The sequence below is a fragment of the Gopherus flavomarginatus genome, chromosome 5 (genome assembly GCF_025201925.1).
Source record: "Gopherus flavomarginatus isolate rGopFla2 chromosome 5, rGopFla2.mat.asm, whole genome shotgun sequence".
NCBI classification, from domain to species: domain Eukaryota; kingdom Metazoa; phylum Chordata; order Testudines; family Testudinidae; genus Gopherus; species Gopherus flavomarginatus.
The window spans coordinates 9,346,492-9,490,670 of record NC_066621.1 but is presented as its reverse complement, the minus strand read 5'-3'; the positions used below and the strand labels follow the sequence as shown (position 1 = coordinate 9,490,670).

At 44.8% G+C, this 144,179-nt stretch overlaps 2 protein-coding genes across 6 annotated transcripts; one reads left to right on the top strand and one right to left on the bottom strand.

Annotated features, from left to right (window-relative positions):
* Positions 1-6,842: 6,842 nt before the first annotated feature.
* SLC16A1 (solute carrier family 16 member 1) lies at positions 6,843-37,906 on the bottom strand. 4 transcript variants are annotated; one of them, XM_050954351.1, is made up of 6 exons: positions 37,821-37,877; positions 30,279-30,334; positions 17,670-17,927; positions 11,155-11,298; positions 9,772-10,644; positions 6,843-8,940 (listed from the first exon to the last, which is right to left on the bottom strand). In XM_050954351.1, the coding sequence occupies exons 3-6, from the start codon at positions 17,884-17,886 to the stop codon at positions 8,645-8,647; spliced, it is 1,530 nt and encodes a 509-aa protein (XP_050810308.1). In that variant the 5' UTR covers positions 17,887-17,927; positions 30,279-30,334; positions 37,821-37,877; the 3' UTR covers positions 6,843-8,644. The 4 variants fall into 4 exon arrangements, with proteins under 4 accessions (XP_050810308.1, XP_050810310.1, XP_050810309.1 ...); XM_050954353.1 differs by lacking the exon at positions 30,279-30,334 and adding an exon at positions 21,064-21,179 and having other exon boundaries at positions 37,821-37,854; XM_050954352.1 differs by lacking the exon at positions 30,279-30,334 and having other exon boundaries at positions 37,821-37,906.
* Positions 37,907-88,477: 50,571 nt separating this feature from the next.
* LRIG2 (leucine rich repeats and immunoglobulin like domains 2) lies at positions 88,478-132,374 on the top strand. 2 transcript variants are annotated; one of them, XM_050954298.1, is made up of 18 exons: positions 88,478-88,562; positions 102,563-102,634; positions 103,194-103,268; positions 103,918-104,052; positions 104,799-104,942; positions 105,077-105,220; positions 106,456-106,599; positions 106,824-106,967; positions 110,820-110,900; positions 111,649-111,720; positions 111,870-111,938; positions 114,181-114,344; positions 118,226-118,546; positions 119,691-119,972; positions 120,959-121,408; positions 121,999-122,148; positions 126,352-126,636; positions 127,250-132,374. In XM_050954298.1, the coding sequence occupies exons 3-18, from the start codon at positions 103,198-103,200 to the stop codon at positions 127,480-127,482; spliced, it is 2,889 nt and encodes a 962-aa protein (XP_050810255.1). In that variant the 5' UTR covers positions 88,478-88,562; positions 102,563-102,634; positions 103,194-103,197; the 3' UTR covers positions 127,483-132,374. The 2 variants fall into 2 exon arrangements, with proteins under 2 accessions (XP_050810255.1, XP_050810254.1); XM_050954297.1 differs by lacking the exon at positions 105,077-105,220.
* The last annotated feature ends 11,805 nt before the right edge of the window (positions 132,375-144,179 follow it).

Below are 144,179 nucleotides of genomic sequence, written 5' to 3'. Positions count from 1 at the left end.
TAACTGCTTGGTCTAACTAGCTGGAAGCACTCTTTGGACAGCTCCCAAACATGTAGGATAATCAAGGTTCTTCAATCCGGGGTGTTACAAAAGTTTTTTTTGTTTCAAACCAATTTTCTCCCCAATGCCAGACCCCTCAAGCAGAGGAGAATACTGATTAAATTAAAATCCAGTGCATTACATTAACATACAAATTAATGACAAGTCAGAGAACTGGCCTGAATTCAACAAGGCGACATTCAACAAAGACAACTGCAAAGTACTTCACTTAAGCAGGTAAAATCAAACGCACAGCTACACAATGGGGGATAACTGCCGGGGTGGCAATACTGTGAAAAGGATGTGGTGGTTACAGTGGATCACAAATTGAACGAGAGTCAACAATGTGATGCAGGCACAAAATGGGCTAATATTCTGGGGTGTATTAACAGGAGTGTTGTATGTAAGACATGGGGGGTTGTTGTCCAGCTCTACTCGGCCCTGGTGGGGCCCTAGCTGGGATCCTGTGTCCAGTTCTAGGTGCCAGACTTAAGGAAAAAAGAGTCCAGAGGAGAGCAACAACAATGATCAAAGGTTTAGAAAACCTGACCTGTGCAGAGAGATTAAAAAACTAGGCATGTTTAGTCTTAGGAAAAGGAGACTCCGGGGGGGGCGGGGGGGACCTGATAAGTCTTCAAATATGTTACAACCTTTTATGAAGAGGACAGGGATCAATTGTTCTCCATGCCCACTAAATATAGGACAAGTAGTAATGGGCTTAACCCACAGCAAGGGAGATGTAGGTTAGATATTAATTAGGAAAAAACTTGCTAACTCAGGGTAGTTCAGCTCTGGAACAGGCTTCCAAGGGAGGCTGTGGTATCCCCTTATTGGAAGGGTTTAAGAATAGGCTGCACAAACAGCTGTCAGGACTGGTCTAGTTACTTGGTCCTGCCTCAGTGCAGGGGGCTGGGAGCCTCTCAAAGTCCCTGCCAGCCCCATGTTTCTGATTCCATCCAGGTGTTTCTGTTAATAGTAAATTAGTCCAAGGTTCTGTTTTGCCTTTGAGCTCGGAGGAGTGATTCTCAGCCTGCGCAGGCACACCCACCCCAGCTCTGCTCCAGCTCACATGCTAAAAATAACAGTGCAGCTCGGGCTAGCCATCTGACTCGTACCCATTTGGCCCCCTGCATTCGTACTCGTGTGGCTAGCCTGAACCGCCCCGTGCTACCCCAGCACTATTCTTATTGTGCGTGGGAATGGCACCTTCCAGACCTAGCCAAAGTGTAAGCACAAGGCTCTCTGTTAAAGTAAAGCAGCCGAGTAGAAGATATACACACACACACACACCCACACCCCTCCTCCATCTGCATACCTCACTGCACGAGTCCTAAAAACAACTGGTGCCAGAAGGCCCCAGCTCCCTGCTCAGGCAGGAGAGAGCTGCCATTTCTCCAACCAACCAAGCCTGCAAGCAGAAGAGGTGGAAGCAACATGAAAATATGTGACCTTTGCTGCCTCTACCTCTTCAACCTCCCATCACTCAAGTTTAACCTCATATTTATTCAAGAAAACTATAAAAAAAAATTATAAAAAAATTAAGTCCTGGGAAATCTTAAACCAAATAACACCCCCCAAAGGACTTAGATGACACTTGCAGGGCTTTTCCTTGGCATGTTGCAGAAATGTGCCACAGCCATTTCTCAGCTTCCTACAATTCAAGTCACTGCTCACTACTGCTGACTAGGACCATATGCATAGGACTGTCACTGCAACATGGGCCTGCTGCTCAGGATGGGTGCAGCACCACTGGCAAGGCACCGATACCCAACACAAGCCATCAGAGAGTAACCCACTGGCATCCACTGTATGAGCACCGGGCTGGCAGCTAAGCTACTGGAGGTTGAGGCATTTGTGCTCACTCAGCCGAAGGTCAGGGTGATGCTGCCAGCAATGCTCCTGTGCCAAGCTCTAATGCGGCTACTAAAAACACCATAGGGATGAGCGCTGGCATTAAAGAAACTGCACAGGCAAAGACTTGCTAGAAGTCCAGTCTCTGCAACCAGGAGGGCTAGAGCATGCAGACTATTCACCATTAACTCTCTTTGATTTTAGTAATAGCAGCCAATGAGTATTCTGCCCAGCATAACCCCACTGCACGCCACCCATGCAAATGGGTGATACTTATGGGAAATGGCAGCTTTTGTCTTTACTAAACCTCCCTGGCTCAACCCATCAGAGGTGAGAGAGGCAGGTACCCAATGGGTCTCAGTCCATCTCCCTCCTCCCATGCCAGCACCATGTTACGTTCAGTGTAGTTTTCTAATGGGTCGAGCCAGTGGTGTGTGTGGATGGCCCTCAGATGCAAGGGGGCAGCCTGCCTTTATAGGCACATGGCTGCATTTGCACATTTTCCCCAGAAGGGGACAACTTCCTTGCTGAATGTTACTGCCTGATACAGGGCAGTGAACCCACAGCACTGAGCATTAGACCTCCAGAGACCCCAAGACTGGAAGCCTTGATTGTGATGTTCTAGTCTGACCTCCTGTATAGCCCAGGCCATGGAACTTCCTCACTATCATTTCAAGGGCAGAGCTTTTCAAGTAATGGCTAATCTCCCTTTTCAAATGGTCAGGGATGGAGAATCCATCACCATGCTTGGCAAGTTGTTCCAATGGTTACTCACTCACTTGGTTAAAAATTTACCCCTTATTTCTCCCTCTGAATTTGTCCAGCTTCAGCTTGCAGCCCTGGATCATATTATCCTTTTCTCTGATAGATTGAAGAGCCCATCAACTATTTGTTCCCCACGTAGATATTTGTAAACTAATCAAGTCACCTCTTAACCTTCTCTTTGTGAAGCAAAATAGACTCAGCTCCTTGAGTCTACATGCATCGACACATTCCATCTTCAGTTTCTAGGCCAAAAATGTTTTAGGCCCTGATACAGCAAAACCCTTAAGCATGAGTAGCCCTATGCACTTTAAAGGGACTGCTGGTCATGCACAGGACCAAGCATATGCACAAATGCTTTGCCTGACTAGGCCCTTATGCAGTTACTGACCTCTCGGTGGAAAAAAGCCTGGGAGAATGAGAACACAGGGAGCAGAAGCCAGTGCTGGGAAATGGGAGCAGAGGTAGCAGCGAGGCCTTATCCCACAAGGAAGTCCAACAGCCCAATCTTTAGCTAAATATTAGATTTCCTGAAGTCTGAACAGTAAGTTACTGTAAGAGGCTCTCCACCCTCATCTGCCAAGAGCTCCTTAAAAATCATGGGCTCTCTTTCCTGCTAGAAGTATGTTTTCCTTGTGCTAACTGTGCACATTAGCTATCCCACCATGCAGTCCTAGTGGATGCAAGGTGTGACATTATTGATATAAACCAGGACCATATAGAACATGGTTTGCAACCAAGGTCTTGTAGTGGCACCAAATCCTTTGTAAAGGGGGTCATATAAGGTGTCTAAGACCAAGTTATGGGCTACTGGTTATGATTATGCTGTCTGTATCATTATGCAGTTGAAGTTTAAGTATTGGCTGCATACTGCCTGTATTTCAAATTGGTGCTGCAGTTCTGGGAAACACTCCAGACAAGTTGGTGTTAGCTCTGCTAGAGGAGGCAGATACGCCTTGTGACTCAGCAAAGTATGCAGGGACTTGCCCATGTGACTCCAAACTCCATTTTGCTGTAATTTTCCACAGTAAGAACAAAGAAGTGTTATTACACCTGGAAGTGCCTATATAAGGCTGATACCTCACCTCCATCTGGTCTTCAATCCTGCTTCCTACCTCTGGAGGGACTTTGCTACAAACTAAAGCTCTACATAAGGGACTGATGACCCATCCCAGCGGGGGATGTTCTCCAGAGACTTGATTTGAACCTGCAGTTTACTCCATCACTGCCACAAGCCTGAACTAAGAACTTTGCCATTACTGTATGTAATTGATTCCATTTAACTGATTCTAGCTCTCATCTCTATCTTTTTCCCTTTATGAATAAACCTTTAGATTTTAGATTCTAAAGGATTGGCAACAGTGTGATTTGTGGGTAAGATCTGATGTGTATATTGACCTGGGTCTGGGGCTTGGTCCTTTGGGATCGAGAGAACCTCTCTTTTACTGGGGTGTTGGTTTTCATAACCATTCATCCCCAGGACGGCTGGCACTGGTGGTGATACTGGGAGACTGGAGTGTCTAAGGAAATTGCTTGTGTGACTTGTGGTTAGCCAGTGGGGTGAAACCAAAAAGTCATTTTTGTCTGGCTGGTTTGGTTTGCCTTAGAGGTGGAAAAACCCCAGCCTAGGGTTGTAACTGCCCTGTTTAAGCAATTGGTCCTGAATTGGCACTCTCAGTTGGATCCCACCAGAACCGCATCGTCACACAAGGCACTGCAGTTTTACCACTAGGTAAACCTAGGCAAGCTCCACCTGAAGCAGTGGGTGGTGCAATGCGGTGTTGACCTCACCAAGTCACCTCATGGAAAGAACTACAGTGCATCATGTCCACTAGGATTCTACAGCAGGGTCACTAACCTGCATTATCTTGTTAAAAACCCCCACAACCTCCACCCCCAAGCTTTTTGGCAGCAAAGACATTGCCTAAGAGGCTCTAATGCTCATGGCACTGTGTAAGATAGATTAAAGATGCAGAAAGCACATTGCTTTGGCCAAGACTGCAAGAGGGCACAGGGCAGCCATTTCATAGCTCCTCCAACCAGGAGAAAAGCAGTGAAACCACAGCAAGCCCAGCACCAGTTTCCAGTCCAAGGTAGCAACCAAGAGTTGTCACTATATGACTGGCTAGCAATCAAGTTCTAGGTGTTCACATCACCATGAGTGGCAACCTTGTGGAAAGGACCATGGCAGGCAATTCCCCATAGGACTAGTCCCTCTAGGTCATGGCTGAGACTCACTGGTGGGGAAGACTGTCAAGCTGGGGACAGAACCTCATCTCTAGGGGTCAATCTGGTACCTCATTGGTGTGAAATTTTTAGTGTTTCCAATTTACCTGGCAAAACTCCATTGTGCGGTAAATGGAAGAACAAACCAAGTGCAAGAATATGTAGCAGCTGGTAATTGGTCTCCTCGTATGTACAAGAACAGCAACCACACCTTCAGCTCTTTAAGGTTAGTTTATTGCAGTGTGAACTATGACAGACATATGGAATTTATAAACATACACAATATCTTGGTTTTACAAGGTCACAGCTCAATACAGTACAATAAAATCTGTTTATACAAAATACTCTATTGGCTTTAAAACGTTATTCTAGAGTATGAAAACACCCTGACCTGTTCCTTTTGTAGGTTTAGAATAGACTGCAATTAAAAAAACCAAAACACAAACAAACTCACTCACTAAATCAGCAGCCAAGGAAACAGGGCAGAGGACATCACAGTTCATTATGTAATACTGTCCGGGGCTCCAAGTGACAAAGCTAAGGCCACCTGCTGTATGTTGTACAAATGTAAAAAGTCTAAAAAAAATTAGTTTCAACTTTATACCTTCTAGCCCTAGATCTGTATGAACTACCCTCACTACTGTTTGTCTGGCATCTTATGTTGTGCAAACTCAGTTCCTCAGCAAAGTTATAGTTTAAAAAGTTTCTGGAACATGAAAATTGACCAGGTAAAATACCTAGGACAATGGAGAGAGGAAGCTTTAATAGAACTATGGAAGATTTCCCAGGATAGATTGTGGAACCAGATGAGGTTTTGTTTAATCAAAACCCCCTATCCTTCAGCTGATTTAACATTCAGGGTTTTTGTTAAGAAATTCAGATACTTAGGCTTTTTCTTAAAACAAATTATATATTTTTAAAAGCCAAGACAACATGAACAGCTTCTAAGGCCTTGTCTACACTACAGGGAAAAGTTGATCTAAGCTATGCTATTCACGTAATTCAAATTGCGTAACTCAAGTCAACATAGCTTAGATCTACTTATTGCTGGGTCCACACTAGGCTATGTCAATGGGAGACACTCTTCTTGATCCAGTGGAGTACCGGAGTTGATGGGAGAGCGATCTGCAGTTGATTTAGATGATCTTCACTACACCTGCTAAATCAACCACGCGCTCATCGATCCCCTAGTAAGTGTAGACAAGCCCTAAAAATCTCCTCTAAAACCAAGTAAGGCAGTGGCATCACTGCATGCAAAGTCGCTGACCATCTGGGGCTACAATCTACCCACATACAAAAACCTTTCTGCAGTTGAGTAAACCTCTTTAAAAAAAAAAGTATAAGATGTGTGAACACGCTCAGCCCTCACCGGAGCTACAGCAGTCAGTATCTGGAATGGAACACTCCCTTTAGCGTTTTTACTTTCCAATGAGCTTTGTGGGTCTAAGTTTTAACTAAGTTTGCATCAGGGTGTGTTGTATTCTCCAGACATACAGAGAACTACAAGTCTTTGTTTTTGTTCTGCTTTGACTTAATCTCACAAGAAATGCAGCTCAGATGATCCCCAACATGCTCCTCTGTGAAATTAAGAAGTTTTGTCTCACACCGGTAAGAGTTTAAAGTTAACTTGTCATTTTAAAGAGATTTGAGCAAGAAATGCAGTTCACTTACTGTACCAACCACACGACGAACAAAAACACTTCTTCCACCTTCAAAGGGAAGGACTGAAGTTCCATTTTTGTTGCTTATTCTCTTACCACAGCCTTCCAGTGCGCATGGATTAGGTGAACTGCATTACATCACCACCTCTTAGAGGCCAACCTGAAGATCTGTAACTTCAAATATCCCACATGCTTCTACCCCTAAAAACCTACCAAATACACACCAACTAGTACATCTCTAGAATGTGGCTATGAAATATTATACTAAAATATTTGACTAGGAAAAAAGAAAAAATATCAACATTTGGTGGGTGAATTATACAAAAGTTTATTAGAAAAAAACCAAAAACCTCAGTCTTACAGGATATCTGTTTAACATCCACTAAAACACAAGCACCAGGAGCCTACGGGTCATGGGCCATCTGCTTAACCCTCTTCACGCAAGCTGTGGTATTTACCAGTGCTAAAAAAATAAATATGTACAAACAGAAGACATCCTCCCCTTCCCCCTTAAGAATCTTTGATCTGAGTAGTTAGAAATTGCTTTAAATTCTCACTTAAACAGGAGCAAGTAGAGTTTTTTTAAGGGGCAGTTACGCAGCTTTAGCTATTTGATCTCATGGGCGTATAAGATTATGATTGTATCTGGCCCCATTTAGTGTGCAAAATATTAGGCCTCAGAGTACAGGACAATATGCCACATACTCAAGACCAGATCCATACCGGTAAGGGAGTCAGTCATGCTCTGAACACAGGAGAGGCTCTGAGAATATGTAACAGAACTGACACCTCCTTGCTAAAAGCCAACTGTACTCCCACTGAAGCATTTGGAAGTTCTGCTGTTGACTTCGGAAGGAGTGGGATCCATCCTAGAAGGCCAGCAAGCCTTTTGCAACGTCTTGTTTGGAACAGAGCTCCGTGAAGAGTAGAATGCTCGATTTTACTGAGGGGGTGCACAGTCTGAAGGAAGACTCAGGACAGAAACGCCACCTCTTAGGAAGCTCAGGGTCAGCGCTAGGGGAAAAGGAAGGGACACAGTAGTATTGGCCCACACTGGTAGAGATGCTGATTTCCTAAATGAAGCAGCAGCGGAAGACTTCCAATTCCAAAGCTACACTCAGTGATAGGATTGGAAAGACGGATGCACAGACCCGATACATACCAGCATTGATTCTTTTAGTTATAACTAAAGCAGGTTCCTAACTAAACAACTCAACCTTCTGCATTTGTACCCATTTGGTTTCATAGTGTTACTTTAAAAAGAGAGGCATCACAAAGAGAGTTTGGAAATTTCTTTGCCTAGGAAAAGTGGGATGATCTAAACCTGAAACCTTCCTGCATCAGCAAGTGTCATTTATGAAAATGGGATGATCACAATAAAATGAGGCTCCACCCCAAAAGAGGTGGAGCGAAGATAGTTATTAATTTCAGTCATCAACTCGAACCCAAGTGTTCCATCAAAATTTAACTAAAGGGGGATGTTTAAAAAACTACAGTAGATAAAAATGTTTTCAAGAGGTGCTAGAAAAGCTTACAAATAGAGCCAGGAGGTGTCTGGCATCCAAAGGAGTTTGGATTTTGTCTTGTTTTATTTTAAGACCACCCCTCCCACTAACCCACCCCCAAAATATCCCAACTTCCACTAAGAGTCTGGCAGTTAAGAAGTATGTGAAGCAGTATTCATTTTAGACTCAGCATTGAAGCCAGTTGAGCCTCAAAATATCCAGTATCCTTTTTTATGGCTTTAAAAAACAGACACCCTAAGCAGATCACAAAACTAACTGAAACATGGTTTACAGAGTCGCATTAAGGCTCTTCCAGAGTAGTCTAGAGGTGGAAACTTTAAGGCACCTATTAGTACATTCACGTTACTGTTAAAAAAAGCAAGAATATAAAAAAGTTTCCCACCCAAGTAAGAGGGTATGGTACATGTAGCTGTTACCGCTGTTGAATCCAGATGGAAAAACAACAGAGAGCTTTGTTTAAAAATGAACACCTGGTTTATACACTTCTGATGACTGCTTACTACCAGCACAGCATTTTCCCCAGACACTGTTTTAGAGGAACAGCGCTTCCTCCAACCCTCCAGGATTAAACTCAGTTCCTCACATGCGACTCTCCTCCTCTTTTATGCCATCTTCTGTGTTTTTCTGCGACATGTTGGCCACATCATTGTTTGCCTCTTTTTGTTTCTCGGCCTCTTTTTGTTTCTCGGCCTCATCGATATTTGTTTCCTCCTCTCTCCCTTCGTTTCTCAGCTTGTCCTCTGCCTTTTGTTCTTTCTCCAGCAGCCGGTAGTTGATGCCCATTCCCACAAACAGGTAGATCCCAGAGACGATCAAGATGATTCCACATGACCAGTATGTGTATTTGTAGTCACCATACATGTCATTGAGTTTACCTGATGGATCAGAGAGGACAACACATTATGTGGCTGACCATCTCCCATTATACAGCAGGAATCACTCTAAGCTAGCATGCATAAGGTATCCCCAGATGTCTAACTCGTAATGTGTGTGCATGTACATGCATCCAGCCACAAGAATAATCTCTGCTTAAAAATGTGGGTGTTTTAAAGCCTTATCTAAGTGTTAATCAAATGCAGTGCCGGCAAAATGGCAATGCACATGGAACTAAGCTCTAATCAATGTCAGCTTACATTTTAAAAGCAAACCTACAAGGTCTTAAGAGGCTGTTCACGTAAGAGCCCCTTTTTTGGTTAGTAGCAGTCTTTTTTTTTGGTATGGTTTCGGTAGACCAGAAAATCCAGCTATTTTCCAAAACTGCCTAGGAGTCCCCCCAGAATTTCCTAGAAAACCTGCTTTTCGGGTGACATTTTTCAACCAGGGTATCCAAGCTGTCACTCTAGTCCCATCTCCCCAAGGTTAAAAACCAAAGTTTGCTTTGCTCTAGGGGAAAAACTCTGAGAAACTTCCCATGGACCCTGAAATGTCATGTAGAAAGAGTGTTGACACTCTCCTTGCGGGAAGACCCTCTCTGCACTGGGATATAATCCCTATACACTCTAGTATGTCTATAACCACTAGCCATTCCTGTTGGGAAGAGCCCTCCCATGTGCATTCTGGCTTCCCTCATGCCTTTCCTCACTTCTGTGCCTTCAATTCTCAGCCTTCCAGCAAGTGTCCTTTGGGAAGGAGCAACAGTTTTTCCCTCTCCCCTTGGTATTCTCACAGTACACAGGCACCCCAGGAGGTACATAAACATACTCTACCTAGGAGAGGTGGTCCTAGGAGCACAGGACAACATTCCACAATTGTCACCAGCCCGACTGCACTGGAGAACCTCTGAGCGCCAACCAAATCCATCAATGTTTCAAACAAGACAGAGCTGAGCCAGCCAAAGGCAAATCCAAAGAACCCAGCGTAGACGCAAAACCCAGCATAGGTGGTGGAAAAGGGTGCCAGGAGGTGGCACACTCCATTATACACCACAGAGACAGCAAAGAAATATTGGACCCTCGGTCTGACCCACTTGGTGTTTGCCACCAGTCCCATGGAAGGCCTAGCCACCATGTCTACAAAGGCCAGAATGGAAAGCAGAAAGGCAGCCCGCTCATTACCAAAATGTTTACTCTTGGCATAATTGCTGAGGAAGACTAAGGGAGTGAACAGTCCAAAGAACATAATCACATTGCCGGACAGATACAGCAAGAAGCCTCTGTGTGTAAACAGGGACAAATCCAAGAACTTGTTAATCGTCTGGTAAACTGTGAGCTTCTGCTTCTTCGTCTTTCCAGCAATAAGGTCCACACTGGCATCGCCAGCTCCTTCATCCACTTTCATAGCTGACTTCCCTGCTTCCTGCAATACTTCTTTTGTGACCTCTTTCTTCAGTTGATCTGGCTTGGGGCCTATAGGTCGCATCAGAGATCCAGCTACACAGCAGTTCAGCAAAAGGCCACCAAGAATTAAAAAACTCCCCCTCCAGCCAAATATACCGTAGAAAAACTGGTTCAGGGGGGCCAGTGTAGACAAGAATACAGGGCTACCTGCCATAGCTAATCCATTGGCCAATGGACGTTTCTTATAGAAGTACTTGCCAATCATGGTCAAGGCTGGGTTCAAATTAAATGCAAGCCCAAGACCTGGAAAATAAGAGAATACATGTGAGTTTAAAAATGAGAGATCTCTACACATCTGTAGATTCTGGGATTAATGGACTGGATACTGGGCTGAGTTCTTCTCACATTATACTAAATTTAACTTGCACTGACCTCAGAAGTTATGTAGGGCATAACTAACGGCAGGATTTAGCCAGTTATTGCAGATTCTCAGTGATCTAGGAAGAAGGTGCCAATTTTGCTAGTGAGCAAACTACTGGGGCTTTTTTTGTTTTTTGTTTTTTAGAGCCAGAATTGAAGAAGTTCCAGGATACAAGAGATAATGAAGTTTACTAGTGTGAAATAAGTCTGATTTGAGATAGGATGAGGATGTGTAAGTACCAGAACATTATCTCCTTTGATACAAACATCCTTCGCGGAGGAGGATCTCCGATTCAGAGCATGAATAGATATATAGCAATTTATATACTGACTTAGGACAAGGCTAAGCTGAATTTTTATGATTCTAACCCTAAACATGAAGAGAACACTCACCTCCCACAACCCCAACACAGAAGTAAAGCTCTTCCACAGTGTTACAAAAAGAGGCTGCGATCAAGCCACACCCGGACAGACAGCCCCCAGCAATCATTACTGGCCGACTGCCATACTTGTTCACCAGGACGCTGCTGATGGGACCTAGAAGAGATCAAAGGAGAGTTACCCAAAGGGGAGACATCTTTGGCTGGTATGCATACATTACAAAGCAGATGGACACTAATAGGACCGCACAGAGGTTTAGCTTCAGAAGTCAGTGAAAGCTGTGCCTGGATGATTAAGATGAGCATTAGCCATTGCTCTTATGTCAAGAGGAGGGAGGGGCGGTATAGAAGCACAGGAGAGCGAGGTGGATGACATAAGGCCACGTTGGGTTAAGTGCTCGGACATCTCCCTCCAGAGCACGATGTTCCAGGCGGTTTTGAATCCAGACTGAAACAGTTCACAGTGGAACATTGCACTGGCTCCCCTGCAAGAGCCTGTCTACTCTGCTCTTTGCAGAGTTTGAGGAATTTTGTAAGTCCATAGGGTTGCAGAGAGCCTCACAAATATGAACTGATGCAGTTCTGCCTCCCCATGTTTATAGAGACACAAGGGGGCAGATTAAGCTCTGGTGTAACTCCAGGGAATTCAGTGGTGTTATACTGCAAATTAATTTGTTCCAATAGCTCAGAGACACAAAATCTGGCCCCACTCATCCCTTCCAAGGCAGTCTGGCCTAGTGGATAAGGCACTACACTGGGACTGTGAACTCCTGACATCTATTCCTGCCTCTGGCCAGTTGGGTGACCTTGGATGAGTCACTTCCCCTTCCTGGGCCTCTGGCTCCCCATCTATAAAACAGGGATGGTACCATGCTGACTCCTTGGGAAAGCACTGAGCAGTCATGATGCAAAGCTATACAGGAGCTAGTTATTTTTATTATTCTCTGAACCCTAATGCAAACTCTAGCTGTTCTGGGAGTGGCTCAAACAATCCACCACATGTCTCCCAACACATGAACACCCCTGAATATGCTGTGTGCAACAAGCTGGTCATTTCCCCTAGCCCTCAGGAGGGGGTCATGGTATACAGAACAGATGTTTTCAAAAGCCTGCATGTTGGACAAGATTCTCTAGTAAGAACTTTTAGATGTGGTTGGTTCCAAAATATCAAGTGCACATGGGGGAGAAGGGGAGGTTTGAAGGGATTTTGTAAAATGCTTTAGTGAGTCAGAACAGAAAGAAGAACAGTGCTCAAATGAGGCTGGAGTTTAAACTGAGTCAAAGTTGGTTCTGGTTTTTTTTGTTGTTTTAAAGTTTCGCTTTGCTTCAGCTACAGAAGCTTGATGGAAACCTGAACGTTTGAGTCAAGCTATCCCACCACTGTGAAACCATGATCTGTTTTAGTTAGATCCTGCTCCTTATTTTCCACTGGAGTTCTATACATAAAAAGCCACAGTCACATGGAAATCTTGTCTGCATGTATGTTACCAATCTAGAGAAAGGAAAAAGCAGGATGGTCCCTAAACTAAGTGGGTTTTTTCCAAGTTTTCAAGAGTCATCAGTTGCTCTTTAAAGCCTTCAACCAACTGACATCTGAATCAGTCTGTGATGCTAGGTGTGACAGCCTCCACCAGACCAGCACAGCTTCTGAAACATCAGCATGATTCATTTCCTGCCCTAGCAAGTCTCACTAGCTCAGAGTACTGTCTTCCTCTACAGCACTGTGGCATGTGCTCCTTTACATCCCAGGAGAAACCTTTTAAACTTGTACACACTCAACTTCTCAGGCTTGGAGGGTAGGAAAAGAAAAAAATCTCCCCCTTTATACCCAAAGAAAACAGTAACATGAACTTTCATTATAGCTACTAATGAAAAGAAGCAAGGGGCAGGGGGAATGGGGATGGAGAGCAGTTGTAAAGAAACTTTCCTACAGCTACTTGGAAACAAGAGAGCTTGTGTTTATTTGTGCTGCATGTGATGCTGTCCACTCTTCAGGGATATTTCTGTCCTGAAGATCAGACTGTAGTTTTCCAAACTGGGATATGTGGGTCTATCCTGTTTGCAGCCATCCAAATGTGATCGATCATTTACATTATGGTGACACCTAAAGGAGTAAGCCAGATCAGGGCCCTACTATGCCAGGAACTGTGAAATACATGGTAAGCAAGCATCCCTGCCCCCAAAGGGCTTACAGATCAAGAGTAACGTGGAGGAAACACAGGAGCAAGAGGGAGAGCACAGACAGTGTAACAAAAGTAACAGGATGTTTAGCACAGACTAGCTGTATGTTGAATGCACAGCCAGGGAGTAGCCATAGCTCCAAAGCCCCTCCAGCAGAAACATTTCCATGCAAGGGAGGAATTTTTGTTTGTTTGTTATTTTAATTACTCTGCCAATGTTTGAGAAGTCAGATTGCTGTGTGCACCCACAGTTTAAAATGCTTCATTACAAGAAATCCTAATCCAAAGTAAACAGTGATCAGATACAGTAGTGCATGCTCTACAGACACTAAAATGTATTTAAATAAGTTGAATGAGCACCCACTGAACATTAACAGAGCTGGTTTCACCATTAACAGCCAGCAAGGTCAGCATGTTATTCCCGGCTACTCAGATGTGGCTTGTCCTTCATCTCTAGTTGAGCAGAACCTAGAAAATGTTTGAAGAGGATCCAGTGGTGGTGTCAGCAACCTGGCTTCCTAAGTGGAGCCAAGGCACTCAGAAATCCCAGCAGGATTCCAACTGGCCTACATCCTCCATCACATGCAGTGCCCATGTAGATACTTCCCAGCATGCACAGAGCGCTGAACAGTCTCTGTAAGTAACCTCTGCAATTGGAGTTGAACAACTACTGAGCCAAGGCCCAGTGCGAATCCATAAAGGACTGACTCTTGCTTTTCATATCTGCAGCATGGCATCCAGAGGCTGTGACACTCCCTCCTTCCCCCACCCAATGTGCAGGACACACCAGGAGCGTAGCAAAGTTTGAAAGATTTGCACGTTGAATGTGAAACCACTCCCTGATGTCCCTGGAGCAGATCCTGAGGACAGCACTGCAAACTACCCTGCCCCCTAATTACATACCAGGGAACAGTAGGACTGAAGGCCTGCTGATATATTGTCAGGGAGCAGTACGTTAAGCTTGGCTTCATGAGGTCAGCTCTTACTGTGGCAAAAAGCAATGCTCGTGTCAAGTTAGGCCCAAAATTTAGGCTTCATAAACCCAAAACTGCTCAGAGCAAGAGCCAGATCCAAAGTGCTCTGTGCTGGATGCGACACTCGGCCATGCTTAAGTATCCTCAAGTACCCTTCCCCATTCCAATGGGAAGGGGATTTTGGGGTTTGATTAAACAAAAGCTCAAAGATTGTGGCAGCGCTGTAGCACACACCTTTAAAACTGGACAGAAACTTAATTAACAAAATATCGACTAGTCTATTTTATTGTCAGTGTTGAGAAAAGAGCAAAAAGTGAAATTAAAATGTGTTTTCCTTGTTTTACTAGTAACGGAGACAAGGACATTTCAAATGATTAACTTGTGTCCCTTTAACTCACTTGGACCAAAATCAAAGCAACGAATACAAAACCAGTATCTGACCTCAGGTGCCCTCCACAGCATAGGCCCAATTATCCTCTGACCATGGACTTCAGCTGAGTCACAACGGTGTCAAACTAGCAAGAGTTCAGAATTAGGCCTCGCTTTGCTGCTGCCCATTCATCTCTTATTCTGGGGAAAGAGACTAATTCCCTGTGTCCCTTGGTCAATCTGGCAGCTTTCACCAGAATAAAGCATCCTTTAGACATTACGAAGAAAATTGAGTTCCTTCAAGAATGTGCTTTTCAGGATCCAAAGGAGTCTAGGAGGAACAGACCACGCATTGTAGCTGCTCAAAGGCTCAGCCAAGCAGAGTTTAGTATTCTTGCTGGTTCTCTGCAGATTTGTGAAAAAGCATGCAGAGCAGTAGTACAGTCTGTTTGGGGTGGGGGAGGAGATGCCCTTGCAAATGTCACACACACACACCCCGGAACTTCCTCCAAAGAGGTATTAAGAAGTAGACTTTGTATGCAAAGCACCCCTACTTCCTGTAATGAGAGAGTTAGTCAGACTCCTAAAGTTACAAGAAAAGAGTTATTTGGGGAAAGGGGGTGGGACTGATGTCACATCTGGTGACTAACGCTTAACACTAAGGCACATACAGTTTATTATTTACTTAACTCTCTCTTTACAAGCTCTTGGTCCATACTGTAAGAGCTGTGGAAAGCCTGAAAGCAGTAATGCAGTGGCTGTGTGTACTTGTACCACCCCTAAGTCAAACACCAAAGCTATTACAGAGGAGGATTCCTGCTCTGGAAAGTTATAGACAGTTTCAAATTCGGGCCATAGTGCAAAACAGCACTTGGGTCACATACACATTAACAAACCAGTTTGCAGGACTAGGCACTGGTGAGCTCTTGGGATTTTAAGACCTTTGCAGCCATCATTGTGAAGGAGCAACACTAACGCCTGGCAACTGAGGGAGAGAGACAAATCACTTTAGAAAAAAAAATTAAGCAGAATTTCGTTCCAAGAGCAGGTGACTGGTTCCACCTTGCCATGTCTTTTAGCCATTACTGATCCTTCTGCATATCGGCTCCCAAGAGCAGTCGAGAGAACACATTCTCAGGATCACCAGAGAGACAGGGAATGGCCTAGATCAGGTCTCATTAAGTCAGTTACAATTTACAAGCTTGTTATAACATGGAGGCAGGGAAATGTGCCGGTTGCCTCACTAGCTGAGCTAGGACAAAGCAGGGACTGTTCCCCCAAGGAAAAGCCTCATGACCAGCTCCTGCGGTCAGCTGCTTTTGATGCACAAATGCAAATATGAGTCAGGCGGTTTGCCAATTTGGGATAGCGGCAGCACGACAATCACCAATATTCAGAGCTGCCTCTGGGGTGGACACTATGGCTGTCACAGTGGGAGCTTCTTTTAGCCAGAGTTTACCTTGCACATTCACAGGCTGCTACAGAATACTGAGGAAGCGAAGATGGGTGTAAGAACCCACCTCCCCCATGTGATCGGAAGTTACCTATTTAAAGAAAGCAATGTAAGATTGGAGGTGGTTTGGAGTCTTGCCCCCATCTGTCCAAACCCCCAAGATGTGGAGAGGGGGTCTTCACCAGCGTTTAAAAAAAGATAACTGTTTGCCTTGTCCAATTGTTTCCTATACTTTTGATCCCTGCTGCCATCTTTCTGCTGTTAAAAGGGGAGTTTGAGACAATCCTTTTCAGTAGGTTGCAAAATGCCCTTGCTAAAGTTAGCCCAGGTCAGATTTCTCAGCACTAGAAGTGAGAAACAGACCAAAAAGAGAAAAAAGTTACAGGAAGACCAGTTGCTGTGTTCGTGTTTGGGCCAGATCCTCAGCTGGTACAAAGTCCAAAAGGGAACAGTGATCGTGTAGTCTGACCTCCTGTGGAGCACAGGCCACAGAACCTCCCCAAATTTTTGTTTTAACTAGAGCCCCTCCCTTGGAATCTTGATTTAAAAGTTGTCAATAGACTACAACCCTTGGTAAATTGTTCCAGTGGTTACAACCCTTATTATTAAATATCTGAATTTGACGAGCTTTGGCTTCTGGCCATTGGATCTTGTTATACTATTGTCTGCTAGACTGAAGAGACCATTATCAAATCTCTGTTCCTCACGTAGGTACTTACAGACCGAGCAAGTCCATCCTTTACCCTCTTTGTAAAGTTAAATCAACTGAGCTCCTAGAGTCTATTACCGTAAGGCAGGTTTTCCAATCTTTTAATCATTCTCATGCCCCTTCTCTGAACCCTACTCAGTTAACAAATATCCTTCTTGTACAGTGAACATCAGAACTGGACAGACTATTCCTGTAGGGGTCACACCAGTGCCAAATAAAGAGGTAAAAGAACCTCCCTAGTTGTACTCAAGATTCCCATTTATACATCCCAGGATCACATTAGCTCTGTCGGCCACAGTGGCACCCTGGGAGCTGATGTTCCACTATTATCCACCACCAAAATCCTCATCTGCATTCTTTGTTCCTACATCTATCACTTTACCTTTGGCCACACCACAGTGTGTACTTCTATTAATTTGCTGTGTTTAGAATCAGCTCTGCAAGCTGCAATTTCTTCCATCTATGACAAATTTCTGTAGGGACTCCTGTATTCACTGTAGCATCATACGCTGGTCTTCCGGTAGATGTTAGATGCAGACAAAATGTCACAGCTACATTCTAATGAGGGCAAGTGCAGAATGACGCAAGGCCTAATTCCTTGGAAAGATTTTACTTACAGCTTTGCAGAGGAGCAGGACAGATTAACCTCATTTTCACATTTTGGGCATTAAATAAAGTTTATGCTAAACTTCTCCAAACAAACCCATTTAGAAAATTTCACCCAAATGGGAAACAAAGTCAGTTCCTATTAGTGTTTTGAAGAAAGGCAATACAATAAGAGTCCATTAAATCAGACACAGAACTAACAATCGCCTCCCTGTTGTCTCTAGTCTGCTTGCTTACCTCCTGCGTACATAACAGCCAGCATGATGGAGGAGATCCAGGAGACTTTGCTGCTCGATGCATTGAAGATGACTTCAATCTCTTTGAAAAACACAGTAATTGATTTGGGAAATGCATAGGAGAAGCCAATGGAGATGAAGGCTCCGATGACTACAGCCCATCCCCATCCTCCTTCTGGTGGGGTGTATCCCTGAGGGCCTCCAATTGCTGGCGGCATCTTGAGTGAAGTTGGTGGCAATTAAGCTGGGTTTCAAAGATCTGCAGAGAACACAGATGTCAGCACTTAGTAAAGAATACAACAGCATTTTACTCTAGAGTCCTCAGGAGGAAGGAGGTCCCTGGAGCTGTCCAACTGTCACTCTTCTTGGCTTCCTCCAACACACAGAAGAACTCCCCATCAATGATGGATCAGAACTGGATGCAACACTCATGTGAAACCCAGAAGTTGTTTAAGGGAGTTAGAATGGGGACAAGGAGGTTACCTGAAGGATTCAACAAGAATCAAGACCATCACCCATTTAAAATAATAAAAAGGCAAATATTTTCAAGGATGACTAAAGATTCCAGGTGCCTTGCTTTTTAGATTCTCAACCTGACACCTTGAACAGAGCAGATTTTTAGAGGGTGGGTGCCCAGCACATTCAGAAACTCAGGCTCCTGAAAGGTGTCTCAAGACAGTCACTCAAAAGACGCTTTTGAAGGGCTTTGCCATAAGATATTTATAAGCAGTGAATTAAAAGCATAAGTAACTCTTTGAAAGCTGAAAATGGAAGGCAGCTTCCTTGCCAGCTACAGATCAACCCTACAATAAACCTGTGTGACTGGGCAGCAGTGCTGAGTTATTGGGAGCATTGAAAGTCTTGCTTCTGGAAAGCGTAGGGGTTGCACATGCAGTTATTGTAGAGCCAGGGCATTTGGCAAAGAACAGTGCTGTAAAAACACAATCATGCACTGTCATTTATTTTTTAAAAGACGATATTATGTGGATTTTTGCAAATTTATTCTATTTTGGGCCTCCAGTCTGGCTAGTATCCATTTTCCTCTTCTAAGCTTTAACATTCACATAGCCATTATAAGTTCACTATCTGTCACAGTGGGGGGAAAAGACAAAAGACAAGATATATTACTGCAGAAGTAGGGCAGCACAGGAAATGCAGACTAGCCTTGGGAGACGCCAATCTTACCACAGCGGAGGACAATGTTAGAGTACTGGTCAGGGCAAATTAGAAAGTGACTGGAGTGTGAAATAATTTGGGAAGTTGGTTTTGTTTTCTATAGGAAGTTAAGTGCACACTGTTGACTAATATATGCTGGCTAGAACACATATTATGCTGATAGTACTACCTGCAATATCCATTCTAAGCATTTGAAGAATCAGTATAGCAGTTATATAGCTCACATTGCCCTGTACTTTTGTTATAATCCTGACCACTTATGTTAAGTATCCCATAACACTTTGCATTAGCTAAAGTAAGTCTTGACTTGAGTAGATCTGATACTGACAGTTTTCCTGACAGATGTCTTCATAGTAAGAGGAAAGGAGTTACCCATGCAAATCTAAGCGCACGTCCAGACTAACCCGCGGCATCGGCGGGTTAAAATCGATTGCTCGGGGATCGATATATCGTGTCTAGTCTGGACGCGATGTATCGATCCCCGAGCGCGCTTACATCGATTCCGGAACTCCATCAACCCGAATGGAGTTCCGGAATCGACACGGAGAGCCGTGGACATCGATGCCGCGCCGTCCAGACGGGTGAGTACCTCGATTTTAGAAATTCGACTTCAGCTACGTTATTCCCGTAGCTGAAGTTGCGTATCTAAAATCGATTTTAATTCCTAGTCTGGACGTGGCCTAAGAGGTGCCTTCATGCCCCTTAGCACCAGGACATGTGTTCAAAACAAAAATAAAGGAGAATCATGAGCTGAAATGCATGGGTGTAGAACAAAAGACAAAGGGGTACACCACGCTACCAGTACCAAACAAGATAGATTGTTGATTAATACAATCCAATCTCAAATGACGTATGCAGTTCCTTTTACTGGTAAACAAGGATGGCTTTAGAGAAGTAACTTTGGAGAGCACACTTTCTGTGTAAGGTGAACACCATCATGGCACAGGACATGCTCTTTGGAAACTGGTATCATATAGAACCTTCTTCCTGTACCACATTAAATAAACTTGACTGACATTGGTTATTTGTGTATATTTCATAACAATATAACACCACAAAGTACAGTTAAGCAACTGACTCTACCATTTATCAACAACCCCTAGAGCCTTTCCTAAGGAGATTGCTTTAGAAGTTAGTGCTGGACTCTCCTCTTATATCCAAAGAGAGTCGGATTTTAATACTATCAAAAGGGGAGGGATGATGGGTGGAAGTGGAAGAGATAGGGAATATCATCAGATTATTGAAATGTGCCCCTCAGAGGAAACAAACATCTCTCCTTAGTTAGGTAACATGTCAATGTTTCTATTCTGCTTGTGCGCAAAGCAACCTCTGAAGGTCACTAAATGCAGCTAAACTTAGCAATGACAGATAATGGAACATTTCAATAGGTGCCTACATGCTCTCCACAAAATTCATAGGGTTTGAATTCTTGTCTGCTTCGATGCAGCTCATGTTGCAGGTTCACTATCAGGCCATCTCATTACATATAATTCAGGGTGCTTTAAAGTCTAATTTCACAGGCTAAAACAACCAAGGATTTCCTGCAAGATTTTCCAGTTAGTCTTTGGCAGTTTCAAGTCATTTGGTTCATCCTTCCCAATCTCTATTCTCTGGCTCACTTCTTAAATACAATTCTGCTACTTCATCACCCTCTCTACTGGACAGGAGGGAGTGAACGCCCTAGGGTGGAAAGTGGTGCTTTCTGTGCTCAGGATTTTAATCACAAATCTCATGCTATTCATTGGTTTTGGTAAAGCCTCAGCTCCTAGAATCATGTAGTTACAAGAGTACATCAACTTTCATTTTTAAAGTAGTACGTTTCTAGCCATCCTGGTTGCAGAGAAAATCTCAAATGCATGAAACAAATTCATGCCAAAGGCTCAGAAACCAGCAGACAAATACAGAGGGTAGAATGGTTTGTTTTTTAAAATAGTCTCATGATATTTTGAGGCCAGTGTCATGGTTTGGCCATACTGAGTAAAATTACACCCATACCAACCTTAAATTGTTATCTCAAACTGAACTGACTTGTGACTTCATTGTGGAGCCATAACAATCCTACAATGTATAGTTGTAAGATGTTTCCATTATGAGCCCCAGAAAGTCAAAGGAAATTAGTATTTAGACACATTTTTGTGTCCCTAGACTGAAGATCCCTAAAGTTTTTCCCTTGGTCTTTTGTCATGGCAAGTATTGCTAAAGGAGGAAGAGCTGCTCACAAATAACAGATTGCAGGGAGGATGTCATGCAGAAGGTACAGCTCCACGCTGCAGGATGGATATCGCCATTTCATATGATGATGGCCTTGTTGAATGCCTCTCACCACAAGCAGCAGCTGAAACAAAGATCACGCACAATTTGAGAGAGTAGAACATTTGTGCTCACAGCAACAATGTAGGGAGAGGATGGAAGAACCTGAAAGCCGCAGATGCGCGGAGGATAAATGCTGTTTGTTTATACATTTGCCGGTGCCTTTTTTTGGGGTACACGCTATAAAGCTATTGACAGTTCAGAATAGCACCCAATACCTTCAGACCCAGGATACAGAGCAAGACAATTAGAGCACCCCAGACAGGAACTATAAACTAACCAGCCCACCCCTTCAAACAATAGCTTTGCTACATTCACATGCACATGAGACCTGCTAGGGATTTACAGCATAATCTTGTGAGCACTTATCTCCCCACTCCACAGGAAGACAGGCTCTTGAAAGTCACCATGGAGGAAATTCAGAGGCATGCACATCTTTTGAGCAGGAAATAGAAGCATCCTTTAAAAAAAAAAAATTGGATAATTGTCAGTTGGCCTATGTGTGTCAGCAGTCACTGCACCTGTGCTATTGCAAACCCAAAACACAGAACTATATCAGTGATAACAGAACGCTCTGCAAAGAAGGCATCTCTCAGGCCTGGGAAGCTCTTCCAGGACCCCATAAGCATGCCCTGGCAGGATAGCATATAGAGATTAATCCTACTCTGGCAAACTGCACCTTGTATTAACTTTGTGAGGAGAGGGTTCCAAGCATTCTGCCACTGCAGAATTTGGCACAGAATCCACCCCTTGCTGAGCAGTTGTGCTCCACAATCTATATGTTAAATGAAAAGATGGAAAGACTTTCTAGTCTGTGGTTACAGAGATATTTTTCAAGGCTGACTGGAAATAAACAGACATAGCATTGTCTTCCTGAACCTGCGGGCAGCCTGAAACAACAGCTCCACGAGGGGTAAACGGCCCTATTTGTAGCAATGCATTCATTCAATGGTAACTGAAGATTAATTCACATATGACTATGGGCTTTTCTCCACTTATGGGTGGATTGAGGCTGTGGTGATCAATCCACTGGGGGTTGATTTAGCAGGTCTAGTGAAGACTCACTAAATCGAATGCACATCGCTCTCCTGTCAACTCCAGTATTCCACAAGAATGAGAAGAATAAGGAGAGTCGATGGGAAAGCGTCTCCCATCAACATAGCATAATATGGACCCTGTAGCAAGTAGATCTAAGCGACATCAACTTGAGTTGCGCTACCAACGTAACCCAAATTGTGTAGCTTAGCCCTCGTCCAGACTAACCCGCGGCATCGGCGGGTTAAAATCGATTGCTCGGGGATCGATATATCGCGTCTAGTCTGGACGCGGTGTATCGATCCCCGAGCGCGCTTACATCGATTCCGGAACTCCATCAATCCGAACGGAGTTCCGGAATCGACGCGGAGAGCCGCGGACATCGATGGCGCCCCGTCCAGACTGGTGAGTATCTCGATTTTAGAAATTCGACTTCAGCTACGTTATTCCCGTAGCTGAAGTTGCGTATCTAAAATCGATTTTAATTCCTAGTCTGGACGTGGCCATTGACTGACTTCCCCCTGCAGTCCAAAACCTCCAGCAGCTCCTACAACATCGATATGATGCATATTAAGAACTGAAAGTGCAGGGACAATGCAGACTAAATTTCACCTAAAGATAGAAGAGACCACTATACAGAACATATTGTTCATTTTCATATCTGATCAATTAAAAAAACCTTTATTTAATCTAAATGAAGCCGATGCAGAATTTGCAGCCTGAAGCATCAAACCCAGTTGCAGAATTTAGTCCCATCCACCTGCAGATTACAAGGGACCTTGGATCGACTCACCCCAGCTGAGAGGTGCCTTGGGGACACTAGCCAGGACTCCTGAAGATCAAGAAAACTTCTGCTTATCACGCCAAGAACCATGAATGGTGATCTCATGGGAAGCGTAATCTGGATCAAAACTGGAGGTAAGGTTTTCAGAAGTCACCTAACACTAGTTCATTTTCAGGCATTTGTGCCTTGAACCAGCATACAGCAGCAGCAAGAGGAAACAAAGCATTGGAGACTGTTTTAATTAAACCTTTAAGACTTGTTTAGTCAGTTTGACACGGCCACCACTTGTTTCTTTTTTTGCTAGAAACATATTTAGACAGCTTTTTGGCCAACACCACATGACCGTCACGAGCAGAACCAAGTCACGTTGTAGTTCTGACAAAAGAATCATTTACAAGGTATTCTCCCTAAATAAACCCCATTAGTTGAACTATGCTTCCGAGCCCAAAAGGAGTGTTTCTCATTGTATGTCAGGTGACTGCAGCTTCCACTGAGCTCACTCAATAGAGAGGGAAAGTCACATAAATTGGGGCTTTAATGCAGATTAAAGCATACAGGCATTCAGGAAAGAGCTCAGGATTTATAGATTTGTGGCCTGCTTCTCCAGCAAAATGAGATGCTACACAATGGCTAGCAACAGACACAAGTGCTACTCAGACTGAACGCTCATGTGGCTGACAAGACGTGCTTACAACCAAAGCTGAGACTAAAGAGGGTTAGAGAAGGCCCTGTGCCGGGTAAACCACAAATGTCCCAATCACATAAAAATCACAACATTTTGGGCCATTTTCACTCTCAATACCAAAAGCAGATAGTCCATAAGGATTGTTAGCTTTTTCTGTACAATTTAACTTTCAATAGCATCTAAACAAACGTATGGTTTGGGTTTTTTTCCATTTTTCCAGCAGAGATTGCATGCACTAGTTTCTAACCATCTCTTATTTTTAGAGTCATACTGAGCGTTCATAAGGTTCACTGAACTCCCCTTTCAACTGCTGTTATACCAAGACTCCGACTAGCCCAGTGCAACATTTGAGGATGAGGCTACTGAGAGATTAATCTTTCACCCACTCTGGAAAATTACTAAGCTGACTGATCTTACTCAGGGTATGTCTACATCTACAATTTTGCAGCGCTGGTTGTTACAGCTGTATTAGTACAGCTGTACAGGGCCAGCGCTGCAGAGTGGCCACACTTACAGCAACCAGCGCTGCAAGTGGTGTTAGATGTGGCCACACTGCAGCACTGTTGGGCGGCTTCAAGGGGGGTTCGGGGAACGCGAGAGCAAACCGGGGAAGGAGACCAGCTTTGCCGCGGTTTGCTCTCGCGTCCCCCGAACCCCCGAGCAAGCAGGTCTCCTTCCCTGCGGTTTGCAGGGGGGTTCGGGGAACGCGAGAGCAAACCGGGGAAGGAGACCAGCTTCGCCGCGGTTTGCTCTCGCGTTCCCCGAACCCCCCTGCAAACCGCAGGGAAGGAGACCTGCTTGCACGGGGGTTCGGGGAACGCGAGAGCAAACCAGGGAAGGAGACCAGCTTCGCCGCGGTTTGCTCTCGCGTTCCCCGAACCCCCCTGCAAACCGCAGGGAAGGAGACCTGCTTGCTCGGGGGTTCGGGGAACGCGAGAGCAAACCGGGGAAGGAGACCAGCTCGATTACCAGAGGCTTCCTCAGGTATGCTGGGATACCTGCTTATTCCACGGAGGTCAAGAAAAGCGCTGGTAAGTGTCTACACTTGATTACCAGCGCTGGATCACCAGCGCTGGATCCTCTACACCCGAGACAAAACGGGAGTACGGCCAGCGCTGCAAACAGGGAGTTGCAGCGCTGGTGATGCCCTGCAGATGTGTACACATCCTAAGTTGCAGCGCTGTAACCCCCTCACCAGCGCTGCAACTTTGTGATGCAGACAAGCCCTCAGACTTGGATTCATTTCTTTGCCCTTTCCCAGAAACCCTCTCCCCTTCACAGCACAGACTAAGGTTGCAACATTTGATGAGCAACAGATCTTCTCAGTAGGCTATTTCTCCCCCACTCTCCCCAGTTTAAATCTAAGCAAAAAAGAGAATTACAAATTGCAATTCACTGCTAACACTGGGTTGAAGTAGGAGTTCCACTAGATCTGAAATCACCAAGCAAAATTCGTAGAGAATAGGGCCAGACAAGACCATTAGGGCTGATTTACATTACCAATTCTGCATGCTACAGCCTTTCCCCTCAAGCATTAACTGAGAAGACCAGTTTTAAAGGTTTCTCTCAACCATGTTTTAGGTTTTATCTTTCCTATTTTCTTTTCTACCCTCATATGGAAGAAATTTCAGCCAAAGGAAAAAACACACCTAAAAATAGGAGTCGATTCAACGTGAAACATTTCCCAAAAACCCGAGTAATAGTTATGACACTTCCAGTTCTGTTTTGGGAGAGCTGCTACGTGTCAGACGTGTTTAGAACTCAAATTCACAGCTGCAAAGCAGTCAGCTACAGTTTGCCCTGTTTAGGCATTAAAGTAGCCACATTTGAAGTAATTACAGCTGATGACACCAAGCAAGGACTGCAAGTGTCGCATTTTCTATGTTGTAAACTCTTTACAAATCCAAGGAAAGACTAGCCTCAGGCAACCTCTCCTCCCTGCACTCCACCTTCCCCTGAGGCAAATACTGGTATAAGAGCTAGACTGAATTCCTTTTTGGCACGCAGGGCTGCGGACTCTGGAAGCAAGCAGGAATCTACTCCCCTCATGTAGCTAGCACCAGGTCCTTCTGACTGCTATAGTCACCCCTTTTGTTTTATTTGGAGGTATAAAAGCAGAATATCCAGGATGGGTATTTTTACCACGTAGTAAATTACTGTATACTGAAAAGCCCATCTTGGCAGAATTCCACAGCCAAAAACAGCAGCTCTCATTTAGAAACCACTGCAAAATGCAATGAAATATTTCTGCAGCAAGCCCTTCGCAAAATCTCCTTACAGTGCCTCTTTATGAAAGGCACAGTAGTAGCCCTCTCGCAGCTAGGACCAGGAGGGAGTCCTCAGGGTGGGTGTTTGTTGTTAATTTTCTGTATAAGATTATACAGAATCTTGCAAGCAGGCATCTCTCATCTTCCCCATCTGCTGAACTGTTAGAAGCCATCACCATAGAGCAAGGGTGGGCAAACTTTGTCCTGAGGGCCACATTGGGATTGCAAAACTGGATGGAGGGTCAGGTAGGGAAGGCTGTGCCTCCCGAAACAGCCTGGCCCCCACCCCCTCCCATTTCTCACCCCCGGACTGCCCCCCCCTCAGAACTCCCATCCCATCCAACCCCCCCTTCTCCTTGTCCCCTGAATGCCGCCTCCCAGGACCCCCCACCCTTATCCAACCCCCCCGCTCCCTGTCCCCTGACCCCTATCAACACCCCTGCCACCTCCCAAGACCTCCCACCCCACATCTAACCATCCCATTCCCCACCCAGTGACTGCCCCCCCAGATCCACACCCCGATACACCCCCTCAGGACCTCATACGTATCCAATGCCCCTTGTTCCCCATCCCCTGACCCCTACCAAACCCCTGCCCCCAACAGGCCCCCCAGGACTCCCACATTTATGCCACCCCCTCCTCCCCCATCTCTTGACTACCCTCCGCCCCTTATCCAACCCCCCGGCCCCGACCCCCTTACCATGCCGCACAGAGCCGCATGTCTGGCAACCACGCCGCCCGGCCAGAGCCAGACACGCTGCCATGCTGCTCTGCAGGGGCGCACAATCCCACTGCCCAGAGCACTGCCCACACAGCGGTGTAGCTGCAGGGGAGGGGCTAGCCTTCCACCATTCTGACTTGCAAACAAAACAAAGAACCTCAAGTGGGCAGGACCCAAAACTTTGTTCCCAGAGTTCATCACAAGCTCTAGTGTAGACAAGGCAGGGATTTACTACCATGCCTCCCTATCCTGCTCTGAGTGGTCTGACTAACCCGTGACCTGTCACTGACAATAAGTGTACAGCTGAACTGGTTCTGAGCACCAATCTGCTTCAAATTCAGCCAAACCACATTCAGCCCTATTTCAGAAACAGAGGCCAAGACTGCTTGGAGCAAGGCTTAACACACAAAGTAGCACCTTGCTAGAAGCTGCCAGGCCTTTTTCTCCACTAAAGCTCCCATCAATGGGAATTTCCCTCCCCAGAATTCCCTGGTAGAGATTCACATCAATTTCACAGGCTTTACACTGTTTGGACACAAGTGTTTGCGGGTTTTTTGGTAGTACAGTAGCACAAGAAGGTCCCAGCCAACAGAAAGGCCTTAGTGTGCTGGGTGCTGTCTAAACACAGACAGAGACAGTCCCTGCCCCAAAGTGATTATAATCTAAACCCACAGGCTAGCTCAAGACAGGGAAGGGACAGAGAGGTGAAGCGACTGGCTCAGTTGTCAGAGGGTGCTGGCAGTCAGAAAGTTTCCCCTTGGCTCCTGTAGCACCAACTGTAAAGTATAACCCAATTCTCACTATCTACACTTCAGAGGAAACTAGAAAAGAGCCACAGCCACTAGAACAAGGATTACCTACTATTCCTACTAAAGCCAAACGTGGTGTTCTCTTTTCCCCCGGGGCCGTAAGATCTGGTGTGCCATTGACCTGTTACCAAAGCCATGGTCAGCATTCTAAAACACATTCCTGAGTAAGAAGCTTTTATCAGGCTTTATTTATGTTTGTCTATCTTCCCACTGATTATGTCCTCATGCATTTGGGAAATATTTTGCTTCTTCCTGCTACTGCCGAAGCTAATCCAGCTGCCTCCAGTTTAACTTAAACTGAGCAATAGCCACACGGCATCTAGTGCTTCAGAGCCAGGTGTTAGCTGTACAATACACCAGTAAATACGGGCATTAGCAGAGGCATGGCCATGTCAGCAAGCCTAGCTCTGCTTTCCATTCAGAGCCTTGCCCCGTACTAAGAAGCAATGTGTAGTGTTAATTGCTCCTTAAGAACAGCACCAGGAGCTGTACAGGAAGAGTCCCTCTTTTGGAAGAGGAGCACATGGAAAATGCAACTTGTTTAATCTTCTGCTTCTTTCCTGCTCCCCGTGCAGCATTTTAAAAGCACCCCTGTTCTTCCAAAGAAGCCAGCAGGCATCTCTAACATGTCCAAATTAGAAACCTGGGCACTTCTGAAAACCTTACACTTCCTTTTCAATCACACTTTAGTTTCTCACAGAATGTCAACTCAAGCCAAGTGCATCCAGCCTCTGCCAGATCCAGCCCCATCTCCCTCCCCACCACACACACTCAGCTGCCCTCCCCCAGTGAGAGGGCAGGAGAGGTTGAGTCTATCCCATCTGATAGTTTCCCTCCCTGTATCCATAAATAGCTGGTCTCTACCATGCCAGCTCCTCCCAAGCCTGCCCTTTCCCCCACAAGAAAAACCTGCACCCATAGCACGTCCCCCATATTGAATAAAAGGAATCAGTTACAATTACCTCATCTCGTAGCCTAGAGAGACTACAAGTGTCAGAATTCTCTCACCTTAATTTACAGACCACATGCTAGAATCCAATCAGATGTATTCCTCTGTTAGAGAGCTTGCAAAGGGGGAGGGATAGCTCAGTGGTTTGAGCACTGGCCTGCTAAACCCAGGGTTGTGAGTTCAATCCTTGAGGGGACCACTTAGGGATGTGGGGCAAAATCAGTATTTGGTCCTGCTAACAAAGGCAGGGGGCTGGACTCAATGACCTTTCAAGGTCCCTTCCAGTTCTAGGAGAAAGGATATCTCTATTTATTTATTTAAAGCAACCCAAACTCATTCCCAGGGCTAGAGAATCTCCTATGAGAATGGAAACAGAGGCCTACTAAAGAACCAAAGCCAAGTCTTACTGCTGTGAAATATAATGGAGTTACTATCCCGAGTCTGCTCAGGGAAGTCTGATTGTGTAACTGCTAATAGCAACCATTACAAAACAGTGACATCTGAGATCAGACAAGAAATAAGTGAGCTACAGGAAGTGCTACTCTGTGGTAACTTGTTAAATACCAGATTTGCTAAGCAATGAACCCATTATACAACATCACCCCAATTCTAGCAGAATGCAAAGCACTTGCCCTCACATCACTTCTGCATCACAAAGTCTACATAGCTGCCTATCCACCAGCCAGTACACGTCACAGAGCAAGGGGTAGTGTTTCACAGTGCAAATTCAGGTGGGAATTCTGCCCTCTGCCATTAGCTTAGTCTGGAAGAACCCTAAGAAAGCATATTTCCTTACTGGTTTGCAACAAGAGGGTATGCTCCTGAGTGAGTCACAGGCCTTTTCTCCAGTTGGGAGCGGTTTATCACTTCAAATGCAACAGCCTTTGCCTGGGCAGGAAGGAGCTGAATTAGGGCTCATTGCAAGCTAATAAGACACCAATTTTGCTGGTTTTAAGCTGATTTAGAGAATTAGGTCAGGGGACAAAAGTCCACTCGTACCCCTAGCTGGGGGTTTAACCCAGCTGCATGTGACTCACGAGGGCTCTGCACTATACAATGGGCAATTGAGGACCTACCTGACCGCAGTATTTGTGCAGGGGATGAGATAAGGTCAGCAACAGGCATTCAAAGAACTTAAAGGACATCAGCCCACAGAAAGAGCTGCAGACCACGCTCATTGTTTCATGCTATCAGTTTAGTTTGTCCCACAAGTAAATGGCAGTACCATGACACACACCCAGCCAGGCCGGCAGTTGTATTAAGAATGGCCAGCATCTCTTGAGACACACTCCAATCCGCAAACCACAGGGTATAGACTGATAAATGCCCAAAGGCAGCACCCAATACTCCTAAAGCAGACCAGATAGCAGCTGTTTATCTGCAGTCCAAAAAGCAGCCTCCAGAAGCTGTGATACTCTTATCAGAGCAAAACTGTATGAATCAAAGTACTGGAGCTACCCACTCACCCTCACATCCTTATGCAGTGCCAGCTGTTAGACTGGCACAGATTCCCTTACTGATCCATTGCCTACTTTATACCATTCCTTATTAAAACAGCCTATGGGTGTTGGCTAAAGCAAAATCTCTTCAATCACAGTTGAGGGCAGGATGTTGTTTAAGCTTGGAATAAAATTCTTAAGGATGTCCTAAGGAAACATGCTAGAACTCATGAGTGAAATGTGGGAGCAGACTCTACCCCAGGCCCTAGTGAAAGGAGAGTGAATCTCTGGGTCAGAGATGAATGCCATAGATTCCCATCTGTGATGAGACTGTAAGAGGCCCAGGGAGTGACTCAAAAACAGATCACAAAAAACATGAGCCTTTTTTATATTTGAACATCTGCTGCCTGTGGAAACACTCCTTGGCTCACACACCTTGTGATGCGGATTCAGACGATTCTCATAGAGCAGGGAGACGGACTCAGCTCCTCCTGGTAGGGAGAAGGAGGGAAAAAAAGGGGGAGTGGGTTAGATTGGATTACCCTTGTGGTCCCTTCTAAACCTAGGATTCTATGACATGGCTAATGAGTACCCTGTGTGTGTCAAGTGTTTGGTGACCCAGCAAATACAACCAACACTATCAACATGAACCATAGCTGCCAATCCCTCATTCCAGACAAGTGAAGAATCGATCCCTTTCACTCTAGCTACCTAGTTCTTGAATATTTCACCTTCTGACGAGGAGTGAGAGAAAGAGCAGGTTTGCAACAGAATTTTAACAGAACCAGAACATTTGGAGAGGAAACACTTCTTGGCCAAAATGCTTCCTGTTAAGCATTTTCCTGAAGTCACCTACAGCCCATTTGCCTTCTAACTAAGTGGGAACTGGAGTGAATTAGACCATACTCTGAAGTTACCCAGGCTCACCAAACAGAAAGTTCAGTGGTTGTAGATGATATTGCAGGTGAAGTAGCAGAGAAAAAAAAGTGAGGGGCTAATAGCAGAGACATCACATGAGACCCTAGAAGGTTAAATTGCAGAGATAAAAGTTTCCTATTAAATGATCTTTAAAGTCTGTCCAAGTCAGTAACAGGAATCAAATCACATGTGTTAAGTATCTTCAAGATTTAAACACACCACTTAAAAAATTATATATACACATACACATATCACTACTAGGGGAAACAGTCTCCAGTCCACACTGCAGAGCTTGCTAAAGTAACTATATGAGGCCGTTTAATTACTGTATTTAACAAGCATGAAGCCAGACCTCTGCAGGGCAGAAATAATCGAAAGCAGATTGTTTTGCTCCTGGCCTCATAGTATGCCTAGTACAGTTCCTTCACTTTCATGCTGCACTGGGGCTGATCTCAGATATCCACATTTCTATGGCTGGTCCATAGCTGTGCTTGTCAGCCTCTTCTGGGCCTGTGGGGAGGAGACCTAGTACCCCCTGCCTACTCCAGACAAGAGCATGTCTAGTGCATGGAGACAGCATGGTCAGTTGGGCAGCTGCACACAACAAGGGAGTATTGCTGGCTGTGCTTGCCAAGCTGAGCAGCCAGGAAAAGGCATTTCAAAAATATGAAGGCTATTTTAAAGGGATGGAGGTGGCTTCCAGACTGTCCCCTGGGCAGTGGAGCTCACAATAGTGACCAGTGTGGTCACTAAGAGAATGTGTATTGTGGGGCAGCCGCTGGAAAATTGTTAATATCGATGCTCACACCATTTCGAGCTCAGTCGGTGGCTCCATGCCACTCAAGGAGATGGTTTTACTGTGTGGCTGTAACGGGGCACTTATATCAACGGGAGACAAATTTTAGTGCAGACACATGCACAAATAGGTTGACCTCAGCTGAGTTACCGTTCACCCAGTCTTGTGGCATAGATGACGCTTTAGACTATCAGGGAGTGTTTTAAAGTCACTTATGTGACAAGGTTTGATCAGAAGCAGCACCAAGTGTTAAATATAACCCTGCACGCAACATCTCTGAATATTACATAATTGTACTCTGCCAGCTTCTAAATGGTACCTCTCATAAGTGAGTCATACTGACAATGGTGAGAAGAGACCCACATTTTCTTGTAAAACTACTCAATATAAACTGGTTTCATGGCTGGAGGAGGAGGAAAAAAAAAAGTCATAAGAGCTGCAAGTGCAACAATAAAACCAGTGCCACAATGCTTAATTGGATTCAACTTTCAGCAGAATCTCTCCTTAGCCCGCATGCAGCTTTTCAAAAACACACATAAGTGTATGTGGCATTAAGTTGTGCAAGTTTTTAGTCCTGCACACGTTACTGGGTATTTTCCACTTTAGCTGCCAGATAAGCCAGCACAAATTTAAGATCAAAGTTCAGAAGATGGGACATAAGCAAGCAAGCTTCTTTCACCACCAGGATCAGGAATCCACCAAGCCTAAGCAAAACAAGTCCAGTACCTAAGGGACCAGGACAGGTCAAGGTCATGTCCAGGGCAGCATAGGGGAGCATATAATGCAGTTGCTCAATGCAACTGGTCTGTATCCAGTTTAGTTTTCAAGCATGAGACAGAGCAAAACAGAATTCTCCTCTTTTATGCTGTCAGAGATCTAAATTACAGACAGCCCCATCACATGTACCATGCATTCAGAACCAAAACAGACACTGGCATATCTTCCATCCCTTTTCCCACTTCACACTATGCCCAGACAGTAGGTAGCCTCACATACCATGCGTCTTGCAATAACAAGGTACAAAATACAGACATTCTGCTTTGAACTGCCTTATTCGTTGGTTAATAAAAGGTGTAATTAAGCATGAGCAGGCAACTCTTACACTTATATAAGACATGTTCAGGTACATAGAGGCAGCAATGAAAGTAAAATTCATGTTTTACTTTCATGAGATTTCAGGCATCTCTTTTCATCAAAAATAAAAAAACAGCTATTTTCATCATCAATAGCTTGATCAGTGTTCAGCATTAACAGCTAGAACTGGCATCAGGAGATGAACAGTCACACCAAATCTGAGAAGGCATAGAAGGATGGTAGAAACATTTAAACAGCAATTGGACCTCAGTGGAATAGCTCCACACTTGAATGGGGTCATCCAGCAGATTTGCTGCCTCTAGGGAAGGACAAGTTGCATAAACACCATCTCTACACTGATTTAATACAGCAATGAGAACTAGTAGTTCCTTGGGCTTCCCCGTCTGTCTGTATCCACCTGCTATCTCTTGTCTTGTATTGAGACTGTAAACTCTCTGGGGCAGGGACAGCCTTTGTTGTGTTTGTACAGTGCCTAGCACAATGGGGTCCTGGTCCATGACTCCAACACGTAAGCACTACTGCAATACAAATAAAAATATAGCAGCAGCAAGTGTCCTAGGAGACACAAATGAATTGCAAAATGGGACAGCTAAAGTGAACTTGTACAGTTTACAAAGAGTTACACTTCAAACTTGGCTCCTAGATCTGGTTCCTCATCTACATTTTTCCAAGTTTATGAACGGTTTGCTATCTACAGCAGATTAAGGCCAGAAGTGAATCACTGTGCAGGAGGTCAGACCAGAGGAGCAGAATACAGGCCACAGAATTCCACCCAATAATCCTTATATCAAGTCCAAAAATGTGTGGCTGAACTAGGGCACGTCTGTCAGAGAGCTATCCAATCTCGTTTTAAAGACTGCAAGTGATTGAGAACCCAGTAAATCTGTTGGTAAACTGCTCCACTGGTTAATTACTCTGACTGTTAAAAATGCAGGCCTTATATGTCTTAAGAGTTCTTTGAGTTATTGTAATCCATTGGAAATCAGCCAGCCAACCAGTTCATACACTAGTCAACAACCAAACAGATAGGTCTCCACTCTTTGTATTCTCCTCCCATGCAAGCTTTTATTACTTTTTAGCAATTTCAGTGTCAAGGCTGTAAAATGGCACAAGGGCATTAAAAGAAAAAACCCAAGTGCAATTAGGTCAGAATGGTGAAGCTCAAAATTTTTAATAGGACAATTCAGTTAATTCTGACTTGATCTTTACAATTCAGTCTTATCCATTTAGCTAACACTTGAAATTTGTCAGCCAAAAAAACAGATTTATCTGAAGTACCAGTACTTTGTTACCAAGCTAAAAGTATACCCAAAAAATGGACTAATTCTTACAGCGTAACTGACAGAAGTCTGAAGTTTTAAAACTTGTGTTAAGTCACTTTAAGCATGGTTTGTCAATTATTTTTTATCAAGGTCCAAATTTTTTGGTCAAAGTATAGTCAAGGTCTAGACTCCAGAGGAAAACAAAACAATGATAATAAGTAAATAAAAAGATTTCAGGGTCCATTCTGCGGTCCAGATTTGGCCTGCAGTCCACCTGTTGACTAGCCCTGCTTTAAGCCACTTTTACTTTTACTATATGTAGAAACTTAAGACTCACAGGCTGGACACTTAGAAAATGAAGGCCTATATTCTCTTGGATAAAAAAATTCTTACCAGTCAGCCTATGCAATAGCACATGCACATCAGATATCCTGTTGTGTTAAAAACATACACTGGGAGATCTGCTTAGTGAGTACTTATCTGGTTCAAACTGTTTATTTAGGCTACAATGGTCTGATTTCAGGACTACTGAGCACCTGCCATTCAGCAAAATCCCGAAGCTCTGAAACTATTTAAAAAATAAATCAGGCCATACATTTTAGCACAGGAAGCATGTGTGAGTCCAAAGAACCAGTTAAATGCTATGTCTGTACAGTAATAACAGAAAGTTCTACTCTACAGGTCATGTACATAATGAGGTATAGAGTGCAATTTGTTAGGACAATCACCAGTGACCTTTTTTTGCTGGTGTGACAGCAAGTAGACTAAAAGAGCTCCATTCATTCCATATACAAGATATTAAGATACAACTCACACTTGATGAGTCTGGTCAGTTTAGGTTCCAGTTGGAATTTTATTTGGAGGGGTTGAGCTCTCAGATCAGAGACTAGCATAAGCAGAAGAGCTGCTGTGATATGTCAGTTTCAGTAAGATTGTTTAATTTAAGCTAGCAAGGCAATTCCATCTTCTAAAGCCTGAAATTTGTTATTATAAATCTCAACCCCAGAAAAGGTAAACCAGCAATATTTTCCTTTTTTTGGTACAGGGAATCAAGGAGGCTATTGGCAATGTTATTTTGGGTACAAATGACCTAGGAGCACAAGAATGAACGACACCTGAAGAGCAGAGACGAAGTTTGCATATACTGTATTGTGCAGACCCACTCCTAGCTGGAGTTGAGTCCCTGTACTCCCCCTACAGATAGGCAACACAGCATTAGCCACTAAGCAAAGTATGTCACATTTTACTACTTATGACTGCAGTGCTGGTCCCTGGATTGCATCAGTCATGAGACAACAGTGTCAAGCATTGCTCCCAACAACTCAGATTGACAAGAACATGAACAGCTGAAGTGCCCTTCCAGAGCAAGGTGTTGTGCCATCTAGATAACAAAACAGTAATTGCCTTATATTGCAGTATTATTTTAACAGAGCAGATACAAGCAAACGGTTAAATGCAAGGGATCAAGAAGCAGGATGTACTCTGCATTTCAGGGTATTACTGATAAAAACTGCAGAAGTTCAAGAGCACCTTTAACTTCCTCTAAATGAAATTCTTAGGAAATGAAGGGAGCGAATGAAACATTTCTAAGAACCCTCTAGTATATACATTCAAGCAGTACCTTCACTTGTCCACCCACCCTACAGTGACAGCCTTGAAACAGGACACTAGTCCTGCACCTCATCAGCAGGAGTGAAAGGGGAAGTACAGAGAGAAACAAGCAGAGACCTCACTATGATATGTACCAACATCTACCACTAAAGATCATGAATTTAACCAGTCTCTAAGCCTGTGGTCCTAGCACAATATCAGTAGTAGAGTGAGGCAAGTTTTAGCATTGAAATCCATCACATCATAGACTCCAAGGTTGTACCAGGACTAGCATGCAGGGTGACCCACACACACACACACACACAACATTCTGTTCACAGGAAGTGGCCAGCCAACTATCCCCATTTCTTGCTGTTGCAGATATTTGTATAATAAGGGCTTCTCCCTTCCAGCCCCCAAAACAGTAACTAGGTGGGTGGAAGCATACTTTCATCGATGTAGGTGCACCTACACCAGTGGTTAGGTCTGCATAGCTACAAAATCAGTGGTGTGAATTGTGCGCACCCTTGAGCATTGTACCTATATCAACCTAAGTTTAGGCCTAGATTAGGGTGGCAGAAAAAAATTAAGGTAGGAAAGCTTGTATTTTTAAAAGTTTCAAAGATTTTCTTAGTATGAAAGAAGGGAAGAAATCAGGGTCCAGCAAAACATAACACACTAAATGCCTCAGGATGTAAGTGCGTTGAGCCTCCAAAAATATCCAGCAAATTTAAAAATGAATTTAAGAGAGAAATAGGATTACCAAATTGGGTACAGTAGACAAATCAAGAGCCGAAACATTCATTGCTCTATCATAGATAGAGACTACTCCAGATATATCATTTTTTCCTGTATCTCTTCCCCTTTAAAAAATGGATATCCTTACTAGATGGAATTAGGGGTTCAGGCCTCCAGGGGTAAGCTAGCACCTAAAGAACAACGGTCCTGTTTAAGTGACAGTTCATTTGACTTCTGTAGTAGTTTTCAGAGGATTTGAAAGGATTTTATGAAAATTAAGCCTTAGTACCTCTGTGATATAAGCAAGTAGTATCCCCAAATTGGGCAGGGGGGAATAAGGCAAACAGAGGTTAAGCAACTTGCCTACAGTCCCACAGCAAGTCAGTGGTCGATCCAAGAGGAGAACCCAGAACTCTGTTTTATGAACTAGCTGCTAGACCACTTATTACTGAAGAAAGCAACACAGTGTATAGAATTTCAGCAGAATGCTGTCTAAGCAGGAAATATCAGTATCTCCAAGGCTCAGACAGTTGCAGAACTGAAGAAGCAGACAAATCCTTTCCAAAAGTAAATGGAGCAACTTTATTTGACTCAACCCAGAGCACATCCCTTACAAGGATCAAAAACCTATTCTAAAAAGAGCCATATTGGTGATTGTGAAGCTATTATTGCTTTAAAGCTTGGAATCACAAGTTCTCTCCTAGAGGAACACCAGCAATGCACCCGAAAAGTGAGGTTTGCCTCCTATAAACTTTGTCATGTGTCAAGTGCTGAAACTGTACTTTATGCTTTTCATTCCAGTGAGCACATCTGTGCCAAAGTTAAGAGAGTCATCCACTGCCAATTAAGCCATCTACATTAAAACATTTTGATGATAGTACAGTGCACCAGATTAATAGCCCTGAAACAGAAATCCTCCGTTTCTGCCCATATGTAGCAAAGCTACAGCATGGGAAGCATCAGGGCAACGTTCCCACACAGACTGAGTCTCCCATTCCTCCCAGACACAGCCAGTCCCCCAGCATGGGGCTGTAAAGGAATCAATACCTTTAGAGGCAAAAAGCCTCCTACTAACCCACTCCCCAACCAGCCAAATCCCCTTCCAACTGATGCCTTAGCAGCTAAGGGCCCCATGTCCCACTCCACTAGCCCTGTGAGCTACTTTGTGCCCCCTGACCTGGGACTAGAGCAAACTGAGGCCCCAGAGAGGAAAGGCCACGTGCCCCAGAAAGCAAGCATCCATGATAGGGGCCCTCATCCAGCCTGAGCATGGATGCCCCACCAGTGAGCTCTTACCTAGCCAGAAACCCACAGCCCCCAACTCCATCAGCACATCAGGCTTCCCTAGCCTTCCCCACACCCAGCCCCTCTAAGTCTCCTGTGACCTACCCCACATCAGGCTCCCCTCCCCTCCCCCCATCCCACCCCCTATAACCCCCCCATCCCCAGCCCCCGTCTTTTAACCCCTTCCCCCCCGTGACCCCCCCCGGTCTCCAGCCCGCCCAACCCCTCTCACACTCCCCCCACCCCCAGGCCGGTGCCGAGCCCGCCACGTGCGGAGCGACCCCGCGGCCCTACCGGTGCACACAGCGCGGCCCACGCTCTCCGCCAGCGGATCTGCTCCCAGCCGGTTCGCGCCCGCCCTGGCTCCTTAAGAGCCCGGCTGGGAGCCCCCGCGGGAGGTGGAGCCAGCCCGGCGGGGCGGGGCGGAGCGGGGGCTGCCCTCAGGGCTGGGGGGGGGCAGCGCTCTCGGGGTTCGGGGCGGGAAAGGGGGAGTTGCCCCCTCACAACGGGGGAGGGGTCGATCCTATTTTTCAAGATCCAAATTTCTTGACAGAGCCGAGGTCCAGACTCCAGAAAAAAAAAATAATTTAAAAGGCCAACAACGAGATTAAGTCAACAGGAAGATTTCAGGGTCTGTTCAAGTGTGCCCCGGCTTTGTGGCCCACACACCTGTAGGCCAGGGGTTCTGCCGGGCCCCCAGCTGGCTATGTGGGGGGCCGTGGCTGAGGACCCCCCCGGCAGACCCCATCTCTTACAGGGCAGCCTCTTCAGAGCCAGACACGGAGAGTGGCACCACGTGGTAGGGCACAGGGCTCGTGTTTGGGGCTAGCAGCCAAACAACGTTTCTATTGGGTGAAAAGTTTAGAGATTTTGACATTTGTTTTTCATTCTGATGTGGAATGAAAACAGAAACCTTCTGACAATTTTTGTAGAACAACCTCACACACAAAAGAGCCCCACTGGAGATAGCTAACAGTCCTATGATTAGGGCAGCAGGTCTCAAGTGTGGGTATGTGTACCCCTAGGGTAGGGGTTGGCAACCTATGGCACATGTGCCGAAGGCAGCACACAAGCTGATTTTCAGCGGCACTCACGCTGCCTGGGTTCTGGCCACCATTCGGAGAGATCTGCATTTTAATTTAATTTTAAATGAAGCTGCTTAAACATTTTAAAAGCCTTATTTACTTTACATTCAACAATAGTTTAGTTATATATTATTGACCTATAGAAAGAGACAGTCTAAAAACATTTAAATGTATTACTGGCACATGAAACCTTAAATTAGACCAGTGGTTCCCATTTGGGAACCCCTGGGGGTTAGTGAAATGTTACAGGCGGTTCTCGGGAAAAAAATTCCCTAATGGTAGACAGAGCTGTTCCTAGGGACCCTGGGCAGCACAGGGCCAGCAGCCTGGAGCCCCTGGACTTCCAAGAGCTAAGCAGATCAAAGCAAGCATATCTATCACACTGAGGAGATTTCAACTTCAAGACTCCTTATAAGAAATGGAAAGGGAGGTGGATATTTTTTGCTGTTTTAAAAATTAAATAGGCAGCTAGTATTGTTTTAAAAATTATGGTGAAGAACAAGTTTAAGCTTTGTTTTAAAGTACATTGTTTGCCTGAACTGCTCAAGACCTGAATGCTTATGTAGGAGGAACGCCTTGAGTTGGCTTCTTAAATACCTTCACGCTGTTTCCTATCTGACACTCCTTAATGAAAAATAGGAGCCCTGTAACAGACTTATTCAAAGTGATACAAGCTATGAAAGTGAGATCTTGGAAGAGTGTTGCCGTTTTCACAATGTAATAAAAATGTTGTAATGATAAATAATAATTACTAATAAATATTGTATAATAAGCATGTCATAAAAACAAATTTTATATTTCAAATATCACTACTTTTATAATTTATACTCAAGTAAAGAAGAACATCGCCTGGAAATATTCATTTTCAGGAGGGGGTTCATGAGACTTGACATTTTAGTGAAAGGGGTTCACAGGTTGTTAAAGTTTGGGAACCACTGAATTAGAGTGAATAAATGAAGACTCGGCACACCACTTGTGAAAGGTTGCAGACCCCTGCCCTAGGAGAACACATCAACTCATCAAGATATTCGCCTAGTTTTACAACAGGCTACATAAAAAGCACCAGCAAACTAAAATTTCATACAATGACTTGTTTATACTGCTCTAGAAACTATACACTGAAATGTAAATACAATATTTATATTCCAGTTGATGTATTTTATAATTACATGGTAAAAATGAGAAAACAAACAATTTGTCAGTAACTGTGTGCTGTGACGATTTTGCATTTTTATGTCTTGATTTTATAAGCAAGTAGTTTTTCATTGAGGTGAAACTTGGGGTACACAAGACAAATCAGACTCCAGACTGGAAAGATTGAAAGCCACTGGGTTAGGGTATACCCTGGGGATGTGAGAGACCCCAGTTGTTCTGCCTGGTCTCAGAGCCACTGAGCAATTGACTATTCAGGGGTCTCTCTTCTCTCTTGCTTTGACCAGGAATTCTATTATGGACCTTAGAAACATTTCACAGCAAAAGTTTTGTCAAAACTGATATATTTCTGTGAAATGTTTCAGTTTCAACAAATTGGCATTTTCCAATGGAAACACGTTAGTCAAATGTTCCTGACCAGCCCTAATCATTTTAGCTGTGTGATAGAATGGGGAGCCAAGCCAGCCCTGTTGGTGTTTGAACCTTTGGTTACAGCACATTTTATAGAATCATCCTCCCACCTTCAAACAAGGGCCTCTATTGCTCATTTGGGGGCTTCCAGGTTTGGTCTTCTACTGGGGGGCAATGGACTCCTATCTGGTAATTTGCCACTGGGCACCTTTCAAGAGATGACTCTAAGCAGTGGGGAGTGTTCCAGTGGCTTGTTTGAACAAAAGGCTTTAAGGACTCTTTGATTTTAATAGTTTAATAGCAGCCTCTTATGAATGCATAAATATTACCTGTCAGCAAATAAAGCACTTCATGTATTTTTTGGATTTGCACCATGCACAGAAATGGACCAGATCAGGCTTGTGTACTTAGAATAAAGGAAGATTAATGCTTCCATTATTTCATCAGAATCAGCTACCTCATTCCCTGTTATATGAGGCATGAGTGTTAATGTTAATGTGTTAATGGCATATAACACTTTAGCTAGCCATGAGGCACTTCAAATGTCTGTTAAATTTCCATGCAACATATGAGTGTTTTTTTTAAGTTGTGTATTACCTACAAAAGACCAGGTCTCTGCTTACTGTCTAATTAGAAAAACTGAGGGAAATGGGAGAGAGACAAAATAAAATGTCACGAATAAGCAACAAGTGAGGCAATCATGTTGTTCTGCCATTTTTTCTCTACATGAAAGTTTAGATAATCAAGTTATTAGATTATCTCATTATGCTCCAAATGCAGCTCAGACATGTTGTCTGGAGTTTGTCTTTATTTACAAGGAAACTAAAAACAATATAACATACATTGAAAAGCAAGAAAGCTTTGCCTCTGCATCTGTTTTCAGAGATTTGGTTGTGCTGTACCTTTGAGCTCTTTTATTGTATCAGTGTGTTTTATTGTATGAGTCTGTTCCCACCTTTTGCTCTGAGGTGCTGGAAAAACAGAATTTTCAAACTTTTCTACATCACTCTGTTTTTCCTTAGCAGCTGATAATTTCTTGATCATTCAAGATGGGGGCCATAGCTGTTAATACTAAATTCTGTCTCCACCCAACAAGAGGGGAAAAGTGCATGGCACTCTGAAGCACCACACCACTATTCCTTAAAACAGAGCCCCAGTTAGCTTGCATATAAATTCTGTGACTTTGATCCATTCCTCCCTACTAGGGATCCCAATTCGATCTAATCCATGGCATTGCTAATAAGTGTATCACCGTAGTATCCAGGCACTTAGGAGTCCAGTGCTTTTGTTATATGTTTTCTACTCCAGCACTTGTAACTTTTGCTCTAAAAGGCTGTAGTATTATTTGGAATTTCACTTACAGCTCTATTCCTCTATCTCTCTCTCACTTTGTTGCAGGCCTAGATTTTGGCTTCTTGCTTCGCTCCACTTGTAACCTGCTCCCATCTGGGTTGTTCAGTTTTCAGGATAAAGCTTCTGCTTTCCCCTAACATGAGGGCAAAAATTCCTGCATTCCATTAGCAAGTCTCTGTGCCAACCAGGAGTTACACAGGATGGGGCAAGTGTCTTGGCTCTCTTTCTAGGACACAAAGACACACAAAAAAAACCACCACCATCATTAGCAATTTTGCATTTTAGGCATACTTTCCCATCTAATGGCCTCTTTAAGGTAGTATTGACTTGTTCTACTGTTTAGATGAGAAAATAGATCAAAAATAGAAGGTATACAAGATTTCCAGTGATTTAGTTGTAATATTCTGAAGTGATGTTAGTAATGGATGTAAGAATTTTTATTATAATTTTTAACCCGATTGTGTCTCTTAATGATTTCAAGTCTATTCATGATTACTGCATGTCACAGGACACAACTCATCCCTGGTGGATGACTTCACCAGCTGGTAGTATTATACATATTTAAGAACATGAAGCGCACTAGGATTGTTTTAAAGCAAAAAATGTGGTTTTAGGAGAAGTATTAATTATCCAACAGAATTCAATTCAAAATGGATACAAAATATTGTTTAAAATAAATTACTTTAAAGAAAAATAGAAATTGTGGTGGAAGAGGTGGTGTTGATACACTGTATAGTCAATTTTTTGACCACACTTTGGTTCATTATGAAATATATTCAAGAGACCAAATAACCAGTGTCAGTCAGGTTTATTAATATGGTGCTGGAAAAAGGTTCTATATGATGATACCAGTCTCTGAGGAGCCGTCCCATGCAACGATGTTACATTCACCTTACACAGAAGCTGTGCTACCCCAAGTTGCATATTTCAGATGGTATTATTTCTATCATGATTTTGCAAGTTACTTCTCTCTTTACACATCACTAAAATTCAACCCATCACTTTGTCCCAGTTCCCTGACTTGTTCTGTTCCTTATCTTTGTTTTGGATAAAGCAAAATTCCAGGTACTGATCCGTGAAGGTATTGTGCTAGCTTGTACTAAGACATAGGATGAATCTATCTTGATTATGACCAGTTTCCTATACACTTATGCCAAATGCTTACTCCAGCAAATGCAAGGAGTTATGGAACACTTATTATAAGTGAACTGAACTATGAGATAGGCAGGTTTAGGTTACCTCACTGGTACAATATTTGTGCTTCATGGTATTGGTGCTTAATGCATACTAACATACATACATATATGTGATTGATATATATTTATATGCTAACCGGCATACATTAGTCACTAGAGCTGTAGAAAATCATATCTGAGAATATGAATTAGTGAGAGACGTAGCTACTAGTACAAAAAGGTCAGTCAAAGAAGCAAGTTGCTAGCAGGTAATTGTCTCCGTGTTGCCCATACCAGTGTCGTCCGAGTCATAATTAGTATTTATCATTATATCACAGTTGTACAGTTCTGTACATTTACAATGCACTTTAAAGAATTCACTGTGGAATGTCTGTTCTAAAGAGATTACACTCAAAGGGCCTAAAATGCTCAGACTGAGTGAGTGACAATTCAATTGGAGGTGAGGATGCTCAGTACGTTTCAGGGCTGAGCTGTACATTTTTGAATTTCTGTGCTCATGTAGCTACTTGCTGTTGCTATGATGCCCATTTGAGTGGGTAATGCAGCAAAATGTCTTTGTTTAAAAAATATTCGACATTACGCAACCTGACTACAGTGCTTACATATTCACAGGAAAATTGCTTACTGCTGCTAACCTGAGTGGGTAATTTTATTGTCATGAACCTGGTGACATACAGTAAGTGGGATTCCTTTATGCATTGATGATTACTCCACAGCGATTGATTGACTTGGACTGGAATCTATCACAAGTAACAGCATCTCTTTGTGCCCTATCCATGCCCTACCATATCCGTACATGCTGCATATGATTGAATGCAAATATGAAGCTGTTCTGTCTGGAAGTCAGAGAGAATGTTTCCCAAAACGGCAGCAGCCTGTGGCTGGATGTGTGTTGGGTGTTTTGGATTAGCTTAATGAAGTTTGCATCTCCTAGTGCTGCTAAATCAACAGTGATATGATTGCCAGCAAGCAGGAATGTTAAGAAAGCCAAGGGTTGATGTTTTCATATCTGTATATATCAGTTGGGTTTTGCTTACCCCATTATGGTAACTATCTGTTGCATGAAGGCATGAAATAGCCCTTATTCCCCGTGTACTTACTGGGACCTGTCACAAATATTGTGAGAGAGCTAATTCCCATTAATAATTTTTCCTCATGCATGTTGCTTACCTTCCGACAACCTGGAGCTATTCTGGGGGAACATAGTGAGCTAAATTGAGTTAATTGTTTCATGGGTTAAGTTGTTAATGGCTGGTAATTTGCTTAGGTGAGAGAGAAATATGGGTCAGTTAGACTCAGAAAGAACAGTGAAAAAAAAACACCGTAAACCAGTGACTCTCAACAGATGGAAAACGAAGCAGCTGCCAAAAGAGGTTAAGTCCCTTTCTCATCAAAGGAAACCACTGTCCCCCTTCACAGCAGCAGGCTCACTTAAGGTGCACTCTGTACATGTCAAGGCATTTAATGGGCCTCATAAGAGAAAACAGTACCACGTGCACAGGTTATAACAATTTCATTCACCTCCTTCTAAAATGACACTCAACATACACCGACAAGTTAGTGGGCTGAATAGACTTTTTAAACATCTATGTGAATTAAAAAGCAAGGATAGTTTTCATCTTAGCCCTCAACCCTGCTTTTTTGCCTGGAAGATAAGATGTGTGATAGCTAGAAAAGGAGATGCTCTGAGCTTACCAAGACATCACTTCACCTTGTGTGTCTGTGGCACCTTTTGTTCCGAAGCAGTGACACTGGAGTTGCTGTATGTGTACGGCCCACGGGTTCTGTTCCTGGCACTGAGCTCCTGAGTGATCTTGGGCAAGTCACACCTCCGCTCTGTACCTGTGTTTCTGGTCTCACCCTTTGTCTGTCTTTTCTGTGCGGATTGTAAGCTCATTGGGGTAGGCACTGCCTCATCCTCTGTGTGTGTGTGCGTGTGCCTACAGTGTCTAGTACAAGGGGGTCTCAATCTCCTGCCAGAATACCAATTATAAATAACGTTGTGATGTGAAATAATAATATGGCCTAGCGGTCAGACCACTGGCTGGACTTAGAAGATCTAGGTTCTATTCCTAGCCCTGATACTGGCCTGCTGGTTGAATGTGGGCAAATTGCTTCATCGCTTTCTGCCTCAGCTTACCCATCTATAGAACTGGGGTAAGGATGCTGCCCTCCTTTGTGAAGCACTTTGAGATCTGCTGATGAAAAGCACTACAGAAGAGCTAGCTGTTACTTCTCTTAATTATCATAATGGGAACCCAGTCCTCCTCCACTGAAATGCAACCACTTCTGGGGTGAAACTCAACCAGCACCAGGGACAATACACAATGGGTTAGGACAGGAAGTATAGATCTCATATACAAATGAGACTGCAGGAGGTAAAGATAGACAAGAATATATGTACCCAAGTTGAAATTTGAGCAGGACACCAGGGCTAACAGCTTCTGAAATGTGCCCTGGGATCGTCAATAGGCAGAAATGGTCAGGGCCTTGGTTTTACACCTCATCTGAAAGACAGATTTAATTTTAATCCCTTAAGGAATCTTTTCTTGGAAGGGAAACAGGATGTTGTTTGAGGATATTGGTCGACAAAGCTGTACTTTTAATTTAACTGCATAAACAGCCTCACTTTCCTTCCTATTAGATGCAGTTGTGCTGCTCATTAGTCAAGTTTAAAAGTGGCTACAGCCAAACTCTTCTACTTCCAAAATGAATGTGAGGTCAAGTCCAGGTTTTTGGTATTCCCACTATAAATACTAAAAAGACCTCTAGTAATCCTCAACCATAATTGCTAGTTTTAATTTCCATTGGGATAAACGTCTACTGCAGGTGTAAAAGTCTAGGACATACATTATCTTGGATTCCCAGGCCCTACCTGTTAAGGGAGGTGACTTGTGACACCAAAACCAGGAACCATTGGAAATCTCATGGGAAAGTCTGTTCTTGTGAGAGATCCATCCCGATTTCCTCACTGGAGTGCTTCAGAAAAACAGCATCTGAACTTTTAGATTCTCACTTCAAAGATTCTCTGAATCTTTTGAGGCTCAGCCTTCATCGTAGCAATCCACTCGATTGGTCAAAAATGTTCTTTATGATGTCCATTAATAAATCATCCACAGAGAATCCACTGGGTCTGTCTCATCAGATTGTAAAGATGTGATATTGTATAGGATTATTGTGGTTCAACTACCACTCTGATTGTACAGAAAATAATATGCTTTAGAAAACATCAGAAGAGAAAGAGTTTGCTGATAAAATGCTTAAATTAGCAGTTAATATTCAATATCTCCCTTCCAACTGCAGTCTTAATTATTCTTGTTCAAGTTTTATACCAATAGCTAAGAGCTATCATTTTTAATATTGTATCTATCACTCAGTAATAACAGGGGATTTGGGATATCCCTAGATTGACTAGAAACTTGCCACCTCAGGACAGGATGCAGACATAAAATTTCTAGACACCATTAATGGCTGCTTCTTGGAGCATCTAGTCCTGGAATGTACAAAGGGAGAGGCAGTTCCTGATTTAGTCTAACATGGCGCACAGGAGATGAATATAGTTGAACCGCTGAGTAATAGTGATCATAATGTGATTAAATCTTTACAGGGGGCAAAATACTAAAGAAACCCACCACAGTAGCATTTAACTTCCAAAAAAGGGAACTACAAAAAATGAGGAGGCTAGTTAAACAGAAATTAAAAGGAACAGGCAGAAGAGTAAAATGTCTTCAAGCTGCATGGAAATATTTTAAAAACAACATAACAGAGGCTCAAACCAGGCAGGCCAGATCTTGGAGAGATTTCATCTCCACAGAATAGCCCTGGGTCTCTGGATTCAGAAGCTGAGGATGCAGTGATCTCTGAAGCAGCCAACTTTTATGTTGGTGATTGAGAGATTTGTCTGTAAGTGCTTTTCTCACACCTGCTCTCCATGCTCTTCATGCTGACCAGGGTTTAATGGTCAGGACCAGCTCTAGGCACCAGCGTCCCAAGCATGTGCTTGGGGCAGCACTTCTCAAGGGGTGGCATTCTGGCCCTTTGGGGCGGCACCTTTGCTTCAGTGGTGGCACTCCAGCGTTTTGTTTTGTTTTTGGTTTCTGTAGCACTCCGGCTTTTTTTTTTTTGTTTGGGGCGGCAAAAAAACGAGCTGGCCCTGTTAATGATGATGATAGAGTTAATTCCTCATTAAAGTCAGTTGCATGTGGGTGGTGTGACTGCAGACTAATAAGACACAGTGAGACAAGGTTTCAGAGTGGTAAGAAAGGCCCCCACTACACATCTACTACCCTGTATCCTAACGGCTGTGACATACCTGGTATGTCTGACTGCGGTACAGTAGCAGTAGCTAACTAGCTAGGCAAAAGGCAGCCAACTCTGTGATCTTGATCATAAATAGAAAAGTCTCATATTTGTCTTAACTAAACGTGAAAGGGCATGGCACTCACCTGTTAGTTCACCCCTCAGGGTTACACCTGGATTTCTCTTGTGATAAATGCACCTGATGCCCTCCCTTAAGCCTCACCAGGTGTCCTAGTTTGCCCAGATGCTTATAAGAAAACAAAAGTATAGTGGCTGTCACAGGAAATTGATGGGACACCCACCTTCTTCTAGCAATGATCCCCACTCACTGCTCCACGTCCCTGCCAGCATGAAGACTATACTCCCTCACTGAGCCACATGTTCCGACACTGTGACTCCTTCCTTCCCTTCCCTTCCCTTCCCTTCCCTTCCTGCTGGTTTTCCCACTGGATGCCTGATCATATCTTTTTGGTAGTTCTGAGTCCTCCACTCTGCTAAGTATGCCCCCTTTGGCAAACCATGCCATCAGCCTTGTTCAAAGGGCAGGCAACAAGTGCTGCCAATGCTTCCAGGCAGGCAGAGATTTGCCTGACATTTTCAGTGCTAGGGAGGTGGTGTGACACCCGCTGTAAGCTTCAGGGCAGAAGTTCTGCTAACACCGTAGTAATTAGGCACCATGCCATGCATACAGCTGTACTGTGGTGAGGCATTTGCAGCCTCTGTGTGTGTAACAGCCAATGAGAGACAAGGGAAGCTTCACCAGATCAGGATGACGATGTCTGCCATTGAGGAGTAGTTGATGCACCTGGCAGCTGCAGGAAATGCCCATCTGGCTGGACAGATTAACCGTCAGAAATACAGCACCTTCCAGAGCAAAGTAACCTCTTTTCTGCTCACTTGAAATCAGAATGGGTCTACAGGTCATGCCTCACTTGGGACAAACCACCTTTCGAACACCCACACATGTCTTATTTCATTACATTTTGCTGAACTCTGCTCTCTCCAAAATCTTCCCAGTGAACAAGCCCCTTGTCTCTCTGTACCCTCCTTTACCCTCATTGCCAGAAACTGAGTGCTCTGTTTCCTTCTCAAGGCCTTTGGGGAAACCTTTTCATCTGGTGACAGTCCCGATTCTCCAGTCCTTCAGATTTATTTTCTGAGGCCTGGAGGTGGGGACCTAGCCTTCCGCAATCAAAGCTGTGCTCTGTGCTACATCTTCTGAGCTGTATATGCTTTGTAGTATCTAGTCATTTGCTCATGTATTTATTTGGCATAGACTCTATTGTTTCAACTTTGTTTCCAGGTTTCTCAGACCTAGCCTCCTGGAGCTGCGCTCCTCAGCTGGGAGTGCTTTCCCTCATCTTCATGCTGCTTGCACAGTCACTGGCTCTTCCTCCTCTGCCCTGTAAAAACCTGCTTTGGTCTCCCAGTGCATTTGCTTCTTCCAGTCCCTCTAGCCAGATCGCACATGTGGCCTGTGCAGGTCACAGGAATAACAGCAGTGAGGGACAGACCAGAGTCCCGGGTTGCTGTTCCAGCCAGCATCCTTCCTTCCCCACTTGCCCATGGCAGCTACTCTTTGGGCTGTCAGACAAATCTCCCTCTCAGGCCTTTGGTCCTTTCTCATCCTTGGGGAGCTTGTCAAAGGGACTAAGAGAGAGAAGCCATTTTGTAATTGGCTACAGATCTTGGTGGCCCACTTGAGACACCTGGAACTTTATTTTCCAGAGGTGTGATCACCCGCAGCTCCCACTGACTTCAGCTACAGTCACAAGTGCTCAGCATCCTGACACTCCCACTAAAGCTGTCTTCGGTTGGGCACCCAATAGTGAAGGAAGCCTGGAGCCCAACAGTGTGGGAATGTGCCGCAGGAGGTTTCCCATATCCAGCAACCCCTACATGGGTCAGAGCCCTGTTCAGCTGCAGGAACAGATTTCTGGCTGCACCTTTCAGTGCAAAGAACATGAAGCAGAACTGGATGAGTATCATCAGCCCTGGGGGCAGGGGGAAGAGTGTGTACTTTTGCAAGAAATGTGTGAATGAGAATTGGACCACTTTCACCATGGGTTTCTCTCTGTCTTTGCCAGCACAGTAATCGGGCAGGGCTGTGCTGGCAGGGCAGTGTGTACCTGAGACACTTGTCCTGCTGATGCACCTTGGATCTTCACACAGATCTTTATTCATCAGGGCTGCCACCTTTCACCAGCACCACATCCATACACGATTTTGTTCTATGCTGAAATTCAGTTATCCACAAATATGCACATTAGCTCAATAATGAAATTGCATTAAATATTCATATGATAGCATGTCAGTGTCCCTCCGGTTCTTCCCACCTAACCCCCCAAAAAAGATGTAACCCCTAGGAGAGGATGAAAGACCCATCACTAGGGCCAGGGATGAGAAAAGAAAGCCATCAGCAGTGGTGACAAGAGGAAAGGGGAGAAGTGAAGTGGGAAATTGGGAAGAATAGAGAGGGAGTCAGGGCAGCTGAGAGAGAAGTAAGTGGATTTGTTGTGGAACACTCAGTATCACAATAAGGGCTGCTGCTTCCCCCAGCACAGAGCCTGCCAAAGCCGCTCTTCAGGAGACCCACCTTCCTCTGGATTTCCTTGCAGAAAGGGAAGCAACTTCCTGCCACTAACTGCTCCAGCCCCACCTCACACAGCCCTTCTGTGCTTGGACAACAGGCCTGGCATCCCTGAGATCCAGCTGCAAAGCTCAGAGGAATGTCGTTATTTTCCTCTCTTCTCCAGCTGACTCCCCACTCTCCAGTCCAGGCGTTCAGCTTACACAGCAGGGGGCTGGTGTGGCGTAGGAATGAGGAACTAGGCTGGAAATGGCTGCCTTAACTTGGAGGCTGGAGTGTGTTATTAATTGAGAAAACAGAGGGATACACCAGGAAGGGCCATTCTGCTTACTTGGATCACAGAGTCCTGAGAGCCAGGGCCCAGACACTTCCCAGTGAAGCACAAGGAGAGTGACTCCATAGCAAACCATCTTACATGTGCTTCTAGTTAGACAACCATTCCGTGTAGGGGGAAATCCTCTCACTGCATTTATCAGTGGGGACACAGATAGATGAAATCTCAGAGCTGCCATGCGGGGGTGGGGGGTGGGAGGAAGGCTGTATTCGTCACAGCAGCCTTTCCACTGGCTTGCTTCAGGCCCTTCCTGGTCGGTGAGCCCTTCAGCCCAGGAAGAGTCTTCAGGGCAGACACTCAATTTACAGGACGTGGGGTAGGATGATGAGTCTCTCCGGCTCACAGTCCACATCAAAAAACAATCAAATTGGGGTGAGCAAGGCTCTGCACCACTGTAGGGCAGGGCCGCCCAGAGGATTCAGAGAGCCCCGCCACCGAATTGCCGCCGAAGACCCGGAGCGGAAGAAGCTCTGGGGGCCCAGGCCCTGCGAGAGTTTTCCAGGACCCCCAGAGCTAGTGAAAGACCCCACTCCAGGGACCTCAAAAAACTCTCATGGGGGCCTGGGGAAAATTGCCCCACTTGCCCCCCCCCCGGGTGGCTGTGCTCTGGTGAAGGGGACCTATGTCCTGTATGGGCATTGCAGGCATATGTGATTCAATAGCCACCCCATGAGGTCCCCAGCTCCTGCACGGGGACCGTTCCTTCCTTACCAATTTCCAGTTCATTGGAGTGTTTAGGAAAGGGCCGTAATTCTGGGCTTGCCACTGAGAGAATATGACTCCCACTCTTTCCATTCAGGGGCTGAGTGCCTCAGAGATTATAAGACACTAGCGCTCCAGGCCCTGTAAGGCCTATCTGCAGCTACCTGAAGGGAGGGCAAGGCAGGTGGTGGACCATAACCTTGTCTGCTTACCTCCCCCTGTCTATCACCTCAAATGTACGGCAGCATCCCCAGGGCTGAGGGTATGCAGGTGCAGGCACAGCACTGGGCTTACAAGAGAGTCTGTAATTCAGCAAGGTGCTCATAGCTGGGCCTCAGGCAGGCTGTGACTGTCTCTTGGCACGGCAGGCACTGCATGCACTGGGCACAGGAACTCGCTCATTTAGGCTTCAGATCTACAATGGCAACCCAAGAGCACCTCCATACAAAGGGGGCAACAAATCTAATCCCCTGGGGGAAAATGTGAACCATGGGTTGGGACACCACCCTGGGGGGACTGCCCCCCATATGCTTTACCATGGCGCTAGTGGGGATTTTGGGGTCCCCCCTTGCTATTGGACAGTTGGAGGTGCCCAAAAAGCACCCAAAGAAGTGGCAAGGAATCAATGGGGTGCCAGGGACTGCACCGGGATTTCCCCCACTGGGAACCTGGGATGCAGTTTGACTGATAAAGTTGCTGCCTTGTTAAAACCCATCTCATTTGTTCTTACCTTCTTCCCTGTGATAAGCACACAAAAGAAAACCATTTGGTTTAGGGGAAATCCCCTAACTGCATTTATCAGTGGGAATACAGATAAATATTTAAATCTCAGAAGATTTGGAAGTCACACTTTGCATTAACCCCTAGCTGTCTGTGTAGTGGACTAGCCAACGTATCTTCAGGGGCTTCTCCAGGCACCAGCACGCCAAGTGCGTGCCTGGGGCGGCAAGCCCGGGGGGCGCTCTGCCGGTTGCCACAAGGGCAGCAGGCAGGCTGCCTTCGGCAGCATGCCTGCGGAGGGTCCGCTGGTCCCGCGGCTTCGGCGGACCTCCCGCAGGTGTGCAGCCGTATCTGCAGGCCCGGGACTTCCTGCAGGCAAGCCGCCGAAGGCAGCCTGCCTGCCGTGCTTGGGGTGGCAAAATGCCTAGAGCCGCCCCTGCATATCTTGCTGAGTCCCATTAGCATGTGAGCACAGGGAGTGGGAGCTGCAGCTTATGAAAATCCACAAAGATCTAACCAGCCAAATTCCACAGTCAAAGCTGGACACCTTCCTCGCACTGCCAAGAAGTGATCCTCTCCCTTAACTCCATCCATTTCCCGGTCTCCCCTGGCAAGCAGATGGGACAGTTCATAATGGCAGGGAGAACTGGAGCCTGCAGAGCACTTATTAAAAACAAATCCCCACCAATATTTGCTCTGCAACATGTACATTTCTGTTGGCTTGACTGATGCTGAAGGGTTATTTTCTGAAGTATTTCTAAACCTGCAGCCTGCCAGACACGGTTGGCTGGGAGCTGGGATTTCCCAACATGAACAGCATGGGTCACAGTAATCCAGGAGTCTGCTTTTTCTGCATGTTTGGGGATATCCTGATACCTAGTACCAGGGGGTGAATAAGGATGACTCCACTGGCAGCTCTGTGGGAACAAAGGCCCCCACAAAGCAGGCTGTAAGTGCAGATCCAGGCAGCCCAGTGCATGCTCCCCTCCATAGATAACCAGTGCTGTCACTGAGTACCACTCTTGAGGAGAGGTACAGGCCCCGCCATTCCGAGTCCAGCCACTGATAAGAAAGCACAGCACACTGCAGCACTCATTTCAGACATACCTAGAAGAAAAGCCTTCTGCAGCGCCCCTCTGGTGAGCTGCCCCTCCTCGGGCACCTCTGTCCCAGTGCTGCTGCTCCACTAGCTAAGCTGTCAGGAAGCTGCCACTCAGCCCAAGGGGCTGGTCCATGACTAGGATTGCTCAGTGCTATGGTAATACAGATAATTAATAACATGCTGCTTGGAGAGGGGACCTTTGTCACTTTCTATGCAACATGCACACCAGCTCCCTTGCATATCCCATTCCTGATTCCTCTACCAGGCAGCCTGATCTTGTGTTATGGCCCATCACACATTATACTCCTCTACCGCTGAGGCTAGACTCCCAGTTACACTAGGGCCCCATTATGCGCTCTGGCAATGTGTGAAGGAGCCTTGGAGGCAGAAATGTCCTTTAGAAATGCCCCTTCCTCAGGAAGTCTCCCCCGCAGGTGTACGGGCTCTGTGCCAGCTCTGCTCCCAGCCCCAGGGTCAGGGGAGATGGTTTGAGTGGCTGGGAGTTGGGTCAGAATGTAATGCCACTGAACTAGGACAATGCTCTGCACCCCAGGATTCAAGGGGGGTGCGGGAAACAGCATGTGGGTCAGAGCCACGCTAAGCTGGTAAAAGTCCCAGACACAAGAAACACAATGGTGACTTTACATCCCTGGAACCCCAAATTTATCCTCATCCCTGTTCTGTCACAGGAACAGAGTGACTCTCAGATCCTGCCATGTTATCCCACCACACAGCCCTGTGCTCTGCCATCCCACTAGTTCTGCCACCTGCGCTGGACGCCAGCGCATGCAAGCAAACGAGAGCACGCGAGGCACTCTCCTAGCTAGCCAGAGCTAACAGGAGCCTGGTCGGAATGCTGTGTGGACACTACTTCTAGGTGGCACAGGTGTGTAATAATCTGTGTTGCCATTAAAATCTTCTCTCAAGCATGAGCAGGATTCAGCAGTTACAGCCGCTGGGTTGACCCTTTCGCTTACAGCTGGTAGGTTGTATTTGTGTAAAGATGTATTCCTTTCACTTTTTCCAAACATTTCACTTGGTCCCAATCCTTTCTCAAGAGCAGGGACTGGCTGAGGGGAAGCAGAGTCTGTTTGAGCGGTTCTGCTCAGAGGCTCTCATTTAAACAAATGATCCCTGGAGAGGAGCACGCAAAAGGCCACGTATATTTACTGTTGACAGGAATAATAAACATCACCTCACATGGAAATGGCAAGCCAGAGTCGCGCTCCCACATTATTTTTCTGTTGCCAAGCTAAACATTCCTCAGGTTGCACTTTGTCTCTGCAAGGCCCAACAGAGAGGAGACACAGGCAGCAGCAGGAAGGTCTGCAGAGAGGGGACACATGGGAATGCAGTGGAGAGGAAACAAAAGGGGAGACTATGGCACTGGGGAGGTTGCAAGGGGCTTCCCTGGGAAAACTCATCTTGGGGCCAGTGTCAGGGTGACCCACTTGTTATCCCAGCTGATCGACTCAGGTTACTTGCCTGGATGAACATAGGGCCAGAACCAGCACCCACCAAAGTAAACCAAAAGACTGCCCTTGGGTGACACCTTGGCCTCACTGAAGTCAATGGGAGGTTTGCCATTGACTTCAGTGGCTAGGATTTCACCTCAGTGGGCATTGGCTCAGGCCAGCAGCGAGTCAGGCAGTGTCCTGGGGGCAGAGCCCTTTCCTCCTAACAAGCTGCTTTGAATCCTTGGTTCCCCTTTGGCTGCTGCAGGGCCTGGGTCTTGAGCCTTCGTGCACCTCTAGTCATCCATGCGACAGCGTGTTTCCTCGGGACACAAGAGGTGAGAGTTCCAAAAGCAAGCGCTCAGTGTGAGCCTAATGCTGCCTTTGCCAAAGAGGGTGGGAATTGACCATTGACTTCAATGGGAGCATAGTTCGGCCTGCACTGACTGGGAAAATCTCTCACAAGATGTACTATCCTTTGGAAGGCTCAGATCTCCTCCTCTGGGGTCATTCATCTGCTTGACATGAGTTCTGAGCCCAGCCACATTAAGAAGCCCATTGATAATGTTAGATCTATTTGGAGGAAGAGTAAACACATATATATATGCATGGTCCCAACCATTGCATAGTTTTCTGCTTTGACCTGATGAGCTCAGAGGCCAACAGTTCCTTGCCCTTTTTTTAGCAGTTATCCTTTACTTTAGTTACTCCCATCTCAGGTGATACCACTCTCCCTGTGTGGGCATTCTTCTGGAGCGGCACAGTCCTGCAATAAAAATATCTAGGGTCCGGCACTAAATAAGGAAGACAGTGTAGAGGGAAGGGGCCTTCCCTAGCAGGGAGCCAGAAAGGGGACAGGGCAGTGTTTGGACTCCCAAATCCTACTGCTTCTTCTTACATCCTTCCACAATTTGTCCTTTCCATTCTCTCCACTGTGCCAGAACACTAAGCCCTCTTCGGCTGCTGCCACACTCCATTCCTGATTTCCAGCACTTCCAACCATGGCTCCACACCCTCAGTTCACATCTAAACCCCATGCTTTTTGGTCAGGCCTCCCAGCCAGCAGCAACAGCCACTCAGCTCTCCTTGCCCCTTTTGTTTTCCACACTGACATCTTTAGATTGCAAAGTTGTCAAGATTGGGGCTGCATTACTTTGTAGGGCATTTTCTGTCTGTTGAAAAGTGCTGTTTTCAGGCAAGTGTAGTGTAAATGGTAAGAGGAATTGGAGAAATACAGCAAAAAGGTGTTTGCCCAACATGTTTAATGAATCTGCTTCAGTTCCTGTTCACACCCCTTTTGTGTTCACTTTACACAAACGCTGGTGTGACTAAGACTTATAGGCATGAGTATTCACAGAAGGCAAATTAGTGAATCACATGCTCAAGAATTCATTGCAGGAAATGCTTGTGCATTTGCCCTGTCAGGTGACTGATACAATGTTGTTTGACCTACCCAGCCAGTCACAACTGAGCAACACTGCTGGATTTTCAAATACTTGAATGTCTAATGAACACGGAGCTGTGTTTGTGACCCATTCATAAAGTAAAGAAATTCAGAAGAAAATCCCTTGAATAAATTCATTTATAATTTGAGGAACTCATGAATATTCCACTTGCAGAAGAATAGGCTAAAGAGGCCTGATCAGTTGTTGACTCTGAATTATCCACTCTCTCTAATAATAGTTAATAAAGTTATCTATTTCTGCTGTGAGAAAGATACGCTTCCCTATTGATTCCCAAACTTAACTTCATACTGAACACACAGCTCTAATTTCCAAAGAGAAAGACATGTTGCATCCCAAGATAAAGTCTCCTTCCACTGGATAAATCCTGTTGGCTCCAAGGTTAGCTCAGTGGAGAGGAGGAAATGTATTGAGTGGTACAAAAAGTCAGGGAATATTAGAGTAGGAGCAGCTAATGCAAAGTTAAACATGCTGACATCACTGAGCTTCCAAATGTGTATTTGGAAGATAATTTGTTATCATCTTGTTCCAAAGTTAACCTGCTTGAAACCTGCTGTCTGGCATTTGGCCTCCTGGCCAATGATTGAGACAAGAGTAAACAGGCTAAAAGGGCTCCAAGCTTGTATTTTGATTAAATGCTTTGCTACCAGTGACCTAGTCTGGGAACGCTTCTATGCCAATTCTTTTCCGAAGGGCCTTTTGCAAAGTGCTCTTTGATGGCAGCGAAGGTTAGGCCGAGGGGACGCTCTCCTGAAGCTAGCCTCTTTCCTGAGTATGAGGAAGCCTCACAATACAAACTGAGGATGGAAACATGGGGTGGGAAGTCAGAACTAGTGACATTCTGGCAAAGAGGGTTGTGGGGCAGAAGGGGAATAAATCACCTGTTTTTCTTACAGATACCTGGAAAGTCCAGGTGCTTTGATGGTAAATAGGTGGTGAGGTGCTATAAGCTGAGTGTTTCCTATGTAGACAGCGCCCATTCCCAAACTTTAAGCAGAGGTAGGAAGCAGCCAGGGAAACGTAGGGGGAGTTGGGAAAACCTATATCGTCTTGACTGCCACAAGCTGCACCGCAGCAGAAAAATCGAAGAATAGAGCCCAGCCTGCAAGGCCTTTTATCCCAAAGCAGGGGGAAGGAAATTCCAGCCATTACTAGTTGCAGCTCAACTCAGTTCAAACTCAGCTCAATCCAGTGGCCAGCCTGACCTCAAGCCAGATTCAGCTCAATTTGAACTCAAGTTTAATTCAGTTGAATGCTGCTTCAGTCATTGTTATTGCTGTATTGCTCTCTGTTAAGCTGAATTAGAGCTGGAACACGTGTGCAATGTTGAACAAGAGGCAGCCCCATCTTCCTCCCCAGCATGTCAGGAGTTTTACTGTGGCCTGCTGCAGAAGATCCATGAGACAGGAGATGGAGGTGGATTCGAAAGGTGCCATGTCCCACTAGCCAGCCCCCAAAGAGTTCCAGTCTGAGCCCTGACTGCAGAGCTGCTGGAACTAGGGGTGCAGCTGCACCCCTGGGCTTGAAGTGGTTCCATCACACACAGGGTTACAGTTTGGTTCCCTGTTTCTCAGCACCCCCACTGTACAAATTCCAACGCCCCTGCTTGTCTGCCCCAGTCACAGCCATCACGGCAGCTGCACCAGTGTGAACTCCTAGTGCAGACGGGCCAAGCTGCTCTTTGCACTGGTGCAATTTTCTCCTGCTTGAAACTGGAGTAACCCTCACCAGCAAGGCTGGCTCCAGCTTTTCTGCCACCCCAAGCAGCAAAAAAAAAAAAAAAAAAAAAGACAAGTGGCGGCACTTCAGCGGCAGCTCAAACGCACCACTTCTTTGGCGGCAATTCAGCAGTGGGTCCTTCACTCCCTCTCCTCCACTTCGGCGGCACTTCGGTGGCAGCTCAAAGAGGAAGAGAGGGAATGAGAGACCCCCGCCGAATTCCCACCGAAGACCCGGACGTGCCACCCTGATGTCGGATGGAGTGCCGCCCTTTTGAATTGGCCATCCCAAGCACCTGATTCCTTAGCTGGTGCCTGGAGCCGGCCCTGCTCACCAGTGCCAATGGCAGTACCAGGTCTGCTTCTGCTCCCAGTGCAGACAGTGGCCACAGTGGGATAGGGCCAGGATCTACGCTAGGGGTCTGCTCCACTGCAGCCAGAAATGGAGAAATCTCCAATGCGGACCAGGCCTCAGACTGTAACACACACCAGAGCTTTCTATCCCCTGAGCTAGAGACCTCAGGGCTGAGGAAATCGTCAGAAGCAATCACCACATTTGTGGCTAAATTGTCCCAGCTGCCCATTCTCTCCTCATGCTGCTTCCCCTCCTTGGCTCGGCGGCACTCCTAACACAGTCAAGGCTCTGGACCATGATGATGGCTGTCACGCTGCCTGGGGTGGTTCATGACTGTGAATGCTAACCTCAGGGCAGACTGCCAAACTGCTTGTGTGTTCTATAATTGGGTGTCACCAACCCAGTACAAGTGTGAACTCCTGAAGCACAACAACAGTTGCACCATGGAGTCACAAACAGTCCTCTTGGGCGTGCCAGTCTCTCTTGTCCCCCAGGCAAGCTGCACCTAGTGTTAGTTGGTTGCCCTACACCAAAAATCACAAAATATTCAGGATGCATCCAGCCCCAAGACACCAGTCACTTACCCCAGGTCAATTTGTACCTTAGATCTCTCACCAAAGACAATGCTTGTAGCCAGTCCTATAGTAAACAATCTAAGGATTTATTAACTAGGAAAAAGAAATGAGATTGTTATTTACAGGTTAAAGCACATAAACATATCTATCCAAATGAGTCAAACTCTATGGTTCCAAAAGGTGACAGAGCTGTAGTAATCTGTCAGCACTGAACGTCTTTTAGGACTAGCCCAGATTGACCCTGGGGATCTCTGCTTGTTTCCTAGCTCCAGCCCTGGGAGAGTCCAAACATTCAAAGAGATGAAAAATATCTTGTCCACTATTTTTATTTCCGTCTTCCAGAATTCAAGCTGATGGGACAAGCCCTTTTGCACATGGCTGCTTCATGGGTGTGCAATGACAGTTAGCAAAGTCTTTGTATTGTGATGCCCACAATGGCCCCTTTTGTGTTGATAGCCCAGCCTTATGGCAGCACTGTATTGTCATCCCCAAATGTCAAAATTCATGAGTCAGGTTCACTGGAAATCATAAGATTGGCTTTAAAATCATGAGATTATGTAGCCATAATAGATTTAGTGTTCTTTTTATTTGCCTTCTGCTTTTTGAGCCTTTAGGGTGCACTGGAGTCATATTTTGAAGCTTTCTCCACAGCCACGAGGGCTAGAAACTTATTTTTTCTTTAAGAAAGAAGGCTCAAATCATCAAGTATCCATTTGACTTCAGGAGCTGGGGCTTTAAGGAAAACAATAATTATAATGAGACTGTGGCTAGGCACCTTCTCAGTCTCGCCAGTCTCTGCTGCTTTTAGCCCTGGTGAGACAGGCAATGCTGTCCCCCTTGGGACACAGGGGAAGTCTGCTCCCCGTATCTCCATCCGTCCTGTTTAGCGAATTCTTACCCCCTTGTGGGAGAAAGTACTGCCTCTCCTCCTGGTGGGTGTGATGTTATGAGTATAATATAATATCTCACTGAAAGGTGAGAGGGCCAGAAAGAGATAATTAACTCACCTCACCGACTGACCTGACCCATGGGTGAACCTTAAGAACTGTTTAGCAAGATATGTAAATGAATAGAGCTTTGAAATGCAAGTCTGCATTGTTAGAGGTAGAAGGGGAGGTGTTTGCTCAGGTCTTGTGATATAAGCAAACAAGTCTTGTCTATTGCTATAGTTTTAATTCAAAGATCAAAAAAGGAATATTAACATTTAAGATGATCCTTGAGTGAAATAGTATTATTGTCTATGTGTCTCTTTGAAGGTTGTGGTAACCTGTATCTGAATTGTTTAATGGATAAATTACTCTGTGCTAATTGCCAGGATGTTTGGGAGAAGGAGTTAAGCCTATTGTTTTCTCAGGCTGAAAGGCTGCTGGAAATGTATAAGAAGCCTGGGACACGATCCTTCTTCATCTCAGATCTGCTTTGGGTTTCAAGAGGGGGAAACCTTAAGCCACAAGGATTTAGATCCCCAGTCATTGACTGGAGCCACCCTGAATATGGACATTGGACTATAACCTATGGACTATTTCTAAAAGGACTTTTGGCTACTACAAGCTCACCTCTACTATGTATCTGAACCTCAAGAATTGAATTCAAGTCTGTATGTATATTGATCTTTCAACCAACACTCTCTCTCTTTTCTTTTCTAATAAATTTTAACTTAGTTAATAAGAATTGGCTATAGCGTGTAGTCTGGGTAAGATCTAGGTTATAATTGGACCTGGGTGTGTGGCTGATCCTTTGGGATTGGAAGAACCTTTTCTTTTATATGATGAAGTAAAATTTTCAGGAATCATCATCATATCTGACAGGTGTGTCTGGACGGAGGCCTGAGGCTGGGCACTTTAAGGGAACTGCATGGTTTGGACTTCTAAGTAACCAGTAAGGTACTATAGAAGCTGTTTTGTGCTGGCTTGGTAAATCCTAGTATTGGAATAACCACCAGCGTTTGGGGTTTGTCTGCCCCGTTTTGTTTGCAGTTCACCCTGATTGAATGACCTCAGCTGGCTCCCACGGGCAGCACCGTCACAGAGGGTCTCGCTGTTTTGCTGCTCCTGCACTCCTGGCAGCAGGGCTCCTTCTCTCTCTGCTCTGCCCCCCTTCCTTCCACAGGGAAGGGTTTAAAAAGGTCTCAGGCAGCCCCAAGTTGGAATCAGCCAATTAACCTCAGGTAGCTCCCCCCTCAGCTGATTCTAATTTGCTACCTTAGTAACCCTTTCACAGCTGAACCTGATTGACCTGTGGTTGCCTCTCAGTTGATAAGGAGGAGGGCCTTTTAACCCTCTGGTACTGATTCCTACCCCTCCCTTGCAGCTGTCTGTCCTGAGTTTATCACATATTCCCCCCCCCCGCCCCCGCTCAACGCTACAGGGTTGGGCTACTTGGGTCAGCAAACAATGTACCCTTGAAAGGCCATCCGCTTTGCCATGCTTGATTCCGGACCTATGTTGTACTCTGAAGCGGAAGGGCTGTAGCGACAGGAACCACCTTGTCACTCTCGCATTTTTCTCTTTGTTTTGGTGCATCCACTTCAGAGGGGCATGGTCTGTGACAAGGGTAAACCTCCATCTGAGTAGGTAGTAGCGAAGGCTTTCTACGGCTCACTTCACGGCCAGGCATTCCTTCTCTACTACGGCATATTTACGTTCCCTGGGCAGGAGATTCCTACTGAGGAACAGGTTCTTCTGCTCCAACCATTTGGGAAAGAACCACTCCCAATCCAAACTCAGAGGCATCCGTTTGCAAGATAAACTCTTTCTCCCAGTCTGGAGATACCAGCACTGGATCAGTGCAGAGGGTGATCTGCAGATCTGCAAAAGCCTCCTCAGCTGTGCTAGACCATCTTACTATATCCGGGCCACAGGCTTTCGTTAGGTCTGTTAACGGGCATGCCCTGGTGGCGAAGTGGGGGATGAACCGCCTGTAGTACCCAACCAGCCCCAGAAATGCTCTGACTTGTTTCTTCCAGACTGGTCGGGGCCAATTCTGAATTGCCTCTAACTTGTTGAGTTGGGGCTTCACCACGCCTCTCCCCACTATATACCCAAGGTATTTGGCTTCTGCTAGCCCAATTGTGCACTTGGAGGGATTTGCAGTCAGCCCCGCCTTCCTCAAGGTGTTGAGGACTGCTTCCACCTTTCCCAAGTGCGTCTCCCAATCTGGACTATGTATAATGATGTCATCAAGACAGGCGGCTGCATACTTGCCATGTGGACGCAACAGTTTGTCTATGAGCCGTTGGAAGGTTGCAGGAGCCCCATGTAAACCAAAAGGGAGGACAGTGTGTTAATACAGTCCCTCTGGTGTTGAAAAGACCGTCTTCTCTTTGTCGGCCTTGGCCAAGGGAATTTGCCAATAACCCTTATTCAGGTCAAGGGTGGACAAAAATCATGCTTTCCTCAGTCGGTCAATTAACTCATCTACCCGGGATATGGGGTACGCATCAATTTGGGACACCTCATTCAGTTTCCGGAAGTCATTGCAAAACCTCATACTGCCATCCAGTTTAGGAACAAAGACCACGGGGCTTGACCATTGGCTATGAGACTCTTCAATGACTCCTAACTTCAACATTTTCCTGACTTCTGTTTTGATCTCTTCTCTTTTAGCCTCCGGGATCCGGTATGGCTTGACATTCACCTTCACTCCAGGCTCTGTGAGGATGTGATGGTGAACCTCAGTAGTCCTGCCTGGCTTTTCCGAGAACACGTCCCAGTTCCGCTTGATCATGTTGATCACCTCAGATCGTTGGTCAGGAGTCAATTCTGGGGATATTCTCACTTGGCCAGGTGGGTTGCTCTCGGGAGGAGGTGACCCTAGAGTGACCACATGAGCTTCTCTGTCTTGCCAAGGTTTCAACAGGTTTACATGATAGATTTGCTCCAGCTTCCGGCGTCCAGGCTGTCGGACTTCTCCAATGGCTTCTATTATCTCATATGGCCCCTGCCATCTGGCCAGGAGCTTGTTCTCCGCTGTGGGTACAAGCACCATTACCCGATTTCCCACCTGGAATTTTCGGATAGTTGCTTGGCGATTGTAGTATGTTTGTTGGGCCCCTTGTGCCCTTTCCATGTGTTCCCGCACTATGGGGCTGACTTGGGCTATCCTGTCTTTCATCTGCAACACATGCTTGATGAGGTTTTTCCCTGGGTTCGGCTGTTCTTCCCAACTTTCCTTGGCAATGTCCAGTATGCCACGGGGGTGGCGACCATGTAACAGTTCGAATGGGGAGAACCCAGCTGAAGTCTGTAGTACCTCCCTTATCGCAAACATTAGGTATGGTAGCAGGGTGTCCCAGTTCTTCCCATCCCGGCTCACCACCTTTCGTATCATGTTCTTCAATGTTCTATTAAAACGCTCGACGAGGCTGTCTGTCTGCGGATGATAGACTGATGTCCTTAGGGTCCATATGTGGAGCATTTCACATAGGTCCTTCATTAATTTAGACATAAAGGGAGTCCCTTGATCCGTCAGGATCTCTTTGGGTATTCCCACTCTAGCAAAAATTTGGATTAATTCTTTAGCTATGATCTTGGATGTAGTGTTCCGTAGGGGAACAGCTTCAGGGTACCGGGTGGCATAATCTATCACCACCAGTATGCGCTGATGGCCTCGGGCTGATTTTTCTAGTGGCCCTACTAGGTCCATAGCTATTCGCTCAAAGGGGACTTCAATAATCGGCAGAGGTACCAAAGGTGCCCTTAAGCGTGGTCAGGGCCCATATAATTGGCATTCCGGACAGGAGGCGCAATATCGTCGGACCGCCACATATATTCCAGGCCAAAAAAACCTTTGCAGAATTCGATCCAGGGTTTTATCTACTCCCAGATGGCCCCCGAAAAAATGGCTGTGGGCTAGCTCCATCACTCTCCCCTGATGTTTCTGTGGTACTAGGAGCTGTTCCACGACCTGCTCTTCGATACGGACTACCCTGTATAGCAGATCCTTCTTGATAATATAATATGGCCCTGGGCCCTTGGCTCTTCCTTCCACAGGGACCCCATTCACCTCAACTACTTCTTTGTGAATATTACTATATACTGGATCATTGGCCTGATCCTGCCCAAAATTCTTTAGTGAAGGTCCAATTTGCCCAAACTCATGGGGTTCTACTTCCCCCTCCCCCTCGAGGGAGGTTCCTGGGGAACTGGGTCCAGCTGCTGGCCTCTCAACCTTCTGCCTCTGCCTAGTTTCCTTGTCAGTCTGGCCAACTCTTTCCACTGCGAGTACAGGCTTCTGGTTCTGGGTCAAGATTCTCGTTCCTCTCCTCTTATCTGCCCTCCTTTCTCGCCCAGTCTTCCTGGGCTTCCCAGGGGGCGAGAATAAATCCTGGGCAAATTCATGGAAGGCTAGGGGGTCGCTAACTATCGAGGCCATCCCATTGCTCTCTGGGTCGTTACCTTCTTCTGACTCCCCTCCAGGAAGTAGACTGCCGAACCCTGGGAAGTCTCGTCCTATGAGGACTGGGTAGGGGAGTTTCGGGATCACTCCCACCATCACCTTAGTGGGGTTTCCCAGGACCTCCATTTTTACTGGGATGGTTGAGTAGTAATTGACATCCCCATGGACACAGGATATCCCTGTGTGCTTGGCCTGGGATAGCTGATCATACCCGACCAGTTTTCCTGAGACCATAGTGACTGCACTTCCTGAGTCTACTAACGCGGTGGTCTTTATGCCATTCATTTTAACTGACCGAGTATATCTATGAGGGACCATCTCTACCCCTACTAGATTTATCAGGTCCCATTGCATGGGGTCCTCTATGTTTGGGCATTGGGCAGCTATATGCCCTATCTCTCCACATGCATAATATCGGTATCCTGCTCGGGGCAGCCCCCTAGTTTCGGGCTGTGAGGCCTTACCCCTCGAGTCTTTCTTTCCCAGTCCCCAAGTCCCTCCGAGTACTCTGGCCGCTCTTCGGCCTCCTTCCTCCCCTCCACAGTTCGGCCTGGAGCTACAGCAACTCGGGCCCTTGGTACATAGACTTACCTCCTATTCTGGCACCTCCCTTCCCCGGTGGTCCAAGAAAGTTCCTGCGCTGCTAGATGTCTCTCTACGAGGGCAACTAGCTCATCATAGGAGGAGGGATCATTTTGGCTAACCCATCCTCGTATGTCCGGCGGTAGCCCTCTCATGTACCTGTCCAGAACTATGGTTTCCACGATTTCATCCAGCCAGTGGGTCTCGGGGCGCAGCCACTTCCTGGCTAGATGGATCAGGTCAAACAGCTGAGACCTTGGGGCTTTGTTGACTCTGTATTTCCACTCATGGAACCGTTGTGCCCTTACAGCTGTCGTCACATCAGACCTCGCCAGGATCTCTGCCTTTAGCTGGGAGTAATCTGAAGCTGCTTCTGTTGTCATATCAAAATATGCTTTCTGTGCCTCCCCACACAGAAAAGGAGCCAGAATACTGGCCCACTGGTCTTGGGGCCAGGCCTCCCACCAGGCCATTCTCTCAAAACGCAAGGAGGTATGCCTCCACGTCATCATCCATCGTTATCTTCTGTAAGTAGTGGCTTGCCCGCAGGGGCTGAGTCCCATGGGGGCCGTGCGCTAGGGTGGTCAGGGCCTTTAGCTGGTTCACAACCTCATGCAGGGTTGCTTGATCCTGAGCCGCCTGGCTCATCAGTAGTTGATTTGTCTCCTGCTGTATTTGCACTGCCTCCAGCTGGGCAGCTATCTGCACCCTGGTAGCATCTTGTTGGGCCACAGTGGCCTGCACCAATGCCTTCACTACATCCTCCATTTTGGGTTTTTTTTCTTTTTCTTTTTTTTTTTTGTTGGGGGGTGCTTTACCCTGCCCTGAGACAACTTGCCACAAAGTCTCACTCAAATCCCAGCTCTAATACCACGTGTGGCAAGGCACCTTCTCAGTCTCCCCAGTCTCTGCTGCTTTTAGCCCTGGTGAGACAGGCTCAGGTAATGCAGTCCCCCTTGGGACACAGGGGAAGTCTGCTCCCCGTATCTCCACCTGTCCTGTTTAGCAAATTCTTGTGGGAGAAAGTACTGCCTCTCCTCCTGGTGGGTCTCGCTGTTTTGCTACTCCTGGCAGCAGGGCTCCTTCTCTCTCTGCTCTGCCCCTCTTCCTTCCACAGGGAAGGGTTTAAAAAGGTCTCAGGCAGCCCCAAGTTGGAATCAGCTGATCCCAATTAACCTCAGGTAGCTCCCCCTCAGCTAATTCTAATTTGCTACCTTGGTAACCCTTATACAGCTGAACCTGATTGACCTGTGGTTGCCTCTCAGTTGATAAGGAGGAGGGCTTTTTAACCCTCTGGTACTGATTCCTACCCCTCCCTTGCAGCTGTCTGTCCTGAGTTTATCACAAGACTCATGACAAAATCATCAGCGTTGGCAACACTGTGATGGACAAGAAGTAGTACCTTTCTCAGGGATTTATCATTTTGCACTAGCTAAAGTTTTTTCTTGTTTGTGAGTGACTTAGTTCAGAACAAACATTTTACAGCTATAGCACAAACACGTAAGTATTACATTACAGATTGGGGTATGGATGTTATAAGTGGGATTAATACATGTAGCAACTTACAAGCATTTCATAGAGTCTAAACACATTATCATAAGTTCAAGCTTAAACATACTAACACACCGGTGAGCTGGACTGGTGGGTCCAGCAACAAATTTGTCCGTGCTCAGCTGAAGCCTGAAGTCACGGCAAGAGCTGGCACCTGGTCTGCCCACATCACAAAGACCATCAGATAGGTGCCTAACGAGGTAGCAATGAAATTTTTTTAGTTGAGGGGTTACCCCTTAGTGCCCAAACTGGGTCTGACCAACCCACAAAGGGCAGCCACTCTCCTTCCCCTAATTTAAAGCTGAGAGTCTGGCTTCTTTTTTACCTTTGGTATCAAAGCCCACGGCCGACATTTCAATACACAAAAAGAAGTGGGTGCTTCACTGAGACCCTAGAACTGTGCTAGGAAGCTGCAAATGAATGGCATGCTGCTTGCTAAGGTGCTGCATGGAGACCGTGGTGGTTATTCCAAGGTTGCTGCACCAAAAGGAGACTGTGTCAGTTGATGGGGCAGGAATTAGGAAGTGGCTGGGTAATTTTCTCAGCACTAATAACACTTGATGGACATTATACCTGTGACAAGAAGTATAATCTAATGATCAGAGCAGGAGATTGGGAATTAGGAGACCTGGCTCTGCCACTAATTCATTGTGTGACCCTAGGCAGGTCTGTGACTCTGCGTCTCCATCTGTAAAATGGGGATAGTAATTCTTGTCCACCTCTGTAAAGAATTTGGAGACCCCTAGACAGAAGACACACACAGGCTCATTTTGCCTATGATGCACATTGCACAGCTGACCTGATGTACTATAGGGTGCCAGGGAGGGTATGTACCGGATGGGCCAGTGTTCGAGCTGGTCCAGCAAATCTTATATTCCCATGTTACTGACCATCTGTAGCTCATTTACTGATGAAAGTTGGGGGTGGAGAAAAAAGGTTAATCAGAACCCAGCTTTTTCATTAAAACTGTTGGTTTTTTTAAATGGTGTGATGAGGAAGGCAGTTTCGTTTCTGGTTTGCAGACACAAGAGCAGCTCTACCCTGGTAAGCCAGGCTGTCCTCTCAAAGTCAGCCCAAACCCATGGTAGAGCCAGTTGCTGTCTTGCTGCTGCATGGAATTATCAGTCTTCTTGCATTACTTATTCCTATCCGGCCAAATATTTGAAACAAAGTCATTGGAATGAATGAAAAATTGTGACAGGAGACCTCTCTTCTCTGAAATCACCGGCTTGGTGTGGCCTTGTTGCTAAGTCATGATAAAACCTCAGTGATTGCGTTGCAAGGCAAAACTGTTTCTATTTCACATCATTTTGTTCCTATGACATTAATGAGAAGCCTTTGGAAAGGAGGCCTTTTCACTGAGTAATCAGCATATCATCTGTGTTGCTTATAGGTTACTGCTGTCTGCTCCCATTGCCCAGGGACGACTCAGCAGTGCTTCTCTTAAGGGAAAATAAAGTAGTTTGATGACAATAACCCTTTGTGGAAGACGCAGCATTGCTTCCACTGATAGAATCACACACAACAGAGCAGCCCCACCATATTCCACATTCAATTTACAACACGACTTTATTTTAGGTAAACTCGCCAGACCACTGGGGATAATTCTCTGCACAGGGCCTTCCACTATAGTGACATGAGCACCCTCCAAACCAAACCCAGAGGAAAAGTACAGGAGTGAGTTTCAGGGCAGATCTCTGAGGTCTTGTCCACGCCAAGACTTCTAAATGAACTGGCCACTAGTTAGTGACACGTTGAGCTGTTTGTGTTTGTCACAGAGTGTGGGGGAGTCAGGGCCCTGCACCCCCAGCTTCCTGCAATTCACCATGACTCCCAGCCAATAAAGCAGAAGGTTTATTTAGACAACAGGAACACAGTCCAAGACAGGTCTTGCAGGCACAGACAACAGGATCCTCCCCAATTAGGTCCATCTTGGGGTCCCAGGAGCACCACAGTCCCATTGGGGGGTCAGAGCCCAGTCTGTGCTTCCCTCCAGTCCCCAGCCAGCTCCTGAAACTCCTCTCACTCCCCAGCCTTTGTTCAGCTTCCCGAGCAGAGGTGTCACCTGGCCTCTAACCCCTTCTTGGGTTCACGTTACATGCTCAGGTATCTTTCCTCAAGGCCAGTCTCCCATCCCCCAATGCAGATCGTCCTTCCAGGCCAACACTCTCCACTCAGCATTCAAAGACCACATTAAGAACAGTCCCAGTTTGTCACAGTTCTTGCACACCAAGCACATAACCCTAGCAGCTAACAGTGTGTCACCCCTGCCCAAGGCCCACATCGTCTTTCCGTAAGCGGCTCCACACCGTTATTTTGCAGTGTCAGCAGGACCCCGAGCAGGTCTGTATGACGGGTTGGCGGGACCTGCTTCCTCCCAGCTCTCTGTGCAGCAGGACATCCCAGAGTGCAGAGCTGCTCCGTGTCCATGTTTCTGGACACTGTGTCCTGCTAAGGCATGATGGGGGAGCTGCCCAGATTCTCCCAGCATGCACTGCTATGGCTTAGCAGCAGTGCAGTTGTCAGCACAGTCCTGACTCAGCCCCATGTATGATGCGGAGAGCTGCTGTGTGGGCACGATTCCCATATCACTGAGTCAGGAGAGAGAGTCCCAGACTGAGTACAGAGACACAGCCATGCTATGGGTGAAGCCCCTTAGATCTGTGCTGTGATGAGACACTAACTGGATGGCTGAGTGGCCTTTAATGACCCAGCAAATGTCTTTGGCAGCTGCCAGGCATTTGGGTCAAAGCCTTTCTCACCCTGAGGGGTGTATGCCAGGGTGTCTCTCGCTGCTCTGAGGCAGTGATTCATGGTAGGGGTCCCGGGACTTCCTGCAGTTCCCCTATAATCTCAGCTTCTCTCTCACCTGTAGGAGCAGCTGCTCAGAGGAACATGCCTACATGGGGAAGGAGGCTCTGACAAACATCTCCTGAGGACTGTATCAGTAAAACCACCTGTGCAGCTGGCCAGTGCCAGGTTTCCAGGAGCAGCATGGCCCATGCCTAATTCCTTTTTATCCACTCACCTCCTGAATCATCCCCAAAACACTCATGGTACTAACAGGGAGTGGACACAGATAGCTCCTGTCCCAGATTTCCCATGTGCTGGGGCATGAAGCAGTCGAGAAAATAACTGGACGACTTCTAATATTTGCCTTTGACAAAGGTGTCATTGCAAACCTAAAGGCCTGGCTTGGATTGTGGGCACTAACCTGAGCAGAGACCATTACCACTCCTGAGTGCAGCCTGGAGAGATCTGATCCAGCCCTCAAATGGGTGTCTAAAAATAGAGACAAAGAAAAAGACCTGGGATCAGAATTTTCTCTATCACTCTTCCATTTTTCTCCCTAGACGAATCAGGACTATTCCTGTTTATCACTGTAAGTGTGCACGTGCTGCATGGTAAGCGCCACGTAGGAATTCATCTCTTAGGAGAGATCCGCAGTTTGTCCTTTTGGGGAAATGGGCTGTTATTGCTGGCTCAGGTCAGCCTGAGTTATCTCATGCAGCGGTGAAATGTGGGAGTTTTAGCATAAGCCAAGGCCAGTGTATCTTGGCAGTTTGCTCATGCCACTGGTTATTTAAGGTCCCCCATCAACTTGCACGCCACAACATTTTATCCGTCTTCTGAAACAGATGCAGTTATTAACCTTTTTTATTGGATGCCATTAGCGAACATATTGACTCTGCTCATAAATTCACCGAGCTGCTTGTGAAAGAGCGCTGGGTGGTGATAACCCCAGCTTCCAGTCCCCTCTTCTCTATTCTTCAGGGAGCACATTAAGCAATACAATTGGCCCTTCTCATTTTTTCCTGTTTGTAATTCATTTCTTGAAATCAGATGAGATGGTTTAACAATATATAAAGTGGTGTCACGGGAACTGAGCTGCTTCTTTGCTCTGGAGAGGGAAAGTCCTGTCTTCTTTTCCATTCACACATCAAATCCTCTGAACAGTTAGTATAGATGGAACCTAGCCATGTCACCTTGTTAAATCCCTGGACAGGGCAAAGGTGTAAAGTCCAGTGGTGGAGACACAGCTGGATCCTATTTCTAGCTACATTACAGCTGCCAGTGGCCTGGTAACAGCCTGCTTAATAGCTGCAGCACAGATGGAACCTAGGTGTAAGAGCCTTGGAGTGTCCAGTGCTTTAACCCACAGATGGAGTTAGATGCCATCTACACTACAATTCCTGGGCATTGTAACCAGTTTCTCTAGATCAGTCACTGGTGCAGTGTAGACAGGCCATCGGAGGATTCCACAGTAAGGTGGAAACCAGCCTCACCAAACTGGGATATAGCTTTAAACTGGAAATTGCTCCTGTTTTATTTATACAGCACCCCAAGTGTGTATGGCCATGTTCCCAGCCCCACAGAGCTCACTGCCCTGGTATTAGACAACGTCATGTGCTTCCAGGCCTTCTCCTCTGTCTGTCCGTGAGACTTGAGGTGCTGACCCAGCGGCATGCAGAGTTAACATCCCTGGGCGTGACCCTCCATTTAGGGTGACCAGATGTCCCAATTTTATAGGGACAGTCACAATTTTTGGGTCTTTTTCTTATACAGGCTCCTATTACCTCCCACCCCCTGTCCCGATTTTTCTCACTTGCTATCTGGTCACCCTGCCTCCATTGCTCTTTCCAGTTCACAGGTCAAGGTAAAAGAAAGTGGGGAGCCTACGGTCTGCCCTGATCATGTGAAAACTACACACTGCTGTATCTTCACTAGGATTTTACCTCCTGTTAGTTACCACATGTTAGCGAACACAAGGCAAGAACACACTTTGTATCCTAGTGAAGACAAGGCTAAAGAAAGGACTCAGGGCTCTCTGGCAAACTCAGGGCCTGTCTACGCACAGTTGCCCCAGTTTAATTTAACCAGGTTTTTTAAACCAGGCTTATTCCAGGTTTGTTTAAAACCATTGGGAACATGTTTAATCTATACTAAAATAAGACATTCTTAAACCAGAATAAGCCTGTCCACACAGGGTGTTGCACCTGTTTAACTAAACAGGTCCAAGCTTTTCTGTAGACTAAGTCAAAGGGCTGCTCTACATCTAAAACATAGGTCAGCCTAGCTACATTGCTTAGGCATGAGAGACCTCTGAGAGACGTTGTTAAGCCGACTTAAGCCCTGGTGTAGACACCACTAGGTCAATGGAAGAATTCTACAGTCATCTTGCTACCACCTCTTGAGGGGATGGATTTACCACAGCAACGGAAAAGCCCACTCTGTCGCTGCAACAAGCGTTGACACTACAGCGTGCCATGGCAGCTCCGCTGCTGAGCTACTGCAGCGCTTGTACTGTAGACAGAGCCTAATGTGTCATTGTCAAGGTTCCTTTCCCACGCTGAACTTTAGGGTACAGATGTGGGGACCTGCATGGACACTTCTAAGCTTAATTACCAGCTTAGATCTGGTTTTGCTGCTACTACTCACAAGCACTACTTTTCTTCCCTAGGTAGTCTTGAGAGACTTCACCAATTTCCTGGTGAACACAGATCCAAACCCCTTGGATCTTAAAGCAAGGAGAAATTAACCATCGCCCCTCCTTTCTCCCACCAACTCCTGGTGGAGCCAGATCCAAACCCCTTGGATCTAAAAATAAGGAAAAAACCAATCGGGTATTAAGAAAAAGGCTTTTAATTAAAGAAAAGAAAGGTAAAAGAAAACCCTCTGGGAGAGATAAGCATACCAACTACTCTCATGGACAACAGATTCCAAATACAAGAGGATGTTCCCCTGGGCAAAAACGTAGTTACACAAAAAATACCCAAATATCCAATTTTGATAATTCCCTTAATGGTACCAAGACAAGTTACAAAGAAAATAAACATAAACCTATTTATCCCTTTCTAAAACTTGGTACTCTAATAAGAGGCTGGTTCTTTGATCTTTTTCATTCCAGCTGAAACTGAAACTCGAAACAAAGGAAAACTTCCCTCCTTCCTTTTGAAACATCTTGTTCCCCCATTGGTTCCTCTGGTCAGGTGTCAGCTAGGCTAGGTGAACTTCTTAACCCTTTACAGGTAAAAGAGGCATTAACCCTTAACTATCTGTTTATGACAGCCATCAAAGCCAGCACAGACACAGGCTGAAAGTCAACCTGCTCTGGCAAACAGGCATTGCCAGATTGGCTTGGACTTGGGTGTGTCCAACCCAGTATCCTGCCTTTGACAGGAGCAGGACCAGATGCTTTACAGGAAGGTTCAAGAACTCCACAGCAGGCACATGTGGGCTCATCTGCTCCCCAGAAATATCTCATCCTACCCCTCAACAGCCGGAGATTGGTTTAAACCCTGCAGCAGGAGGGACCATTCTGATCACCTAGTCTGACCTTCTGCAAAACACAGGCCAGAACCTCCCCCAGTGACACCGGCATCTAGCCCAGGAGCGCTGGTGGAGCTAGAGCCCAGCTGTTAGAAAGATTCACCTAGTCTTGATCAAGTCACTTCTGAGGGCCAGAAACGTTCTGACCCAGCAGCTGAAATGCCCTGAAGGAAGCCATCCCTCTGGGATCTCCAGCCGCAGTGCCAGAAGTGCCAGTAACATCATATGAAAGCCGGCCTGAAGGCTTATCCAATGTGAACCAGAATTCTGACCCTGTTTTGCAAGTCACCCAGCACTTGCAGTCACTGGTCCTTCCCTTTGCAGTGGTGCTGAGGCCTGATGTTCTCTGTGCCCTCTCTGTTCTGCAGCACCAGAGAAAAATTAACAAGGGAAACCAGGCACAGTTCTGCACTCAACAGCTGCTGTAGGCCACTGTCTCTGGAGTGGATCTGTTGTCAGTGAAGCTACCTAGGGAACATGTTTCAGAGTAGCAGCCATATATATGAGTCTGTATCCGCAAAAAGAACAGGAGTACTTGTGGCACCTTAGAGACTAAAAACTTTATTTGAGCATAAGCTTTCTTGCGTACAACGCACTTCATCAGAAGTTCACCTCAGCTTTGGACTGGAACTGGGAAAACCAGTTTGGCTGAGCTCAGCAGCGGCAGGGTCTGAACACCAAACTCTAGCCCTCCCCTGGGGTTTGGAAACAATGCACTTCCCCTCACTACCTGTGCCAAAATGCCACCAGAGAACTTGTGATCATGGACCCCAGCACTGAGAGTTACTCACTGGTCTCTCCGAGCCAAACCTCAGAACCACGTTGGCCTGGCCCGATGCTAGTGTGAAAGGAACCCGGCTGGCCAGTGCAGCACCCACTCAGCCTCTGCTCTAAGCATCTAACCTCTTCTCTTTCTGCACAGGGGTCAGAACTCGGAGGCTTGTGGTACGTGGACAGTCACAACTTCCCTACTCAATATTCTATCTGAGAAAATAAAGCATCACTGTCCTATTAATTATGTGAGCTACGGAGCAATTTTTTTCCCAGAGTCACCTACTGGTTCACATATTAGTCCTACTGGCAGCTTAGCTAGTAGCATAGCAACAGGGGGACCTGGTGCTCCATTCAGCTTCGCACGTTGTATTAGCCACACTGGACTCTCTCCATCTCTGCCCATTGCTCCGTGTTGCAGAGCCCCTCATTAGTACAATTAATAAGCTGCTTCTGTCAGTTTAATCAAATGCCCGGCTCAAGAGCAGCAAAAGGCTTTGGCAGATCAAGTGGGGGAGATTCTGGGTAGCACTGGGAAGTTGTAGGAAACCTTTCACCTCCCCCAAGGAACCGAACAAGAATGGAATTGTGGGACTGGGATTCTCTCAGGTCATGTTTGTTGATCACTGGCTTGTTAGTATAATAAATCAGATCCCCTGTCATTTTGAATAAAGTCCCAGGTTCACTGGAAGGAACTTGGCAGAACTCCTTGATATGATTAGTGATGGTGTGGACAAAGCCCTATGGAAGATGGTGTCTTGGCCTGAGTGTGCACACACGGATGCACACGCACACTTGCTCTCTGTGCGCCAGCCTGCTGCAAGGCTTTGCCTTGGGTGGCTTGGTACATTCCAGGGCAGGCCCTCAAAGGAGCATCCCTTGCTGCAGGAGCACACAGAGATGGAGAGGGGAGCTGCGCCACGATGCAAAGGCACGGCTGCGTTTCTCAGACACATGCTGACATTTTAGGAACATGCCTCCAAGCACCAAACCAGCTCCTCAAGCTCCCCAGACCAGGCCTCAAATTCACGGCCACACCAAAGCCCCAGCGCATTTGAACAGACTGAGTTCTGTGTTCTCTCTGCCCCTGAAGTCCTTGGGGCAGCTCCCTCATGCAGCACTTCCTTCTGCCCATCGCATGCAGTGCCCCTGTGGGGCGGAGCCGAAAAATCTGTTCCAGTGGGGTGTAGGATCAGAGTAGGAGCTTGGCTCAGTGGCTTCTAAGAGCAGTAGTATCAACCACTGGCCTCGGACTCAGGCCCTCTGGGTCCTGTTCTTGGTGCTTCCACTAAGCTGCTGGGTGACCTTGGGCAAATCACTTTCCATTTGCCATGTCTCTTTAGATTGTGAGCGCCCTGGGGCAGGGATTGTCTCGTGCTCCGTGTGTGTACAGCACCTAGCACAATATGGCCTCATTCTTCACTGGAAATAATGCTAGTAATAACAGATACCTCTCCTTATTACTGGCACCAGAGAACCACAATTTGGTCTAATTGTGTGAGACATCCATTTTCTGCCTTTGCTCTGCTTCCCACTGCTCTGAATTTACTGCTAAGCTTACACAGCGCAAATACGGCAGAGGGAATCTCTCCCCTACACACAGCCCCAGCTGGCTGCGCATCATTGCTCCCATGCTCACTCATCTCAGCTCACCCCATATTCCATTGTCTGCCTCAGGGTCACTACCTGTCCCCAGTTCTGCTCAGGTCTTGTCTCTCATCCTTCCTAAGGGCCTAATTTTGCAAAATTCTCCTTTGCCTCTTTGGGACTTTTGCCTAAGTGAAGATGGCAAGATTGGATAAACCAGTTCCTTACCTAGCCACAATTCAGGGAAGCTTTTAAGCACACACGTGAGCCCACCCCTATTCGGGACAGCACTGAAGCATGAAGTCCCACTGAGTTACGTACATGCTGAAGCATTATCCTGAATTGAGGACTCTAGATTGCCAAGAGACTGAAGTCCGTTACAAGCCAGCATCACAGTCTGGTTCAGACACACTGATGGATGAATTACAGAATGCTCCAGGGCTCGGTTGGAGGAAACCCCCAGAAATGCTCTTTGCAAAACCAGGCTGGCTCCATGGTGGGGTTTATGGCCCATCCACTCCCTGCACCAAGAGGGAGAGCAGAGACGGTGCCAAAATGGAAAACATGGAGGGGGAAATGACCCAGGCTTAGCCAAGACTCAGAAAAGGGTTGGTTTGAATTCCAGGCCACATCTGAAGTGCTCTTATTTTATCTGAACCAGGTAAGCGTCACTAGCATGAAACACCAAGGCCAAGAAGTGTAGGAGTGAGACTTTGTGCTAGTCCATCCTGTGGCTATCAGAACAGTGCTGGCTGCGCCTAAGCACAGGTCCTACATCATGACAGGGCAAATGATGGACCAAGTTACAAGCCAGTTCCAGCTCCTTTGCTGCCAGCTGCATGGTGCTGCACTGTTGTTATTTATGATCTCTGCATTTTATCTGCAGCCTGAGGCCAGGACTGCAAAAGACTGAGGCCCACACCAGAGATACCTCTTTCACCAACTAAACCCAGTCTGCCCCAAGCTGAGGTTTTACCCTGAGAAAGGAGAAGAGTGAGACACTCTATGAAGTTAATTAGGAACATAGCTATTGCTATGGATTTTATGCAGAAGGGGCCCAGATATTATGGTGATGGGTAGCACTATAAGAGACCACTGGATCCAGTGGCCTGTTTTTCCAGCACTATCAACTCCAGGTTCCTTGTCATATTCCACACTTCTATTTCAGCTTCAGCCTCAGCTGAGAGAGGCGAGAAAGGTGCAAAAGGCAACTCAACCTCCCACCTGGCCCTGCCTGTGAATTGCTCTCCTTGACCTGTGGGTGTAAAGACTCATCTGATATCGGAATTCTCCAGTAGCATTCAGGGGCAAAGTGGAGAGGCCCTGCTCCCCGTGGCTGCAGCCGGGGCTGGATGTGGGAGTCACTGGGAGCAGGAGGCAGCTGCTGCCAGTGTCTGAGTGTTCTAGATGGAGGAAAATGTCAACGAAGTGCGGCCTTGGGCACTGCAGCCAGTGAATTGCCAGGTTAGGTCAAGGTGCTTTCCTTTGGCCAGGGGAAGGGGAATCTCCCTCCCGGCAAAACAAGCCCTGCTCTGCTGCGCTCAGAGAACTACACCCATTCTGAACAAGCCTCGCAAGCTTGTCTGGCTCTGAGCAGCATCAGCAGGGACAGGGTTAGAGAGCAAACCTGCTGTTCCCTGGGTAGAGCCCCATTCTCCAGAAGGGCAGGCTGAGGCCCACAGAGGGGAGAGAGGAGCAGAGCCTATCAGGCCAGCACTGTGTGTGCTTCCCTGTCCTTTGGCAGTCACAGATAATGGACACAGCTTCTGTTGTTGCCTTCCACCCTGCAAACCTCACACTCTGTTTTGATGAACTTTGCTCCAGCTTTTACGTCAGTTAGGAAGGTACAGCCTTTGGATCCCATTCCAGGTTCAGGCGACTTCAAACTACAGATCCTGTTGCCTTGGAGACTGTCGGCAGAACTCTCCTTGGCTTCCTCGGGACCAGGATCCAGACCAGTAGGATTAAGGCCTTTTGCTAAAAAACAAACAAACAAAAACACACCTTTGTTTGCAGTTAAGGTTAAATGCTCCTTTTCCTGAAACAACCAGTCCCATATGCCCCCATCCACAACCTGTCAGAAGTGAGGCCAGTGTCTGAAACACATCCCCAACAAATCCTAAGCTGCAGGGTCTGCCTCAGCACAGCTAAAACATGTGGAGGGCTTGCAGTCATTGTATCCCTACACTGAGACCTTCAGACTGGGGCAAATGGGAAAAGAGAGACTATTATCCAAAGAGCAAAGCCCTGGGCTGGGCATGTCTCCCTTGAACTAGGCTCCTTCCCATGCTAGATCCTGCAATGAATGATGATCCTGTGATGATACCACAGTTTGTTGCTATGGAAGTGATTGTGATGTCACCAATCCAACTGGAACATGACTGCAGGATCCAATCAAAAGAGCAGATTTGGGAAGGAAGGGGTAGGAAAGGGCCATTTCTGAAGTCCAAAATCATTTTTGATAATGAGAAAGAAGGCACATGGCAACAACCTGTTAAGTGAAAAGCACAACCCCACGTGTCACAGGGTGAACGCCTCTCTGTAACACAGAACCATGGGTTAGTGTAAGGGAGTCTAAAAAGAACCATAAAATAAACTTTTTTAAAGATGCTTTGCTCTGATTTGGAGCTGAAAATGCACATTTTAATGACAGGAGTTTTTAATTTTTAAAGACTAATTTCCTGAAGTGCCACTGAATTTAAACATTATTTAAAGATTACAAAATAATGGACATATTTTACTGTTAAATTTATCACTGTATTTGGCCTCAGCACTGGGATAAATATTAAATTGTTCCTAATTTATATCTCATAAAATCTAATTTAGACAGATCATTAATGCTTGATTTCATAGTCTCTGAAGAGGGCCGTCCCTACCATTAAAAATAACTAGACCATTAACTCAGAGCCGCCTGTTTGCTTAAGAGGGAAAAAATCTCCACCTCCAGCTGTCATCATACCCTCTCGGAGCAGGCCTGAGAGGCAGGGGAGGGGTATATGTCTGGCCTCCTCAGAGCGTCAGCTGTGTCTGTGTCCAGAGCGCGAAGGTTTGCATGTGGGATTGTGGGCACTGTGACAGTGCTGGCTGTAGCACCCTGGACACTGAAGGTTCTGCCATACGGAGAAGGCTGCAGGCTTAACCTGTTCCTAGCTAGAGGGGAATTCCTGACACTGCTGGGCTGATGGACCATTGGCTCAGTAACTGGGGGGAACGGGAGGCTCAGAGGGTGAGGTGGCTGGAGGAACGAACCTGTGCAGAAGACCCCTCCACTGTTTATGAGTGCCAAGTCCCACTCTATGTGCAAACAAAGGATTAAAGGTACACATGGTAGAAAAGTAACAGACTGTGGCCCGGTCTACAGGTTTCAGAGTAGCAGCCATGTTATTCTGTATCAGCAAAAAGAACAGGAGTACTTGTGGCACCTTAGAGACTAACACATTTATTTGAGCATAAGCTTTCGTGAGCTACAGCCCATTTCAGCGGCTGCATAGAATGGAACATACAGTAAGAAGATATTTATACATACAGAGAACATGAAAAGGTGTCAACAGTCCGAAATGGGCCATCTTGATTAGCACTTCTAAAGTTTTTCTCCCCTGCTGATAATAGCTTCTCTTAATTAATTAGCCTCTTACAGTTGGTATGGGTACTTCCACCTTTTCATGTTCTCTGTATGTATAAATATCTTCTTACTGTATGTTTCATTCTATGTATCCGATGAAGTGGGCTGTAGCCCACAAAAGCTTATGCTCAAATAAATTTGTTAGTCTCCAAGGTGCCACAAGTACTTCTGTTCTTTTTACTTGATAATTAGATTGGTTTAACTACATCAGTCAGGGGAGTGATAACTCACCCCCTGAGTCACACTGTTAAACTGACCTAAGTCCCCATATAGACAGCGCTAGCTCACCAGAATTGTTCTTCCATCGACTTAGCTACCGCCCCTCGGGGAGGTGGATTACCCATGCAATGGGAGAACACCTCCCGGCAGTGAAGGTGGCATCTGCACTGAAGCACTACAGCTGTGCACCTGCAGCCACCGCAGCGTTTGGAGTGTAGACAAGCACCATGTGTGTCTATGACAGGGACCATGAAAACAGGCAAGGCTGAAGCTGAAGCAGCACCCTGTAACAGGCACTTTGTCCCCACATGTCCAGGACCAATGCAGTTTACTGCTAAGCCTTTTTGCTGGGGGAGCTGCTCTGCTTTTAAATGCCTTTCTTCAGTATGTGGTTGCCGACACCGGTGCCTTTTGGAAAAATGCTGGACCATATTCTTCCCTGGTACAACTCCATTAACTTGAGCTGACTGTGGTCAGTGAATGCCAAGCACTTGAGGAAGTGAACATACTTCATTTCTGGAGTGGGGGCCTATACCTCTGCAAACTCTAAGCTGGGCTCCAAAGCTCCAGCAGACACTTGCATGTTGCAATGAGCCTCTGGGAAAAGCAGCCCTGGCACTCCATTGGGAACATTGTGCCTTGGAGCAGTGTTTAGTCATTGCTGCGGGCTGGCTGGTGCTAGGCACAGAAAGGGATCCAGTGGCTAGGTCATTAGCCAGAGAACATGGTAGGGGCTAGAGGATTTGTGACTGTCTAGTTTAATTTAAGATACAGTGAATGACTGTCAGCAAACATTTGAGAGATTAGATCAATGCAGAAATTGTAAAGTGTATTGATGTCAGCATGTGGGTGACGTGTACAAGAAGCTGAGCTAAAATCAGGAAGAGTAGTGGAATGGACTTGGGACATGGCAGGAAAACAAGCGAGGCAGGTTGATTTCTGCATAGCCTCTCGTTCATTTCAGGTGATTACTGCTAATAATATCCACATTCATCCCAAAGGATCCAAACCAACATACAAACTATGCACAGGAATCAATGGCTCACCAGTGAAATGCAGACCTTTCTGGGGTGGAAGTTGGCAGCTGATTAACAGCATACAGGGTACACAATTATTTGGCACAAGAAATGTAAAAGAATATCAAATATCCATTCTAAACTACAGTTCTTATCGTTTTTGCTGATACAGGCTAACAAGGCTACCACTCTGAGTTCTGCCTCCTTCAATCTCACTAATATCAGCATCTGACCAGAACAAAACACTTCAATGGTTGCAGCAAATGCCATAGAAACTTTCATGCTCACAAGTGTCAGGGCCTCAGGTTTGCATCCAGCTGAAAAAAGTGGGCTTCAAATTAGTCACAAGCTTCTGTACTGTAAAGAAACCCGCATACATGTGTAGAGACACACACACCGCTGCTGCATATGTTACTGAGTCCAGACATTTCAGGCACTGTGATGTTTTTATTCTGTGACCTTTAAACCAAATTTCATAGTTAAAAGTCCCAGGATCAGAAGTGGAGATAATACGAATTTCATATTTTGGTGCTGTTTTTAATTAAGAGAGTTACCTGTCTCCCCTGCCAGGCAGCTGCCACTTCCCAGACATGTGGGTTCTTTTCTCTGAACTTTGTTACCTTGGGTCAAAGGGCTGTTGCAGGCTTTGTGGATGATGGAAAGTGCTTTCCCTAACTTTCATCATAATGGGCATAGCAATAACCTGAGCCAGTATGAGGCAGTTGCTGTCTGCATGGCCTCACTCACCCCACTGACTTGTAGCATGCTACTGTCACCTTGTGGTGCTCAGAGGAATGGAGAAGTGTCAAGTGCAACAAACACTTCATTTTGTGTACTTGATTTGGCTCCAGAGGACTGAGATTATAAATCCACAGAAGCAAAGAAATTCAAAGCTCACATATTTCCTACAGGAGCCTATCTTAGCCTCCTTGGGCACAGCAAGGTGACCGCATGGCCGTTGTTAACTGGATCATGTCCACAGCCAGTGTTCTTACACACAATGTATCACTAGCTCCTAGTAGCAGCTTCCCCGGGTGTGACTGGCTTCATGCATTAGCTGTTGATGTGAGACTATGTCCAACAACACTCCAGGGCAGTGCTGTGGGGAATCCATGGAGATTCACAGAGTTTAAGGGCAGGAGAGTCCAGCAGATCCTCTAGTATGACCTCCTGTAAATTACTGGCCACCACCACCCACTAAACCCAGCAAGCATCTCATCTGACGAGAACCTCAATAAACCAGCAGCCCTCACTAGAGATGGCTGAATAAAAAGCATCAAGACACCCGAAAGGGACCAAATTACAAGCAAGTGCCGAGCACCCACCACTGAAAAACCCCGTAAGATGCCCTGATCTGGTAGCTGCTCCTGAAAATCTCAATCTAAATAACTAATATGATGAGTGTCCTTGATAAAACATTCCACAAGCCCTTCTTTCCATCACCTGCCCAGCTCTTCTAACCCAGCTCGCTTATCAGTTGGGGGGAGATTTCAGTGACCCTCAAGAGTCTGCCCCTTCTCAAGCATGAATGTGAGAGATGCGTACTTCCTGAGGGGACGGCTGGTCACTCAGGGCTCATTCTCTGGCAGATGAGTGTAGCTAAAATGTACAATCCTCATCCAAAGCGCACACCCAGATAGATTGGCTTTTCCATGCTCTGCCCCTCATTCCTATACATTGAGCATGGGCTGTTAGATATTCCTTAGAAGTTCAGCACTGGAATAGATCTGGAGCAAGGGACTTGGGAAACATGTCCCCAGCCAGCCATGCTGCTGGAGCTGCGGCTGAGGCTGGTTTTCCCTCCATCCTGCATCTTACCCACCAATGTGCCTGCCCTAAAAAGCGAAGCCAGGGTTGCAAAATTCCCATGGAGGTTTGCAGACTCCTCTCCCAGAGGTTTCATGCTGCTGCGACTGCACTGATGTCAATGGAGCCACTCTTGATTTACAAGACTGCAACTGAGAGGAAAATCAGGCTTGTTCTGTTTGAAAAACTCCTCTGTAGAGGCAGGGCCTCTGATGGCAACTGGCTTAGCTGAGACTAAAGCTGCTGATATAACAGAGCAGTCCCATTTCTGATCCTGCAGGTGAGGACCAGCTGAACATGTGGGATGGGTTACCATTAAGATGTAAATTCCTGCTGCCATGGCAATACCCTTGTAAATGCAAATCCTGGAGGGAAGGTTGTTAAAGAGACCTGCACTCCTTGTGCTTTGGTTCCAGACTCTCCTCCCTCCCCACTTGGCTCTTTCTGTGACAAATCTGGAATGATTCACCCAAGTAGTTTCAACAGCTCCTTAGTTGGTACAGATAAGACTAAGACTTTGCCCCTCCCTGAGCAGCTCCTGTCTTTGCAATATGATCTGCAGGTTTGCACAGATGCTAGGATACCTGCCAGGAGCAATGAACTCAGCCGTCCTCTGCAGTGACTTTTCTCTGAATGTTCAGGCTTGCTTCCATACAGATCATGGTCTTCCAAACCACAGCCTACACACTGGGAATCGCCAGTGTTGTGTTTCATGTTGCTTTGAGAAGCAGAAATCTGAATGGCTCCTGTGGCTGGAGGAAGAGTCAGAGTTTATCGAGTGTAAACTCTAGCCCAGACTGGCACAGTCCTAGTGAGCTCCAGTAGAAGGTGCTGGCCAGGGGATTATGACAAAACATCACTGGCCAGTGACTGAAGAGGTGTGTGCATTGGCTGGTGGGAACTCCAGGTCTGAACTCTAGTGTGGCTCTTGCATCCCAGGCAAGCTGGGTGTGCTGTGGAGACAGAGTGCCCAGAGCTGGGGAGGAGATCCTCGCTGTACAGGCTGGAGGAGCAGGGCGTGCTGTGGGAGAATCATGTTCAGCCTGGAGAGGTGCTGATGGGGTCTGCACTTCAACATGCCCTGCTCAGCTACCGAGGGAAGTGAGGGCAGGGCCCTGAAAATCGTAGAGCCAGAAGAACCCCCAAAAATGAAATATCTTGGCATTTTCATCTGAGGCGGGTGAGAATCAACAGCACAGTATAACAGGAACTTCATCCTGTGAGTCTGAACATTGCACAGCCCTTTGTCAGGGGCTCCCAGAGCAGGTACTGTTTGTCCATTGTGCACTCTGTAGGCTGCAAGAACTGGGCAAAACCCAGCTGAGCAAAGGGCCACTGTGGGTGTTCTGTCAGCAGCAGGATCCAGACTAGCAGAGGCATTAGGACAGGGCTTGTTTTTCTTGTATTCCTACCCTAATCCCTGGACACAGCATTTGGAAGAAGGAAGGGAGCTTCCACCAGCACTACCCAACCACCTTTCTGCTGAACATGGGCTGTGGTTGATAATATCCGTTATCAGTCTAGGGGACGTGTTCCTTCGAACAGTGAGTGACAAGGCTGCTGCCTGTCCAAAGTTCTGTGCGCAGAGCCTGGAGGCTCTGTAAATGCAATTCGTCTTCTTGGCAGTTCCGGGGACACTGACAACACAGGCCTACATGTTTACAACAGCCACCTGCCCATTGCACCAGAAGAGAACTAGCAGAATCAGCTCCCTTCCAGCTACAGGCCCTGTTCATGTTCAGAGATTGCTGTGAATGTGCCAGTCGCTGAGAGCAAACCACAGGTGGTATAGTTTTCAGAGATGCTGAGCACTGATGCATTGACTTCAACTGGAACTGTGGTCTACTCAGCACCCTGAGAATCAGGCCCCGACTGGAGAACACACCTGAGCTCACAAGCTGGTAATTTCCAAATGACCACTAGGGGGCAGTGCAGGCACGGGTCTGAAACATCCCCCCCACCCCCCATTGCTAGCCCCTGTAGAAGTGCAGCTATTTCTACTTATATCTTTAATGCTTTTAATTGCCTGCCAGGATGGGCTCCTCCTTAGCTAGGGCATATGACAAAGGGTGCCCCTAACAATGTGAGAGGCACCCTCTGCCTGCAGCACATTCATAGCAATCCCTGAACATGAGCTTTCTGCACCCTCATGGAATGTTGCTGCCTCCAAAGCCTGAGCAATTGCAACGGCCAACGCAGGGCCAGCTAAGGTCATTAGAAAGGCAGGATGCTCCTGTGGGTAAGGTTCTGAACTAGGACTTGTGGGTGTAGGTTCAATTGCTGCTCTGCCACACATTCCCAGGCATAGGCCAGGGAGAAGTTCCCAGCACCCGCAATTAGGGCCCAGCCAGGTTTTCAGAAGAGCTCCCTGCCAAGACTGAGCATGCCAGGGTCCACTCCAGCCTCTTAGTTCCAAGGAGTAGGTGAGATTCTATGGAGCAAATACATATCACCCTAACTGTAAGGAATCATGACTCTTTTAAAGTAAACAGGATGTACGGTACTTCATGGACAAAGCTCCAATGACGGCTCCCATTCATCTCCTCCAAGGTGGCTGGAAAGTGCCAGGGTTGTAGTGCAAAGCTATTTAAGCAGACTAATGGCAGACAGCAGCATACATGCCTCCAGCTCCCTCGGGGAGAGTGCTGTCATTACTGCGACCCATTACTGATGTTTTTCTCATAACTATTCCCATATGAAATGGAGGAAGAAACCAATGAAATTAAAGGGAAAACCAACAATGAAAAATGAACGGCATGAATGCAGACAGAGGACTGCCTGGTAGCTAGAAAGTAGCTTTAGAGTGGATTGCAGTTCAGGAGAACTGCTCATGGTGAATTGGCTAATCACTGTGTCAGATGTGGACATGGATCCAAGAGAAGAGAACCCAGGGAACAATGATCGAGCAAAATGCCCACCCAGTACTGGCCCTAGGGGCAGAATTCCATATTCTAGTCCTAGAAGAGATCGGAAGCTGGAATTCATTCTCTGCGTTGAGAAATTTCTCCCAAGAATAGTATTTTTCTTAAGAAAAACAGAGTTCTTCCAAAAAGTCCCTGGCTTTATTACCAGTTTATTAAATAGCTCTTTGCAGATTGCAGCCACTTTCTGATTTTACAAACTCAGGTCTTGACCCTCCTTCCATTGATGTCAACGGCCTCATTCTCCTTGGCATTGGCCCTTTGAGGACTCATTTACACCCGTTCAAAGTTGTTAAACACAGCTATTTTGATTGGGTAGCATTTTACACACACTTTATACAGATGTGAATGACCACACAAAATACAAAGTAGTGGAGAATCAGATCTGTGGAGTCTAATTTTTCAAAAGAGTCCAGGGCTAGATTTTCAAATGCTAAGCGCCCACAGCTGGGGCCAGTTTTCCATATGCACTCTGTACCAGTGTACTGAGCCCCTTTGAAAACCTGCTCCTAGACTGTGAATAACTAGATTAAAAATCATTCAAATTAGGGGCGGATGACAGATTTTGGAAAAGAAACATCTCCATTTGCGTGGGTTTGTTATCAAGCAGTTTCGTTCTTGTTTTAACATAAACAATTTAAATGTAGTCAGCTTGCACTCCAATTAAGATGTGAGGGGGGGGGGAAACAATAACACAACACATTCATCTAGCATATGTGGGCAGGAATGAGTCCATTTAGGAAATAATATCGTAATGGAACTGTTATTTGGTCTGATTTTTCTTCATACTTGAACGTGCCACAAACACTTATTTCTCAGGCTGCCTGATAAAGTGTGTAACTGCTAACAACAGTGACTCTGTGTGTGTGCAATGAGTAAAATAGACCATACTGCTGCTTTGTATGAAAACAGAGCTGACAGCAGCTACTGCTCAGAGCCAGGGGAGAACTCAGCTAGTGTTATAAAAGGTGCCAGATTAAAGAGCATCCCTTATAGGAGATGGGAGAGTTTGTAGAACGGATAATGGAATACAGCACCTCAAATCCAGCCCAAGTCTGTAGTGACCAAGCAACAGCACCATGGGCTGCTCAGTACGGTTCCTAGTGGCCAAGTAACCAGAAATGTCACCTCCTAATTTGGTGCTGATTTGTTGGTAAGCCCTCTCCTGAAGGGCCCGTGAATGAATGAGGCACAAAGATGGAATGAGTATCTGGAGGGCAGGGCAGGGAGAGGCACTGGTAAAGGAAGGTGAATGTGGAAGTCTTACACTGCCACTGTCCATCTATAGCTGTTCTTTGGATAAACAGAGGATTCAGTCTCATGGGCTACCAATTTTACCAGCACTAAGTTCACCCTGGGACTGATCTTGTGCCGTACTCAAGGAGAGAAAGGTCAGATCAGGGAACATACTAATAATGATTTCTAATTGCACTGCTCTATGCAAGATGTAGTTTTCCAATTGTGCCACTAGATGGCACTCCTGTCTTTATCACCAATACCATCAGGCTAATAAGGCTACAGCAGGACAGACATATCCCAAGAGTGGTGATAACATAATTCATTCCATTCCTAGGAGTCAGCTCAGGACACAGATAGATTAAGACAGACCTCATGATGTACCCTCAACCTAGAGAGAGGTGAAAGTAGGGGCCTCTGCTACAGGAGGATGATATTTCTCTCCAAGTACCTGACAGACATATTCCCCTGAGAGATTAACAGCCCCTTCTCTGCACTTAGATGAATTGTTTGCATTGTATCTCAATTATACACAAACACAACTACCCTAATTATTTAATTCTAAACTTGTTTCCTAGAATAACAAGAGGAAAGCACCACCCTTGTAGGCAAACAGCAGACTTCCCTATCCCCTTAATTATAACCCATTGCTATATAAACAAATACTTATTTTCCTTCTTGGGGCTAAGAACTGTACAGGCACCTCAACATAGAACGGCTGCAGACCTATAAGGCCCAACAACATGTCAAACTACAGGAAACTGTATTGAGATCCAACCACCAGATTCAGTGTGGGTTACCCCTTGCAGCTCTAGTTTCTCCCTGCTGGACTGGGCTGCAGCCAACTGGTAGGGTTGCCAACCCTTCAGGATTGTCCTAGAGTCTCCAGGAATTAAAAGATTAATCTTTAATGAAAGATTGTCATGTGATGAAACCTCCAGGAATACACCCACCCAAAATTGGCAACCAGTTGAGGCCTAATCAGCGCAGAATAGAGAGGAGGAATGACTTCTCCTGTCTTGCTTAAAACACTCCTATAAATACATCCCAGAATGATGTTTGCTTTTTTTGCAAGTGTTACACTGTTGACTTGTATTTAGCTTGTGATCCACTATGACCCCCACATCCCTTTTTGCAGTACTCCTTCCTAGGTAGCCATTTCCCATTTTGTATGCGCGCAACTGATTGTTCCTTCCTAAGTGGAGTACTTTGCATTTGTCCTTATTGAATTTCATCCTATTTACTTCAGACCAATTCTCCAGTTTGTCCAGATCATTTTGAATTTTAATCCTATCCTCCAAAGCACTTGCAACCCCTCCCAGCCTGGTATCATCCACAAACTTTATAAGTGTACTCTCTATGCCATTATCTAAATGATTGATGAAGCTATTGAACAGAACAGCACCCAGAACCAATCCCTGCGGGACCCCACTTGTTATGCCCTTCCAGCATGACTGTGAACCACTGATAACTACTCTCTGGGAATGATTTTCCAACCAGTTATGCACCCACCTTATAGTAGCTCCATCTAGGTTGTCAAGTATCAGGGGGTAGCCGTGTTAGTCTATATCCACAAAAACAAAAAGGAGTCCAGTGGCAGCATAAAGACTAACAGATTTATTCGAGCATAAGATTTTGTTGGTAAAAAACCCAGATGCATCTGAAGAAGTGGGTTTTTTACCTATTAAAGCTTATGCCCAAATAAATCTGTTAGTCTTTAAGGTGCCACCGGACTCCCTGTTGTTAATCTAGGTTGTATTTTCCTAGTTTGTTTATGAGTAGGTCATGCAAGACAGTATCCAAATCCATACTAAAGTCAAGACATACCACGTCTACCGCTTCCCCCTCATCCACAAGGCTTGTTACCCTGTCAAAGAAAGCTATCTGGTTGGTTTGACACGTTTTGTTCTTGACAAATCCATGCTGACTGTCACTTATCACCTTATTATCTTCTAGAATGTTTGCAAACTGTTTGCTTAATTAGTGGCTCCATTATCTTTCCGGGAACTGAAGTTAAGCTGACTGGTCTGTAATTTCCTGGGTTGTTCTTATTTCCCTTTTTGTAGAGTGGCACTGTATTATATTATAGATTGGCACTGTGCCCCCTGCAATTACTGATTACACCCTCTTGCGAAGCCAGCGGAAGAACATACACAGAGCCATGTGTGCATGAGTGATGTGATGCCATGGTGGGGTTGTATGAGGTGGTAATGAGTGATCACTCTGCTTAAAATGCTTGCAAGAGATCTGCATTATTCGGAGTCTGGCTCCAATTGGCTGTGCATAAAAGCAAGAGCTTCACAGTCCTCCCCCCAGAATCCCTGTCTGGGAACCTCAGTCTTTAAAGGCACAGCCCCAATACCACTTCAGAGACAAGAAGTGCAACCATCTGCAAAACAGTGTAGTGGACTATCCAAACGGTAAACAAATTGAAAAAAGGTAGGGAAAAATAGAGAAGTCTCTCAGAAATCCTAGAGGTTATTAGTAATGACAAATGGAAGGAAATTTTCAGATGGAAGATGATTATATCCCACTGATTGAATTGTATTGCAACTGCATGTTCAGCTGAGCATTTCTACAGGGGACATTATTGCTATACAAATGAAATATAATTTTAAAGGTAGCAACCCCCTTTGCCTGGAAGGGTTTTAAGAAGAACTTTGTTCAATGGCTGAGTCTTGTGTTTGCTTTCCCCTGCCTCCTGCTTTAGAAGTTGCGTTCAATTTTAATTTTTTATTTGGTTGCTTTGTTTTGCTAAAGACACACTTCAGATGATCTTCTGGCTGGTGCGCGGTGCTAGATTACGAGCCCTGAAGACAGCAGTCTTGCTTTATCCCCAGAACAGGTGCAGCAAGAGCAGTAGCATGGCCACATCTTCCCCGGCACACCAGGCTTTGGCTCACTCATCTTCCCTACAGTAAAAAGTTTGGGTCAATGTCCTCCCACGTTGGAGCCAAGAATCAGGGACTGAAGCCCCACCCCCTCCCCAGGCTGGCTCCTCCCACTTGAGCTGTCAATCTCTAGCCCCGCCCCCTTATAGCTCTCAAGTTGTCGCCTCACCTCCCTCAGCTATTGGCTCCTCCCCCTTCAGGTGCCAGTTTGTAGCTCCGCCCCCTGTTGCCTGTCACTGCCTACCTGCTGGTCTAGAAACCCCGCCCTTCTCCTCGTTGGCCACGCCCCCGTGCGCGCTGAGGTCAGACGCCGCGCGCTGTGGGCGGGGCTGGCGGCTGTCCCGGCCTGTGTGCGCCCCGTAGCCGCCTGGGGCAGGGCCGCGGCCGGCAGGATGCGGGGAGCGGGGTCGCGGCGGGGGGCGCTGCCCCTGCTGCTCTTGCTGTGGGTGTGCGCGGCCGGGGAGCCGCCCGGCGAGGCCTGCGCCGCGCCCTGCTCCTGCCGCCGCGGCCTGCTGGACTGCAGCCGCCACCGCCTGCCGGGGGGGCCCGGCCCGGGCCGCCGGAGGATCCCGCCGCTGCCCGCCGGCACCACGGGCCTGTGAGTACGGGCGGGGGGGGCGTTACTAGGAGGCCGTTGCTAGGGCGTCTGGCCCTGCCCCGCCTCTCTGCGCGCCAGGCCGCCCCTCGGCGGGGCCCCCTTGTGCGCCGGGCTTCAGCCCGTCCGGCCCCAGCTGCGCGGGGTGCCGGTGTCTGGCTCGCAACCCCCGTTGGTACTAAGCGCTGCAATTATGGGGCTGCTGAGCCGCCTTCTAATACCCAGTTATTTCTGCTGCCACCGACTGAGTAATGCAATGGCTAATTAAGTGAATTCAGACAAATCCCTTGTATCCTAAGGATACTGGGAGAGTCAGCCCAGGTGAGTGTGCCTCCTGTTGTCTTCAGAGAAATCAAAGGGAAGAATGCAAATAACCCCCAAATCACTGAATTATGTGGCAAATTCTGGAACCTTAGGCTGCTGGAAGGCCTTGACTGTGTAATGTGTGTGAGACTGTACAGAAAGGTCTGAATTCTAATAACCTATATATTTAATACAGGAGTGCATATCCATCTCACAGTCTGGATTGAACCATGTTTACATTTTCTGACGAATTGTCCAGGGCTTGCTAAATGCTCAGCAGGAGACATATTTCCTGCTACATATTAAGTTGAATAAATCAGCTGCACAGCTGTTAAAGCAGGTAGCTGTTTCTTTCCTTTGATTGAAATAAACTTTAAGAAGCAGAATTTGTTTTGGAAAAGCATCATTGTTACATGTGGCTTCATTTTCTGAAACTTGTCATTTTTAGATGTGTCCTGGTTCTTGATCTTTGTTTAGCCAGGAAATTGACTTTAAGTGACAGTTAATCTTCCAAAATATATCATAAAACTGCAGTTTTCTTTTGTAGAATATATACTACAGATTATTTTAGCAATAGAAAGAGGTGTCTTGAGGTAATGCTTTTGTAGAAACTGAATCATAATGTATATAATCTGATATCTGGGGGAAAGAGAGATTGTTGTATTGTTGTGGTTGAGAAAGTGACTCAAACAATTAGTATTTTATTGCTATAAAGTGCAAATTTGCTTTCCTTGACTGCCAAGAAAGGAGAGTTGTGTGAAGTTTCTGGTTTTAGTCTGATGGAGAAAAGACTGGATGTTAAGAACCTAAATACCTTTGTGGATCTGGGCCAAAGTTTGAGGGGAAATAAATGCCCTTACCTGTAAAAGAATGCGCAGGCCCTATCATGGACCAAAACATTGTCTCAGTTTCCCTATGTAGATTAGGCCCAATTGTCTTATATTGGATTGATGAAAGGAGAGTTTAAATGCTCAAAACTGTTTAATAACGTCCATTTGGAAGATAAATGCAAAACCCATATTCAATTATTTATAACAAGTTCTGGAATCCCATAGCTTACGTACTTAGGGCTTGGCTACGCTCGAAACTCCAAAGCGCCTCTCCCAGCGCTGCAGGTACTCCATCTCCCTGTGGGGATTAGCTTGCAGCGCTGGGAGCCGCGCTCTCAGCGCTGGGTCACTGTTTACACTGGTGCTTTGCAGCGCTGTAACTTGCTGCGCTCGGGTGTGTTTTTTCACATCCCTGAGCGAGAAATTTGCAGCGCTGTAAAGCACCAGTGTAGCCAAGGCCATAGTCATAAACAAAAATTGCCTGTGAAAAGCTGTAGGTTTGGCAGGAATCAGGGATCTGAACTATGAAAAGTAGGGCATGTCTGAGTTAACATGCTGTCTTCTGCCCACTACCCTGTAGATAGGTAATGCAACACAGAAGGTATGTTCCTTCCTTGCAGTAAGCAATAAGAACTGATAAAGGGAAGCTACGAAGTTGAGTTCAGCACGCAAATACTGCCTGCTAACCAGGCTACTATAAGATTTAACAAACCTTGAAAACCGCTGCCAGTGTTTTGGGGAATGTCTTAACTCAGACTTTCTCCAAGGAAAATATTCTGTTCCTGAAGAATAACTGTAGTTTATCCGGTAGCTAATCACAAAAACAAAACAAAAAACATCTGTTTTATTTAATGAGGGCAAGTTTTCTAGCTTACAGAAGTACTTATGTAGTTCTCCGAGCAGATAAAGGGGTGTGTTTAAAACCTTCTTACAGAATGCAATGGAAAGAAGTGTTGTTGGCTCCTTTACAAGATTGTGCAATCTGACAAATGCTGTAAACAATAATTAAATATATGTTCTCTGTTACGGCTTTCAGCACAAAAAGCATCTAGGGTCAGGAACACAGCTACTTCCACAACTAGTCTTAGTGTTCTGGATCCAAGCAAAAAGCTATAATGCACAAAGCCATTCAATAGTCAGTCATTTACCTGCATTTTTGTGTAAATTAAGAATTAAATCTCTTAACATGAAAGAAATGTTGATACCTATGCATATTGACATCAGTTCTGCGTAAGGTGACCAGATGTCCTGATTTTATAGGAACAGTCCCGATTTTGGGGGCTTTTTCATATATAGGCATCTATTACCCCCTACCCTCTGTCCGGATTTTACACTTACTATGTGGTCACCCTAGTTCTGCCCCTTCTTGCTTTAAAGAACCAGAAATTCTTATCTTTGCCTAAATTTTTCCCAAACTATTGGCAGATAAAGGTTCTAGCAGGGTTTTTTTTTTTTTCCCCCCCCCTCCTGGATAAATGAATTCTAAAAATGTGGGCTTGTGATGAAGTGTTCAGAAAGCCATCATTCCAAATGTTTCTCTTGAGAGGCAAGGCGGGGGAGAACATGGTTACCTATGATGCAGTATCCCTAGTATTGATTAGGTTCCACGGATTGTGTGGAAGACAAGCACTAAAGCTAAAGATCTTTAAATCAGCATAACTCTTACCAAAGAGTTTTAAAAGCCACTGGAGTAGCTGTAGGGGCCATTTAGAACTCTCAGAACACTAGGGAAGTTCAAGAGGACTGGAAGAAAAGTAACATTGTGCCAATATTTTACAAAGGATAAACAGGGTCTGCTACCTAGGCCTGATAGCCTATCTTGGGGGGGGGAATAATGAAATGGCAGATTCAGGACTCCATTAATCAATAATTAAGAGGGTAATATAATGTCAGTCAATGTGGATTTATGAGAAATACTTTGACAAGATCTATCATGTTTTAAGATTACAGTCTTGATAAAGGGAATAGTATTGATTTAATATACTTGGACTTCTGTAAGGCATTTAACTTGGTACCATGTGGCACTTTGATTAAGAAACTAGAATGAGAGAAAATCAACACACATTAAATGATTTAAAAACTGGATAATGCATTGATATAATGTAACTGTAAATGAGGAATCCTCATCAGAATAGTGTGTTTCTAGTAGGGCCCTACACTATTTAATCAGTGATCTGGGAGAAAACAAAATCATTGCTGAAAGTTTGCAGATGACTCAAAGATTGGAGGAGTAATAAATAATGAAGACAGGTCACTGATTCAGATCAAAATAGATTGCTCAGTAAACTGAGCAAAGGGTTTTGGGTTTTTTTGTATTTTTTAAAAGGTATTTTCAGTTGGAGCTGAGTAACATATTTTTCAGCCAAAACGTTTTGGGAGAGAGATGGTGGCTTTGCAACACCAAAATGTTTAGTATATATACTAGTTTCAATGACTTGTTTGTCAGGAAGAAAAATAAATATTATTTTGGATATATTTGTACACTTTTTTCAAAACACAATATTTTGATTTTTTTGGACTTGAAATGAATTTCACTTCAAAATATTCTTTAATTGTATTAAAAATCAAGATATAAAAATAGTCAAACAAAACGTTTAGGTTTTAAAAATGAAACACTTTGTATGACCTGAAACACATTTTTGACTCTTCAGTTAACTGAAATTTTTTTAAAAAATTGGTTTTTCAGTTCAGCTTGAGACAGTTTGTTTTAGAATGTTCAGAATTACCAGGAAATTGAAAAATTGGTTCTTCTCACAGCTCTGGTTTCTGTGTGGCCAAATGCAAGGTCATATGTAGGAACAGAGAATGTAGGCCATATGTACGGGGAGGGGAGATCTATCTTGGGACAGAGTCTGAAAAAGATGTAAGAGGGAGTCATAATGGATAAGCAGCTGAAGATGAGCTTCCAGTGTGACTCTGACTAAAAAGACTAATATAGTTCTTGACTGTATAAATAGGGGACTATCAAACAGAAGCAGGGTGATCTTATTACCTCTCTATGGCACTGGTGAAACACTGCTGGAATACTGTGTCCAATTCTGGTGTCCACAACTCAGGAAGGAAGTTGAAAAAATGGAGAGAGTTTGATTAAAGGACATGCCATGTAGTGAAAGACTCAAGGATCTCAGTCCATTCAGCTTATCAAAGAGAATGTTAAGGGGTGACTTGATTAGTCTATAAGTATTTAAATAGAAATCTGATAATAGTGATCCCTTCAATCCAACAGACAAAGATATAACAAGATCCAATGGTTGGAAGTTGAAGTTAGACAAACAGACAACATATTAAGAAATAAGGTACAAATTTTTAAGTCAGGGTAAGTTACTAGGGTCCATGCTGGTTTCTCCATTACTTATACTTGATTTACAAGAACATCAGTAGTTTTCTGAAAGATGTGCTGTAGTTCATCCACAGCTATTGGACTTTAAGCAGTAATTAATTCAGTAAAGTCTTATGACTTGTGTTATGCAGGAGGTCAGACTAGATGATGATTCCTTCTGTCCTTAAAATTTATTGGAGTTGGCACGGAGGAATCAATGGAGCTGCCATCTAGTGGAATGCATCTGACAGGTAAGCCAGGGAATGACATCTGATTTGACATCAGGCAAGTGAACTGACATACCTATCCATTTTATTGTTGGAGAGAAGATTTGGAGACTACACTTCTGGAGGGTGAATCTGAAGTACAACATGTTCATATAGTTGTGGTCGGATCGAGCTTACCGTACTTTCCACACTGTGGACTTAAGACTGTATCTTTATATATCATTAAACGATATCAGATGTTAAACATTATATGCTTAAGGAATGAGAATATTGTAGTCATATCAAACTCGAACATCTACTTATTCAGTTACATTGGATTTGGATCATTCTCCAGGACTTATAAAGACATCAGTTTGGTATGTGTGTTTCCTCTTATTTACTTAACAGATAAAAAATAGTTCAGGTCACAGTGAATGTTTAGATGACTTATATACCACACAAGATGAACCTTTAAAATACAGTGATTACATGGAGCAGTGTGCATACTGCAAAACATGAACTTCACAGTGCAAATCCAAGCATATTTAAGACAGCAGATTTTTTTTCAGGACAAGGAAGTACAAATTATACTTAGTTTAGGATGAAAGCAGAAAGTCTTACCTGTGTGACTGAGTAATTTGTTCACTGTTTGGAAAGTCAGACTTGTTTGATAGTGAAATGTAAAATGTTAGAAAAACCAAATGATCTATTTGAAAATGAATGGCATAAGGAATAGTTGGTGACTAGTTATAAAAAGTGTCCAAAATTATGCTCTAAGGCAGTGTTTCCCAAACTTGGGACACTGCTTGTGTAGGGAAATCCCCAAGTGGGCCGGGCCAGTTTGTTTACCTGCCACGTCCGCAGGTTCGGCTGATTGCAGCTCCCACTGGCCACGGTTCACTGCTCCAAGCCAATAGGAGTGGCTGGAAGCGGCATGGGCCAAAGGATGTGCTGGCCACCATTTCCAGCAGCTCCCATTGACCTGGAGGAGTGAACCGCAGCCAGTGGAAGCCGCGATGGCTGGACCTGCGGGTGCGGCAGCTAAACAAACCAACGCGGCCTACAAGGGGCGACCCCAGTTTGGGAAACACTACTCTAAGGCACCAAATGCAAAAGTTCTTGAAAAAGCAGGTAGTCTTACTTCAGTATCTTGTCAATGAAAACCCATTTTGCAATTTTGATCTACTTCTTAATAAACACCTTGCTTTAGAACTTTAAATTTCTATCTCCACAATAATCTTAATGAGACCAGTCAGAGCCTTTGCCATAATATCATTTGGTAGACAATCAGACATTAGAATTTGACTGGTTAAACTGTGGGCTTTGTTGAGGGTCAGATTATATGAATAATCAAGGTGATAAACTATTTGCTGTTATGCTGTAATTAATCTCCTCTGCCCATCATATTGCAAGTTTATTGCCCCACTGCGAGGCCCAACGTATTCCTGCAGTAAATCTCTTCTGAATTATTTGCTGGAAAATAGTTATTCTAAACATTTGAATCTGTCATTTCCTTACATTTTTATAACTTTATTAGCGGAAACTTTCCTGCTTTGGCACTCCAGGATTCATTTAATTAGTTTCATCATGTATTAAAAAAAGGGAGTTTAATGAAGTGAAGAATGGTTCAAGCTAGTGTCATTGATAGCATAACAGCAGGTGAGAAGTCTCTGTTGGCAAATTTAGTCGCTGAAGAACTATACAAATCTATAGAAAGGCTAGAGCTTTCTAGCCTTGCCAAGCAGGGTAAATCCATAGTGATACTTTCCTAGATGCTTTTTCTCAATACCTGTTTATTTCATGAACTGTTCTAGCTTGCTTGCAAGTTATGGCTATTAATTAACCAGGCCATTTTGCAGTGCCCGTGTTCATTTTGAACTGACTCTAAATGATGAATCTAGTGCATCCTGGCATTGAAAGCCCAGAAAGTGCCTTGGACTCTTGGATCACAAGATTAACACACTGGATTATTCCTGGCTAGGTTTTATGTTGCATCTCAAGAGGCTTTTTACTCCTCTCACATCTCCTGAAAATAAGGGATTTTGTTAATGGCTCCTGATGGGAAAACAATAAAAGATCTGATGTAGATTGGCATATTTGTCCAAGGCTGGCAGAATTCAATGGTCAAATGTCAAAGGTAGAAAATGAGTGAAATAGTCTGTTAGAAGAACAAGGATTCTGAATCTGCAACCAGGAGCCCAATGGAAATGCAAGCTGGTTCCTGTGAGACCAGAAATTTACTTTTTACTTATCCATTAGTCTGTGGTAACTATAGGTATGCTCCTTACAGCATAGGTTTCCACAAGTGCAGAATAAAGATCTCTATTTTTAGAATGCACTGGGATTAGGGCAACAGAATCCTAATTTTTCATTTCTTAAAAGTCGCTAGGAATTCATCAACCTCCTTTAAACTATGGCTTTCCTAGATTTTCTCATCGTATTAGCAAAAAGAACAGGAGTACTTGTGGCACCTTAGAGACTAACAAATTTATTTCAGCATGAGCTTTTGTGAGCTACAGCTCACTTCTTTGGATGCATAGAATGGAACACACAGACAGGAGATATTTATACATACAGAGAACATGAAAAGGTGGAAGTATGCGTACCAACAGGAAGAGTCTAATCGGTTGAGATGAGCTATCAGCAGGAGAAAAAAAAATACCAGAAAATATTTGAAGTGATGATAGAAGGTGTGAGGAGAACTTAACATAGGGAAATAGATTCAATTAGTGTAATGACTCAACCATTCTCCGTCTCTGTTTAAGCCTAACTGAATTGTATCCAATTTGCATATTAATTCGAGTTCAGCAGTCCCTCTTTGGAGTCTGTTTTTGAAGTTTTTTTTGTTGCAAAATTGACACCTTCAAGTCTGTCACTGAGTGGTTAGAGAGGTTGAAGTGTTCTGCCACTGGTTTTTTAATGTTATGATTCCTGATGTCAGATTTGTGTCCATTTATTCTTTTGCATAGAGACTGTCCGGTTTGGCCAATGTACATGGCAGAGGGGTATTGCTGGCACATGATGGCATATATCGCGTTGGTAGATGTGCAGGTGAACGAGCCCCTGATAGTGTGGCTGATGTCCTATGATGGTGTCACTTGAATACATATGTGGACAGAGCTGCCATCGGGCTTTGTTGCAAGGATAGGTTCCTGAGTTAGTGTTTATGTTGTATGGTGTGTGGTTGCTGGTGAGTATTTGCTTCAGGTTGGGAGGCTGTCTATAAGCGAGGACTGGCCTGTCTCCCAAGATCTGTGAGAGTGAGAGATCATCTTTAAGGATAGGCTGTAGATCTTTGATCATGCGCTAGAGAGGTTTTAGTTGGGGGCTGTAGGTGATGGCTAGTGGCGTTCTGTTATTTTCTTTGTTGGGCCTGTCCTGTAGAGGTGGCTTCTGAGTACTCTTCTGGCTCTATCAATCTGTTTTTTCACTCCAGCAAGTGACTATTGTAGTTTAAGAATGCTTGATAGAGATCTTGTAGGTGTTTATCTCTGTCTGAGGGATTGGAGCAAATACGGTTGTATCTTAGAGCTTGGCTGTAGACAATGAATCGTGTGGTGTGTCCTGCATGGAAGCTGGAGGCATGTAGGTAAGTATAGCGGTCAGTGGGTTTCCGGTATAGGGTAGTGTTTGAGGCCATCGCTTCACCATATGAGGTATAAGATGAGTTCAGAAACTGTGTGGGTTTGGGTGGTTGTTGGGTTTTTTTGTTTTTTTTGTGGGGGGGGCAGGGGCAGGAGAATCTTAATTAGCTGCAGCACAGTATTAAGAACAGGAGTACTTGTGGCACCATAGAGACTAACAAATTTATTTCAGCCTAAGCTTTTGTGTAGTGCCAGGTAGTTCTCTAACAGTGTCTCAGCTACAGAGTAGCTTTTTACTGAAATTAGCATACATTCCCATGGTAGCAATATGAATCCCCAGGGGACAAAAAAATACGAGGTCCAGAGCTTGCTATATTCAGTTCTATGTCAGTGCCAAGAAAGCGCTGCTAGTCTGAGGGTATGGCTACATTTGGAATTTCAAAGCGCTGCCCCGGCAGCGCTTTGAAGTGTGAGTGTAGTCGGAGCGGCAGCGCTGGGGGAGAGCTCTCCCGACGCTGCATGTAAACCACATCCCTTACGAGTGTAGCATGCAGCGCTGGGAGCCGCTCCCAGCGCTGCTGCCCTGATTACACTGACGCTTTACAGCGCTGTATCTTGCAGCGCTCAGGGGGATGTTTTTTCACACCCCAGTTGCAGCGCTGTAAAGTGTGAGTGTAGCCAAGGCCTCAGGATCCAGTAAGACTTGTAATACACTTGTCCTGATGGTTTATTTCAAGTGTACTCAAACTGCTTCATAAAGTAACCCTCTTTCTAATACAGAGACTGTCTTGTGGTGATCTCCCTCTTCTCATCCCTCTTATGACTGAAAAATTCTCTAGAGCAACTGCAACAATTGCTGACATGGAAAGGTGATATTAGAAAGTTATTTATTACTAATAGTAGTTACAGCATGAAATGAGGATGTAGCGCCATATGAGCAGGCAGCTCTCTGAACACCAGTAGTCCAAAGAGTAAATCTTAAACTCTGCTGTAGAATAATAGAAAGCTGTGCAGCTCATCATTCGCTTCCAAGGTGTAGGACCTTTTTCACATCATTCCAATTATCATTTATTCTAGTCACTATCTCAGACTGTTAGCTCTACGAATCAGTGGTGTAGTTATGTCCTCTCTGAAAGTGTAGAGAGACAGATTTCAAATGACATTGAACGTAATCTCTGGATATGGCTACACTTGCAGCTGTACAGCGCTGCCGCGGGAGCAGTGCTTTGAAGTGCGAGCTTGGTCGCAGCGCGAGCGCTGGGAGAGAGCTCTCCCAGCACTGCAGGTACTTCACCTCCCCATGGGGATTAGCTTACAGCGCTGAGAGCTGCGCTCCCAGCGATGGGGCACTGTTTACACTGGCACTTTACAGTGCTGTAACTTGCTGCGCTCAGGGGGGTGTTTTTTCACACCTCTGAGCGAGAAAGTTGCAGCGCTGTAAAGCGCACTTGAGAAACTAGTGGCAATGACTGCTAAAATATGCCTTAAATTAAGGGGCAAGACTTGTTTAGTCTCCATCACCTAGTCAATTCCTGGTTCCTTGTCTTTGATGGCCACTCAAGTGGTGGCTTTTGTGTGTGAACTCTGCTGTCTGTGGAAGCAGACTGAAGCCACCAGACCTCTTTCAAACACTGAACAGCTTTCATAAAGCTCTAGGTGACCACAAGTCTGTGCTGGAATTGAGCAACAGGTTCTAACTCGCAATCAGTCGCTCAGACCATTCAATTTCCAGATTATCCTTAGTTTCTTGACGTGATTTGAAAAGTAGGATTTCACCCTGTGAGAACAAGGTTAATGAGTGGATAAATCTGCGGGACTGAATTTGTCTGCTTTCTGCTATTCTTCCATGGTATGTGTAATTGACTTACTCTTGCCATGATCAAAATGTTTGTAATTCATCTGCTGTGTTGTTTTTAATACTGTTGTGGTGAGCATACCTGTTAGTGCCAGAGAGAGTTGCACTCAATACAGATAATCAGATGGAAGAGAAGGCAGTTCGTCTTAATATTTTGCTGCTTCGCTCTTACTATTGACAAGCAGCATGTGATGCAGAAACGCTGTGTGAAAACAATTCTGCAAAAGAGTTCTCTTACAGGAGCTATTTGCATCTCAGTTACTATTCAGGTAATGCTACAGAATGCTGGATACAAATATGCTGTCTATAATCTCTTACAAATGAAGAGTGAAATCCTGGCCCCATGAAAGTTGACAGGGAGTCTTGCTACTGGTTTCCATGTGGACAGGATTTTACCTGTATTTCATGGACTCCTCAGAAGGAGAAAAATGTCACTTGTATTCATCTATTTCTGAGAGTATCTCTAAATTTTATTTGAAGCGCCAAATTCTCATTCACAAGCCTGTTTGGATTTCTGCATGCCGTATCTAAATAAATTATGTACATCCCAGTGGTACTAAAGAGTGACATTAACAGCAAGTGTGACCGCATGATACCAAGAATTTTTATAATTCATCATTTTTTTACACTTACGTCACTACAGATTTAGCATGAGTGGGAGATAAGTTCATAACACTAAAAGCCATTTCTTCTTCACAAAGACATGTTTTCATTATTCACTCTATAAATACTCAAATAGCATTGGGGTTTCTAGAGGCTGGAGTGGTGAAAGAAATTAAGATTCATTAGTAACTGAGTGTCTAGGTTGCAACAATCTGGTGTTGTAACAGGTTAAATTAATCAGGGATATTGATTACATTGTAGCAGCTCTGGAAGAGGAAGGTGTCTGAGACAGCTGTGGCAGGTCAGGTATATTTAGAAGCTTAAATAAGGGATCTATGAGTGGTGAGACCTATCTGGTGAGTTCGGGTACATGGAACTCATGGCCACCAGATGTTGTTGCCAAGAATTTAGCAGGATTAAAAAAATTTAGCATGCAACATCCACAGCTACATTAGATAAGATTAAAAACATTGTAAGAAATATACACCCTCACTGTTCAGGTTACAGCCACTATGCACCTGGATTTGGGATGTAATGTCCCATGTGGGTCAGTAGTTCATAATTCTCATGTATGGTGTTCCTTGAAATTTCTTTTGAAGCAGCTGGGATTGGCCATCAGAATAGATAGTCTAGCCGAGTATCCTATCTCTAGTCCTCTGGCACATTTGACTTCCAGAGTTAGCAAACAATTGGGGAAGTGTTTAGTGCACAGGCTGTGTGATGTTGACGGTCAGAGCACAAACAGCCAGTAAACATCAGTTTCGAGAGAGAGGCTATCATTTTAGAATGAGAAGTAAATTATTCTGTTACTGCTGTGGCCCCTCCTGATTCATGTTATGGCATTTTCACTCTCAATTCATGAGAAAATTGAAGTGAGGTAATGGTGAAGGTCACCATGTGATTGATCAGTCTGCAAAAATATAATGAGTTTTTCTATGTGTGGCAACTGAGAACTTATTTGCACTTGTCAGAACTTCCTACACTCAAGCTAAAACAAGCTTGCATGCAAGAAAAATCCATTTGCTTGAGTGCACTTATCAATCTTTCTGACTTCCCCCCACTTGCTAATATTTCTATATAATGTGATATGTGCTTGTTTTACTGTAAGTGTTTAGTGACATTGTGTGCACCATGCCTTGCCCTCCCCATCCTCCAGCAGGTACACATAAGATTTGAGGCCAGCTGTTGTCTTTGGATGCAACAGTCTCAAACATTCAAAACAAGCTGCATAATTTCAGATAATGCCTTTTTTTGTCTTCAACTAAATTCTGAGTTGAGAGAGAACCAGGTTTTCAGGAAAGTACATGCATCTCTGGTTAGACTGTGTCCCATTCAGTTTTGAAGCATAAATAATATTCCCAGATTCTGGCATAAAATTAAGCTCAGAAGTTTTTTTGAGGACTCCAGTAAGGATTTTTAAGATCCCATTCGGTGTTTATCCCAAATACCCATCTCTCTCTTTATTGATGGAAATAAGGTCAGTGTCCGCCACAACTATCATCTGTGGTGTAGGGAAACGTTAACAAATAAGGTTTCAAATGTGAGCTCACTCAAACTGGAAAGTTGTTAAAATGCTAAAGGACTGTGAAATCATGGAATTCACTTTAAATGGTGGAAATTGTGTTATATTCAAATTTGGTATTTTATAAAGAGAATCATCCTTTCTCTTTAAACAAAAACAAAACCCCCTCTTGGCTACTAATGTGCAAGCCTAATTTAAGCATGGCGTGTGTGATTATCCTTGAAGATTCTATTTAGAAACTATGCAGTTGTTTGTTCCATGGGTCAAATTGCTTATAGGCTTACACACCAGCTCTTTCTGATGTGCTTGTAACTCATACAGCCTATATTTATAGCCTCTATTAATCACTTAACCTTTTATAAGCAATGTATAAAGTGTGACTGTGTGTGTTATATCTGAGAAGAATGCCTCTCTAGCAAAAGGAGAGCTACTATTGCTGATACCACCTTAATTTAACTGTATCATGCATAAAGCTATAATGAAAGTTCAGGGTGAAAGTATCCAGTACTTCACTGATAGGCAGGTGTGACTCAAGCTAGTTGAGACAGAACTTTCTATTTTAATAAAGACATTGTTGAAACATATAGACAGATGTCATTGGTGTGCTTGCTAGGGGGAGATAAACCGTTACCATTTCTGTTATCTGTCCTGTTTCACAAAGTTGCTGTTGTTGCCAGCCCTGTTATAATATACCATGTTTGGGCTGTCAGCACAAGCCACCTGGGTTTCATCTTTGCCCTGGATAGAAGCCAAAATGCATTAACAAGGTGGATTTTAAAAAAATATTTTAATGCAACCTTATTATGGAGCGACAGTTTTCTCTCTCTCTCTCTCTCTCTCCATAGTTAAGGCTAGAACCACATTTCTCTTGTCAGCCTGATTTTGGTAATTGTTGTAAGTCACATCAGCCTCAGAATAGATAGGCCCTGCTCCAAAGAGCTTACAATCACACTATATGCTTGTCCAGTGTCCCGCACGTCAGTTTGGGTTTGTAGGCCCCATTGTATAACAATCGACACGTTAGGTCTGAGGCAAAAGTAGAGCATTTTACAAAATGTGAAGTGAATTGGGATAAGACTTAATTTTTCCTGTTTTTCTGTTTACCAAACTCTTACATTCCCTTCCTACTGTTCCGTTTGTCCTCCCTTTTCCTCACTAGTGTAGTCCGTAAACAAAAACAAACTGGAGCTAAAACAGTGCTTCTGAATGTGCCCTAGTTTTTTTCCCTATCTTTTGTTTGACTCCTCCTTATGTGCTCTTTGTGCAGGGATTGTTCTTTAAAATAACTCACCTTAACTGCTAAGATATATGTATCTGTCAAGGGTTTTACCATTGGGGAGGGTGAGAAAACAGGGTCACTACTGCAAAAACCTTCCCAGAGGCACTGCTGGAATCTTAAAAGGGTATTGTCAGCACATCTTTTGAAGGTGTGGGGAGCCTTTCCTCGTGAGCTTTGGAAAACTGCCATTAAACTTCCAAAAAGTGCTCATGGCAAATATTTCATATGATCTCTTTATCTGTCAACCCATATTTATTTTAAAAAACAAAGAGTTAGTCCACTAATGGCAGAAAGAGCTAGATTTTTTTTCCAAGTAATGAATATAGTAAGCTAGAGGGAACCTTTCTTATTGTTTGGTGTAATATGGATAATATGTTCCAAAAAAAAAAAAAGAAAGTGGATTTGAACTGCTTGTGAATTTTAGTGAAACAACTTGTCATGTACAGAACAACTACTCGAGTCCAGACTATAGAATAATCTCTTATTTCTCTTTATTCTCCAGGGATTTAAGTTATAATCACTTACTGTCCTCTAAATGGAGCATTGATTTGTCTATTCACACGCTGCAAGAAGTGTAAGTTAATCTAAGTTATCATTGTTTGTTTATTTTAAACACTTTGTTGCAGAGTTCTTAAGTGTTCATATTTAGGATTTTAACTTGACAGTTTCTAAGATCTGATTCCTACGGCACATCAGGATGTCTGAATTACTAAAAAATATCTGAAGCAAGGTAGCAGAAATTGACAGCCCTATTTTAGTAGCACAGTATGTGTAAGGCAGAGATATGTTCCACCCTCAGAACCACATTTCAGCAGGAAGCGTAGAAATCTAGTACTCATTCCATTATTTTAAAATAGAAATAGAGCATCACTTTGTTTTGAATGTAGCTAATTTTTAGATGCCATTAAATTAAATTACCTAAAGCAGTTCTGTTTTTTGGATTGCTGAATCTTCCAAACTTTTGTTACTAAATTAGCTCTTAAGGGGTCTACCAGCACTGTCTACTGCAAAACGTCGTTCATGTAGATAAAGTGTTCACGATGCTATAGTATCAAGAGAAATGTTTAAGTTGTTCAGCTGTCTAGAACGGCTTTTCCCTTTTTGAAGTGTCAGTAAAGAAATCTCTTTTTCAGGAAGATGAATTACAATGAGCTAAGTGAAATTCCCTACTTTGGAGAACCAACTTCTAATATTACTATTCTGTCATTGTAAGTAAATATTTAAAGAGTTGAAAAAATTGCTTTCTCTTATAAGCAAGTGAAAAAGTTAGTCTCAAAGGAATTGAAAGCAGCTAATTTTTAAAAAACTAAACTTGTTAAAATATCTTTGTTTTAAATGCTTCAAGGTAGATGTACAGCACTTTTTTTTTTTTAAAGCACACAACCCCACAAAAAACATTAGTAACGCAATTGACCAAAAGTTAACTCTAAATCACCTGCGAATGCAAGCTACTGAAAGTGCAGAGCGGGGAGAGGAGAGAGTGTGGAGGATTTCTGTCATGCAGTCTGATAAACAAACCTGAGGTGCTTTGATGGAGGGGAGAGGGGGTGTCTGTTCCAGACTCAAGGACTCCCACAGGAAACAGCTTACCTCCAGCCCCCCAGAGGCTAAAGTCTGACTGTTATAAAAAGCACCTTTACTGTCAGGATGGTTGTGGGGAGGGGACATCCAACATTGCCAAGACCTGAAATAAGGTTTTATGGATCTTAACACCCAGAAAGGTACATTAGATTTTTTTAAACTCAGACATGGGTTATTAATCCTAATCCTTGGACCCCTAAATTATAGCTAGTTATGTTACTCATTCCTAGTGGTGTTCTGGTGATTGTCCTCACATTGCTGTTCTTTTGTTTGTAGAGTACACAATACAATTCCAGAGATAAATGCAGAGCAGCTTCAACTTTACCTTTCGTTGGAGAACCTAGACCTTAGCTCTAACCTCATATCAGAAATTAAAGCTGCTTCATTCCCACGAATGCAGTTGAAGTACCTGTAAGTATAATGAGGTAACTGATCTGTAGTCTGCTGAAAGTACATAGTTACATTGTAGTACAACCTAACATCACCTTTTTCCCCATGGTAAAAAAAGGATATGAGAACTAATGGCTGGGGTTAGGAGTCAGAAGAAGCCTTTTTCCCCACCCAGGCTGAATTGTTGACCAGCCACGTGCTTCTTATGTAGCCAATGTTATAAACGTGTTTTGTACTTTACATACTGATAGGAATCATGATCCCTTGCCTCAAAGAGCCTTATGGTCAAAGGTCCCATCTGTAGTATAGAGCATAGAGCAACGTGTCCCTCTGAACTGTACAGCTGCAAATGTAGATAGGACAAAATCACTTAAAACACAATGATACCAAGTCATACTCATGATTTCTCAGGTTGGGTTGAAAAGGGTTTTGTCCCGTCTACACTAGCAGTGACTTTCCTGTACTAACTAGCTTGTGTCTGACAGCCAGCATTGGGTAACTTCCTAGTGTACCCTGGTTTTTGCTGACCTTGGCCAGGTCACTTGATTGTCCTTGTTTTAGTCATGCCTGCTCTTGCCTGTAGTCCTTTTTTGGATTAAATAGGTTAACCTATGATACCCGAACTTGAATTCCTGAAACTAGGGACTTGATGAGACCAAGTAACTTTACAAGACATTAGTTGTAATACAAATATTAATTTGACATTCTTATGCAATTTTAAAGTAGAATTTTCCATGCTGAGAAAATCTTTTCTCCTCCTTTCTTAGGAATCTGAGTAACAACAGAATAACTACCCTAGAAGCAGGCTGCCTTGATAACTTATCCAGTTCTCTAGTGGTGGTGAAACTAAACAGAAACAGAATTAGTATGATTCCACCAAAGGTCTTCAAATTGCCTCACGTGCAATTCCTGTAAGTGATGTCCCTTAAACTCAATGAACAATGCTTAAAATTGTATCATTTGCTTGAGAATGTGTTCTTGGTAGATGTAAGTGTTTCTTAGTGAAAGATATCTAAACTCTTACGGCTAACTTATTTTATTTAAGGGAGCTTAAAAGGAACCGGATTAAAATAGTGGAAAGTCTTACATTCCAGGGTCTGGAATCCTTAAAGTCATTAAAAATGCAGCGCAATGGGATTAGCAAACTAATGGATGGAGCATTCTTTGGATTGGATAATATGGAAGAACTGTAAGTATGGCTGCTCATAGCATTTTGTTAGGTATCCTGTTCAGGCACCAACAGGGAAAGTGGGTCCTCACTGTGTGTCTCATGATGCCTGGCTTCACTGGAATTGTTGATGAGTAGTACAGAAAATGTGTTTACGTTTCTACTCTTCCCTGTGGAAGCTGATGGCTTCACATCTTTTATGGTAACTCCAAAGAGGATGTAAAGATATTACTGTCTCTCTCCCTTCCGCCAGAATCAGAAAGTGTCACCCTCTCTCTACTGCATTGATGGAATCTGTTTCCAGTAATCTTAAGATTTCTCCAGTCTTCTCACTGTCATGCACAACTATTGAGTAAACTGTAACCTTTTATGGTAGTTACATATCAATCCCTACAGCCTTAACCCTGTTACTGTGGCCCCAGCTGTTGGTGCTGTCCAAAAGCTATGATTAGGTATGCATTTTGCCTTCCCAACCTATCCCTGAACCACTGTTCTCCAAAGAATACAGAAATGAAACAATCATTTCTGATTGGTTATCTGATGACATTACAAATAGGATTGCCTTCCAACTAAGGTATGATTGATATTAAAGCTTGGTGTACCCATAAATTCAAGGTCCATTGGGAAGTCTCCCAGAAACTTTCCAAGGGAATCTTAAGTTCAGACTCTCACTCAGTTTTACTACTCTTGCCATCATATGAAGAACTAAGAAATGAAATTGTGCAAACTACTCCATTAAAAAAAAATGTTACAAGGTGAGGGGTTGGCGGTGGGAAGGAGAAGCGACCTGGAGTCTCTGTTATACCTAGGTACAAGTGAGAATGCTAATAATCCTGGACTTGCTTTATGTTAGTGGTTTAACTATAAGGTCTTGGCTTTTAGGTGTATGAATGAGACAGGGGGATCTCATATGTATCACCCAAGCAGTGCTACCAAGAGATTTTAATAGAGTTGATTTAAAACAAGAGGCTGTATCTTCTACTGGATAGAACAGAGAATTTTGAGTTAAGAATAGAAGCCAGGATTCTGACTCTGCCACTGGTACACTGTGACCTTGGGCAGTCATTTACCCTTTTTTGTGGGCATCCATTTATTCCTCTGGCTTCTATAACAAGGGTATAATCTTGTCTATCCCACAGGAGTGCTACAAGGCTTAATGTTAGCAAATCATTAAGATCAACTGATGGGAAGTGCTATAAAAATGTGTTACTCATTGAATGTCTACTTGGAAAACATTTTCTTCTCAAATTCTTTAGAGAACTGGAACATAATAACCTGACAGAAATAAACAAGGGCTGGTTGTATGGCTTACAAACGTTGCAACAACTCTACGTTAGCCAAAATGCCATTAACAGGATCAGTCCAGATGCATGGGAATTCTGCCAGAGACTTTCTGAACTGTAAGTGCTGGGCTGCATTTCAGCGGGGACTTCATGACGTTGGCTAGAACATCCATAGAAAATGCTGCATCTCTTTTTGCTAGGCCTTTGTCAAAACATTCTAATAGAAGTGAAAATAAATCTGAACAGGGAGTCTTGATTTCTGATGACCTCATTGTCTGATATTCTTGCCTTCAGTTAGTCTCTTGTCTCTTCCCCTTACTGTGTACACTTAATGTTTCTAGAGACTTGTCGTACAACCAGCTGACCCGCCTGGATGAGTCTGCCTTTGCGGGACTTGGCTTATTGGAGAAATTAAATCTAGGTGACAACAGAATCATTCACATTGCTGATGGTGTCTTTAAAGGGCTGTCAAATCTTCAAACTCTGTAAGTGCAGAAAGGTTCCAGTTTAAAAATTCCTGTTTACTTCTGCTAGCTTCCTTAGTTGTAAAGCAAAGGCTGTGATCGCTACTGACTGTGTGAGCCTATAAAGCCTTCAATAGAAGCCTTAGTCCCTGTGGTGCTGTCATCTTGTCTTTGAAGGGATGGAGGAATTGAGAGGGCTGTCCTGTAGGAGTAATTGCTGCCTAGAGTCTTAAGCTTTTTAAAAAAAACACTAACTTTAGTGCTGGCGGCAGGCAGCAGCTTGATAGCCCTGGGGAGTATCCTGTTAACCGACGGCAAGAGTCAGTGCACGCCATCCTACAGTAGCAAAGAATCCTGTGGCACCTTATAGACTAACAGACGTTTTGGAGCATGAGCTTTCGTGGGTGAATACCCTCTTCGTCGGATGCATGTAGTGGAAATTTCCAGGGGCAGGTGTGTGTATATATATGCAAGCAAGAAGCAAGCTAGAGATAACGAGGATAGTTCAGTCAGGGAGGATGAGGCCCTGTTCTAGCAGTTGAGGTGTGAAAACCAAGGGAGGAGAGAATGGTTTTGTAGTTGGCAAGCCATTCGCAGTCTTAGTTTAATCCTGAGCTGATGGTGTCAAATTTGCAGATGAACTGAAGCTCAGCAGTTTCTCTTTGAAGTCTGGTCCTGAAGTTTTTTTCCTGCAGGATGGCCACCTTAAGATCTGCTATTGTGTGGCCAGGGAGGTTGAAGAAGTGTTCTACAGGTTTTTGTATATTGCCATTCCTAATATCTGATTTGTGTCCATTTATCCTTCTCCTTAGAGACTGTCCAGTTTGGCCGATGTACACAGCAGAGGGGCATTGCTGGCATATGATGGCGTTTTCACACCTCAACTGCTAGAACAGGGTCTCATCCTCCCTGATTGAACTAACCTCGTTATCTCTAGCTTGCTTCTTGCTTGCATATATATACCTGCCCCTGGAAATTTCCACTATATCCATCCGACGAAGTGGGTATTCACCCACGAAAGCTCATGCTCCAAAACATCTGTTAGTCTATAAGGTGCCACAGGATTCTTTGCTGCTTTTACATATCCAGACTAACACTGCTACCCCTCTGATACTCTACACCATCCTACAGGGTACTTGAAAACCTGCTTTGAAGGAGCTGCCTCTCTGCAGGGGGCATTGGAGGTGGTCTAATCATCCTTTTCATTCAGTAAGCCAACACAAGTATCAGTTGTGAGGATGCCTTGTGAACTTGGGCCCAAATGTTGCTTTTTAACTCATTCAGTTTATAGTGACTGGGTACCCTGGGAATAAACATGTAAACCAACATAAATAGTGAATCCATGTTAGGCATAAAAATTACTGTTTTAAGCCTTCCCCCTTCTCTACCCTCCACACATGGTCACTTCACAATGCATATATAACATAACAGTGCAGAAAGATTTGCCACCTCTGTTCTAAGGTGTAACTGTGCATATATTTTGATAAATTCATTAATACATGTAACTCTGACTGGATTTAGCCAGCAATAAGGATTCAGTCCTGGTTCTTGCTAAAAACATCTTCAGAGCTGAACGCTTCTAATGGTTCTACACAAAGCTACCTGAAAGAGTGCAAGTTTATAAGCCTTCCGTCAGTTCATTAAGAAAGTGCCTATTTAGGCAAAATCACTGGACACTTATGTAAGCAGTCATATTCTGTTAACCTTAATACAACCTTTTAATGAAACAATTAAAACTAATCTCTTAGATTTAGAGTAGCATGAAAAAGAACAAGAGCAGATTAATTAGTAGGTTCTGTTGGGCTCTTAAGGGGCGTCAAACAGCTAACAGGCAGGCCGTTTGGTTCAGGATTGCCGAATATTCGCGGACAAGGGAGCTATGGTGATTAACAAGGCTCTGAGCATTCATGCCTCTCTGTGCGTGAGGAGCAAATTCTGTCGGTTCACATGATGAAGTTCTATTTCCCCTTCTCCCTTCCCTCTTGGTGCTTTACAACAAAAACAAAACACCGAATTGGTCCAAATAGCACAAGTATAGACTCACCAAGACTCAATTTAATAGTTAAATTAATTTCCGTTGTTAGTCCTCCACCTGCCCAGTGTGTGTTAAGATTGACTTAAGTATTCTTTGTACCCTATGCTCTTAAACACTCCTTCTTTTAAAGATAGTAAACTTATAGGGTAACCACACAGAAACTGCAGATGATATATGGGTTATATTTCTGTGGATTAAGGATATGTGCAAAAAGAAATCAGATATCTAAAAACAGAAGTTCAAAAGTCTTAAATCTTATCACCTTGTTTACTTTATAATATTATGTCTGACTGGTCATTAACTATCCAGAGCTGTAAACTTGGCTGACCTAGAGAGCATTCCAGAAGTAGGTATTGCAACATTTATTCCCATGCAACCACAGTGTCACTTACTTGGAACAACTTTCTGATTAGAACCTCACTTTAAGGATGTGTATGTTGCCTACCCCGTAAACAAGTCTTCAAAGAGAAACTCTCTAATTTAGCATCAGAATTACTTTGGGTTTAGATTATGCAGTCTTTGCTCCCAGTCGTGAGCACTGCTACCCATTGTAGTTGGTGGGTCTGTTGTGTGCGTCAGCACTTGCCAGCATGAATAAAGTTGCACATTCTAGCTCTTCGTTAGTAGTGGTGGAATTCTGGGTATCCTGGATTAAAAGGAAAGTTAATAAATGGTTCCTACCTGTGGAACGTGTTTCTGCAGGTGCTGAGCCAATTACTTCAGGATTACTAAACGAATAAGAATGGCTACTGCCATGGGCAAAAAACTGGACTTGGTAGACTTTTGGTCTGTTTCAGTATATTAATGTCTATAAAGTAAAACTTCCATTCTAAGCAATGCTAACAATGGTTCTGTTTCACCATAAATACAGCAAAGGAAATAATTTTTTATGCTAAATGAGGCCCATTCTCTATTGTCCTTAATTTTATTTAGTGTTCTTATGGCAGTTGATTTGTTGCACATGAGCACTATCGTATTGATAAATGTCTATATTTTAATGAAACATCAATTGTTTTGCGTTAATATTTCTCCCTCACAACTCGCTGGTATATCTGCAAATACCTCTATATGCTAAGATATTAAAATCCTAGGTAAATCTGACTTTTAGTTTAAAAGGAACTTTACTGAATCTATTATTACCCCCTCTTCCTCCCCCCCCCCCCCAGTGAATCATTTAATAATCCCTCCCAAACCAGGGAGTGCAGCATTGGTTTTAGTACAGAACAGCAGACTAAATTGTAAGGGCAGAAGTGCTGTGCAGGGGTCAAGCAGAAATCCCATTAGCCGGTAACAAGATTTGTGAGCAGAACACCCGTGCTGTGTTGCAAATCTCCTACTTCATGCTTGGCAGCCCTATGCTACAACCTGCATGTAATCTTTTAATATGCTAACGTTATCACAAGCCTGTCACTTGGAAGATTAACACTATGAACTTATTGCTTAATTCACTTACGCAGACAACTGGCTTCAGGAGCTCCTACCAGTCTCTAGTAAATAGTCCATGTCACATGGTGATCACTAGCCAGGTTATTGGTCTTTACCAAATATCCAGTCAAGAGACTGTACCTCAGAGCTTCTTGGTTTTCTTTGTGATTCAGCTTGTGATGCTGTGACTTTAGGCAATTCACTTAACCACCTTGCACCATTTGTTTCCCCATCTGTATAATGAGGTGTTTATCTTCCTGCAGGGATGTTGAGGTTCAGTGTTTGTAAAGTACTATGCAGTAGCACATTACTACTTATATACAAAGAAATTCTGTATCCCCAGTCATTAGTAACTAGCGATGATGAATATAATTTTTCCCAGGCATGTAAATGAGGCATTTATACTCTTGCAGAGATTTGCGGAACAACGAGATCTTTTGGGCCATAGAAGATTCGAATGAAGCCTTTGCAGGTCTCAGCAGCCTCAACAAACTGTATGTATTACAAGCCCTGGAAATGACCTCTTTCCAAGGCATTGGAATAGAAATGAAGCCAGAAATATTTTTAATAGCGCATAGTTTGAACGCAAATATGATTAAGTCTGAGAAAAGCCTTTTCTGTTAAGAACATTTGTATTCAATGTAGTCCCTGTACTAAGTAATTTAGACTAAGGCTATTTGAACTCTTGCTTGACACTAGTATTCAGGAGTGGGTGTCTCTGATGTAGTATTGAAAATGATGGAAGTACTTGTAGGATAAAATCGCTTCCAGTCTCACTTCAGAAAACATGATTTGAGACCTGAAGTCTGTTATGCATTCTAAAATTACTGTCTGGGCTATATCTGAGGAAAGTTTTAAGTGCCAGTAGATTTTCAGGTAAAAGCTTTGCTGAAAATCATTGTTGACAATTCAACTTCTTAACAGTCAGAGCTAATGAAATTTACTTTCATCCTTCGGAAGGGCTATTAGTTAGCTCCCTTTGGTTCACTTCAGCAGGTTCTTGTTAGAATATTTGACTTTATTTTAAAATCCTTTTGGAAAAGCAGTTACCATGTTGTTGGGTGGGAGTGTCACTGGTATGCATGCAGAACTCCTTCATACTAATGGGAAACTTGCATCCAGGTAAGGAGAGACCTAGCCACCCTTGTTCACATTGGCCAACACTACGCCACAATATATTGTATTAAAATATTTTGTCTGTTAAAGTCGTCTTTGTTGGGGTCTTGGGGGGTTGTCTTTCAGAATCTTGCAAGGAAACCAGATCAAATCAATTACAAAGAAAGCATTCTCTGGTCTTGAAGCACTTGAACATCTGTAAGTACTTTGTTCTGTAGTTCTTGTAGCTTTTTCTGTTTATCAACCTCAGACATGTCTCTTCTTCAAACATGCAAATATCACAACTGTTCAGCGTTAGAATGTAAAATGAAGTTTTCCCACTGTGACTCTTCTTGCTTAATTTACAGAGATTTGAACAACAATGCAATAATGTCTATCCAAGAAAATGCTTTTGCTCAGACTCACTTTAGTGAATTGTAAGTATATTTCTTTATTGCAAGTTAGACCATACTGTGTCCCTTATAGACTTTCCTACAGTCTTGCTTAAATATGTTCCACTTCTATTACAAAATATCAGTAAAACAAAGTAGACATCAGTGGTGGTAATTTCTATGTAAAAATTAAATTTTTAACAATGGCTGTAAGGTTTATCTAATGCCTGCTAGAATTTATATCATCTCTTCCTAAACATAATTACTATAAACTACAATACTTCCTTGCAGTGTTTTTCTATCTTCTTTGCTCTTTCATCTTGAGAGTGGTTCATGGGAACTCTTGCTTCGGGGTGTGGGTGTTTAAAGCAGTGCTCAGATTAATAAAAAGCTGGGGTTAGCTTTTGTTATCCCCACAATGGCAGGAGCCAGACTTCCTGGGTGTCTATAATTGGCTTTGTCACTTGGTGTTAGGAAATCAGTATCTGCATTTTTCTGTTTGACAATCCCTTGTGATGGCATGGAACCAGGTTCCATATCAGAACTGTGCTCCACCAAGCTTGGTGGAATCAAATTTCTCTGCTGTAAAAATATATATATTTAAAATGTAAAATGAGGAGTGTTCTGAAAACATATTAGAATGTGGGGGGGGAGGGAATTTTTTTAAAAAAAATTTAATATTTGTGCGTGTCTGCTTTGAAATAGAACACAGGGCTTGTCTACATCACAAAGTTGCAGCGCTGGTGAGGGGGTTACAGCGCTGCAACTTAGGAGGTGTACACATCTGCAGGGCACCACCAGCGCTGCAACTCCCTGTTTGCAGCGCTGGCCGTACTCCCGTTTTGTCTCGGGTGTAGAGGATCCAGCGCTGGTGATCCAGCGCTGGTAATCAAGTATAGACACTTACCAGCGCTTTTCTTGACCTCCGTGGAATAAGCAGGTATCCCAGCATACCTGAGGAAGCCTCTGGTAATCAAGCTGGTCTCCTTCCCCGGTTTGCTCTCGCGTTCCCCGAACCCCCGAGCAAGCAGGTCTCCTTCCCTGCGGTTTGCAGGGTGGTTCGGGGAACGCGAGAGCAAACCACGGCAAAGCTGGTCTCCTTTCCCGGTTTGCTCTCGCGTTCCCCGAACCCCCCTTGAAGCCGCCCAACAGCGCTGCAGTGTGGCCACATCTAACACCACTTGCAGCGCTGGTTGCTGTAAGTGTGGCCACTCTGCAGCGCTGGCCCTATACAGCTGTACTAATACAGCTGTAACAACCAGCGCTGCAAAATTGTAGATGTAGACATACCCACAGAGGAAGTCTTTATATTCCTTAAGGGTCCAACATGCAGACTGATGCTGTTATGGTCATTAATGTGGCTCTTAGCAGTACCCCACTCCTTATTACAAAATTAAATGCTTCATGTGGCCCCTCTGAAACTAAATTAAAGCTGTTGACTTGGCTACTCAAAAATCTAGCCTGGTTTTCAGACAATTAAGAGACAAAAGCCTCAGATGATATTCCCTGTATAAAAATTTAAAAACTTCTTGGAACTTAGCCAGTGAACAGGAGAAATGACCAAACTGAAACCTTTCCAGGGGGCTTGACTAGCCTCATGTTTTGAACCCCCTTTAGGGGGGAAAAGGCCTTGTATTACTGAAGTTTATGCAGGGATTTTACTAGCTCAGCAGATACACTTGCCAAAGGCACATGTGATCTTTAAACATGTAGAATGTTATGTAATGTTGAGAGACCCACTCACCCAGTGATATTCTATGGGAGTATAATTCATAGCTCTGTAGAAGATGAAGTCTGAATATCATGTAATCTATTTTAAAATTATCCATCTAGTTAATCCTGGCCAGATGGGCTATTACTTAGTTTCACATAAGCTTCACTGAGAGGAGGAGGGTAGTGAGACATGCTTTCTACATTAGGCACTCATGTGAGACTTTATTCACTGTCTTGTATGTTTTTAAAATGAGTTGTCATTCATGGACAAGAGTGGATATTGCTGAAAGGAATCCCTTATTCTTTGGTGCATACCCTTCCTGGTTCTAAGTAAATAATCACCAGATTCACTCTCCAGAAGGGGTGAATAATTTTTTCAGTCCAGTAAAGATTTCCTGATACGGCATTTACTGACAGCAGCCGGTAGGTATCCTAAGATCCAGATACTGTGGTGGTGGGCACTTTGTATGTATATGCCAATGCTGTTTGGCTGCTTTATGTCACCACAATAGCATAGATGAGAAATGAGTAAATTAAAACGAATGACTTTTCCTTTTTAACCTTGTTTCTGCAGGATGTTGAACACCAGCAGCCTTCTCTGTGACTGCCAGTTGAAATGGCTGCTTCAGTGGCTCGTTGACAGCCATTTACAACAGGCTGTAAATGTTAGCTGTGCTCACCCTGAATGGCTAGCAGGACAAAGCATTCTCAATGTGAATCCTGAAGACTTTGTCTGTGGTTTGTATTCTTAATGACTTTGACTTAGGGGTATGGTAGTACCTAAGTAGAAATGCACCCCTCTTGGAAACCAGACATTCATGTTGAATTGAAGGAGATTATTGGGCTGAATAATGGAGACAAAGAAATAATTTGTGTGTGCATGCATAACTTGGCCTACCATCGCTTTTTGGTTTGGCTCTTTCCATGGCTATATATTTTTCCCAAGTTCCCTGGTTTCTATTGCACTGAGGCACTGTATAGTCTATTATAAGATTCTTCATCAATGATTTAGATAATGGCATAGAGAGTACACTTATAAAGTTTGTGGACGATACCAAGCTGGGAGAAGTTGCAAGTGCTTTGGAAGATAGAATTATAATTCAAAATGATCTGGACAAACTGGAGAAATGGCCTGAAGTAAATGGGATGAAATTCAATAAGGATAAATGCAGAGTACTTCACTTAGGAAGGAACAATCAGTTGCACACATACAAAATGGGAAATGACTGCCTAGGAAGTAGTATTGCAGAAAGGGATGTGGGGGTCATGGTGGACCACAAGCTAAATATGAGTTAACAGTGTAAGATTGTTGCAAAAAAAGTAAACCTCATTCTGGGATGTATTAGCAGGAGTGTTGTAGGCAAGACACAAGAAGTAATTCTCCCACTCTACTCTGCTCCGATTAGGTCTCAACTGGAGTATTGTGTCCAGTTCTGGGTGCCGCATTTGAGGACAGATTAGAGAGAGTCTAGGGAAGAGCAGCAAAAACGATTAAAGGTTTAGAAAACATGACCTATGAGGAAAGATTGAAAAAATTGGTTTGTTTAGTCTGGAGAAGAGAAGGCTGAAAGAGGACATAAGTTTTCAAGTATATAAAAGGTTGTTATAAGGAGGAGGGAGAAAAATTGTTAACCTCTGAAAATAGGACAAGAAGAAATGGGCTTAAATTGCTGCAAGGGAGGTTTAGCTTGGATATTAGGAAAAACTTCTGAATTGTCAGGGTTGTGGAATCTCCATCATTGGAGATTTTTAAGAGCAGGTTGGACAAACACCTCTCAGGGACGGTCTAGATCAGGGGTTGGCAACTTTTCAGAGGTGGTGTGCCGAGTCTTCATTTATTCACTCTAATTTAAGATTTCGCGTGCCAGTAATACGTTTTAATGTTTTTAGAAGGTCTAAGTCTATAAACTATTATGTATAAAGTAGACACGTTTTTTTTAAATGTTTAAGAAGCTTCATTTAAAATTAAATTAAAATTGCAGATCTTATGAGTTTAGTGCAGTGGTTCTTAACCTGGGGTGCACGCACTCCCTGGGGCAGGACCAGTGCAAGGATATTTTGCTCCCTAGGCAAAACTTCCACCTTGTGCGCCGGCCCCTCACCCCCACCCCACACATCAGTTCATTGAGGGGCAAATCCCAACGAGCCTTTATAGACCCCAGGGGCCAGCCATGCCCAGGGGCTGCTCCCCAAACCAGGTTCCCCCCTCCCCGCCCCTTGAACTACCCTGGAGGGTGCACAGCCCCCCTGCGAGCCCTCCCCACCCCACCCAGGTGGCCCCCGCCCTGCGTCCACTCACTGGCTTTGCCGGGCTTGGGCTGCTGCAGCAACTCGGCAGGGAGGAGCCACCTTTCGGAGTCACTGGAGAACCAGAGCATCCTGCTTGTGGCAGCAGCGAGCCCCAGCCATGGAGGAGCCAGTGCGGTGCAACGGGGCAGCAGCCCTGCAAAGGTGGTGGTGCCACTAGCGGGGAGCAGCTGCACCCTCTTGCCCCGCCTGCCCAGGCTGCGGCCCAGCGCCCCCCCCCCCCCCCCGGGGCTCCTGCAGGCTGTATGGATGTATGCAGGTGCCAGCCCTCATGCGCCTCCCGGCTCCTCCCTCGCCTAGAGTTACCATATTTCAACAATCAAAAAAGAAGGGAGATCCCTGCCCTAGTCCCACTCCCTCCCACTTCCCACCCTGATTGCCCTGGTCAGAACCCCAAACCCCCCCTGCTCCTTATCCCCTGACTGCCCCAACCCTTATCCACACCCCCGCCCCCAGACAGACCCTTGGGGACTCCCTCGACCCATCCAACCCTTTCCCTGCTCCCTGACTGCCCCCGGGACTCCTCTTACCAGGCCCATGCCAGTCAGACGCTGGCTCCACGTGGAGGCAAAACTCCACGTGGAGTGCTGAGGCAGCGGGAGTGGGGGAGCTGTGAGAGGGGCAGCGGTGGCGGCTCACACTTCCGTGAGCCGCAGAACCTGAGCACAGTGAGAGGAGAGCGGGGGGCTGTGCCTGCCCGGGCTGTGGCCCAATACCCTCTCCCCCAGGGGCGGGCGGGGGGGCTCCTGCAGCGAATGCATGCGGGCAGCTCCCCCCATGCTCCCCGTGTTCGCCGCGCTTGGGCTCTCCGGAGTGTGAGCTGCCGCCCCTCCCATAGGAGGCTCAGGGCCCCACGCCTCGTTGGCTCACACTCCTGGGAGCCGCAGAACCCGACCACATTGAGGGGGGAGCCAGGGGACACGCCTGTTGCTGGTCTGGGTTCCCGGCCACTGGCCCCACTCAGCCTCTGCCAGCCTGGGATTCCCTTCACTCAGCGAGCTGCATGCTGAGTGGGGCCGGCAGCCGCATGCCAGGCAAAATCGGTTCGCGTGCCAAAGGTGGCACACATTCCATAGGTTGCCAGCCCCTGGTCTAGATAATACCTAGTCCTGTTTTGAGTGCAGTGGACTGAACTAGATGACCTCTTGAGGTTCCTTCCAGTTCTATGCTCCTATAAGAGGGGAAGTCCTGTGGCAGGATCCTTTAGTTTACTGTGAAAATTTTATGTGGCTCAAGTTCTTGATTGTCGCTTTGTAGAAGGCATTGAACCCAGTAATAGTGGTTCTTTTAGTACCTAGGAGAGTATGGGTAGCTTAAATTTTTGGTACCACAGGATAGTCTGGGCATCCTGGAGAGGGTAATACTTATTTGGCTTCCTTTGTCATAATATCAGAGTGCCTCACAAACTTGAACATATTTATCCTTGCGAAAGGATTGTGAGGTAGGAAGGTGCTATTATCTGCATTTTATAGATTGGGGGAAACTGAGGTGGAAACTGTGACTTGTCTAAGATCACACAGGGACTCTGTGGAAGAGCTGAGAATTTAATCCATATGTCCTGAGTTCCAGGCTAGCACCTTAACCACCTGGCCATTCTTATCCATCCACCCACATGTCTGTTTTCCCCAGCACCCTACCTCCTTTTTTGGTCACTAGCAATCTTTGAGTCTTGAGCTCCTAATTCCTACCTGAGTGCTCCCAACCTAACATCTGCCAATGGATTAGCACAACTGAAGCTTTTTTGTTAAAACAGTAAGCTTTGAAATAGGTATGTTGACATGTAAATTGTCACCAGACATCAGTCAACGCACTTTCGGGAGGAATGGGACAGTTCATGTTTCTCAGAGAGGTTTCTTTAGGTTGTTTGTATGCAGACGTATCGCAGCAAGCCCCCAGTTTACATTGTGTGATGCCTATAAAGATGTCTTTACTGCAATAAGAGTTTCTATACCTTAAAAAATAAAATTAGATTGTGAAGCACAATTATGCATCTGTGTATATCTGTAGCAAATCCAGGTAACTGGAAAATACAGGGTCCTGGTGAAGACCTTGAGGTGTCTTTCACCTCATCTGTTCTTGTTGTTTGTCTTGCCCCCACCTGTTGTCATAATCCTGTTTCGCAGTTTCATTTCCCCAGCAGCTGGCTGATGTCAAACTGAAGATAATTTAATGTGGGGAATAAGCAGTGGAAGCAAATGTTACTACAATACAAACAGCATTGTTTCCCCATAAAATACCTTTCAGTATTTTTCTTGCAACGTCAGCTGCATGCTGAAGGGAAAAACTGATTAATCTTGCTATTCCTTTTGCAGATGACTTTCCTAAACCACAGATAAGAGTACATCCTGAGAGCGCAATTGCTCTAAGAGGCATAAATGTGACTTTGACTTGCACTGCAGTAAGCACCAGTGATTCACCAATGTCCACTGCATGGCGTAAAGACAGCGAAATATTGTATGATGCAGAAGTTGAGAATTTTGCCAGGTATCAGCAGCAAGATGGAGAGGTCCTTGAGTACACCACAGTCCTGCATCTTTTCAATGTGAATTTCACCGATGAAGGGAAATACCAGTGCATTGTCACCAATCACTTTGGTTCCAATTATTCCAACAAAGCCAAACTGACTGTCAATGGTAAGCAGATATGCTAACAAAAGAGAAACTTTATTTTTTTTCATCTGAGGTTATAATTAAACTTTTATCTAGAAAAATGCTTTTGAAGCTAGTTGTGATTTACAAAAGCTTATGATTTCCTCCTCATTGAAGTTCCAGTGTTTGTTCAGACTCCATAAAGAGGCTCACAAAAGCAGAAATAAAACTGGCTGCTTCTATAATGGGTCTGTAGAGAGGAGTCATGTCCAGAGCTAGCTGAAAAATTTGCATGATATTTTCAGCATTTATCATAGTTATCAAACCTATCATTTCCATAAGTGGTCAAAAATTACAACACTTTTGGGCAAAAATAAATAAATCAAATTTTGAAAACTTTAGTTTTCACCAGCTCTAGTCACAATTTGTGAATAATTCTCTCTCCAGTCCAGTAAAATGGGTGCAGCATTACTGTTTCTAAACTGAAAGCTCCCCACGTTGGCTGAGCCAGCCACCCTTCCCCTATAAACACTTGCAAAGCTGGGGGAAACAGACATGAGTAGATCTACCACATAAAACTGAGGAAACAACCATTTTATTGAGGTATTTGAGCCCCATTTAAGGTTTCTGTTTTCATGACCTAAAAGAAGATGGCCAAGAAACCCATGTTAAACCAACTCTTTAGAGAACACTAGATAAGTGGAGGGGACTGTCTGTCCAGAGCAGAAATCCATTCTAGGAGACACCAGTTTTGACTGGCTTGCTCCAAAGGCACTGACTCTCCTAGTGGGGGGAGAGCCTATGAGCACTTAGCAGAGCCATGTATGATATTGCTATTAGTTATTAAGGTATAATTCACCTCTTTTACAGGTGACAAAAGTATGAACAAATAAAGATTTGTGAATTAAGCTAAGCCGTGCTGCTTTCACCTTTTACTGAGAGGTAGTGGTTGGGACATTTGTCCCCCACTAAGATCTTAATGGGGCATTGCAGATGTAGTATTCCATTATAGAATTTTAAATAAAAGAATATACTGCATTTGTATAATTCCTACAATCCTTAAAAGAATTGCAGCAGTCTGTAAGATCTGCTACAGTTCACTCCTCTAGTATAGAGAAGAACTTTGCTATTATATGCCCTGATCTGAAAATGTTTTCACATTCAGTTCATAATGTCTCCTTCACTGCAGAGCTGCCTTCCTTTCTGAAGACCCCCATGGATCTAACTATCCGTACTGGGGCCATGGCCCGACTTGAGTGTGCTGCCGAGGGCCACCCCTCTCCCCAGATCTCATGGCAGAAAGACGGTGGCACAGACTTCCCTGCAGCACGAGAGAGACGAATGCATGTTATGCCTGAAGACGATGTGTTCTTCATCGCAAATGTAAAAATAGAAGATATGGGAATCTATAGCTGTATGGCACAAAACATTGCAGGAGGTCTATCAGCAAATGCCACACTGACTGTGTTGGGTAAGCAAAGCACAATTCTGGAACTGTACAGATCCTTTCACTTAACTTCTTGTGATGGTGGTGGTAGCTGACTTACATGAGAAGTTGATAAGGAATCTAAATGAACTGAATGTAAATTAATGTGCTGCCAGAATGGCATGTTTCTCTGATCTTAAGGTAGCAGTTTGAGCCATCTTAAAAAATGTGACTATGCTATAAAAGGACCAGTGTTCTACTTATCTGGTTGTAGATGGCGTTTTGCAGTAAAGAACCATGGAAGAAATGTATTTTGATGATGTGCGTGGCTACAGCAGAGTTCCCTGTTGTTGACTTGCATTATCTTGGGGAAGTTGAATGCCAACCTCGGAAACCGTTTCTAATTCTGCTGCCTCTATCTGTTGTCCATATCAATCTGCATAATGAAATAACCTCTGATCAGTGATTCACTGCACGGCTAGTCTGCAGCTTCATTTACTATATATGTTGGCATGGGTTTGGGGGAGAGAATTATGGGGACGCTTCTTGATTAGGTTGATTTTTATGGATTTGATAATTCCAGCTTTGACTCAGGGAGCTGAAGTTAATCACAGGCGACCTGGACTATGCTGAGCTAGTATAGGAAGGAAATACCACGAGAAGGGCTGTTTTTGGTGGGCTTGTGATCTCTACCCTTTTTTTACATGAAGGTCATATATAAACTATAGAAATGGAAAAGACTTCACATCACCCCATGCAATGTTACCTTCAATGTATTCAGCAGAGCTCTGTCGAGATCAGTTCCAGTGAGTCCACCATTCATAGAAGTGTCTTCCATCACATCAGATCTGTCACAGTATTTCCTGGCCACTGTTCTTTGCCCATCTCTATTTTCAAACTCTGGGATTGGATTCTAAATATTATTTGATACACATAGGAAGGTTGCAATTGAGATTCTGTGCAATTATCTTTTTAATCCTATTTGACTTAACAATATTAAAATAACATTTCTTCCTCTCCACCATATCCAGAAACTCCTTCGTTTGTTAGGCCTCTGGAAGACAGGACAGTAACCCGAGGTGAAACTGCTGTGTTGCAGTGTATAGCTGGTGGCAGTCCAGCCCCTCGCCTGAACTGGACTAAAGATGATGGGCCCCTGACAGTAACAGAACGACACTTCTTTGCTGCTGCCAATCAACTCCTTATCATTGTGGATGCTGGATTAGAGGATGCTGGGAAATATACATGCATTATGTCCAACACACTTGGCACAGAGCGTGGCCATATTTACCTAAATGTATTATCTTCCCAAAATTGTGATTCCTCCCAAAGTGGTATTTTACACGAGGAAGATGGCTGGACGACAGTTGGCATTGTGATTATTGTTGTAGTCTGCTGTGTTGTGGGCACCTCTTTGGTATGGGTTATAGTTATATATCACATGCGGAGAAAAAGTGAAGACTACAGCATCACTAACACAGGTAGGTAAAATACAAGGCCAGCTTACTTCTGTTGTGTTTTAACCTATAACTAAATGAAATAATTCCATAAAGAATGTAAAGGAAGAGACCTGACGGGGGTGGGGGAAGCCTTTGTTTGTCACAGCTGAATTCTTGGTTTATGCACAGGGTCAACTGGGTATATTCAGGCTTTCCCTAGAGTTTTTTCCTGTCTGTCTGTCTGTCTGTCTTTCTTTCTTGTGAAAAGTAGTAGTCAAACATGCATTCCTTAACATTAAATATGTTATACCGTGTCAATCATAGTGCTCTTCTGAAATGAGGGAAACAAATGAGTTCACAAAGTTGGTAGTAAATAAGAATTTGAAATTTATGTCTGGGTGAGAACACTTGCAAGACTTAGAGTAAGATGTTGACTGGTTCTGCTTGCTTTTTGGTTAGTCTCTCTTAACTGGATATGTGGATTTTTGATTTCTTGAGGAGAATGGGGATGGCATATGAACGAAATCCTTTTCTCAGTATGTTTGCATTAGTCTGCTGAATAGCATCAGCACCACTTTGAAATACTATCACTTACTGTTGAGATAGTCAATGTTAATCTCTGCCTCTTTCAGAGGAGATGAATTTACCTGCAGATATTCCCAGTTATTTATCCTCCCAGGGAACTCTTTCTGAACCTCAAGAAGGCTACAGCAACTCAGAGGCAGGAAGCCATCAACAACTTATGCCTCCTGCAAATGGCTATGTGCACAAGGGAGCAGATGGTAAGTATGCCCTTTTGCATTGTAGCATTACGCAAAGCAGGGTAATAGGTAATGGCATTAGCATTGAAGGTTAAATGTTTTAGACTCTAGAAATTTTAGATTTTTCTTTACTCTAAATTTGAAAACCCTACCTCTTTTTCTTAGAGTGCTGGTCTGTATGTATATATTTTTCACTTTTGGGGTGCATGCTCCCCATATGCTCAAGATCAGAATGGTGACAATTCATTGGGACTGTGTCTGTGCCCAAATGCCCTCCTGGCCCCCTGTGGCACAAAGGGTGGTGCAGCCCATGGCTGCAGAACAGGACTGAGAGCAAGGTGCCTGTCCCTTTTGGTTTGTATAAGTTACCTATGCAGTGTAGATCAGAGTTTGATTCGCTTTGGGTAATCATCTATTCAGGTTCATTTCTGGAAAGCTTTTCTGGATACTGGGCTTCAGCCCTTATGGCTGAGCAAAAATCTCTTATGTTCAAGTATGGTCCTTCATGTAAGTGTTGCATCCCTTGGGAGGCATATTGTTGATAAATGCTCCATTTGTTGGTATCTTTTCTAAAAGAACCCATTAGGCAAGGGAAGTTTGATCTTCTAGACAAGTTAGTGAGGTCAGCTTCTGATCAGGGTAAACAGTATCCACCCAGATCTGAACAGTCCTCCACCAGAAGTACTCAGTTGACTATGAATGTTATGACTGCCTCTAGAGCCCCAGCTTCTGAGAAGCACGCCTCTACTGCTTCCACTTCAAGTCATCTTCATTTGCTGAAAGCAGTAGGATGCAGTCATCCACTTCTCTAGAGAAGAACAGGCTGTTGTCTGAGAACCTGTCAAAGAGGCATAGATCGCTGCAGCTTTCCTCTCACAAGGGTAGCACAGGACCCAACTTGGGTTCCTCTGCACCCAAAAATGCTGTTCTCCATATACCAGTACCAGCCAAAGAGCACTCTCAAGCAGTTTCCATCTGTCTGTCTCTCTGACACTGCCTGTTGGGCACTCCATACTGACACTAAGGCTTTCTGCTCCAGTACCAGCTACTTTGGTACAAATTTTGTTAGCACAAATGTTCTGCCCCATCCACCTCACAGTTGCTGCTCATGGTACTGATGGTCTTGATGCTGAGATACACAGTACTAGATCTAGTAGCATCTGTCTTCTGAGTCACAATTATCATAAACCGTAAACATTTCCCTAGCTATATCAATCACTGTTATTTCTTCGGCACCAGAGGTGTGTAGCGTACCGACAAAAGATTTTCCCAGACCTACTAAGGCTTTTGATACAGTCCCATATGACATTATCATAAAAACAAATTAGGGAGCTATGGTCTATGAAATTACTAATAAGGTGGGTGCACAACTAGTTGAAAGACTATACTCAAAAAGTAGTTGTCAGTGGTTCGCTGTCAAACTGGGAGGGCATATCTAGTGTCCTGCAGGGGTCAGTCCTGGGTCCAGTACTAGTCAATATCTTTATTAATGATTTGGATAATGAAATGAGAGTGTGTATAAAATTTGCAGAAGACACCAAGCTGGCTGGGGTTGCAAGCAGTTTAGAGGACAGGATTAGAATTCAAAACAACCTTGACGAATTGGTCTGAATTCAACGAGATGAAATTCAATAAAGACAAATGTAAAGTACTACATTTAGGAAGGAAAAATCAAAGGTACAATTACAAAATGGGGGAAAAACGAGCTAGCTGGCAGTACTATTAAAAAGGACCTGAGGGTTACAGCGGATCACAAATGGAATCAGTCAACAATGTGATGCAGTTGCGAAAAAAGCTAACGTTATCTTGCGATGTATTACCAGGATGTTTCATGTAAGACATGGAAGGTAACTGTTTCACTCTCCTCAGGACTGGTGAGGTCTCAGCTGGAGTAGTGTCCCCCACACTTGAGGAAAGATGTGAACAAATTGGAGAGAGTTGAGAGGACAGCAACAAAAGGTTTAGAAAATCTGATCTATGAGGAAAGATTTAAAAAAAACAAAAACAAACAAAAAACACTGGGTCTGTTTAGTCCTGAGAAAAGACTAGGGGAACCTGGTAAGGTCTTAAAATACGTTGAGGGCTGTTACAAAGAGGATGGTGGTCAATTATTCTCTATATCCACTGAAGGTAAGACAAGAAATAATGGGCTTAATCTGTAGCAGGGGAGATTTAGGTTAGATATTAGAAGAAACTTTCTAGCTATAAGGATAATTACAATCTGGAACAGGCTTGCAATGAAGCTTGTGGATTCCCCATCATTGGAAGTTTTTAAGAACAGGTTTTGGAAACATCTGTCAGGATGTCTAGGTTTACTTGTTCCTGCCCCAGCACAAGAGACTGGACTTGACTTCTCGAGGTCCCTTCCTTTATTCTTATGATTCTGACACACCTACTGCATCAGCTCCACCAATGGAAGAGGAGTATTCCTCATTTTCATAGTGGGGGCGGTTCAGCTATTTACTCCAAGGCGTCTTTATATGATCCTTAGAGAATCCAGGACTTGTGGTTACTGTGGTAAATACAAGGTATCTACAGAGACGCCCCTCCTGCTACACTCTGCTGTGACTCCCAATTCATTTTGCGTACAGCCCTCATTCATGGCTATACTGGGCACCAAGAGATTTCCATCATGCCAAGAAACTTCACTCCTAGGCCCCCTCTAAGCCTAGATCTCCCACCCTGGTAAGGTCCAGGAGGGTCCAACAGCATCAGCCCACAGGTGTCAGTTAGTGACCCTCAACAATTGCAAGTCTCTGAAATTCATCAGTCAGCTGAACTTGCCCTTCTGCCATCTCATCTTCACCTGATGCTGTTGTCTCATCTGTTCCATCACATCCTGAGGACTACAGCGCTTTTCTTAGATTCCAAGGGCAAAAGGGGCCATTGTGATCATCTGGTCTGAGCTCTTGTATAACCCAGGCCCTAGAACTTCCCTGAAATAATTCCTAGAGCGAATCTTTTAGAATAGCATTCAATCTTAATTTTAAAAATTTGACTTCCTTCAACAGATGGCAGAGACAGTAGAGATTCCAGCTGATGTAGGGCAGGAGATATCCCACAAATTGTTAAACATCTTGCACTCCTCAGTGCAAGGCTGACTGGCTGGCTATGCCATAAACGAGGGACAGGTAGCAACTGCACAGCTTCTGAGGCAGATACCCGCATCACTTTCCCCCAGCATCCAAAAAGGCAGACAGAAGGTCCCAGGTATCATCTTTGGAATTCTAGTACTTTTACACTCATCCTACACCTGGATCCCTTGTTTTCACTGCTGCTCAGGAGAGGGCAGAACAGAAAAGCTGCAAGGCAACACCTAAAGAAAAGGAGCTCAGATGTCTGGATATCCTCTGAACCAAGAGCTACTCCTGCCCTCTGTCAGCCTCCACTTTAGGATTGCCAGTTACCAGACGCAACTTGCCAAGTATGATTATGTAAAATGACATGAAGTTTCAGACTTCACAGGAGGCTAGATAGGAATTAAGATCACCAGTAGTGGAATATGTATAGACAAGCACTTGAAGAAAAAGCAGTTACTTACTTTACAGTAACTATGGTTCTTCAAGACGTTGTCCATATTCATGTGTTCCATGACCTGTCCTCCAGCCCTATTACTACAGGACCTGTGTTATGTTTTGGTGAAGGAACTGAGAGATAGTTGGCCCCAATCCACCCTTCATGCTCTCAAATGGGAGGTGGGGGTGCAAAGGGTATTCAGGATACAGGTGTGACCCCAACAGAACCTGGCTAAAAGCTTCTGATCTGGATAACATGGGGAGTATGTGCATCAAGAGTGGGAAATAGACACAAGCACTCGAAGAACCACAGTAATTGTAGGGTAAGGAACTGTTTTAATACAAATGTGATTAGGAAGACATGTATGTTAATTAGATACTGGAACGTCTTTGCTCTTAGAACTTACAAGGCAATATGAGTTTGCTTTACACCACATTAAACTTCTGTTCTCCCAGGCAAGCTCTGAGTCACCGGGCTAGCATGAACTTAGGTTGCTGTGCATGTGAATATGGTGCATTTCTCCTGCAGCTTATTTTCCAAAAGAAGCAAGCAGGCATTGTGGAGTTCAGTACCAATCCTGTGTCAGTGTCTTTCTCACTATGGCACGGTGATATTGCATGATCATACCTTTCTATAAAAGCAACTGTAGAGACCAGGCATCCCTACTCTTTTAAACAAAGAATATTTTTTGTTCCCCCATTGTGTCAGGTGGCACAGGGCCATTAGTGATCTGCTCAGATTGTTACGACAATGCAAACATCTACTCCAGGACCCGTGAGTACTGTCCTTATGCATACATTACAGAAGAGGACCCACTGGATCACACATTGTCCAGTCTTATGGTACAAGTGCCCAAGGAGACCTATCCAACAGACACCCAACATGAAGCCAGAATTCTGGATAATCTTATAGTAGACAGAGAAATGTCTGCCTTTCTTACCCATCATGACAGAATAAATGAGAAGAAACTCTCATCTCAGCAGACTAATAATGGTAAGTTCGTGACTCATCCTCTTCTTCCAGTCCGACAGCACAAGCCTGCCTGTTACCTTATATATTCGTACTGGACTAGTCCAATTTTATCTGGTCAAATTGTTGTGTGTGGGGTAGTTAATCTAATCACTGAACACTTCCTCTCCAGACTGCACTTTGAATGAACAGAAATCTGAAGCTTTGCACCAAATGTCCAAATGCTCTTGGAGTTGAGAAAAACTATATATATCAAGTATATTTCTCTGCCAAGTTTGTCTTTGCTTTAGAGTCACACAGATATCCCACAAGAAATCCAAATAGCACTTTTGTATGTTTACTGAATAGAATTCCTAATGTTTCAAAGCACCTGAAGAAAAAAACATTGTTAATTTAATAGAATCAAGGTTTTTTGTGATTCTTCCAGAGAACCTTTGGAGAAACTTGTAGGCATGCTGTAGCTGGTTATGATAACAGATTGCTACAGTGGGAAGGCTTCCAGTAAAATGTGCCCTCAAAGCTAAAAAGAAAATAATCTTGTTAAGAATGTCATATTGCCAAATCACATCTAATCCTTGTTTAGAATTTTGGTGCATGTATCATGAACTCAAATGCCTATCTTTTTTTTTTTTCTCAGAACCTTTTCAGCTACCCTTATGGGGACTAAACAGAGACATAGGGCTGGCTCACTCACGCTTCCCAAAGCAGCAGTCAATCCATGAGGAGGCCCCTCAAGGTCTCCGAAGTGAGGGAGTCATTGACGGTGAGAGAGAACAAGCTGTTTCACCTAGACCTTGCCACAGGTTACGTGAACATAACTTGGATTTTAACAGGACTCGGAACATTCAGGAATTTAGTAAAGCCACATAAACAGCAAAGTGAAGCTTTGGAAGCAAACTCAGATCAACTGACTTTGTATTTTCTACCTCAGGATTAACCCCTTGCCCAAAGATGCTGTATACACATGTCTACAATTACAGGCTGAGTGGACCAAGACAGACTCTCAGCTAGGAGTGGGATGATGGCACAAGCTTTTGTCTCTTGGATTTACTTGTGTTGGAAAGATGGGGATCCACAGCATTATATTATGGTTGGACAATTTTGGTGAATGAAGTGAACTCCACTGCAAGAGTATTGGAAGGCATGAGCATTATGATGTCATATCAACACGGGCTGTCTGTTCTGAAAATTCTGTCAAGAAGGCTTTGCTGTTTCGTGTTGCCTTTCATGCTCCCCATAGAATTCTCCAGTAATTGCAAGCATACAGCTGTTGTCCAGCTTTCTGTTCCTTTAATCTGCTAGCAGGAGTTGCATCATTGTGTCAGACTGGTAACTTTTTGGAGGGTTGTTTTTTCTCCTATGAGTAAAGTAGTGCTCTAGTTCAGGGGTTCTCAAACTTCATTGCACCACGACCGCCTTCTGACAACAAATTACTACAGAACCCCAGGAGGGGGGACTGAAACCTGAGCCCACTGAAGCCCTGCCACCCTGGAGGGAGTGCTGAGCCCCACTGCCCCAGGCCCGGGGGTCAAAGTCCAAGGGCTTTAGCCACAGGCAGGGGCCTGTAACCTTAGTTCTGCTGCCCAGGACTGAAGCCTTTTGGGGTTTAGCTTTGGCCCTGGACCCCAGCAAGTCTAAGTCAGACCTGGCGACCTCATTAAAATGGGGTCGCGACCCACTTTGGTGTCCTGACCCACAGTTTGAGAACTGCTGCTCTAATTGTAAATAGATTTGCATTTATAAATATTTTGTATACACTACACATATAAATGTGTTGGCCATAATGTAAATATTTTTTATTATGCCAAAAATACTGTTACATCCTGTTGTACTCTTGAGAACTGGCTATCAAACCATAAAGATTTGTACTCATTAGGTTTTGTGGATCTGAAAGCTTGTTTCTTCAGGGATAGATCTCTCCTTTCATGTTGGGATGTCGGTGAAATTGTGACCCTAGTGAATAGCATTGATTTACATACAGCTGTGTATGCCTCTGGCTTGACAGTATACATGTAAACTGCTCCCTCTTCATTACATGGTCGGGTTTCTTGAGCACCAAGTTTGACCCACTTAAATCTGCCTGAAAAGTTCTGTAATTCTTTGTATGAAACACTACCTCCATTTTCCATGGAGCATGAAGTCTCACAGAAACCCTGAAGTAACAAACCAGAGCCTAATCTCGACTTTCCTAGGAGTTCTTGTAAATGACGAACAAAACAAGATTAAAATGGTGACATACTTTGGCAATGGCCCGAATATGCAAAATGACTTTTCTTCATAACCATCTGGGAAAGTAGTGTTAGGTGTGAAAAATCAATGAGCTCTGAGTAGCTACTGTCTTTAGACTCTGCCAAGATCTAAAATGTCCTCATAAAAAGACCTTTCTATGCTGTATACAGCAGTGAGCTTTGGCTGGATGACGTGATACTCTGGTACCTGTCCTCTACCTGTAGGGCCGACTTGCCCTCGTTACAGCCAGCAATGGCCAACCATCAGTTAGCTGCACTGATGCAGGCACCCAGTATAGTGCACTTCAAAGCAGTGTTAAGCTGCACCAATGCAAATACCAACTTAGTGTAGACAGACAACTTGGCTACGATTTGCACCCGTGCAACTTTCTCCCTGCTTGAAAGTGGTATACAAATCATGGCTTATAGCATTTTTTCCCGTCTTAAGGAGATGTTTGCACAAGTGGATGGTCACAGATGGCTGAAATATCCAGTGCAGACAAGACCTTAGTCTGCCCCCCACCCCAAAAAAAGGGAGTGAATTTCCCCTCTCATCTCAGTGAGTTGTCAACATCAAAGCCTAATTCTGATCGCAAATGCAGCCATATCATTGGTGGTGGCTGTACCAGAAACCTCCAGCTGCTCACCATATGTGTGGGGCTGGACATAAAATCATACAAAATGTAGGGCTGTAAGGGACCTCATGAGATCAAGTCCAGCCCCCTGCACTTATGCTGGATCACATAAACCTAGATCTTCCTTGACAGGTGTTTGTCCAACCAGTTCTTAAACACCCAAGGGGGGATGGGGAATCCCCATCATTGGGGAAGCCTGTTCTAGATTGTAATTACCCTTATAGCTAAAAAGTTCTCCAAAAAATTAACGCAAATCTCCCTTGCTGAAGATTAAGCTGTTTACGATTTGTCCTACCATGAGTGGACATGAAGGACAATTGATCACCATCCTCTTTTTATAATAGCCCTTAATGTATTTGAATATCTCCAATCCATTGCAAAAGGGTGAGTACTGTATATGCAGCACTTAGACTTTTAGATTACTGGGGGCAAGCTGTGAAGTGGATGTCCATGGTGAAGTGTCATGGTGTATTGTGTTATGTGGGTTTTCTAGTAAGCTGTTCCACAGCAATGGTGAATATGCACTTCTGAAAGCTATCCGTCAAAATATCAGAGGTGAAATCCTAGCACATTCAGGTTGGTTCAGAAACTTGCATTGACATTAATGAAGCCAGGATTTCATCCTAAATATTTAAAGGGTAAGAGACTCATCTTTGAAAAATCAGGAAACTTTAAAACTTAAATCCCCTACTAGCCATTTTTTCCCTACGTTTGGAAAGCCGTTCCCTTTACTGCTGAGGTTCCCTGTGTGACATGTTAGCAACAGAACCACTCGATGAATGTCTTCTCCCCAGCAGCACAGGCACAGAAGTGTCACCAATCACATAACATATATCAAAGGAATAATATAATCCTACACTGTCTAAAAGCTGTCACTTTCTGGTAAAATCATCTAGGTAGAGATGCTCATTTTACATTGTTTTTTCATTATTTTCATCTATTTTGCATCTTCAAGGACACAGTGAGCTTATAGCTAAAGCACTTGGTAGTGCTGTCCTTCCTAGTGTATTTTGTCTCCAGTAAATAAGATCCCCAGGGCTTTCCTCCTGATCATTGATGCCTTTGTTCAGTCTCTAGAAAATCCACTAATCAGTAGTGGATTCAGCACCGTGACTCTCAATTTTAGAAGGAAAAACGCAGTCTGCATCAAACCAAAAGGTAGAACTCTGCAAGAACTAGTGACTTCTCCTGCTGTTCACTTCTTAGATGGGATTGTAAGGTTTGAGGCATCTCAGGTGACGCCCCCCCTCTGAGACCACAGCTAGAACTTGCTTGAGCCAGAGATCAGCTCACCTACAGGGTAAGTGAGGCTCCTCAAATATTTTTGAAAATATCCATTACTTTCCTTCTCGGGCATGGCTGGTGGTCAGATCCAGGCAAACAAGGATCAAAGATTCAGCAGTGGCAGTTATCCCAGAGTTCTTAAAGCAAACCGTAAGGTAGTCCAGCAGCTGTACTGTGGGGGAGAGTCAGTTGTTTTTGATGTTCAGATAAAGTAGAACTAAACGCTGGCATTTTAGTCCCTTGGTGTTTTGAAGTTCTCAATATTTTGGGCTACTAAATGTTACACTCACTACAGCTCAAAGGGAAATTCTTAAGTACCTGATGGGGGGAGGGGGTGGAAACCCTATGTTTCTCTCTGAACTGCATCTAGGAAGGCATATAGTTGATTTTTAGCCTGAACTTACCTTTGTTCCAAAGAACCCTGCTGTTGTCTATGGGTATCTCTCCACAGTATTTTGGAGTGAGGCTCCCAAAGCAGCTCAACACTCAAGCTAGCTCTCTGAAAGTAGCTATGTAGACAGCATTTGGAAGTTGCGGCTCGAGCCCTAAAGCCTGGGGCAGGGGGGTAAGTGTCAGCTTGAGCTGCAACTTCCAAGTGCTATGCAGCTACTGTCTGAGCACTAGCACAAACCCTGCAACCCAATTCTGTTGATCTGGGCTGGGAGGCTCACTCCAAAAGTCTGTAGACATACTCTGATAGCCTAAAATCACATCAGAAGTGCCAATTATGAAATTGCTGCAATGAGAAACTTGCATCATTTCAGGCTTTCTGCCTGATTTGGTCATACATGATAAATGTCAATGTGGCATAGCTGGTCCACAGCATGTTAAGAGCCATGATCTCTTGGCAGCAGAAAAATAACACTTCATTTCTGCTGTGCTTTTTCCTCTTTCCATTTGGCAAACATTTATTTCCCTCTCCCCCTATTTTGTATGGAGCACAAGTCAACATGGCATTAGCTTCTCTGTTTGTGCAGCCCACTGATGCTAACTTGGTGTGCGTGACAGGTTAGGGAGCCTCATCTGCCCTGGTACTCAGAACTCCCAGTGAAGTCAAAAGCAGTGTTGTCTTGTAAGGTGTGCAGAATCAAGTTTAAGGCTTGTAAGTTATGCTACCTGCAATAGAACAGATTTACTTAGTGTCCTGGCATAAACAGTGGCCTCTTCAAAGTGGTTTTAAGCTGGTTGTACATAGCCTTGACTGACTTACCAATGTACTACTTTTGCATTCTGAAAAACAGGCTAAGTTTCCAACTGCAGTTTTAAGAGCAACAGCTCCTAAATTACACAGTTAGAAACAGGATGATGCAGCTATCTGTATTTTGCTAAGACATTCACCTATCTATTTACCAAGAGATCTGTCTGACTTGCAGAGAATAACAGAAGTTATTCTGTTTCCCATAAACATACCCATCTTTGTTAGTCAATGCCAAAGTGAAGCAGCTCTAATAATGGGTGTCTCTAAGGCACTGTCTACAGATCTGCCCTCGTTTACTGTTGCTCTTTCCTAGTATCTCTATTTTTCTCACTTATAAGAATGTATATTTTGTATAGCATGTGTAACATACTTTTGTTTGTTGTAATTTACCGTCCTTCAATAAAACACTACATACAGTGTGAGTCTCTGGTGTGGCTTCCATCGTATACGGGGCGCACGACAGTCACAAAAAGCAGACTTAAATCTTCCAGAGAAAAGGCAGCAAAACTAGGTGACAGTCAAGGGGGGAGAGGGACTAGTTCTTCTCTTAATATGAAAGGTGGATGTTTCTTCATATATAAGTGACCATCATGAGCATACTCTTGATTTGAACAATTGGAAGGGTATTGGGTCTTCAGTGATTCTCATTCCTTCTGTCCCTGGATAAGGGACATTGCCTGGTTCCAGAGCTGGATTCCATATGTGGTAGCGGAGTGGCAGCTGGCTACTCCATTGGGACTGAGCCATACCCTCAATAGATAAGATTTGAGCATATGAGTCTGAACTCTGAAGTGTTGATCCTGCCAGTTGCTGATGCATTCTACAGCCTTAGCTGCGTTAGAGGGAGCTGAGTGGTTTAATCCACTTCTATCACTAAGAATGTGGGGATGGGTTAGGAAGAAATGCCTGCAAGTGGCAATCTCTGTGCAAATAGATTAAAACTACAACATAGCACAAGTGCTGTAGGGACGGGACAGCCTAACAGGCCATCAGAGAGAGTCTGTTGGCATCAATGCGCAAGGTGTCACTTATTTCTAACACAGGATATAGTTAGTGTAGTGGGTTGAGAAAGGATTCCTAGACTCCTATCAAATATCCTGTTGCAGCCCTCCCTCATCTGGAGCCTCTGCACTCTAGTGATGTAGCGTATTGCAAGCCCTACTAGTGAGGCGGCTCCTACACATACACAGTTTAATATAGTGTGTTACAGTATTTCAGTCTTCCATTCTCACCTGTGGAAACGTAAACCAGGGCTGTGTGTTTCCCCTGGTAAGAAGACAGGAATGTACTCTAGGCTAACAGTGATGCCGGCATTTTCAAGATGCTCGTTTTCTTGGTTAGCTGCAAGAAAGTAGTCAATACAATAAGCGCAACTAATGTTTGCCGACAGCTTGGCCACGTATAACCACTCAAAATAAACCTCGCAAATAGTCAAACATTGAACTGGAATTAGTCTGATATATTATATATGTACAATTGCTTACATGATTGTACAATCTCTAATGTATTTTAGCAAATCATAGCTAAAAATCACATTAGATCTAAGTGTCCAAACACATCCGTGGGCCACTTGTCAGTTCTTAGTGTCATTGTTCAAACTGAAAGTCCATCTCTCTAAGAAAATGTGCAGGACCTTTGATGCCTGGGAAGTTTTTATTCTTCTTAGTGTTTATAATATCAGTTCTGTGGAAAGACTTCCTGAAGGAAAGGGTATTTGAGATGATCTAGCTGAAGCTGGCTAGCTAATGGCCCATTCATATTAGGTCCCAAGAGAGAATTCTGCAGCAAGGTGCCAGTAGCAAGATTCAGACATTGTAACTAGGATGTCTGAGCTGATGTAACTAGAATGATCTGGTTTTGGAAGATTTGCAGCCTCTTGCTTGTGTGCCCTTCTTGTGCATGCTGTGGCAGGTATTTAGTATTCATAGCAGATGATTCTTAATTGCCAGCTTTGTTCCTGTCTCCTGCCTTCCATCTGGAAAAGTGAATTACTTTCAATTTCAGACCATTTATGTTTTCAGTCTGTTTTTTTTTTTAATTGCTTTTAGTGGAGGAAGAAATCATTCTGTTTGTCATCTTCATTTTGTAACACTTTCCTAGTAGGAGACTCCCCCAGCCTTGCTCTGGAGCGTGATGGTGTATGCACTTCTGTAAGGCTCAGGGTACCTGCCATGGTCTAGGCTACCTATACAGGGCAAGCCACTCGGCTGCTGTTTTCCACTCAGACATGCATATCCCGCTAGTGACCACAGATGGTTTCCTTTTGGCAACTGTCAGTTGATTTGACAAGAGTTGGTATTCTTGTTCCAGGTCCTAGTAGCCAGGTGTCCCGGCTACGACTGGTGATGTGAGCAAGCCCCCAGCTGTTCACTGCAGAAGTGGGAGACGGGACATCTCCCAGAGAGCCAACCTTTCTCTGAGAACTGTGGTAGGTTTTTGTTTTCCTTTGCTTAGTTTACCCATTTTCTTTCAGTATATTCCTTCTTGCACGGTCTCTTGTTCTGGTAAGGAATGTATAACCATTCTGTCTCCTTCCCCCCACCCCCCATGCTCCATCTTGGACACTGCTGTTTTCTGTGTTCACTTGCTTTGACACAGCTCTGTGCATCGCTCTAGCTTCATCTGCCCTAATCTTTGTGCTAAAATCCCACCCCCAAATTTACTCCAAAGCAGGGAAGTGCCAGTTACTGCAGGTCTGCTCTGACCTACAAGGGAAGTTTGCAGGAGCAAAGCCCTAGTTGCAGAGAGCAGTGGTTGGTGTGCATGACTGTATTAGTCACTTGGCATGTCACTGGTTGTGGGAGTGTGACATATGGGAACCTTTGGCCTTCTCCCCCGCCCCACCCCCCCACAGCTGCTGCTGCAGCAGAGCCAAGTAGCAGGGTCACCCAGGGGACTAACTTGGCAGGAGTAAAATCCAGATGCCAGGCTCTGCACTGTGCATTTCCAGGAGCGCTAGCTGACCCACATGTGGCCTGGCTTTGCTGCCAGCTGTTGAAAGAGGCTTTGCAGCTGCGGAAGGGCCATCAGCTAGCTGCCGCTCTTGCCTGGTAGCTTTGTGCAGGCTTGTATTGTACCTGGTAGATGCTCCATGTGATTGCTCAGCTACTTAGGTGCGCCTCATTCAGTTCCCATGTGTGCCTGTAGGACTCATTTGGACTCTAAGGCACAGCTTTCTATTGGGAAGGGAACTGAACATCAGGGTGGCTGCACTGGGATAGGTCTGTACAAAGGTTCTGGAGAGAGGGAAAAAGGAGAGCAGAACAGGGCCCAAACCCAGAGCAAATAAATGCTGTTAGCTTTGGTACCTGCCTGCCTTTGTGGACTTGTGCGGCTTTGTGCTGCGGATGAGGGGCAGGCCTCTGCTACAAACTACTAGAGGTCAGAGCAGAGGTCTGGGTGTAGGGATTCCCTATTCTATACCTGGCTGCCGGTCTCTCACATGCTCCTGCTGTTTGTCTGAAAAATGGGTAGACTTGCTTAATGATAGTGCTTTGAGATAACTCAGAAGAAAGCAACACTTGGCATTGGCTCTGAGTGTGGTCCCTACGGCCATTTCTAACTTCCCTTGGCTGACTTTGCACTGTCCCCATTGCAGCAGAACTGCCCTACTGTTAGAAGAGCTCCCCGTCCTGAGTGTCGTGTCCCCAAGCTCCTCACTTCATATACCAAGTGCAATTGGGAAAGGCCGCACCTTAGCGTACTTATAAGGAAAGCCTGAAAAAACTGTGTTCTGATATTGCCTTCTCTAGCAAGTTAGGAGCTTGCTTGTTCATCATATTCAGCCCCTGAACTAGTAACAGAGAACCAAAAATTATTAAAAGATCATGCATAGTTAATAGTCTGTTACCCAAGCCTATTTAAAAATTAACACAGTAGCCTGGTGTTGGTAAAATTAAAAAACTGGGCCATCAAAGAGAGGAAAACAATTGCATCCACTGGGGTTTTGTTAATTACTTTCATTTTTTGGATTTTTGTTGCAGCTCCTATCTCCTCCGTGTTTTAATCCTTCAGTGATTGAAAATAATTGGATATTTTATTAAACTCCTCGTCTCCCTGATTTCTGGCTGCTAGAGTTTATCTGTCCCTATAACACTTTGTGGTCCTTTTCAGAAGCTTCTCTAAATGTAGAGGCTACAGTGCTCATTAATCCTCTATCTACCCTCCTCCCTGACCACCACATGCCTTTATTTTTGGGACATTAATTGTCACAGAGACTTTAGCTCATCTCCATAAGGGATGTTGTTCTATGCAGGCTGACCCCTAGATGGCGCATTAGCATTGGGGATGCAATAATTGACTGTGATAGATGATTCAGAAAGGCAGTTTATGTAACATTACACGGGATCCATCTTTGCCAAGCACCCCACAGTAAAACAATGTGAGAAGAAAAATTAGTTTAACACTCAGCGGGGCATTTCCAAAGGAGAAAATAGCTGGAAGAGGGGAAAGGACCTAGGCTTAGAGGAACTGTAGTAATACAGAGGAAAGAGGAGAACATGCGCTCATATTTCTCCACAGACACTAACCCTAGTTTATGCTTCTGAGCGTAAACCTGCCTTGGGAAACGCATGCTGCAGCTGCCAGCCTCCTGGTGCGGGAGGTGAGACTGGGGGAGGTGCTGCCAGGTCTCAATCACGTCATCTGTAATGGTTTTGCCCCCTCTTCGCCAGCATGTCCTATTCTCAGCAGTAACTGGAGGGCAGGTGGGAGTTGCTGCTGCTGACCGTGGGATCCTTACCAGTCAGTGATGATTCTTATTGAAAGAAAGGAGGAGAAATTTCTTCCCTTTATGATGACAGCTTTCCCTTTATACCCAAAACAGTCCAGGTTTCCAAGTCCTTCAGGCCATCTCCTTCATAAAAAAGGGACAAGCAAGTGTAATAGAAGCAGAGAAGTGAGATGGCAAGAGACTGAATCCAGCCCCTGCCACTTGGGGAGGGAATTGGTTCTTACATCTTTGAGATTCCACATACCTTGCTGGGCTGTCTAGGTACAGCCCTTGCACTGAAACCCCATGGGCCAGAGCGATTACTCCACGCATAGGGGAACATAAGAACGGCCCTACAGGGTCAGACCAAGGGTCCATCTAGCCCAGTATCCTGTCTTCCCACAGTGGCCAGTGCCAGGTTCACCAAAGGGAATGAACGGATTAGGGAATTATCCAGTGATCCATCCCTGTTGCCCATTTCCAGCGTCTGGCAAACAGAGGCTAGGGACACCATCCCTGCCCATCCTGGCAGGGAAGCTGGGAGGGAGACACAATCCTTTTTCAGAATGAAACTGCTGTTCTTAGACAAAAGTATACTGAACAAATTGAACCCAAAGTCCTAATTTTTATAGCATCTACCCTGAATCAAAATATGTTAGACCAGATTTCATCACCCCAGAAAGCATGCAGCTGTTTGAATCCTGATGTCAGCATCATGAAAGCTCCCTGATTTTTGACTGTATCCATCATGTACATATATGTCTGTGTTTGAATGGGTGTGTCAAAGTATATATCAATGGGATGGCAGGAAGTATATATGCAGGAGCTGGAAGCTGGTCAGAGTGCCCGTGATTCCTCAGTGTGAATGGATTGCACTGCATCTTAAGATGAAACAGCTAGGATCTGTGGGTGGTTGATACAGAGGGTACAGCCATGCCTTGGTGTCTCAGAGCTGAGAGTGGTACGAGAATCCATCATATATCTTTGCACTTTTCATCTGTAACTCCCAAGGTACTTTATGCTGGTGGATGAGCTTCATTAACCCATTTTACAGATGAGGAAACAGAGGGTAAGGAACTTGCCTGAGATCACAACAGGCGCATGGCAAAGTCAGGATTAGAGCCCAGGAGTCCTGAGCCCCACCAATATAGTCAATCCATTTACCACAGTTGCTCCTTTTAGTCCATAGTTGAAACTCAGCTCTTTGTTGGAGCTGTAATGCTTCTTCCTCTTCGCATCTGAGCAGAATCACTACTGTCCCTGGAAATGGGAGAACATCAGACCGTGTTACAGAGAACTGCTCAAAGTCCATGTACTTCATTTTTTAAGTCTCATTTCATCCAGCAGCACAGGGTTGGACCCAGACCAGGGAACAGAAATGCTCATACGGCTACTATTTATCTCATTTTCTTACCAATGAGCAGCTATTGATTTGCTCTATAAAGGGATGTATGTTGATTAAACTGTAAATGTTTATTGATGAGCGCTAAAAGGACAGTGTGAGGGATCTGTATGTACTGGAGAGAGTGCTCTTCTCAGCCTCATCTCCATTCTGCTCAGAGCTGACACTGCTGCAGGGCTTTGAGGATCATGCTTCCCCTTCTAGCCAATAACATTTTCACAGCATGGTTTATCTTGCAGGCTGGCTGCCGCTTTGTCCTGCAGAGAGGGAGAAAATGCAATCCCTCAGTGACAAATACTGCCAAATTCCAAACACCAGGGACAGGAAGGGCTGCAGCTTCCCTGTGCCCTGATGTGCAGACCAGGTTATTGTGCTCCCAACAGCTGGACTTGTAGGATTTTGATATACGTGGCCACTGCAATAGGATCAGATTTCCCCACTTTGCACCAGAACTGGTGCAATTGTTTTGCACAGGCAGGAGGGAGGATACAGGGGGTTGCATTTCCTCCTCTGCTGAGCTCTATTCCCATGTGCATCTTTCTGTCCTCCACACATGGAGCAGCTCCACAGCCATTGGGCTGGCGCAATCTCCGCAGTATTTCACTCCCACCCACGCACATCTGCAAGGCACCTGGCCTCACTCTTTGAGATGGGTGCTGGGCTCTGGGCAAGTTAGTTGTCCCTTAGTGAGCAAGAGTCCAGATAGCTGAGTCACTGGAGATGTGCAGCAGCTGGCAGCTTTTACTGCAGCGACTCAGGCCATCAGCATGGGGAATTACTTAGCTGGGTGGGATGATTTCGCGGGCATAGCATCTGTCTAACTACATGCAGGCCTGGATCCCAGCAGAGTATATGAGGCTGAGTTTCTGAGCTCTATGCAGTATGCTACAAGAAGACATCTCTGAACTACCTGGATAGTAATTCCATGGCTTTACTTGTCAGGGTCGGGGGTATGCTCTGGTGCCTGTGGCTAACATTTACCCTTCCTTTTTTTGGCTGCTCTCCTCCACCGCAGGGACAGGGGCTGCTGTGCTGGGTCAGGCTCCCCTAATCAAGATGCACTCATTGTTATTGCAAGCAGGGAGATAAGCCACTCAAATAGCATCCAGCATGCCCAGCACATTCCCCATGCAGCCCTAAAGCACCAGGGCATTTCTGTGGAACGCTTTGGGCCCACGGTCAGCAGGAGGGTGTAGCTGTTGCTCAGTGGAACAGCAGGATACAAGCACTGTCAGTGTGTTCTGTCTGGGATTCCCTGTGGAGAATAAGGAACAGGCTATGAGGGGTAGAGAGCTGGTAACAGCCATGTTCTGCTCTTAGCAGCAGGCACTGAGATTATTCACTGAATTCGCAGGCTGAATTCCACTGGAAGTGGTGCCAGATGGCAGCTGTGTATCATTAGGGAAACCTAGTGCTGGACTGGGGAGGCCCAGAATAGTGAGCTTAAATGACACTTGGTACACAGAGACTTCTCAGTCTCTGGCCAATGAGAAGTCTGCATACATAGACCTGGTCACGCTGTTATGATGTGGCCTATAACCAAACAGTGACTCCATGGTGGTGGAGTGTGACTATCCGAATGGCTACTTGTTGCTTTTTGTTTTTCCTTGTTCAAGGAACTGTCAAAGCAGCCTGCACCCATCTGCCAGCACAGACACTAATGGGCGTTGGCAGCAGGCAGGATGCAATCCAGGTGATGGGAGCAGGCAAATTGCCTGGATCTGTTTAGGTGAGTGATGGCACTGTGTCTAGAAAGCTTGTTGTGAGCCGGCAAAGTGTCTGTTAGTGAGCAGGTTTCTAGGTTGATACATGCTGCGTCTCTTTGCTTAATTACAAAACCTAGCAGAGCTGGTGACCTGTAGCTGGAGATCTGAACTGGCTCTTGCTTTTCTATAATTAGCAATGCTCCCTGAGTTTGCTTTAGGGAGGGTAGTGATGTATCATTGTTTCTCCTGTCCACAGCTTTCATCGGACTTAGTGTGTCACTTCCCAGAACCAGCGTTCTCACAGTTCCAGACTGACCCCTAGCCCAGTATCACAACTGTGGGTAACCCACAAGGTGAACCTCTCTGCTGCATGCTTGCCAGGGCAAGAGAAGGAAACAGCAGAGCAAAAGGAAGGTGAGTTAGCCCCCGTCTCCGTGTTTCCCAGCCCTGGGGGGGACACCTTGTCTTTACACTGGCTACTCTCTTATAGTTTGTCTTTTAAGAAGTGTTTTGTGGGAAAAATTTAAATGACAAATTGCAGCATCTAGTGGTTTGAGATGCTCTAACATCTGGGATTCTGTGTGGCCCCCCTATGTAACACTGACTTTGTTGTGTCACCTGCCTGATGCTCTGTTAAGTCAGAGCCCTTACGATCACTTGTTGGATAGGGCGCAATACATGTGCGCAGGTCTCATGTTCGCTGCTTTTATACTGTGGGCAGGGAAACAAATATCAACGCCCTGCAAAGAACCGCCATGCTAATCTTTGCCTGCTGCTTCTGCATCTCTCCCATGTGGAGAAATGTTGGGTGTGTCACTTGTTCACTCATCCGATGTTACTGTGAATTCCCCTGAATCTGTTGCCTTGACAATCTGAGTGACCATCTTAGCTGCTGCTGGAACACAAAGCAGAACTGACCAAATAGTTAAATCATTACACCACAGGAATTCCTGCCCTTTGAGGAGCTGTGCTGCCTACATTCTTCTTTCTAAAATCCCAGTTTAATTCCCTTCTGGAACACGACTGCTGCCGTTCGGCAAGTGCCTGTTGCAAAGCAATAACAGCCTCTGTATAATTCCATTTAAAGCAGCTCCTTAAACAGCAAGCACATATGTGGATTAAGCCATGGTAAGTGTCCTTGTAAATGAAAGGAACAGCTTGGTGCGAACAGACTAATCCCCTTCCTCACAGCCTAGAGATGGGCTGAGCTGGTCTCTGGTGAAGCTTGCTTCGGAGCTGTCATTGAAGCAGGAATGCTGCACAAAATACAGTTATGGCATACCTGATTTTTAGTTGGAATGTGAAAATCTCCATGGGCAGATGAAGCTCCCAGCTATGAGCCTGTGCCTTTGACAGTTAATTCAGTGCTTAGTGGATTTGCTGGCTTGAGAGCAAAGCCCTCTCTGTATTTTTAACTACAGAACAAGTACAGCTTTTGCCCACTGTACCCAATCAGTGTGCCTGGCCCTGCCTGGTAGTGGAGTTCCACCTCCAGAAGCTAGGCAGTCATTGTGCTCCCTGCTGAGGCAGCCCATGGGGAGTTGGTGACAGGGTGTCTTCTGATGGAAGCCCTATGGTCCTACTACATCCCATCCCAGGAAAGGAGCAGCAGAGGTAGGGCCTCCAGGAAGCATCTAATTAGAGCCCAGCAGGCTCTGGTAAAAGGAACTGCAGGGTCGTAGCAAGACAGTTCTGAGCTGGGACCAGAAGGTAGGGACAGGGCAGGGCAGGCCATGCCTTGCCTTTCTGGGCACAGGCACTCATGAGACAACCAGAACTTGGATCTGTCTGTGGCTGCATAAAGCAGAAGAGCGAGGCTCTAAGAACTTCAGCCCTGAGCTGAAGATGAAGGGCCAGGTGGGAAGAGGCCCAGGGAAGAAGCAGCAAGAGGTTGTTGTTAATAGGACCCTTGGACTGGAACCCAGAGTAGTGGGTGAGCCCATTTTCTCCTTTCCCCCAAGCCACCAGTGAAGTGGTATAAACCCTGGAAGAGGGGAGACAGGCGTAAGCCAAGCCCTGAGAAGGGGACAAGGCTACTTGGGAAGCCTGAGCGACGGGGTGCAGACAGAGCAGGGGCTCAAGACCCTGGTGCGGGCAGACAGCTTTGCTGGACCTTTTGCTACCCCAGAAGGGGTTCATTTTGACTGAGTGACCTGGCCAGAGGGCTGAGTCACTGAAGATCCACCAAGCGAGGCTGTCAACCTGCAGGGGGAACCAGGAGTGGGACAAGGGCTGCCGTACTGCATGCAGCAGCAGGAGGCGCTCAAGAGCTCAGTGACCCCCATTACAGTATTATCAGGTGAGCAGGTGCTAGAGGCTACCAGTTTTCTCTACATGGGCCAGGAGCCAATCAGGTGGTGGAAACAGCACCCAGGCCCTACCCCGGCTGGAGTTGGTGCCCTGGGGCAGTGGGAGGGTTCAGTATGCAGTCCACTAAACCACTCAGTCCCATAATCTGGGGTGTCCCTGATGTGTCCCTGAGGTTTCTGTGGTATTGGGCAGCATATGACTTGCAGCTCCCCATTATGTGTGTGGTGCAGTATGTTCCTGCTCAGCAAAGCTCATTGCTTTATCCTGCACAAGTGAGAAAGATTAGCGAAGAAATGGAAGCCCCTGGAAAGTGCATAAGTCTGAGGTGGGGAGAGGGAGAGGCTGACTCTGTTCCACGTGGGTGAGTGTCTCTCTCTCTCTCTCTCTCTCTGTCTCTCATATGAGATGCTCAGGAATGTTTCAAGATCTCATCCATCACACATCCATTACCACTGTCAGATTTAGGAATGAGACCAAATATCCTCCCTCATGGGAGCGTAGGGGAGGGTGTGGACTCTGCAGCATGTTTGGACTCCCAGCAGAACTTCCCTCCTCAGCCTGTCCCAGGGCAAGGTGAATTTCCCAAGCAAATTGGCCTAGGAGAAGCAGCAGAGGGGCAGCCATAGATGATAACTGTGATATATTTTGCTCATGTGGTAATTTTACAATCCTTATTACTTCCTTTGGCTTTGAAGCCCTTATGGTAGCGCTAATATGAGCTATAAGTGTGATTTCCAGCAGCCATAAACACAAATTCTTTTCAGTTCACTGAGTCAGTCCCTTGCCACCCTTTGCCAATGACGCAGATTATTCCTGTAAATATATATTATCTCAGTTGCTTTGCTCGAACTCCAGCAGCTGCTTGTTGGCACATATTTGACAGGTTGGCAGCAGAGTGCTCACACAGCTGCTTGACCATTACTGATGAGCTTCTCGCTGCTTCCCATGCTGCTAGAGGTCCAGCTGCCTTCAGCAGATGATGGCGGCAGCAGTAGAGCAGAGCTGGACCAGCAAGAAAAAGAACTAAACACAATCTGAGGCTTTGTAAGTTCCAGCATGTCCCTGAAGGGCATGGATCATAATGACCCAATTCCAGCTCATCTTTCTTGGTACAGAGAGATTTTCTCCAGATGAAATCCCCTACAAAGGGTTTTTATTAACTTGTCTATAACTTACGTGTAGCACTAGGAATAACTGCTCTGCTAAACTGGCCTGTTCATCACTTTTAAGGTGCAGTTTCACATTGTTTAATGTCTCCTTTGAAGACTTCTATGTAATTCATCCTAGTATTTAGAAAAGTCTCTCCCAGAGCCTTGCTCAGATTTACTGTCCGTAACATTTCATCTGGCACTGACTGTTGCAGGACCGAGACTGGGAGCTTGTATCGACCACTAGGCTGTGATTTGTGGCTTGCCAAAAAGCTTTCCAGGATACAGAAATCATTGTGTCCCACTCGATTAATATCTAATGGGCTGCTGTGAGTGTATCCCTGATCCCATCGTTGGCTGGGAGAGGCTTCATTGAATGGAGTCTGGATTGTATTTTGCAAAGCAAGACTCATCCCTTTTTGAAAAAAAATTAACTAACTAAAAACAAATGCACACGAAATGCTGGCCCATTAGCAGTCTTGGCTTCCTGAGATGCAGCCTTGCTAATTGCACAGCATCTTAGCATGAGTGACCTGCACACAATGCAGCACCCCATTTGCATTTAAATTAAAAAATATATTTTGCAAATAAAGGTTTCATTAAGCTCTGTTTGTTTCTCTTGCCAGACATGAGAGCCGTTTAACTCTTTCCTGCATTTCATAGACTACATTTTGGACTGGTGTTAACGTCTTAAACAATCCTGGGCTTGGCTAGCTCTTTCTACTAGTGAAAATCTTTCTCCTGCAGTGGCTGTCATCCAGAAATTCGCTGGGGAATGGTGAAAAGGAGGCAATCAGCTCTGGTTTAGGATCGGGTACAGGGGCAAGACCAAATCTGGCTCGGGGCCTAGGTTCACACTCAGCAGAACTCTGACTACATGAACTGTTCTCAGGAGTGAATTGTTAGCTCATACCTTGCAGACATCCAGGAAAAAACCTTTCTAGA

Bases quoted from the DNA above. Each gene is read 5' to 3' on its own strand.
- SLC16A1 (XM_050954352.1), bottom strand. From the start codon at position 17,886: ATGCCGCCAGCAATTGGAGGCCCTCAGGGATACACCCCACCAGAAGGA. The intron at 11,299-17,669 runs GTAAGCAAGCAG...GATCTCTTCTAG, and splicing joins GGCTGTTATGTACGCAGGAG to GTCCCATCAGCAGCGTCCTG. The intron at 10,645-11,154 runs GTGAGTGTTCTC...CTTATTTTCCAG, and splicing joins CTGTGTTGGGGTTGTGGGAG to GTCTTGGGCTTGCATTTAAT.
- LRIG2 (XM_050954298.1), top strand. From the start codon at position 103,198: ATGAATTACAATGAGCTAAGTGAAATTCCCTACTTTGGAGAACCAACT. The intron at 105,221-106,455 runs GTAAGTATGGCT...CAAATTCTTTAG, and splicing joins TTGGATAATATGGAAGAACT to AGAACTGGAACATAATAACC. The intron at 110,901-111,648 runs GTATGTATTACA...GTTGTCTTTCAG, and splicing joins CTCAGCAGCCTCAACAAACT to AATCTTGCAAGGAAACCAGA.